General features: G+C 44.0%; 1 protein-coding gene and 1 non-coding gene across 2 annotated transcripts; one reads left to right on the top strand and one right to left on the bottom strand.

Moving 5' to 3' along the window:
- Nucleotides 1-1,952: 1,952 nt before the first annotated feature.
- On the bottom strand, nucleotides 1,953-87,935 carry LOC126355053 (4-hydroxy-2-oxoglutarate aldolase, mitochondrial-like). The gene is made up of 7 exons (XM_050005210.1): nucleotides 87,722-87,935; nucleotides 31,810-31,938; nucleotides 22,139-22,236; nucleotides 14,501-14,665; nucleotides 14,299-14,395; nucleotides 13,238-13,371; nucleotides 1,953-2,257 (listed from the first exon to the last, which is right to left on the bottom strand). The coding sequence occupies exons 1-7, from the start codon at nucleotides 87,879-87,881 to the stop codon at nucleotides 2,099-2,101; spliced, it is 942 nt and encodes a 313-aa protein (XP_049861167.1). The 5' UTR covers nucleotides 87,882-87,935; the 3' UTR covers nucleotides 1,953-2,098.
- Nucleotides 48,492-48,565, top strand: Trnaa-ugc (transfer RNA alanine (anticodon UGC)). Its single transcript has one exon. It is a non-coding gene; the product is annotated as a tRNA-Ala (tRNA).
- Nucleotides 87,936-122,619: the final 34,684 nt, after the last annotated feature.

Raw genomic sequence — 122,619 nt, forward strand, 5'->3', positions numbered from 1 at the left:
ACCACACAAAAGTGCTGCCTTCCATTGCATGGTAGTTCGTCTTACGCCCATTCCAATGTCGAAACAGAATTTTAAGATAGAATTAGACGCCATTACTTGCACTGCATCAAACGATGGCTATAGCCTTCAATTAACTGACAACATTTTACAAAAACACGAAAGAAGAAAAATTTCTGTGTGTATGCCCCTCTGCAGCAACAATCAGAGCTAAAACCAGATGGTGTACTGCCCCGCAGTTAGGAAAACTATCCGACAAATTAGCCAAAACCCCCAAATCCTGCAATTACAAAACTTCATTGCATGTAAGGGGCACTACAGCTCATATCCTATTCAACAGCAAGGTCAAAACAGATTTATTGAGTAAGTGTTTACAAAATCAGTTGCAATGACTGCAAACAACTGTATATTGGTCAGACAAGTAGGGCCGTAACAGGTAGGTTGATTGGACACGAACGCAGCTGGAGATTATATGTCAGACGCCACCTTTGCCAAATATGTATTAAATGAAGAACACAGATACCAAGTCCACACGGAAGTACTGCATATATACAACAAAGGAAGAAAACTAAGCTTGTTAGAAGCACTTTAGCTAAACAGACATTTAGCTCAAAATCCCCAGCTGGTTCTAAATTATCAATTACAGCTGAATACATCCCCATTTTTAAGCTTCACATGCAACAATCAAGCGGTCACATACCCCCAAACCGCCACACTGACTCATACTGCTACACAAAATTAATAGAATTACCAATTCCTTACCTTTATTGGACCACAAACTTCAACAATATAACTTATAATACTGTAATATTGTGTATCCTAACCATGTACTGTGTTAAATGTTGACCACTGCATAAACATGTAATTTACGATGTGAAACATGTTTGTCGCACAACATAAGTTACCAGTGCTCAGTTACACAGTTCTCAACCAATGTCACGACCTCGAAAACTATGGCACTACAACCATAGAACGTGTAATACTATAAGGTTGCGTATTTTAATTATTCTATATAGTACTCTCCGTTGCCTTAACGTTTAGTTTACAGCGTAAAAAAAAAAAAAAAAGATGTATGTTGCACTACATAAATGAAGAGCGCTCAGTTTAACAATTTCTTAGCCAATGTTAATATCTCAAAAAATTTAGCATTATAACCATTTAACCCGTAATTCTGCATTATTTAATTATTTATCGTGATTAATATTGTCAGTTATGTAAAGTGCAATTGGAAAGTTAGGAAACAAGTTTGATGCACAGTACTCTGTGCAAGTGGGCAGTATTTTTGTTTTTGTATGGTTGCCTAAGAATTAGGGTCTATTTCTGACTATAGTCAGTTGTTTCCTGAAGATTGCCCAATAAGCCGCAAACTAGTTCGAATTAAACAAAAGTCAGTATAACAAAAACAGTGTACTTCTTACTCAACCTTAGATAAAACGGGATGAGGTCGTCTTTTGAGGAGTAAAAAATTTTCTGTCGGCGATGTCAATGAGGGAATAAAATAGCTTCGTTTTGTTTTTATATGACCTCCAACAGAGTTTTCATTTTAATTTCAAAACTGAGATAGTTGCTGAAGGATCACGGACAGGTTCTTTCACTCATCTTCTCTTTTTGCCCGATTGTGATGGGATTTCACTTTGAGATCTCATAAAGGTAGAATTTTTTTGTGTAATTCGATGAGGTGGATACTTACGTCTTGTTTTGTCTCTCTCGGAACAGGTAGCTACGTTTACATTACTAGAAACGTGAGACGCGAGGGTTTCTGAGGCGAACAGAGAGACAGAATGGGGTCTGCCTCGGCGCCAAACAGCTTCACGCTACACCTCTTGCGGCAGGGACCACGTTTATCAGCATGCGACACTTGCCTCGCGAAACTGTTGCGTACCGCTGTTTCACGCCGAGTAAAGGCACCTCTAGGACGTTGCTTGTTTCACTCTGAAATGAATGCATATAGCTTTTTCTAATTTTTTATTTATTTATAGAAGCGTTGATCGGTTTTCTTGTTTCATCCTTCTGACGTTATTCAGTCAACTCATGGAATATCTTTGCATGGAATGGAGAGAAAAGAGGTGAGAAACGTCCTTAATGTCTACTGTTATTACAGTTATTTGACCGGTATGAAACCGGACTTCTTAAATGTTTCTCTGAGTTGTATCCTTTGATTATCTGTCAAAGGCTGCAACGGTCGACGGCACGGACCTCCATACAGCCCAAACATGTCCATTGCTTCTTTCATAGCTGGTACTCCGAACTCACGTGTCACCTGCCAAGAGAAATTTAGCATTTTAGTTAGTAAAGTGTCTCATATGAACATTTATAAAGGATAAAGAGGCTGCATTGTCAGTTTGATACAGCCAAAAGGAGAGCAAAATTATTGTTTTCAGCGAACTGTACACGTCAATTTATTTAATGTTTATTTATTCAGTTATTTATCTTCGCCAGATGAGGGCATTCACGCTCTCTCCCGTTCAACCAAATCGCTTACATTTTACTTGATAGATACATGATACTTGAAGAAACAGTGCCACGTGACTGACTGTGACGATATGCCGCATAAATGAAAAAACTCGCACAGCCACAAAACAGTGTTATCGATTTTTTTGTATGTCCTTGTGTTGGAAACCAGTTTTGGGTCAAGGTATTAGCTGATAGCGTTTCGTAAAATGATATTTTCACGAAGAAAGAATTCGTTGCTCACTTGAAAGTAGTGTGTGTAAGAGTCGAGATTTGTCTTTGGGAGTGATTGACAGCTGCCAGCCACTGTAGGTGTTGCTACATTCCGCAAGAATTTTCTGGCCCTGCAGCCTGCTTACAGATAAGGGCATCTTCTCCTAACACCTTGTGACATCTTCTGACGCTCCAGTTACACGGTATTTCATTCTTTTGCGGGTGCGTGAAATGTATAACTCTTTTTACTTTGTTTGAATTACGCAATTCTTTGAGCTTTATTTTCATCGTATACAAAGTGATATGAATCTGGAAAATCGGAAAGGTCAGTTACACAGCATTATTTCTTCAACGACGATTTGTAAGGAATAATGTACAACTCTGCTATGCCTCTTTCGGAAATATTTATTCAGTCGACAAAGTCACAATTATTCCACAGTATTATCGGTTTCGGCTGACTTAGCAACCATCACGTCGATTAGCGTTCTTGAAGATAATCAACACTCGTAGTGTGCATTCCAGTGAAAAACGAACTACCGAGACCGGCAGGAAATTGAAGATGGCGTTATTACTGCGATGACACTACCTAAGGTCGTTTCTACTATAATATACCTATATGAACACGCTACAATTTATTAATGTACTGCCACTGCAATAATGCCATCTGAAGGTGGTTGCTGTGACAACCGAATGTACACTCCTGGAAACTGAAATAAGAACACCGTGAATTCATTGTCCTAGGAAGGGGAAACTTTGTTGACACATTCCTGGGGTCAGATACATCACATGATCACACTGACAGAACCACAGGCACATAGACACAGGCAACAGAGCATGCACAATGTCGGCACTAGTACAGTGTATATCCACCTTTCGCAGCAATGCAGGCTGCTATTCTCCCATGGAGACGATCGTAGAGATGCTCGATGTAGTCCTGTGGAATGGCTTGCCATGCCATTTCCACCTGGCGCCTCAGTTGGACCAGCGTTCGTGCTGGACGTGTAGACCGCGTGAGATGACGCTTCATCCAGTCCCAAACATGCTCAATGGGGGACAGATCCGGAGATCTTGCTGGCCAGGGTAGTTGACTTACACCTTCTAGAGCACGTTGGGTGGCACGGGATACATGCGGACGTGCATTGTCCTGTTGGAACAGCAAGTTCCCTTGCCGGTCTACGAATGGTAGAACGATGGGTTCGATGACGGTTTGGATGTACCGTGCACTACTCAGTGTCCCCTCGACGATCACCAGAAGTGTACGGCCAGTGTAGGAGATCGCTCCCCACACCATGATGCCGGGTGTTGGAGCTGTGTGCCTCGGTCGTATGCAGTCCTGATTGTGGCGCTCACCTGCACGGCGCCAAACACGCATACGACCCATTGGCACCAAGGCAGAAGCGACTCTCATCGCTGAAGACGACACGTCTCCATTCGTCCCTCCATTCCCGCCTGTCGCGACACCACTGGAGGCGGGCTGCACGAGGTTGGGGCGTAAGCGGAAGACGGCCTAACGGTGTGCGGGACCGTAGCCCAGCTTCATGGAGACGGTTGCGAATGGTCCTCGCCGATACCCCAGGAGCAACAGTGTCCCTAATTTGCTGGGAAGTGGCGGTGCGGTCCCCTACGGCACTGCGTAGGATCCTACGGTCTTGGCGTGCATTCGTGCGTCGCTGCGGTCCGGTCCCAGGTCGACGGGCACGTGCACCTTCGCCGACCACTGGCGACAACATCGATGTACTGTGGAGACCTCACGCCCCACGTGTTGAGCAATTCGGCGGTACGTCCACCCGGCCTCCCGCATGCCCACTATACGCCCTCGCTCAAAGTCCGTCAATTGCACATACTGTTCACGTCGACGCTGTCGCGGCATGCTACCAGTGTTAAAGACTACGATGGAGCTCCGTATGCCACGCAAACTGGCTGACACTGACGGCGGCGGTGCACAAATGCTGCGCAGCTAGCGCCATTCGACGGCCAACACCGCTGTTCCTGGTGTGTCCGCAGTGCCGTGCGTGTGATCATTGCTTGTACAGCCCTCTCGCAGTGTCCGGAGCAAGTATGGTGGGTCTGACACACCGGTGTCAATGTGTTCTTTTTTCCATTTCCAGGAGTGTAGTTATATAGTGCAATAATCATTGACTTTGTTGGGTGAATTATCGTTTCTACAAAGAAATCGGGATTTGCAACGTAAATGTTAATGAAAACAAAACCGCACTTAAAAGAAATAAATAAAAAAGGGGAGAAAGATTAGAAAACATGGAGGGGAAAGTGAAAATATCTGTATGTTTAATTTATGGTAGCAAGTTGTGAAAGATGACAGTTTGTGACGTACAGCAACTAAATGGGAAGTAAAAGCTTAGCTGCCATAATTTCGATAGATAAGTCATGAGTTTATTTACGAAAGTGGGAAAAATGGAACACATTTGATGTGCTACAATGCTGGTAAGTCCTTTGTAGTATGCTTACGCTCAAACGGGTATGGCACAAACACTTGTGAAATGAGTCAGAATTAAAGTTTCAAAATGCCCGAGGGTATTGAGCAACCAGCAGACATATGGATGCTGCACTTGGGCGCATACAGGTTAAAAAGTATTTAAACCGACAAACTCTGGGAGGTTGTAGGGGACATCAAAACAATTATTTTTCCCTAATGACATTTTTTCCTAAGAGGATTATTTAAAACGGTGGAGGCCATATTACGCTCTTCAGTTGTTAGAGGCCATATTACGATCTTCAGTTGTTAGAGGGCGTATTACGCTCTTCAGTTGTAAGCAACTGCTGTCCACCAGTGTAGTAGTGCATTGTCTCTGTTTACTAATGGAGCGATACTCCTGGAATGCGTACACTGATACGGTTGGTGCGTACTACGTAGCGCATCACAACGGACGAGCTGCACAGCGGGTTTATCAACAACAATATCCTAATCGCCGTACCCCGCATCATACGACCTTTGATGCTGTGTGCCAACGTCTGCGTGAGACCGGGTGATTTAGCAGATTACCTGGACAGGAACGCCGTCGCACTTTAAGAACGCTGCAATTTGAGGAAGCTGTCTTGCAGCATGTGGAGCGGGATCCTTCAATCAGCACTCGTGCAGTTGCACGCAACATGGGGACGAATCAGACGAATGTAAGAACAGTCCTTCGAGTGCAATTGTTACGTCCATTTCACTTACAGCGTGTCCACAATCTGGAACCAGTTGGTTATCCACCCAGAGCACAATTTTCGCAGTGCCACCTGGAACAGTGTGAAATGCATCCTACATTTCCATGCTCTGTGTTGTTTACCGATGAAGCAACGTTCGGGCGTGATGGAGTCTTCAACATGCACAATTCGCATGTTTGGAGTGAGGATAAGCCACATCCCACAGTTACTAGCGCTCATCAAGTGCGGTTCTTCGTTAATGTGTGGGTCGGTGTCGTTGGGGACTGTGGAATTGGGCCGTATCTGCTACCTAGGCCATTAAATGGCGGGCACTATTACAATTTTCTCGCCAGAACATTGCCAGAATTGCTGGAAGACGTCCCGCTCTCTACAAGACAGCGTATGTGGTTCCAACATGTCGGGGCGCCGGCACATTTCAGTCGTCGTGTGCATCGATTTCTGGACCGACGGTTCCCAGAAACGTTGATTGGCAGAGGTGTTCCTGTACCATGGCCTGTTCGATCCCCAGATATGTCCCTTCTGGACTTTTTTGTGTGGGGAGAGATGCGCAACATTGTTTACGCAACTCCTGTTGCATCAGAAGAGGATCTGGCCTCCCGGATAGTAGCAGCAGCAGGAACAATTCAGGATACTCCTGGCTTTTTGTCCGTGTCAGACAGGACATGATCCGGCGGTGTAACCTTTGTTTACGTGTCAGTGGAGGCATTTTTTAAAATCTATTGTAATTGACATTGGGTTGTGTTAATGTGTTGTCTTTTGGTCATAAAAAAATGGAAAAGTGTTCTTTGGTTCAATAAATTAGCCGCCAGAGAAATCTTTCTCTAAAGGTTTAAATACTCCTCATAGGAAAAAATGACATTAGGTAAAAATATTTGTTTTGATGTCCCCTACAACCTCCCAGAGTTTGTCGGTTTAAATACTTTTCACCCTGTATAGGTGGAGTTGTTGTCGGTGAGGAGCTGCGGAGATAATATTGCCTTTGACCTGTTATGGTGACAACCGTTCTTCTCCGGATGTCGCTACGTCTGCCGAAGCGGCAGCCATAACAGCAATGTAATCGTGAAGATGGTCTGAGGAAAGGGCCAAAACCGGTTGTCAGAAAATAAAAAGTCTGAAAACGCGATCGAGCCTGTTTTTATTGATTTTTGAAGTCTTTCTTTTGCAACATTTTATGAAGAATCAAACCATAGTCTTCTGATATAGAGGCGAGGGGAAGGTTTAAGGCAGACATTTCCGCGACGGTGTCGAAAGAGGAATTCTTGACAATTACTATTGCACAGAAAAGTGTTCACTTCCCTTGTTCGCCTCTTCCACATCTTTATGGGCTCTATGATGAAGTAAGTGTAATACTCGGAGAAAGAAGTAGGTCAGACACGTTAATATTAGAAAACATTCATCCTTGCAGACCAGAAAGAGGAAATGATACTGTCTTGTTAGCTGACTGCAGGAGAGTCCGTGGTAAGGGCCCAAAATTTGTCTTGCTTATTGAAAGGAAAATGTCCATATACAATTACGAACAGAATACTGGCTAACCGGAAGGGACCAGCAATGATACCCTAAATTCAGATTAGTATATACACTCTAAGAAAAAACAAACAAACAAATAATCAAAGAAACGACGCACCACAAAGAGTTATCCGAATGGGACAATAATCGGTAGATATGATGTACATGTACAACAAGCAAAGGATTACAGTTTCAGAAAAATTGATTTATTTGAGCAGTGCGCTGCTCGTGTTCGTGCCGTTTATTACTTGACATCTTGTCTTTACGATACTGCCGTCCCGTTTCTTATTCGATTTACTGGCGTCACTGGCAGCCCGAGAGTGATAGCAGCAGCGCTTATCGATAAGAGCACTGCCGTACTATCTTTGGAGTGACCACTAGTATTTCCGGGTTGTCGTACATCGTGAGTTCAGTCGGGAATGAGCCGCAGTGAGGTCCGGACAGCCATGCCTTGCCTGACTGTTGCCGACATGATTGGGTTGAGTGGGGACGACCTTGGGTGGTTTTTCGGTCAGTCGTCTCATCGCACGACGTGTATATGGTCGCCGACCGCTTCTGAGTTCTCTGTGTGTGTCGACTTGTGATTCGTACTTGTTGTTCCACAGTGACCGTTTTAACATTGTCCGAGTTGTTTGTGGAAGTCTTTTTGCTCAACCATATGTAGCTTGCGTGGGTTTGCCTGAACAGTTGTCTTAATGCTGTCTGCATGCTGGTTGTCCGTCGGTTGGGACGGAGCAGCGAGGAAGTCTCCGTGGTGCGGAGCCAGGCCGGGACCGCTGGCGGTATGCACGTGTGGATCGTGAGGTGCTAGCTGTGAGAGCGACAAAGTTCGTTGCCCACTGAACCTCGATGCTGAAGTTGAGTGATCAGTTAACCTGTTATGAAACCTCAACTACTGTGACACCTCTTCTTTCATTTGCAGGTTGCTGCTCTTTGGGCCGTTCGGGTTAGCAGAAACGTGTGATGTGTTGGAGTCAGTGAAATCTTGCAGCCGTCTTCCTATATTGTGATTAATTATTAAATTGACTGTTACTTGCCAGTGAAGTGCACCAGCAGTATTTTCTGCCCTGTGGCTGTTAACACTCCAGTTACCTATCCTGGTCGTTAGCGTAGTTTTCCGGCAGTGTGCCTTTCCTTGTCGTGTTGATGCTGTCCGGCACGGCGTGTAATTCGACAGCCTTTTAAGGTATTTGGTTCATATTTTGCTTAGAGTGGTTATTGATCCCTTGGCTGTTTTTAGAAGCCAGTTTATGAAGATGTAGTGCTGTTCATATCCTCATTCTCGGCCAATATTTTCCATTGTTGTGCCATTGGTCGGACAGAAGGGAATTGGTTAAATTGTTGGTTGGTCCTTGGGCTGTCCCTAGTTTGGCTTGCCATCCAATTGTTTAACTTCAACTCTTGGCTGCCTGTCTCACCTCACCTCACGTTTGAGCTGCCTTCTCAGGCCGCCCCTTGGAACGCTTCTGAGCACGACTGTTCTTTTTGTTTTAGATTGTGATTTTCATTTTAGTTTGAAGTATTGTGTGAGGCCTTCAGCCGTGTATTAATTCAGTTCTTTTAAATTTTACATAAAGGCCTTCAGGCTTGTTAAATTAATATTTTTAAGATTGATTTCATTTTTTTAAATTTTCCCTAAAATTTGTTCTATCTGAATTTTTTTGTAATCAAGGCCCTACGCCGTTAGTTGTTTGATGTGTTATGTGTGGCCTTCAGCCGAGGATTTACGTGAACCTCTTTTAATAAGGCCTTCAGCCATATGTATTCTTTAAAGGATTTTTTTTATAAGAAGGAAGGGGTTTATTTTAAATTGTTTGTCTGACTTATTGCTCAGGCCTTGAACCGTTGTTTCAAATTTGTTTGTGGCCTTCAGCCGTGCAGTAATTTCTTTAATTAGGCTTTCGGCTGTTCTGTTGTAAGTTTAAAAAGAAATTTCTTTGTTAGAAAAATTGTTTATTTATGTGTTTTAATTATAGCTGTCCTTCAGCCACTAATTGTTTTCAATTGCATGTTTTTTTTAAGAAAAAATATTTTACTCTCTATTTTTAAATACTTTTGATTTCTAAGCCAGACCTTCAGACGTTCTTATTTTGGGTGTAGTTTTGGGCCTTTAGCTCAGAAAGCATCTCAAGTTGTTTAACTAGGCCTTCAGTCATATTGTTTAGTTGCGATCTTTTAAAGCAATGTGTAAAGGAGTGGTTCTTAGAAAATAAAGTTGTATGTTTGATTGTGCAACTCACAGTAAATGTTTACAGCCCAATCCACAATCATAACCTTATCCTGTGTGCTCTCTGAGTACCTACCAACCTGGTTTCATTATTCAGTGGGAGTACTTCACAAACTGTGAAGTAACGCGTTGGTCCACCTCTGTCCCTTATGTATGCAGCTATTCTGCTTGGTACTGATTGACAGAGTTGTTGGATATCCTCCTGAGGGATACCGTGCCAAATTATGTCCAACTGGCACATTAGGTCGTCAAATTCCCGAGCTGCTTGCAGGACCCTGCCCATGATTCTCCAAACGTTTTCAACAGGGGAAATATCCTGCGACATTGCTGACTAAGTTAGGGTTTGGCAAGCACAAAGATAAGCAATAGAAACTCTCACCGTCTACAGGCGGGCATTATCTTGCTGAAATGTTAGCCCAGGATGGCTTGCCATTTACGGGAGTAGAATATCGGCGACGTACCGCTGTGTTGTAAGGATGCCGTGACTCACAATTTAAGGGGTTCTGCTAAGAAAAGAACAGGCACCCCAGACCATCACTCTTGGCTGTTGTGCCATATTGTGTGCAAATATCCTACCGCTGTCCTGTGGTCTCCAAACACGTCTTTGCTAGTCATTGGGGCGCAATGCGAAACAGGACTCGTCATTGAACTCCGGTCAATGAGATTCCAGGCTGGATAACGGCTTTTCTAAGGGCCACAGGTTCACCAACGCGCTATTGACTTGCTGAATTTGTGAAGTTATTCTCTTGAATACATCATCCAATTTTTGTGAGATGATAATCGTTTATTTGTCTGTAAATGTACGTATATCGCATCTACCGATTTCCGTCTAATTCGGGTAATTCCTTCAGGGTGTGTATGTTTTTTTTTCTTGTATTAGAATGTATATCACAACGATAGAGTATGCGTGTATAGTGGTGCAGTAGTTATTTCTGAAACTACATTATGTACTGAGATTATTACAGAGTCTTATTGTGAAGTAATCTGGATGAAAGTAAGCATCAAAGATGGTAGCTTCTGTAGACCACCTGCCTCAGGAGCTATACCGTTACAATGCTTCAGAGAAAACTTGAAGAATATTGAGGGAACTTTTTTAGATAATGCTGTTGTAATTGATTTGTTGTGACAGCTATAGAATGGATTAGCAACGATGGCCGAGAGTTTCTAGGTGCTTCAGTCCGGAACCGCGCTGCTGCTCCGGTCGCAGATTCGAATCCTGTCTCAGGCATGGATGTGTGTGTTGTCCTTAGTTTACTTAGGTTTAAGTAGTTCTAAGTCAAGGGGACTGATGACCTCAGATGTTGACATACAAACCGAGAAAATCGGCGGAGGGCCTTAATTTGTAATACACGGTCCTGTCACATTAATGTGACCACCGAAGAGAATGTGCGACAGCCACTCATAGACGACGGGTGACACCGATAGCAGTGGACGGTACATAAAGCGTGTCGGGGCGACGCTCAGAAGGGCATGATCTTTGGGTAGAAGCATTTCGGAAACGACTAAGTTTGCAAACTGAAACTTCCTGGCAGATTAAAACTGTGTGCCGGACCTAGACTCGAACCCGGGACCTTTGCATTTCGCGGGCAAGTGCTCTACCATCTGAACTACTCAAGCACGACTCACGCCCCGTCCACACAGATTCACTTCTGCCAGTATCTAATCTCCTACCTTCCAAACTTTACAGAAGCTCTCCTGTAGCTAAGTCATGTCTCCGCAGTATCCTTTCTTTCTGGAGTGCTAGTTCTGCAATGTTCGCAGGAGAGCTTCTGTGAAGTAAGTAATTCAGTGAGCAGTGAACTCTATGTAATGAGGCCTGTCAAAATTTAGTGATAATCCATTTCACTTGAATCATCTATGGATAATTTTTTAAACATTTCATGATCTACCTTTTCACAAAGAGTGCTCTTACTGGCAAGGCAGCTAATGAAATATTAAAAAAAAATTTATTCTTAAACTGTTACTATCTGTGTTGTGATATAGCAAGTGTAACATCATTTATGCAGACATATATCACAAACAATAAAGAAATCAACATAGAAGCTTATGGTACTTTATGACTGTTCCAAATTCCGAGCTCCTTTGGCTACACGGCAACTAATGTTTATTGCTTTCTGTCATGCGGATAAAGTATTGCCAAATATTCCATTACGTTTTAGTTTTTTCTGTAACGGTTAATAGAGATTATTGTTCACACTAATACTTTTCACCGCGACCACACCAGCAAATAAGACTGCAGGACAAATGTTTCGAATCCTGCTTAACTCCCAGAACTTTAGGGAGTCCTTCTCTATGTCAGTGACATAGCGGCTCATTTATCGCTTTCTGGCTGTCGAATTAGTGAATCGAAGATCTACTCTAGCGCTCCATTTCCCCGGGATGTTGGCCTGGCGGGTTGATAACGAAATTTCTGTGAAAAGGAGGAATGGTAGCACACATTTCATTCATGTGCTGTTTTCATCCGTGAAGAAGGCGGGTGTTATACATACCAGGAAGATGCACTGACTGGGTTTCCAGTAGAACTTCGTGCTTAAAGAAAAAGCAGTACACCTGGCCATCAGAAACTTATAGCAAACGATCTCCATTAACACTCGTGTGATTTATCGTCAAAAGTGACTTAAAAGGAATGTTGTCAATTTACGTAATTTAAGAGGTGCTCTAATAAAAATGCAGCCCAGACGTAACGACTTATTTTTCAGTGGTTTTCCTCAGGAGCTCCAAGAAAGTTCTCCATAAAAATTAGACACTGTTTGTCACCCCCATCCTTGTTCAACTCCACGAGAGCTCCATTTATAATGACCCTGATTTCAGCGAGATGTTAGACTGTAAGGTCATTTCTTCCTTTAAGAGTATTTGTGTAGAGAATATTCAGGAGACAGGATATAAATTAGAAGACATCTGCTAAGACGCAGCGTCATGAGATGTTAACAAACGGAAAGGTTAGAGAGAAGTACACGGAAAGAACGTTATTAAGCTAGAGGCATAACATTAAAAAGATACAAAATTCATGAGGGTGATAATACTTGATTACAGTATTATTATAATTTAGGTATAACGAATTAAGCAAGCAATACTTTTCATACGTGTTAACAACTGTGAGTATGAATACCACAGTTGCTACTATCACAGACAATGGAACTGTTGTCGCTCCTCAATCAATACTATCAGCATGTTACTGTGCGAAGTATTTTGCCTCCTTCATGTATGGGTAATGCGAATGTTTTTTGGCGAAGACTGCTTCTCGCTTCTATAAGCTTCAGTTTCTCTTATTCTGTCAATTATTTTCTGGAGTCTTCTTTAGGTAATTACATGTATGTCCTTTTTTTGTCTTTGAAAAAGTGAAGATGTACATATAGAAGCTAGTGTGAAGGCGTCCTTGATGCAGTAACTTCAAGAGGATTCTTAGAACTTAGTTAGTAAGGTAAAAGGATGTGGAAGTTGTTTTTGTAATGATATTATTTTAAGGAGAAAGTATTACCATTGCCAAAGATCAGTAGTGTCATCAAGTAACTAAATGTACAATACCAAAATACTCCATTAGAAATAAGTTTGTATTTGTAAGTATATTATTGACATTTCGTGAGCAAAGACGAAGAAATACTGAGGCCTCGTGAAATGCTAATACTATATTTAAACTTATAAGTACTACATATTGCACCTCTTACTCCAAGTACTCACCATGGCATTGGGAGCTTGAATTCGTCCGTGAAGTTCTGTTGCTTCTTTGTACTTCCCTTCAGAAGCCAGTCTGTATATCTCACACACCTCGTTGCCCAACATGTTGGCCAGTCCGTTTATTCCTCCAACAGCCCCTGAGGATGCATATTTAAGAAACAATTTATCTTGCTATCAGGACAAATAAATTTAAAGCAAGGGATATTAAATGTAATGTCTATAAGATTTATAAGTTTTTTTTCGAGATAAAAGTAAATTATTCAGGTTTATTGTGCATAAAAATGCAATGTTCAGAACAACTATGCAGACCATAATAAAATATTTTTCTATATAATTCAATAATAGAAACGCTCAGATTTTTCTTCTTATTTATTTGTAAAATTCAGGTTCCTTTTAATAATTGTATCAGTAAACTGAAAATCTACTTAACTAAAAGCTTCGTGTCCAAATAAGGGACAGCATCAGTACTTTCTGTTTTCTAAAATAAGTTCACGTGCCTCCACTGCAGTACGTTACAGTGAAGCTATATTTTTGAGATTCTTACTCAATGCAAGAAATAAAGAAAGAAGTGAACGGTGATTTAGACATCTGCAAATTTTGGATTGTGTGAGGAAAAAACATCATGCAAAGAAATATAAATTATTAAATCAACCTCTAAATATTGCCACTTCTGATTTAGTTCTGAATCTAAGCTAGTGTAACAAATCAGATAAGTAAAAGGTTGGAAATCGTATTTGTATTTCACATGTTTCGTTCATATTCTATTCTGTAACAGCTGCATTCTCAATGTAAAGATTCATGCCATTCTATATATAAGTACTTGATTTTTCCACCACAGGATCTGAAACCGGCAGCTTAAGAGTATAAGGAAAAATGTAGTACCATGCGTGCACCAAGAGGCTTACGAAACGTAAACAGAATAAAAAAAGATTAAATTGAATCTGAAACTTTTGGACTCAGATAATCACTGATTGAGAATGTTTCTACAGCTTAAATTAAAGTACAATTACGCCCTACACCCTCGTACGTATTATACGAGACATGCAGGATGGTTATTTTCTCACCGACTAGTAACGAAGGTAGTAGGAAACTAGTGGATCCAGCAAGGACCTGGAAATCGATGTTCCTTGTTTCATGCACTACACGGGCTATCTTCGTTATCTGAAACAAGTAAGGTGTCATTTTCAGAATTATATGCTATTCTTTTATAAAGGTTACACAAATACATTACATTATTATCATACTCTCAACAGATTTATAACTTACATCACCACCGCTCTCTTTCATTCCGATTATATTTGGGTGTTGAGCCAACTCAGTTATTAGAAGTGCACCCATGTCTATTCCAGTGTTAGCTGGCATATTGTACAGTATTACAGGTACACGACTTCCTTCGGCTACATGCAAAAAATGTTTCTTCAGTGCTTGTGGCTGCAAATAGAAATGTAATTCTTAATTAGTTATATCTGCAGAAAATAGTGTATGTCGCAATATGTTCCATTCAGGCGTTTTATTCACCTGACGCATAACATTTAAAAAGAGAAACTGATGAAATGCTTCCTTGTTTACTTAATGAAAAGTAAATTGAAAAATTTTTAAACAGCAGAAAGCTATAACGCTTCAGTAAGCATTCATGGCTGATTTCAGCGTGCATATTAACTGCCATTTACGAGAATATTTGTCACGAAGTGTATTGATTCCTGAACAGGTTTTTCTCCCTTTGTGCCAGTTATACTGCTCATTGTCGCATTTCATCTTTTTCTCATATGATAGCCGAAATAATTCTAAATGCACGAGGCAGCATCCGTTCAGTGCCGACGGTTCGTTCTTTTAACACATTCAGTAAAAGGATGGTGAAGGCAAAATGAGTGTCACGTACATGGACATCCGGAGGGAAGGGGGGGGGGGAGGGGGGGGAGGAGAGGGCAAGAGGGTACACACTCTTGGATACAGAGCTTATTTTCATTAAAAAAATTTCCATACGCCATGGATAACCAACAGTTATCTGGGATATTAGGTGTTATGCAACCTATAAATGTTATTAGTTCTTGCGGCATGACACATCTCGAAACTAACCAACTGGTTTATCCAAAAATTGGCACTTTTACCGTAGGGTCCTGCCTTACACTTGATTTTTTAAATGTATTGTACGTATCTATTGGGTCTCTTTCTTAAGAATAGTCAGGCTGATTTTCTCTGGAGTTTCGGCTGATATTCACAACCACGTTTTGGTATTGCATAGCTGGAGTCAGCCCAACCAAATTACTGCTCGTCACGTCTTTCGTGCGACACCCAGTGACAACAGAAAGCGACGGTTTGTTTCCTTTTACAAACAAAATTATCTTTAAATCTAAATTTTACGTGTGCGTTGGACTGAGTGCTTCCAAATTATCTAGTGTGATATTCGTTTTATAGTCATTTATTGACAGGGACAGAAAAAAACGAAGAATGAGCAGCAACGCAGCGGCGACTCAGCTGCGCCGCGTGCTCGGTGGTAGCAGTCAGTGCAAGCCAGAGCAGTGCCGTCATTGCTGGAGTACTGGTTATTATTCGTGTTTTACTCTCCCTTTCAATAAATATCGATAAAACGAATATCGGACTAGACTGATCAGAGTCCGCTGCATCGAGCAGGCATGTAAAATTCCTCTTTAAAAATCAGTTTGTTTGTAACAGGAATGGAAGTCGCACGAGACACTTGGTGAGCGGCATTTGTTTGGGCCGACTTCAGCTATACAATGCAAAAACGAATTTGCAAGCATCTGCTGAAACACAGGAGAAAATGCGCCTAATGATTCTTTGGTGAGACACCTCATATACTATCCTTTTCTCCATGGCTTCGCCCCAGCATGCATTCGACATGTACACTGCACACACCACCACCTACCCCATCTCTCTGTTCACCTCTTCCTCTCTGTCTACCTCATCTTCCAACCTCTATCTGTCTCTGGCTCTTTCTTCTCCTCCCTTCTCTCTTTGTCCATCTTCTCCACACCCTCTCTATATCTTTCCCCTTCTGTGTGCATCCTCATCCTCTCTCTCTCTCTCTCTCTCTCTCTCTCTCTCTCTCTCTCTCTCACTCTCTCTTTCTCCCTCTCTCTCCCTCCTAGGCTCTCTCGCTCCCCACACTCCTTCATCACTATCTCTGTCAGAACCCTCCTACCCCTCTCTCTGTCCATCCCCTCCTCTATACATCTCAACATTCCCCTCTGAACGTGTAGCCCCTGCCAAACAAATCCATAATGCACACATCTGTTGTGTAAGGTAGCCTATATAGCAGGGGCTTAAAAACATGGCTCTTCCTGTAACTCTATTTCTAATGCAACTCTTGAATTTTGCTGTTTGTGTGCCAAATTTGGTTGCAGTTGATCTAGGGGCTTAGTAGGAGAACCTAGACATAAATACTACACACACACACACACACACACACACACACACACACACAAATGAGGCTATTACCCACAGCTCTGCTAATGTACACATATGAGTACTAATACATTTCACAAATCTTCTTTCCCCCTTCTATTTATCCATTTCCTCCATCCCATAGCTCTGTTGATCTCCTCCTCCCCTTTCTGTTTCCTCAACTGACTCACCTTGTCTCTCTTTTCACATCTTCTTCCCACTTTTATCTGTCCATATCCTCCTCCAATTCTTTCTATCTCTCCAACTCCTTCTGCTGTCTCTCTCTGTCCTCCACTTCTACGCCTCTTTCTGTCCATCCCCTCCTCACATCTATGTCCATCTCCCCTCACTCTCTCCATTCACACTTTTCTCCTCCATCTCTCTAACCATCTTCCCTTCTCTTTCTGTCCCTCTGCTCCTCCTCTCTCCCCCTGTCCATTTCCTCCTTCTTCCTCTATCTCTCTGTCCCAATCTTCCCATCCCTTCCTTCTTTCCTTCTCTCCTCACCCATCCCCTTCTCTATACATTTGCATCTTCCTTCAGCCATGCCCATCAGTATGTGTAGTCCCTGAAAAACACACACCACTACTCCTACAGTGTGTCTTCTGTGCAGGGCACCCTACACATCAAAGGCCTTAAAACCTTTTCTTGCTCCTGATGTGTAGGCTTCTCTTCAAAACAAATCGATAAGGTAGGCTGACGCAGCTCCAACGCAACATGGCATTTAACGCAGAGCAGCCCACATGTCAGGGGCTGGAAAACCGTTTCTTGCCCTTGACATGTAGGCTGCCCTGCAATGCAGGTCTGTTAGGCAGGCTGACACTATTACATCACAAAACTTACTTGATGCAGATCAGGGGCTGAAAAATTACATCTCTGTCGATATCTCTGCTGATCTTGGAGATAGGAGGTTATAAGCCCCACAGTGCTCATACCTGTGAAGTATGCTCATCATGTGCCAGATTTCATTGAAATGTATCAAGGGATTTGGGAGGAGACTCCTGACGAACATACAGTCTGCTTTACATATTACAGTCTCACATTTGTTTATGCAGGTCACTAATAATGGTTCAAATGGCTCTGAGCACTATGGGACTTGACATCTGAGATCATCAGCCCCTAGACTTAGAACTACTTAGACCTAACTAGCCTAAGGATAGCACACACACCCATGCCCGAGGCAGGATTCGAACCTGTGACTGTAGCAGCAGCATGACCCTGGACTAAACACTTATAATGTACACACCTCTTGGTCCTTCACTGATGAGCAGCATTTGCTTGGGCTGCCTCCAACTACACATTACAATAACAAAGTACTTAATGTTCCACCTAACCTTGCCACTTCATACATTTCCGAAATGAAACAAAAAATGAAAAATGCAATTCACCAAGGATATACCTATTGTAGAGGCTCACACATTGGGAAGGAATACATAGTCCATATATGTAAATAAACATCACCTTCGATGTTTTTCCGCATTGGGGCAGTATGACAGAAACTGTGGCACCTTTTCTGAAGTAGTGCTGGAGGGGACTGACACCTTGAATCCTGCAGGGCTGTCCGTAAATCTATGAGTGTACGAGGGGATGGAGATTCTTCTGAATAGCGTGTTGCAAGGCATCCTAAGTATGCTGAACATTGTTTTGGTCTGAGGAGCTTGATAGCCAGTGGAAGTGCTTAAATTCATAAGAGTGTTCCTGGAGCCACTCTGTAGGTGTGGGGTGTTGCATTGTCCTATTGGAATTGCCCAAGTCCTTCGGAATGCACAAGGGGCATGAATGAATGCAGATGATCAGACAGGTTGCTTACGTATGTGTCACCTACCAGAGTCGTATCTAGACATATCAGGGGTCCCATATCAATCCAGCTGCAAACACCCCACACCGTTACCTGGCCTCCACCAGGTTGAAGAGTTCCCTGCTGACATACAGAGTCCATGGATTCATGAGGTCGTCTCCATACCCATACACGTCCATCCGCTCGATACAATTCTAAACGAGACTCGTCCAACCACGCAACATGTTCCGCGTCATCAACTGTCCAATGTCAGTGTTACGGCCCCAGACGAGGCACAAGGCTTTGTGTCGCGCAGTCATCAATGGTGCACGAGTTGGTGTTCGGCTACGAAAGCCCATATCGATGACGTGTCGTTGAATAGTTGGCACGCAGACACTTGTTGATGGCCCAGCACTGAAATCTGTAGCAATGTGCGGAAGTGTCGCACTTCCGTCACGTTGAGTGATTCTCTTCATTCGTCGGTGGTCCTGTTCTTGCAGGCTCTTTTTCCGGCCGCAGCAATGTCGGAGATTTGATACTTTACCGGATTCCTGGTATTCACAGTACACTCGTGAAATGGTCGTACAGGAAAATCCCCACTTTATCCCTACTTCGGAGATGCTGTGTCCCATCGCTCGTGCATGGCTATGACACCAAGCTCAAAGTCACTTAAATTTTGATAACCTAACTACTGCGCCAGACACTTGTTGCCGATCGCAGCGTCGTATTCTGCCTGTTTACATATTTCTATATTTGAAAACGCATGGCGATACCAATTTCTTTGGCGCTTCTGTGCATATGAAGTGGCAAAGTTAGGTGGGACACATTGTGTTTCGTTTTTGTAATGTGTAGCTGAAGTTAGCGCAAGCAAATACCGCTCATCAGGTCTTTCACTTGATGGCCAGTATAGACAGAAAACTTTGGCTTGTTTCCTATTACAAACAAAATGATTCTTAAAGTGGTATTTCGTGTCCGTTCGACATAACGGTCCCAAGTAACTCTAGTGTGACTTTTTTTATCGGTACATATTGACAAGAACATTAAAGCACGAAGAAAAATTGGTACTCTAGCAGTGATTGAACATGACAGTAGCAGTCAGGGCAGGCCAGGGGGGTGCTGTCGTTGCTGGAATGCTGTTTATACTTTGTGTTCTACTGGTCCTGGTAATACATGTCGGTAAAAAGAATATTGCATTAAGCTAATTTGGGACCTCTATCGAATGGCCATGTAGAATTCCACTGTAAAAATTATCTTGTTTGTAATGGAAAAAATACAACGCTCGCCATCAACATTGAACGTCGCATGAAAGACATGTTGAGAAGTTTTTGCTTGGGCTGACACCAGGCAGAGTCTGCACAGAATACTGTGGCCCACAGACAGGAGGGCACGTGTGGGGAAAGCGGTAGTGGTGGTGGCTAAGGACAGGCATTGTAGGGCGAGAGCGGAGTGCTGGAGGGGAAATGCCATTCTAAACTGAAGCCTGCGCTTACATTTTCTGCAAATATTAAGCAGGACCCCTCCACGCCCACAACTGCATGACGACCATTCGAAAAGATCTGTCATCTCTGCTTTGGCTAGTATCTAAAGAGATTTCCGCCGAAACTATTTTCGACTGGGTTGTTAACTATTTTTAACTTTCAGATAAGCGTCATGAGTGGCGAATTTTGAAAAACCTACACATTTCTCTGGTTGACATGTTAAAATTTGTTTCTTTTGCCAAAACAGAGCGGAGTTTGCACAGTCTCACCTCACTAACATGTTGAGCAGACACAACTGCAAGAGCATTCTGAGACAGTGGTGAGGAACTGAGGAAAAGTAAAGTCAGTAGCTTATGAAAATGCACATCTCCGGTACAAAAAACGTGTAATGTCTTCACTTATGTTGTTCTAAAACCCATACCATTTCTAGTTTCATCTGCTGTCGATGGGCATTAAAAATTACAGTCTTTCATCGAAGAAGTCTGTAATTAGTGGAATTACATAGTAGATAATGAAGTTTTGCTTAATTAAAATATGGCAAAATACTCTCCTCCTTGTGTGCTGTCATGTGCCAAAATCTCATTGCAGCATATGAAACCATTTACCAAATATAAGGAACATTGTGGATATTTCACTCTGCCTTAATCGCTGGCACGGCGCGATCGCAAATGAGAGTTCAACATCAGATCAAATTTCTCGAGATTGGTGACAGACAGGGGGGACCTCTGCCCAAGTCTACAGAAAAATTCAATATGTTAGCTAAATTTCATACACATCAGGGTATTATGTAATACTCACGAAACGCAAAATCATAGCGATCTCTATATTTCATTGCAAACTTTTTCGAATTTCGCGCACTTCCACGTAAATATCACAATAACTATGACCATCAACGAAATGGAGGGTACGTCATCATGAACGTGACATACTGTATAAAGCTATAAGTATTTTTTTTACCGAATCGTTCCTGTAAAATCATTTGAGAAAGATTGCACGCCATGCGCCTCGAGTCTGTCATCGCTGATCAGCCAAAAGGTAGAAACGTTTGTCGACCTCTCCTTCTGAGCAAGCCAGTAAACCCGCCCAGCGCTTTGGACGAAAATTGCTCACTACGTATCGGCCGCCTTTCCTGCGCAGACTCCACAAACTGTAAAAACGAAATTGCAAATACCTACAGAAACGCCAGAGAAAACGCGTCTGACGGCCTTGAGGACAGACACCATGTACATTTAAGGCAAGATAAATCCATATCATTGTACAGCTAATTATGACGACAGCGTGAGCTTCCTATAATACCCTCACAATGAAGTTTGAAGGAAATATTTTGTCTATCATATCACCGATCTGCACGTATAGTCACTGAGTAACAAAAAGTCTCGTAATATCAAGTCTGTGTAACTGAGGATTCTAATTTTACAGCAGCGCAGCGGCACTGGACCCAAACAGTCATTCAGTCGAAGTCGTAATAGCGAAAAATGTTTCCTTCAAGGGAAATTGTCTGGTAAGTGTTGAAGAATCATAACATTACTATTCTGGGTAGTCAAAAGAGAGTAAACGTTACCTGGAGTGCACTTGGTATCCTGAACAGAATTCTCTAAGTTAAACGTCCCGTTTTGCTTGGCCAAAAAGTTTGCAATAAGTGCGTATTATCTGGTTTGGCTTATGGACATGTAATTCGAAAACCATTAAAAACAGTGAGGCCTGCTTGGTGAGCGATGCTGAAATTAATTGCAAAGTATCTAAAAAGGATAGAATATAGCCCTCGTTGACTTAAATATGAACTGATCGTAACTTACCACCTGAAAAGTCTACTGGATAAAATACTGCGGATGCCCATGGTCAAGTGGTGATGCAAGCCCCGAGCACAACTCACATAAATAAGAATTGGTTCAAAAAATGGTTCAAATGGCTCTGAGCACTATGGGACTTAACATCTGAGGTCATCAACCCCCTAGAACTTACAACTACTTAAACCTATCTGACCTAAGGACATCACATACATCCATGCCCGAGGAAGGATTCGAACCTGCTTCCATAGCGGTCGCGCGGTTCCAGACTGATGCGCCTAGAACCGCTCGGTCACACCGGCCGGCAATAAGAATTGAAAACGAGGCAGGTACATATATTATACGTCTACAGAACAACTTTTGCAATGACATGTATTTTGAAAGTGAAACACCTGCAGCAAGAAAGGAACGAGCTATTTTCTAAGAATCCACCATAACAATAACTTGTGGCTTTTTTTACCGTCATGCTGCTCTTGAAGTAACTGGGAGAAATGACCATCACGGCGTCTGCACCAGCATCGGCCATCTTGTTTGACATATCGACAGTCATCTGAGTAGCTGTAAAATGTAAGAAACCAACATCAGCTCACGATACTTTCAAATGGTGGATAACTGATGGATATGAGAAGAAAGTGCATTTTACGATGTTTCTCCTTCCAGTGCTTTAATCTGTAATGCTGATAAAATCATTCTTAGTTAATTAAGGAGCTACAAGCTAAAGTGACTGGCTTGCAAAGGGACAAGATACAAACATACTGTACATTTACACCGACGAAATGTTTCAGAAATGAATTGTATTTACTTGTAATATGTATGTGTATACACACTCGTAAAATATAGGTACAAGATGTCTCTCCTAAGAGTCGTCAGGTGCTCTTGTATTTCGGCGGCTGTTAGCTGTTTTGTTTTTGTAACATGTTCCTGGAGTAAGCCCAAACAAATACTACTTATTGTGTCTTTAATAGGATGCTCAGTGTCGACGGAATGCGCCTATTTGTTCCCTGTTACAAACAAAATTAGTTTTAAAGTGGAATTTTACGTGCACAGTCGGTACAGCGGTCCCAAGTTAGTATAGTGCGATATTCGTTTTATCGATATTCATTAACAGGGACAGTAAAACACTAAGAATAACTAGTACTTCAGAAGCGCCCTGCACTGTGCTGACCGCTGCAGCCATGCGAAGCATTACTCAGTCGCTGCTGCAGTTCTGGTATTTGAGCCGTGGTAAAAATTGCTGTTTTGAAGAGCGCGCCGCAGCGCGTAGTGTGAAGCAGTCGCCCTCCGTTTCTGGCGGTGGCGCCGCTGTGGCAGTCGCAGCTATTGTGTCTCCTTCTGGTCGGAAAGGGGAAAGGTAGCCTGTTCATGTGCATTTAAGGGACGCTATGAGCTCGCCAGTCAGTCAGTCGGGATCAGTCTGGGGTCAGTATCCCGTTCCCAGCTTGCTAATCTGTCTCTCGTGCGAATTTGCGGCGTAGTGAGAGAACTCAACGAGTTGTCGCCCGGTCGGGGGCTTAGTTCAATCATCTGAGTCTGCGCGTTAGGCCGCCAGTCTGCTCGAGTTGCTTAGGCAACGGTCAATGGCGGTTGGGTCGATCGATCGGTTGGTCGGTCGCGCACTGAGACACAAGATGACTTGTCCGCCTTGAGCGTCATCGCATGTGAGGTCACCACGTGAGTCCAGTAGGCCGCCCCCTATAGCGAGGGGTAGCGGCTTCGCGGCCGACACAAGAGGAGTCAACCCACGACAGCGGTCCGGCCGGTGCGAGCTGCGACGCCGTGAGACGGGAGATCGGCGAGCCTTCCTGCGTCCGTTGAAGCGGCCGGCAGCGGGAGAGCGTTTTGGGGGTGCTGCGCCAAGTCTTCGCCAGAAATCGCAGTTTATAAGAAGTTAAGTGATTGGTGATATGTTGTTTCATTTACTTGTTAGGTCATCAGCCGCTTTGTTTTAGGGTCGTTCCACCATTATTCTCCGTTTGCCCACCCACGGGAAGGTGGTTATTTATGAGTTGGGTGGTCCGTTTTTCCCTTGTGGAGTAGGGGCGGGTTAGAGCAACCTGTGGTTCGGGTTGTTCGGTAATCTCCCTATCAATCTGCCTCTGCGATGTTTGTCAGATTCGGTGTGTTAACGAATTTATTGCTTGAAGTGTAACGGCCTAATTCCTGAAATATGTTTTTATCTTGCCTATCATCTTGAGAGGCGGTATATGTGCACTGTAGAGCATGTTTGGCCAACCTTGTATAATTTTATGTAACAGTGCATTTCATGGGCTTTTATTTAAATGGTCATTTTAGTACATAAAGTTGCCACCCTTCCACCGTAAAACTTTTCTTAGAAGTTAAAATCAACTTACACCTTCGGTGGCAAGTTAATCTTTTAATTTTAGTGTTTTGTACCATTTCCATCCCTCCTACGGGGTGCATAGTTTGTGTCTTGTGTGAATTGTTAAAACTTTTACATTAAGGTAATCTGGTGTGTTTCAGATTTGCACCTGTGTAGTCTTTCAGAGGTTGTTGTGAGCGGTCGTGACTACGGCCGTGTCAAAAGGGAGCGGCAAGGTTCTCAGCCCGAAGCTCACACGCTCAAAAATTTGTTTCTTTCTGCCTCTGAATAAATTGTAACTTGATATTTAGAGGGTGCTTTCTGCTTATAATTTTAAATCTATTTCTAAAAAAGAAACGCTTTTAGGAATAAAATTTCCATTTGTTAAAAGCAATTTCATTTCGATTCCATCAGTTACTCCCTCGCAACTACTCCCACGCTCACATAGTGTGATTAAATGTGTTAATGTTCTTGATGAATAGCTGGTAAGCTGGTAAGTAAAGTAAATTCTTAAGAAAAGGTGTTGAAAGCAAATTCACGGTTCAGTATTCTTCGCGTTTTACTATCCCTGTTCATGAATATCGATAAAACGAATATCGCACTAGACTAACTTGGCACCGCTGTACCGACTGTGGACGTAAAATTCCACTTCTACAATGATTTTCTTTGTAGTGCAAACAAATCGATGCTTTTAGTTGACATTAGATGTCGCATGAAAGACTTTGTGAGCAGTTGTTGGATGTGAGGGTCTTGAGTTGTACAAAGCACCGTTTTTCCAAAGTTCCCAAACAAGTTTCAGCAGATCTGTGCCATCATCAGTGGGTTTCTGTTTTATTAAATATGTAATGTGAACATTTTACTAAATGATTACAAAGTCACAGAAATATTTCGTTCGATCAACTATTTGTTCGTGTTACTTCATACCTTTACATTCAGTTTGCAGGACCACTTGCGTACCATTTCGGACTGGTAGCTTGTCATGTGCAACCAAACGATGTTGATGAGAAATGTTGTGGGGAGTTAACCTATCACTTTATACTTCGTTTGTCGCGATATTTCGTTCATATACTCGGTTTTACTTACGTTTTTGTGTGGCAAGCTCTTTTTTCTCAGCATCCTGATGAGGCGTCGCGAATCACTCGTAAATATAACACATTTTCAAAATTTGGTCGTAAAAAGCACTTTACGCTTCACCAAAAGGATACTGCAATCGTGGTTGTTGTGTGTCCCAGCCCATTCAGTACTCATTTGTTCACCAGTGAGTTGGGCGCCGAATCTGAATTTTGTTCACATTTTATCTTATATATATATATATATATATATATATATATATATATATATATATATATAACTTCATACAGATATAAACAACATACATAAAAATATTCAATTTACCATAGAAAAAGAAACACAAAAGCAAATACATTTCTTGTATATAACAATAAAGAGAGAGAACAATAAACACACATTTGACATCTTCAGAAAGCCTACAGCCACAGACATAATCATACATGCTTCATCCAACCACCCACAAAATCAAAAATTAGCGGCCCTACGACACATGTTACACAGGCTAAATAACATCCCACTCAGCAAAGAAAATTATGAAAAAGAGTTACAAACAATACAACTTGTAGCCACTAACAATGGTTACAGCACCCATATAGTACAAAAACTCAATGAAAAAATTAAAACACAACTAAAGAAAAATCAAATCAAGCAGAGATTACAGAACCCCACAAACACTACAGCACACACAGAAACACAAAACAATAACACTCATGACATGAATAACAGAAAAAAATGGTATACTCTCACATACAAACACAAAACAACACACAAGATAGCAAATATATTAAAGAAACAGGGATTACAAATAGCTTACAGAACAAGAAACACACTCCAATCACATTTACAAACAACAGAAAAACCAGACAAATACCAAGGAGCAGGTATATACCAGCTAGAGTGCCAAGAATGTAAAGCAGTATATCTGGGGATGACAAGCAGGAACTTTAAAACTAGGTATAAAGAACATATAAGAAATTGGAAATATGAGAACAGTCATTCTACCTTTGCCGAACACCTGATAAAACATGGACATGAACCATCTAACATGGAATGTGACATGACAGTTATCAGAGTGAATAATCACAACAAAAACCTCCTGACATTGCAAGAAAACTTCCACATACAAAGAGCCATTGCAATGGAAGAGAAGGTACTCAATGACCAAATCTATATAAACAATAACTCGCTGATCATGCTAGCCACCAAAACAATAACAAACTGAAGTGCAACCAGGATAAATAATTAATGAATACCCTTCCCTTCTACTCTCTCTCTCTCTCCCTCCTACCCCCCCCCCCCCCTCCCCCCCATACACACACACACACTCACAGATAAACACACGAACCCACAGATTAAAGGGAAAAAAAAAGAGGATTACACACAGACACACAACAAATGAAAACCACAAAACACAACAGAAACAAAAGACAAACACATAACAACAGTTGGCAACACTACACACTGCAAACACACATATGTTGATCGCCAAATGGCAGTGAAAGTGAAATGTGATTCGGCTAACTGGAGCATGAAGACCAGCAAATACATCTCCAGAAACACATATATGTGTTAGCAGTGCTGGAAATCGTAAGTAAAACGCAAGATGCATCATTTTATGGAACTTGTGCTACAAAAGTTTCTTCTAACCTAAAAAAACCGACAAAATGTAATATATCAACAGATTATATCTAGCAGATAATACGCTTATTGTATATATAAAAAAGAAACATGTATTTCAGGCCACTGATGATGCTTCCCAAATAAATGAAGCGAAACGCGTATGGCAACAAACAAACTGCCTTCATTTAGTTGCATAGACGGCACATACCTCCACGAATATATATATATATATGTATATGCATGTGTTCGTTCTGTACGCTTTTTAGCTGTTTGTGTTGTCTTTTTGTGTGGTGTTCCTTTAGTGTGTAGAGTGATGAGCGTTTGCAGAGTATATATATATATATATATATATATATGACCTGTTTTCCTTCTGATATTGCATTCTGTATGGGGAAGTTTTCTTTAATGGTCAGTTTGCTGTATAGTCTGTGGCTGTGTTTTAGTATTCTCAAGCCTGTTTCTATTGTAGTTGGGTGGTGATTGTGGGCTATTAGGTGATCAGGCAATGTGCTATGGGCGCTGTTGCTTCTTAAAGCCCTGAGAGGTACATAATATTTGGGTTTGAAGATTCTGCATGTGTGTCCTATGTATATTGACTTGAAAGTGTTGCATGTGAGTTCATGTATTCCTGATCTGTTAAATTTATCTGTGGATATTTATTGTGTTCTGATCTTTTCCTGTTTTGTGTTTTGTGTACTGTATCCTATTTTGAGTCCTTGTTTCTTCAGTATGTTGCCTATTCTGTGAACAATTTTGTTATTGTAGGTGACAAGACAAAAAGCTAAAAATCTACCCACACACGCACTAAGAAGGGTACAGAACACACACAAAGATAAAATGCAAACAAAATTCCAATTTGGTGCCCAACCCACTGGTGAACAAATGAATAGTGACTGAGCTAGGACACACAACAAACACGATTACAGGGTGTTTTCGTGAATTGTAAAGTACTTTTTTACGACCAAAGTTATAAAAATATATGGTATATTTCCGTGTGCGTCACGACACCTCATCAGGATGCTGAGAAAAAGGGCTTGCCATACGGAAACGTAAGTAAAAACGAATATATGCACGAAATATCGCTACAAACTAAATTATGTTTAAAGCGTAAAGTGATAGGTTAACTCTCAACAAAATTTCTCATCAATATCGTTTGATTGCAGATGTGAAGCTACGAATACAAAACAATACGCAAGTGGTCCTGCAAAATTATGGAAACCGAATGTAAAGCAACAAATAGTTGATTGAACTAAACATTTCTGTAATTTTGTGATCATTTAGTAAAATGTTCACATTACAGATTTAATAAAACAGAAACCCACTCATGTACAGAGGTGCTGAAACATGTTTGGAAACTTTGAAAAAACGGTGTTTTGCATAACTGGCGGATCTTACATCCAACAATTTCAACTGGAAAAAATATAAGTCCTGCGAACCTAAAGGATGAATATTTGTGACCAGTATTTGTTTGGACCGTGTCCAACTACACATTGTAAAAACGAAACTGAAAATATCTGCTGAAACCAAAGTAAACGCGCCTGAAGACTCTTAGGAGAGACAACCTGTATACTGACGGAATGGGAAATGTTGCACCGAGAACACCTTCACCGAATCCTACTAAACAAATACTCCAGTATTTCCGTGTCTTTGATATACTGATTCACATTTCATCCTTATGCAGTCTTATTTTCAAGTGTGACTGCATGACGGCTACTGGATGTTGAAACGTGTCAGGTGGGACAATTCCATAGTATCATTTTTATTACTATTATTCCCTATTTGATCGTGCATAAATGGGCACTTGTTTTCTTTTCCTTGATTAAGTGACGCGAGATTTTAGATGCAAACTGGGACACACACATTGCTAAGGTCGTGACTTCCGTGTAATAACATTACTTTGATTAACTTTGTGTTGGGTTTGCCTGCTGTACTAGAATTGTAAATTAGCAGGGTCTCGGTGAGCTTTTCCAGCATCAGGTGGCTCACAGACCGGCAGGTGCTGCCCCCTGCGGACCTCCCTTCTCGGGTTCTATGAGCTTCGTAGATGGCAGCACCCCTCCCTCTGGGGACATCACCGGTACGCTAAGCTTTGTATTCAGGGCGCCGCTTTGGTGAGGCAGAGAGATTTTTTTATGGAAACTGGACAGGTGTGAGGCAAACGATCTGGACAAAGTAGCTGCGGCAGTAAGAAATAAGAGAATTACTAGAACTGCAGAGACCTTGAAACGTCCCACTAGAAAAATTATGCATGACTGTGCTTAAACTGACACACAATATTTTTTAGCGCAACGCAATCTGACTTTCAATAATCCTTACAAAAGAATGGCCCTGACTAACATTAACCTATACCTTTCACAAATCACTTATCTCACAAAAATCTTCATTACTCGAACTGCTGCAATAAAGCGAGCGCCACTACTGCCGCTAAATAAAAGATTCAAACTACTGAAGGCGTTAACTACTGATAGGCATAGTTAGCAAATGAAAGATTTTGATAGAGAACAAACAATGTATTTACCTCAATAGTGTTCAAAAGTCATAATGTATATAGCAGTTCATGACATCCAGTCTTATAAATTTCAAAACTCCGCCATCTCTCTCCCCACATCCACCACTGCTGGCGGCTCACCTCCAACTGCACAACGCTATGCGCTGTTAACAGCCAACTGCTGTAACATTATGTGATTGCCTTATCATTTTAAATCATACACTAATCGAGCAGTCGCTCGGCAACAGCTACAGTTAGCAAATAATGTTGCGACAAAGTAAAAGGTGAACGACCTGTGACGTAACTTGTTTATTGTCGAAGCGCCGTCAGAGGTGCAGAAGAAGAACACTTTTACACATTTTTTTTTATGTACGAGATGTTCTCGATGAATAGTTACTCATTCTTCTCTTGCGTCTTGTAACTTGTGTCGGACGCGCAGGTCTTGCCGCCGTATTATTATCGTTAAAAATATTATTTTACTGTAAAGTAAAAGTGTGCAATACTAGAAGTGCAATACTGCATTGTGCGACGTGTATGTGAAAACGTCAGAGGAATTATTTTTATTACGAGAAGTGCCAGTCAAAACGGCGTCCATGTTAAAATTCTTCATTGTAGTGTAAGTTCATCTATTAATTGCCATAAATTCAGATTTAAATGGAATTGGTGTATGGACTATTTGTTTAGTGTAGAATCTATGTCTCACTCCTTCATGAAATTATTTAATTTTCTTTATGTTTCTGCAAAATAGAGAGTTCACAGTCACTAATTCTTTCGTCGAAATCGGACGGAAGTTGTATGTGGAGAAATATTTTCTCCGCGCCACATTCTACTGGTAAATGCATGATAAACTACGGTCCCTTAGGAAATTCATGTTGAGCTATCCAAAAGCATTTATATTTTGAATAGGCATTTACTCTCCTCTGCAATGCAACTTCCGACTGATCAGACGATCCAACAAGAGGCAGCCGCACACGGTCGGCGTTCGCAAATATATTTCCACCGCTGATTAGAGCTATATGTTGCAGCATAAAAGAAACATATTGTTATAATTAGCGACTACGAACGAGGACGTTTATAACGTATGTTTATGTATACACATTACGTAAACATATCGTTATACTGCCCAGCACTAGAATAGCAAATTCCAACAATGCAAAGCAGCCACAGACTGCACACAGCACAGCCAGTGATTTTCATACAGAGCGCTACGTAGCGTTACCAATAAGAAAACCTAAACAGCCTACTTACAACCTGTGCGTTTCTTAATGTTCTGTGCTATTCAACCAAACTGCTCCCTGTAGCACTTTTTGGCCACAGCAGTACAGCATGCAAAGTCAACAGATTGTAGGCGGATGGCCCAATAGATAACATCACCTTTTTTAAAAAGGTGCCGGCATAATTGTCTAACGTCAGGACGCGAAGAGTGTTGAACTGTCTGCTGTCGTGCAGAGTGGGAAGCGCTAAGATTGGATGGTGCCTAAAAAGTAGTCATAGCGGGAGTTAGGGTGCCTTTTTTCAAGAAAAACAAGGGTAGGTTTGCTCGCACTAGTCTGCATCGCATGCATTTTCAAGAGTTGGACTTTGTTACCAAACTGTTAATATTTTGTTCAACATGCTAAATTTAAGAGTTTGGCTAGTGGACGAATAAAATGTTTGGATGAAAAAGGGCCGGCGAAGCTTATTACGCAACATGCCATTGCAAGCTCGTCCTACAATCTTGCGAACTGGCAGAGAGACAGTTTTTGGTGGCTTCTCTGGGTAGAGCTCTGAGGAGCACCACTCTTGATGGATTCCTCGTCGACACTGTTTAGCGGACTCTTAGGCTGACTCTTCTGCTGTCTTGTGTTCTGGGACCTGTTATCACACTCTTCGCGATCAAGGTATCAAATGGCGTATCCCAGCAGTATAATGAAAGATCCACAGTGATCATCACACGACAGAGGTCTTCAGAAATGTACGTATGTATGACTGTCCTGCCTGACTCCCTTATTTGTCATTCAAAGAACATGTCTGGGATGTGATAGGAAGGCGTATACTTTCGCATCACCCTGTAGCCAGCAGTCTTCGTGAACTAATATGGCATGAGTTTCTGGCATATAATCTTCGTAAATATTGAGTGGAGAATTACTTCAGTATCCAGTGTTCTTCATTACTTGCATACATGCCACTGTAACATGTGTGGCTGATGGTTCATGGAGCAGCAGACGTATTTCCCCTTTCTACTCAACTCGCAGACTGCAGAATAAAGAAGGACTGCCGGTACTATGTGTAAGCCTAAATTTCTGCAATTTTATAGTTGTGATAAGTACGTGAGATATGTGCTGGAGGAAGTGAAACGGATTCGAACGTGTGTACCTCGAAATTAAAATTGTGCATCTTTTTTTTGAATTTCCCACATTTCTTCCGTTAATCCAACATGGTATGTTGAAACTGAAACCACATAACTACGTTGCTCCGTGGGAAGATTATAAATATGTAATGTTTTACTGAATTATAACCACGTTTTAAAGATAATGCTGAAGATAGTTATGACAGACAAAGCGGGACACATATACTTGACGTAAACACATGAGGATTGCATTACGGCTTTTCAGAACGAAGAACTGTAGAATTCAAAGTAAAGTCAACTCACACTCGCATGAAGATCCAGCGATCACCAGCTTGCCGTTAGGGGTGAACTTGCGCACTTGCCGCACCATTTCAATTCTTTCCTCGGCACTCATCAGAGGGTATTCCCCATTTGAGCCCTGCACCACATAACCTGTAAAAATAAGAAGCACTGAAGTGGTTATTTGCATATGGCTATATTACAGGGTGTTTCAAAAATGACTGGTATATTTGAAACGGCAATAAAAACTAAACGAGCAGCGATAGAAATACACCGTTTGTTGCAATATGCTTGGGACAACAGTACATTTTCAGGCGGAAAAACTTTCGAAATTACAGTAGTTACAATTTTCAACAACAGATGGCGCTGCAACTGATGTGAAAGATATAAAAGACAACGCAGTCTGTGGGTGCGCCATTCTGTACGTCGTCTTTCTGCTGTAAGCTTGTGCTGCTCACAACGTGCAAGTGTGCTGTGGACAACATGGTTTATTCTTTAGAACAGAGTATTTTTCTGCTGTTGTAATTTCACCGCCTAGAACACAGTGTTGTTGCAACAAGACGAAGTTTTCAACGGAGGTTTAATGTAACCAAAGGACCGAAAAGCGATACAATAAAGGATCTGTTTGAAAAATTTCAACGGACTGGGAACGTGATGGATGAACGTGCTGGAAAGGTAGGGCGACCGCGTACGGCAACCACAGAGGGCAACGCGCCGCTAGTGCAGCAGGTGATCCAACAGCGGCCTCGGGCTTCCGTTCGCCGTGTTGCAGCTGCGGTTCAAATGACGCCAACGTCCATGTATCGTCTCATGCGCCAGAGTTTACACCTCTATCCATACAAAATTCAAATGCGGCAACCCCTCAGCGCCGCTACCATTGCTGCACGAGAGACATTCGCTTACGATATAGTGCACAGGATTGATGACGGCGATATGCATGTGGGCAGCATTTGGTTTACTGACGAAGCTTATTTTTACATGGACGGCTTCGTCAATAAACAGAGCTGGCGCATATGGGGAATCGAAAAGCCCCACGTTGCAGTCCCATCGTCCCTGCATCCTCAAAAAGTACTGGTCTGGGCCGCCATTTCTTCCAAAGGAATCATTGGCCCATTTTTCAGATCCGAAACGATTACTGCATCACGCTATCTGGACATTCTTCGTGAATTTGTGGCGGTACAAACTGCCTTAGACGACACTGCGAACATCTCGTGGTTTATGCAAGATGGTGCCCGGCCACATCGCACGGCCGACGTCTTTAATTTCCTGAATGAATATTTCGATGATCGTGTGATTGCTTTGGGCTATCCGAAACATACAGGGGGCGGCGTGGATTGGCCTCCATATTCGCCAGACATGAACCCCTGTGACTTCTTTCTGTGGGGACACTTGAAAGACCAGGTGTACCGCCAGAATCCAGAAACAATTGAACAGCTGAAGCAGTACATCTCATCTGCATGTGAAGCCATTCCGCCAGACACGTTGTCAAAGGTTTCGGGTAATTTCATTCAGAGACTACGCCATATTATTGCTATGCATGGTGGATATGTGGAAAATATCGTACTATAGAGTTTCCCAGACCGCAGCGCCATCTGTTGTTGAAAATTGTAACTACTGTAATTTCGAAAGTTTGTCTGCCTGAAAATGTACTGTTGTCTCAAGCATATTGCAACAAACGGTGTATTTCTATCGCTGCTCGTTTAGTTTGTATTGGCGTTTCAAATATACCGGTCATTTTTGAAACACCCTGTATTTGCGCACAATAGTTTAGCTGCAACCACGCAATAAACTTTGTGCTAACAATTACAGCACTTGCGCTATTTTTCCTTCATTATGTGAACATTATTGATGAACATTAATTGCAACAGCCCATTGTCTGTATAGCGTTCTCGTGCTAACCCCAGCGATTCGTCTATATATGAACGAGATTTTTGTTCAGCATGAACAAGTTCAGTTTAAAATGGCTTTATTGCTAAATAATTTTCAAATAGTGCGTACAGTATATATAGTCACATAAGAATAAAGATGGAATCAAGTGACATGTGAACAAGACGTAGAATGCTTTTGTAAAGTATCGCAAGTCAGCAATGATATTCGCCACACTGGAATACAGTGAATAGCCATACTTGCAATTTAACTATATTCAATTACAACTTCTCTAAGGCCATCTACGGAAAGTGATTGCAGCTCGATACTTGTACAGTTTTGTGCTCAGGGAATACTGTACACATTTTGGACAAGAAGATGGAAGCTCATTCCAAAATAAGTGGATAGAAGATATAACAAAATGACAGGAATAGGTGTTTTGAAGAAAGAATGAGTGAAAGGAAATAATACCTCTCAACATTGTGCACAAATTCTTTTTTATTATTCACTATGATCGCTGTCACCTTACAATCTATAGTGTCATTACTTTTTGTCTGTTACATCGGTAAGTATTATGCTATAATTTTCCCGGGATTAGCAGAAAACTTTTCTGAAGCTTTCTCTTGAAACGTATTTTGAATTTCCACTACAGACATTTGCAAGTATCCTTATCAAAAGAAAAACTCGAACAGTCTTTGATGTTCTCTAGGCCTTCTCCCCTCAAAGCTACAACTGACGATGTAGTTTTGGATGAGATAGTACTAATTCTCGTAGTGTCCACCTAATGGCGAGTAAAAGACGTCAGTTTCGGTTAATAGGTCAACGATTGCATATCCCTTACTTATCTTCAGTTGAAATCTTTATATTCTACGAAATATAACGTAGATCCAAATCCACATTGTTTTTCTATGATTCTTTTTTATCTTTAAAAATAGAACACTGATGCCATTTTGACTACCAATGGATAGGGCAAATTACTAGACTGTGGATGCTGCTGCAAATGTTTTTGAAGGGAAGAATAATTGTCGATGGTCAAAGTGAATGAAGTTATTTCACTAACTAATAATGGACATCTGGACGCTATATCACTCTGGGTGTAGATTACTCCATTTTCTTACGCGCAAACCATTGAACATAAATTTTTGTTTCCCATTCCCCTGTGTGTCCATGGTTTGCAAGGTGTCACTTACTCTGCAGAATAAATGATCTGTTATCTTCCAGTTGCTTAATGAATTTGAAATTGTTGGAATCGTTGTCTTTCCACATCGCTGCCACGCTTAGGCAGACGTGAGACACTAACCAAATGCACCGAGAACGTTGAAGTGACTTGCGAGACCACTGGGAGAATGCCGCCCACGACAACAGTAGATCATTATTCTATTGTTGACATTATTAGCGTGGACGCATTTACGGTTTTTAGGGTTCGCAGTTAAGGACACAATATACCAGATATGATGCATCATTCCGTACTCAGGCGCTGATTTCGTAGAGGACTGCTGGTCGTATTGAGTCCAATTGGGTATGCCAGACAATCCGCGTAAAGGTTTCACGAGGGACTGTCGATGTTCTAGCCTTGGAATGTACTTTATTTGCTCAAAAGTATCCCGACGGTTATTAATGGTTATTTATGTGGGGTAAGTCCACCCTTCGCCTTTATGACAGCTTGAAATCTGCCGGGAACACATTCAATTAAGTGTCTGAATGTCTTTAGAGCAGTGGTTCCCATCCTGGGGATAATTACCCCGAGCGGGATTAAATGAAATTTATTAATGGGTAGAGACAAAAGGATTCAATTGTGTTTTGGTCGCAAAACTAAATGTTTTGTACAATACTAGTATTAACGCGCAACATACTGTGGTGGAGTCTACATCTTGTAAAACAAATCTATGAACACCTTCCAAGTCCACTCACCACATAAATTCTCGGTACTTTGTACCGTGCATCCATGATAGTAAATGTGAGACATACATATCACATATTCTTAATTATCTCATGAAAATGCCTTTTCCTAGTTGTGAGTAGTTCTCGTAATAGACCAGGAACCGCTTCATTATTCACTTCACAACAATGAACGAACAAGTTGACAACAAACACAAAAAACAGTAACTATGTAAAAAATGCTAAATTGCTGTACGGCCTACACTATTATTACTAGTGGCAGTGGTCAGATACAATGCATTGGGAGCCTGAAATCTTATGGTATCTGTCACTTCAGAAGTAAGGAGTCCAGCAATCAAGTGATTTCCAAATAATACGTATAGTGCACACATTTTAAATGGAGAGGGGATGGCGTGCATAGTATGACTGAAGTATGCATCTATAGCGTGAGGAGTGGTACAGAGGAAGCATGTTTTGTAACAAGTGTCCACCCTCTGTGTGGAAAGTTAGCTTTCTTTTCTGAGAAGAAATTGTGGATAGGACTCGCAATAACGCTGAAAATTGGTTCATCATTTTATTTAAGATAAGGTTATTATAAATGAGCAGAACCCACTGTCTCATTAATTTATGGTTTTATAAAACATAATGTGTCTTTCGTCGCTTTAAAAATAAAAGTATTCAAAGAAAGGTTTTTCATTCAGATTTAGAGATTTAGTTAGGTGCTAATATTGATGATGGTTGAGAGTTTTTGGGGGGGGGGGGGGGCGGTAGATACTAGCTAACATATTGAAATATTGCACTCTGGCGTAGTGGTCTCAGAAAGAGTGAGAACCACTGCTTTAGAGGAATAATAGTCCATTCTCCAACAAGAGCCTAGACCAGAGGAAGTGGTCATGTTGCACTCTGGGGTCTGCAGAGAAGTCGTCGGTTTAACAAATGTGTTCTCGTCAGTACGTTGGGCAGGCCAATTATTTCAGGAATGTTGTTGTCCACAAAGCATTGCCTCACACAAGCTGCTTTATGACAGAGTGCATTGTCATGCTGATGCAACCACTCACTGTCTTCGAATTGTTCCTGTTTTGTACACAGTATACGATGCTGTGAAATGTGTTCATATCCTTCCGAATTCAATATTTTCTTAAGTGTTGTGAAGGGACCAAACCGTAATCACGAAAAACGCCCCCATAGAGTAACACCACATTTTGTATACTACACTGTAGACACCACACATGACGGCACGTAACGTTCTCCAGGCATTCATCAAACCCAAATCCTTTCATCAGATTGCGACGGAGTAAGGCGTAGTTGCCCACCCGGCTAGCCGCACTGTCTAACGTGCTGCTTCCCGAGTGGGAAGGCGTGCCTGTCCCCTGCACGAATCCGCCCGGTGGATTTGTGTCGAGGTCTGGTGTGCCGGCCAGCGTTTGGATGGTTTTTAAGGCGGTTCATCTGCCCTGGCGAATGCGGACTGGTTCCCCTAATTCCATCTCAGTTACACTATGTTGGCGATTGCTATGCAAACACTGTCTCCACATACGCATACATCATAATCACTCTACCATGCAAACATCTGGGGCTACACTCGTCTGGTATGACACGTTCCCAGGGGTGTCCACTGTTAGCCGAACCGCACAATAACCCTGTGTTCAGTGAGGGGCGGCGGTAGGGTGGGTCGACTGCTGTGGCCTATTGTGGGGTTGTGAACCACTGAGGGCTACGGCGGGACAAAGGCTCTACATCGTTTCTAGGTCCCCAGTTCAATACACAATAACATTGGTGTAGATCCTCACTGAAGAGCCCCGTTTCCAGTTGTCCTTAAACCACGCCGAGAGGCGCTTAGCATTGAATATAGCAACGTGTGGCTTAAGAGGAGCTTCTAGATCATTGTATCCACAACGACGCTTCACAGTGTTAGACGGTTCCTATGCGTCAGTACGAGATGTGTGCCTGGTCTTAGTTCAGCTGTGGTTGTTTCTTCGCCTTTCCTCTTCCAAATCACGTCACCGAACAGTCGACGTGGACAGCTTTAGAATGTTGGAAATGTTCTTTATGTATCTGTAAGTAGGGTGACATCCAATGACTAGTCCACGTCCGAAGTCACTAAACTCTCCTGACAGACCCATTACGCTGTTACTGCTTTTCGCTGAAGACGCAAAACTCCCCAACTCCTTTTACACGTGCGGATCCACCTCTCGTGACACCTAGCGCCAGTTCCGCACTACTTAAGGGTGTCCGGATACTTGTTGCCAGATAGTGTTTAGGTCTATGATTTAATCCTGTCTTGGTGCAAGGAATTATTTTAACTTGTCGCTTCTTTCACTCTGGCAACGATTATTCAATGCGAAAAACACCAGACTGCATCGTGGTATGGATTTCGCTATAATCTGAACAAGTCAGTTTTAAGGTGAGAAGAATATGAGGACTCATCGATGGCAATAGAACCATTTCAGTGGCAGCAATATTTATTGATTACAGTCTCCTCTACATCTGTAACGATACACTGAAAACCATTGTAAAGTGTATGGCAAAGGGTACTTCCTGTTGTGCCAGATACACTGATGTCCAAAATTAAAGCAACAAACAGAAATTTTGCAAGGTTGCTTTTATTTTGACACAAAACATTATAAACAGATGATAATAAAGTAGAAAAACGTAAAGAATACAGAACATAAACAACTGCAACATGCGTAATGGTAGACAAAAATGTTCTTCCTTTCTTCCAACTTAATGGATTTTCACACGCATTCTGACAATCAGTTAATGTGCTCACTATGGGGTGTGACCATCTCTGGCAGCATTATAGACCTGACAACGACGGAGCATACTGTGAATGTCGTCATCAGTCTCATGTTGAGGCAACACCTCCCATTCATTCTTGGAGAGATGTTGGTGGATGCTGATGTGATGCAAGCAGTCTCCCTAGTACATCCCAGATTTGCTGTTTGGGATTCAAATCGGGAGAGTGAGCGAGCCAAGCTATGCATGGAATATCTTCCGTTTCCAAGAAAACCTCAACTACCCATACTCTATGAGGTTGAGCATTAGCGTCCATCAGTACGAAGTCTCGGCCCACGACACCTCGCAGCAACCGCACTCAGATCGGTTTCGGTGCAAGTGGCCGCTGTTAGCGAACTGTGCGGCCCCTGAGAGCGATTTCTCTGTGCATGGTGCGATCTTGCAGTCGGTGTGGCAGCAGACTGTGTGGCCTGCAACAGCTGTTTTTCTGCATATGGTGCGATCTCACATTCAGTGCGGCAGTAAACTATCCATACGGCAGGCAGCGAGTGGAGTGCTTGTGTAATCAAGCATTTCATATTTATAAAGAGCTTCACCTTGCTCCTGCAAGTTAATAGGCAACCAATCATTTGATGGACTTCTTCCAAGAGTGGAATAAATTACCACCTTTTTCATTTGTTGGAGTGTATGCCAGGGTAGTCTATGTACACTCCTGGAAATGGAAAAAAGAACACATTGACACCGGTGTGTCAGACCCACCATACTTGCTCCGAACAATGCGAGAGGGCTGTACAAGCAATGATCACACGCACGGCACAGCGGACACACCAGGAACCGCGGTGTTGGCCGTCGAATGGCGCTAGCTGCGCAACATTTGTGCACCGCCGCCGTCAGTGTCAGCCAGTTTGCGTGGCATACGGAGCTCCATCGCAGTCTTTAACACTGGTAGCATGCCGCGACAGCGTGGACGTGAACCGTATGTGCAGTTGACGGACTTTGAGCGAGGGCGTATAGTGGGCATGCGGGAGGCCGGGTGGACGTACCGCCGAATTGCTCAACACCTGGGGCGTGAGGTCTCCACAGTACATCAATGTTGTCGCCAGTGATCGGCGGAAGGTGCACGTGCCCGTCGACCTGGGACCGGACCGCAGCGACGCACGGATGCACGCCAAGACCGTAGGATCCTACGCAGTGCCGTAGGGAACCGCACCGCCACTTTCCAGCAAATTAGGGACACTGTTGCTCCTGGGGTACCGGCGAGGACCATTCGCAACCGTCTCCATGAAGCTGGGCTACGGTCCCGCACACCGTTAGGCCGTCTTCCGCTCACGCCCCAACATCGTGCAGCCCGCCTCCAGTGGTGTTGCGACAGGCGTGAATGGAGGGACGAATGGAGACGTGTCGTCTTCAGCGATGAGAGTCGCTTCTGCCTTGGTGCCAATGATGGTCGTATGCGTGTTTGGCGCCGTGCAGGTGAGCGCCACAATCAGGACTGCATACGACCGAGGCACACAGGGCCAACATCCCGCATCATGGTGTGGGAAGCGATCTCCTACACTGGCCGTACACCTCTGGTGATCGTCGAGGGGACACTGAATAGTGCACGGTACATCCAAACCGTCATCGAACCCATCGTTCTACCATTCCTAGACCGGCAAGGGAACTTGCTGTTCCAACAGGACAATGCACGTCCGCATGTATCCCGTGCCACCCAACGTGCTCTAGAAGGTGTAAGTCAACTATCCTGGCCAGCAAGATCTCCGGATCTGTCCCCCATTGAGCATGTTTGGGACTGGATGAAGCGTTGTCTCACGTGGTCTGCACGTCCAGCACGAAAGCTGTTCCAACTGAGGCGCCAGGTGGAAATGGCATGGCAAGCCGTTCCACAGGACAACATCGAGCATCTCTACGATCGTCTCCATGGGAGAATAGCAGCCTGCATTGCTGCGAAAAGTGGATATACACTGTACTAGTGCCGACATTATGCATGCTCTGTTGCCTGTGTCTATGTGCCTGTGGTTCTGTCAGTGTGATCATGTGATGTATCTGACCCCAGGAATGTGTCAATAAAGGGACAATGAATTCACGGTGTTCTTATTTCAATTTCCAGGAGTGTATTTAATTTATTTTAGGGATGTATGTGAGCCACTCCTCACTACTTAGCAGAACAACAGGGAGTCATAAATCAATCAGTCAGCTCGATTGACAGCTGCCAAAACTGCGCTCATGCTGAGGGAAGAGGAGGAGAAGGCTGGAGAGCACTTGTGCCTGAGGGATGGGGATGAGGAGGAGTGGGGGTTCTCAGAAGGTCAGATTATCTACAGGGCACATAAATCAACCCATAAATCAATTAGCATAGCAATGGGTTAAGGTTATAAATCCATCAACTGCCAAAATTGCGCTAATATCTCTTTACTCCACTACTCAGGGCTCTGTTTTAAGAACCAGAAACACTAACATTACCTTGTTCTCTTATTGCTGCAAAGCTGAAGTTTCTTGAAAATGATATTTTAGATACTGATGTCAGCATGCAAAGAAAATTGCAGTTACAAGGATGTAAGACAATCTGCATTTACTACATACAGACTCAAGTTTATGCAAGAAAGTTGTTTAAAAAGTTACCTTCACATATTAAGACCACTGATGATACAAAATTATTTCAGAATTTACCTGGGGATAATCTGATTCCCCATTGTTTCTATTCAGTTAAAGAGTGTATCTACTGTGTATTTTTGTTTGAAAACAACCCTTATTTATTCAGAAGTAAACAATCTTTCTGTTGAGTTGCTGTATTGTATGTATGTGAAGTGTTAATCTAAATCGTATTCCATTGAAAACTATTCTTTATTTACAATGAAATATTCTTTCTTTGTGTTGTGGTACTGATCAGAAGTTTCAAACACAAATGAGTAATGCTGAGATTGTATTTTTAATCTTGCATTGTAGCGAACTGTATTGTATATTATCACGTGGTACATTTGTGCTGCTGGTGTGCTCAACTGTATGAAATAAAGAAATAAGCAAATAGACATCTGTCTTTTAATCCCCGCAGCTGCTATCGCTTAACTACTACTACTTCTTCTTATGGAGTCGTGAACGTTAGCCAATTAGCACGACACACAACCCGTCTCTGTGTAAGGGCATGATGTCACCATCTTTTTGTCAAAGTAACGTGCAGTGTTTCTCGTCGTCAGCGATAGACGTGACGTAATGTAACGTTTGATCTCATCACGTGAATCCCGGTCCTTGAATTACACCGAAAATGCTTTGTGGTACGTGATGTGATTCTGACGCAACATTCAGTGTGAGCCGACTTTAATGAGCCGGTCGTGCTAGGACATTGGCCGTAATCCGAGAACACCAGAGCGGACAATGGGATGGCCATTTCTGCTGGAGCGCGCTTGTTTTTTGGCTGCTTCACCTGTACGTCCACTGCTAGTCTACTGGGTGGGCACTATCTCGTGAGACACATTCTCTGTGAATAATGTTGAAAGACTGACATCACATACCGTACCGGAAACAGAACCGTGGATTTTGGCCTCAATATAACCGTGGGATTCTCGCTTCTCGCGGATAATACAGTTGCCGTCTGACCACCCATACACACTTCATTGCCAGACTCAAAGTTTCAATCTGCCAGTAATTCTTTCTGTGACTTGTATTCGGATAGTTCGACTTGGAACAGATTTGCCTGGGAGAGGTCAGAATTTCTGCTGCGATTTCAGATCTGGAGCGAGACTGTAATCACCTAGAGAAAAAAGATTCTCAATTATGATTTACGTATCCCTGAAATAAATACATCAGTTGTTCCAGATTAGGTTTCTTTCCGGATGTATTTGAGAACCTCAGGCAATATCGCGTCATGCCCCTCGACTATGGTGAGCGGTTATCTTATCACAACATTGCCATATTTTACAGATACACTCTCCTGTGGAAGTGAAGAGCCTTATCGCCAACCGATACATCGAGAATGACACAGCACTTACCGACAGAATCATATTGTCATGGTCATCATTATTCGGTTCACTCACTGCAGAGAGTTATGATCTCATTTCTTCATTCTTTTCTTGAGTAAATGAATCTTCGACTATACGTCTCTATCCACAGCGATATTAGGCTCTTCTACATACAATAGGCCGGTAATGTTTTTCGTTTGATCCAGCTATCAATGAGGTCTGTGAAAAAAGTACTGAGATCGACTATTTATCTACGAAAGTTTTTTTAAACAACAATAGTGTCCCCTTCAAAATAGATCCCTTCGACAGAGCCGTTCTTCCGTCTTGGTAGCAGCGCCGAAAGGATTCGACTGATTGGGTCTTTAACAAGTCGGTCACATTCTTTCACCAGAGTCCCAAAATGATGAACCTTTTAAGAATTTCTTCAATTTCGGAAAAAAAGTGACAAGGACACAGATGAGGTGAAATGGGGGGGGGGGGGGGCGGCTGTGGAACAACATGAAAATCTATTGACGTCAAAAATTTCCTGATGCAATTGGCCGTGTGACAAGAGCCGTTGTCATGGTACAGCATACACTTGTCGGCAATGTCTCGTCTACCTTCATTCAGCTTTTTCCTGACCCTTCAAGGACATCTTCGCAGAACACTTGGTTGACAATTTGTCCTGAAGGACAAATCCTACTGTCAAATACACAAATCATCATTATTTTGTTCTTTGATTTGCCTGCTCGAGCTTTTTCACTCGAGGATATGTGCCACTTCTCACTTTGCCACTTAGTCTCAGGATCGAACTAAAAAATCCAGGGTCCATCTCCTGTGCTGACATGACTGAACCATTCGCAGTCATTGGCAATCCTCTCAAGAAGATGGACACACACGTTGTTCGAGTGTCCTTGTGCTCAGTTTGAGGTTCGTTTTAGCACAGACCATTCGCATGTGCAAAACTTCGAGCAAAATTTGATGTACGGTGAAAGTGTTTAAGTTTAACAGGCCACTCATCATCCTTATTTGTTATACGTCAGTCTCATCTCACAAGAGCACGCACACGTTCGACGTTTTCGTCGGTTTTTGGAGTTTAAGGTCCCCCTGAGCCAGATTCATCTTCAACGTGTTTTCGGCCTTCCAAAAAATGGTTTTTGGCAGCAAAACATATGTGCTCTTGATAAGGAACGTTCCCCACAGTCCTGTTTCAACTTTTCAAGGGTCACACTCACGGGTTCCACAAGTTTAACGAAAAACTTAGGGGCATAACATACCTCTAAATTCCGCTGTTCCATTTTCGTAACAGAGAACAAAAACCGAGCTTCGGTGAAGATACTGTCAAAAATCATGTGATGGGTTTAAGGAGCTGAAACTCGGTCTTAGCATCTGGAAGGGATGACCACATCGGCCTACACAAGTAGAACAATACACCGTTAACAGATCGCTCGCAGTGTTGTCAGTCTTTTCTCTCACACATCGTATTTGTTACTCTTCATCGTGGTCTTCAGCCTCTGATTTTGCCTGGCAAAAATTTACCCAAGTAAATGGAAGTAGCTTTGACTGACACACGACGATAAACTCCTTGTAACGCTAAGTTCTTCCACTGGGTGACCCAGCACTTCGAAGTACTTTCAGAGATTGCTCACGGATATCTTATGATTATTTGCGTATGAAGGACCCACAACCTCCAGCGGTCCATTGCAGAGTAACAACGTAATTGTGACTTATTCTGTTTGTTACTTTAATGACCATTTTTTTCTTTGAAAATATCTTCACTACAGTGAAGAAGCCTGTAATACGCATAACGAAAACGTACGAAGCGGAAAACAGAGTAAAGCAAGAACTCTTAGGTGCAAAAGTGCTGTGATGCGGCTGCCATCTTTGCTGGAACAGCTCGTTGTATCGTCGTTGTGCCGTCTTCTATTGCATTCAGTGAACTCATACAGGCCGGCCTCGGTGGTCTCGCGGTTCTAGGCGCGCAGTCCGGGACCGTGCGACTGCTACGGTCGCAGGTTCGAATCCTGCCTCGGGCATGGATGTGTGTGATGTCCTTAGGTTAGTTAGGTTTAAGTAGTTTTAAGTTCTAGGGGACTAATGACCACAGCAGTTGAGTCCCATAGTGCTCAGAGCCATTTGCACCATTTGAACTCATATAGAAGCGAATATCGTCCAGATTCTATCCATATAACTGAAATTTTATCACTGTTAATGCACAACTAACACTGCCGGACAGCAAAACAATAGTCAGAATCGAGCAATACTGAATACAAGCTTGAGGGCAACGGCGTAAAGAGCGCATTGCTGTTGCCAACGACAGATAACCTGAGCGAATCGAAACAAGACACCCAGTGCATACCATAGACATTTGCACCGTTGCGCACTATTTCATCTACATTTATACTCCGTAAGCCACCCAACGCTGTGTCGCGGAGTGCACTTTACGTGCCACTCTCATTACCTCCCTTTTCTGTTCCAGTCGCGTATGGTTTGCGGGAAGAACGACTACCGGAAAGCCTCCGTGCGCGCTCGAATCTCCCTAATTTTACATTCGTGATCTCCTCGGGAGGTATAAGTAGGAGGAAGCAATATATTCGTTACCTCATCCAGAAACGCACCCTTTAGAAACCTGGTGAGCAAGCTACACCGCGATGCATAGCGCCTCTCTTGCAGAATGTGCCACTTGAGTTTGCTAAACATCTCCGTAACGCTATCACGGTTACCAAATAACCCTGTGACGAAACGCGCCGCTCTTCTTTGGATCTTCTCTATCTCCTCCGTCAACCCGATCTGGTACGGGTCCGACACTGATGAGCAATACTCAAGTATAGGTCGAACGAGTGTTTTGCAAGCCACCTCCTTCGTTGATGGACTACATTTTCTAACGACTCTCCCAATGAATCTCAACCTGGCACCCACCTTACCAACAATTAATTTTATATGATCATTCCACTTCAAATCGTTCCGCACGCATACTCCCAGATATTTTACAGAAGTAACTGCTACCAGTGTTTGTTCCGCTATCATATAATCATACAATAAAGGATCCTTCTTTCTATGTATTCGCAATACATTACATTTGTCCAGTACAATTGAGGGAAGAAACGAAAGGAAATTCAGTAACTCTGTAACGAGCCTCCTGAGACTGTACATCCCTTATACTAAAATACTCAGAATGTTTCCCTAAAGTGCCTCTGAAATTTTTTCTAGTTCACCCTGTATAATGGCAACATTGGTTCTTTTTGTCTAAGGTACACGAAACATCTTCTTCCAACAGCACACATCGAAAGTATAATTTCTGATCTTGTCACTACATTTCATGGTCAAGATCTCACAGATATAAAAGCACAGAGCGAACACCAATGATTCCACTTTCATCTTTTCTGTTTTGGATATTTGCCATTTCTGTGACATCTTAGTGAGTTTCAACATTGCGGCTCGGCCAAGGACGATTCATTGTTTTACGATATTGCGGTGCCTGTGTTATAATGAAATACGATGCAATGTTCCTTTGGACACACATGCATGGCACAGGTAATGTGGCGACTGCAGTCGCTATGAAATACATTAAATGTAGTCGCAACTGCGAGTACGGATAACCATCAGGTACAGAATGGAACGACTACAATGAAAATTTGTGCCGGACCGGGACTCGAACCCGAATTTCCCGCTTATCGTGCACGACTCACGGTCACGTACACACTTCCTTACGGCTCACGACATATGGAAGTTTGGGTCTGACTGAGTCGTGCACCGATAGCCAAATCGTAAGGCGACCGTTCACGATAAGTGTAAAATCCGGGTTCGAGTCCCGCCCCTGCACGAATTTTCATTGTAGTCTTTCCATTCTGTACCTGATGGTTGTCCATACTCGCAATTGCGATTACACTTAATATATTCATAGTTTTATTCCTTTATCACAATTCCTATGCGCTGATCAGATATCCCAGACATACGCAGTCATTCACTACCTCCAGAGCCATTAGGCAACTTGTAAGATGGATTTGATCTAAACCTTGTCGATTACAATGAGACGACAAAAGTCAGTGTCGAACATCCCTTTCCCCGGCGTACTGCAGCACCTCGGCGTAGCCTAGACACAACTACTCCTTGGAAGTCCCTGAGGAAATATTGAGCCATGCTGTCTCTGTTGCCCGTCCATAATTGCGAAAGTGTCCGCCTCAGTAGCTGAGTGGTTAGCGTGACGGATTGCCGTCCTACGGGCCCGGGCTCGATTTCCCAGCTGGGTCGGGGATTTTCTCCGCTCAGGGACAGGGTGCTGTGTTATCATCATTTCATCCCCATCCAGCGCGTAGGTCGCCCAATGTGGCGTCGAACGTAACACGATCTGCACCAAGGGCGTCGGACCTGCCCTCTAGGAGCCTCCCGGCCATTGACGCCAAACGCTCATTTCCAATTTCATTGCGAAAGTCTGGCAGGTGAAGGATTTTGTGCGCGGACTAACCTCTCGATTATGTCCTATAAATGTTCGATAGGATTAATATCGTATGGGTGGCCAAATCATCCAGTAGAATTGTCCAGAATGTTCCGATATGGAGTATTGTCATCCACACAAATTCTACATGAAGTCCATGGATGGCTGCAAATGGACTCCATGTTGCCGAAAGTAGCCACTTCCGGTCAATTATTGGTTCAATTGGACCAGAGGATCCAGTCCATTCAATGTAAACAGAGGCCACACCATTATGGAACCATCAGCTTTCACAGTACCTTATTCAGAGCTTGGGTCCCTAGCTTCGTGGAGCCTGCGCCACACTCAGCCGTGCCATCAGCTCTTGCCAATTGAAATCGGGATTCACTTAACAACGCTGCGGTTTTCCAGTCGTCTATGGTCCAACCGATATGATCACGAGCTCAGGAGAGAAGCGGCAGGCGATGTCGTGCTAATAGCAAAAGCATTCCCGTCGGTCGTCTGTTGCCATAGTCCATTATCGCCAACTTTCGCCGCCCCGTCCTAGCGGATACGTTCATCGTACATTCCACACTGAGTTCTGCGGTTATTTCACGCAGTGTTGCTCGTGTGTTAGCGCTTACAGCTCTACGCAAACGCCGCTGCTTTCGGTCGTTGAGGGAAGGCCGCCGGCCACAGCGTTGTCTGTTCTTGACCCTGTGGATCTCGGAATACTGAATTCCTTAACGACTTCCGAAATGGAATGACAAATGCGTCTAGCTCCAACTACCACTGTGCGTTCAAAGTCAGTTAATTCCCTTCGCTCTTTTGTGCCTTGTGTACCCGATGCTACGACCATGTATATTCGTGCATATCGCTTTCTGTTATATCGGAGCCAAGGTAGCCCCTGAAAGCCGGCAACCCATATTACACCACAGAGGACGAAGTTGTCTATGTCCAAGGCGTACCAAAAGCACCACGGTAAACACCGGCTGTTTATATACAAGATAATGGAAACAGACATTCCGAAGCACTACTTCCTGCAGGGGGAGATCGAGCCACGGCCTGCAGGAAGTATCACTACGCCAAAACCTGATCGGCTGGAGACAGCTATTTAGAGGCTAGAACCAGCCCCGAAGTTCAGTTCACGCTTGATGCCGACCTCGTGTCTGCGACCGTTGAAGAATACGTCTTCGTCTCTGAATTGGACTCTTACTAGTGTGAGTGTGTGTTACCACGAATCTTTGTTGAGAATTAGAAGTGAACTTTTGTTTTCCTCAATAAAGAGACATTTACTCGCATCGTTATTATTGTACCTTTCGTTTGTTGTTCAGTTATCAACCTTGTGAACTTACATCAATAAAAGTTGTGTTTGTGAAAAATTGTGAATTGTCAGTCACAACACTTTCCAATGACTTTTGTCGCCTCAGTGTCATAACCATTAGCCTGGTCTTTCATGTTTATCTCTAGACCGAAATGTAAACTAATTGTCTTAACTCTGAAGAACGGATCACTAAAGTTTTCCCCACTCCTGCAGTGACCGAATAATCAGCAACGGGTAGAGTGGTGATTTTCCTGTCGCTAATTGAAATTCCATCATTCCAGCCAACGAGTGCGCCTCTGATGATATACTCTACGTAGATGTTACGGAGATGAGGTCACAGTATACAATCTTGTCTGATTCCATTTGTCATTTCGCAAAGCTCCGAGTATTCACCATCCAACTGTATGATTTGATATATCTGGCATGAAGATCTTTTAGTAAATGATAATTAATTGAAACCCTCAGTTCCCGACAGGTGTTCTTGATACACCTCCAATTTGCGTCTCACGGGAGGCGTGCAAGGAATAAATCCCTGCAGTCACGCTGTTCGTCTGTGTCCTCGGTGGCTCAGGTGGATAGAGCGTCTACCATGCAAGCAGGAGATCCCGGGTTCGAGTCCCGGCCGAGGCACACATTTTCGGCTGTCCCCATCGAGGTATATCAACAACACCTGTCAGCAGCTGAGGATTTCAGTCAATAATTATCATTTATTGTAGAGAAGCTGCACAGTCATCAATGGTATCTGTTCTTTCGAGAACAGTTACTATCTTCATATATAGACCTTTTAGTAGTGATTGAGAACCCCATACTCATCGAGCATATTCCACAGCTTGTCCCACATGACACAATCAAAGGCCTAGGAAACAAATAAAGGATAATTAATTCAATAAATTTTTGGTCATGTTACTTCTCTTCGGAACAGCATACAAATTCCTCAGGGAACCTCTGATTAGTTAAAGTGTTATCAGGGGTAAGAAATTTACGACGAGTAGCAGGTGGGGTGTCCCAGTGCGGACACTTCTTAAATTTCATAAACCGTTTGAGATATCATAAAACGGTTTCTTGCCAATCATAATTCGCAAAGGGCTTGTAATATGCTATTTTCTTCATACAAGTAACTATTTTTTCAATTGTGATTGCAAAGCAGCAATGTCCTTTCAGAAATAGACGGCTACACTTTTATTAACGCCATTCGGTAGCTCGTCAGAATTCAGGTATGATGGTATACGTTATGTTTATGTTGACAGAGCAATTTGTTACCAAAAATGGGAGGTAAACATTGTAACTGCGAAGTCGAAATCTGGTGGTACTGCGCAATTTTCGCCCCGTTTTGTGATAGGACCTTGCCGTTGGTAGGGAGGCTTGCGTGCCTGAGCAATACAGAAAGCCGTACCATAGATGCAACCATAACGGAGGGATATCTGTTGAGAGGCCAGACAATGTGTGGTTCCTGAAGAGGGGCAGTAGCCTTTTCAGTAGTTGCAAGAGCAACAGTCTGGATGATTGCCTGATCTGGCCTTGTAACGTTAACCAAAACGGCCTTGCTGTACTTCTACTGGGAACGGCTGAAAGCAAGGGGAAACCACAGCTGTAATTTTCCCCGAGGGCATGCAGCTTTACTGGTGCTTCAGAAGAATGCTGAAGATTGGATGGGTAGATCACATAACTAATGAGGGAGTATTGAATAGAATTGGGGAGAAGAGAAATTTGTGCCACAACTTGACTAGAAGAAGGGATTGGTTGGTAGGACTTGTTTTGAGGCATCAAGGGATCACCAATTTAGTATTGGAGGGCAGCGTGGAGAGAAAAAATAATTGAGGGAGCCAAGAGATGAATACACTAAACAGATTCAGAAGGATGTAGGTTGCAGTAGGTACTGGGAAATGAAGAAGCGTGCGCAGGATAGAGTAGCATGGAGAGCTGCATCAAAGCAATCTCTGGACTGAAGACAATAACAACAACAGTGGACACTGAAGTTACAACAGCCTCACACCAGGAGACCAGGTGTCTTCGATTACAGCCAATTAGCGCTGCCGTTAGTAATTCTGCACACTTTACGCACGTCACATTCGATTTTATAAAAGGGCAATAACTTAATTACTATAGAAAATCATGGGAAGGAACTGTGACGTGGATTGTCGTCGGGTGCTGATAGCTGAGTATGTGCTTCATTTTATAACTCGCATGTTTTCAGGCCCTTCCTTGATCACCAAACAGCCTCACGCCAATCTAATGTTTAGCTGGAAGGTATAATAAATTCGTAATTAGTCATTCATTTTAATTTCTTTTATTTACTTCAGGTCATAATGAGAAAAAATGAAACAATGTGTTGTATGAATTTGTTACACCATTTTCTCAACGCAGTTGCATGTAAATTCTATGTATTCTGAAGCTCTGGTCCTGAAGGGACCGTTTAATCTACGATAAAATTTGTCAGTGCGGCAATAACATGAGAAAGGAGTCAGTATAAGAGGGGGCTCTGAAAATTTAAGAGCGACAGATGTGGCAACTATGATTATGAGTAGAAAATCAGTTGCATATTTATAAAAAGAAGTACTGTATTTCTTAGTAGCAAGGAGTGAATGGTGAAATCTGGAGGAGAGAGCTGGAAATATTGATGTGCAGTACAATGGTTCAAATGGCTCTGAGCACTATGGGACTTAACTTCTCAGGTCATCAGTCCCCTAGAAATTAGAACTACTTGAACCTAACTAACCTAAGGAGATCACACACATCCATGCCCGAGGCAGGATTCGAACCTGCGACCGTAGCGGTCGCGCGGATGTGCAGTCATTCTTGGCTGGGACTCTGATGTGTATTGGCAGACAGGCACGTACGCTGAACTGATTACTGAAAAATGGATTATTTTGCAGAAGGCAAAACAGCTTTCATGGTGACTGAAAACAGAAACGTCTATGAAGATCACAGAGACATTATGTCGAGAAGGAGAACGCAGTACTAACAAGAGGAGACGGAAGGAAATCAGAAATTTCTAGAGAATGATTGCTTCACCAGTTTGTAATAACAAATTGAAATGTTAATAAGGAAAGTAGCTCAGTAATTCTGAAACTCCATACACATGAGGATATCGCAAGAGATGAAAATTAAAAAAAGGAACCGTACGCCAAGAATTACAAGGGCGAAAGATGTTGGAGGAAGAAGTGAATAATTAATCGGGCATCTGAAACAAGAGAAATCTCGTTCAAAGAACGCAGATATATCGTTTTTTTCTGGCTGTATCCAAGTAATTTTCCGCTTTATTTTGGACGGAAGAGAGACTGAATTTTATCCATTGTATGGACAGTGTCATAAGTGGATACGGACAGTTATAGTTTTCTGTACTGAACTGTTATCCATTCTCAGAAGTTAGCGTTGTCAGTGTAAGGACCAAAGAGAAAGATATTTGTATTGTGGATGCTAGTAAAAGTGATGACTTGCCACTGAATACGCACTTAGGCATTCATCCGTTGTTAAGGTATAAAACTGTGTCTACGAACATCACCCTGGCATAATCGAATCATGCGTCGATTCGAAAACAGTTTCAAAATTTTACAGCTTGGATTCTGCCACAAGACGATACGCCGGAGCATCTGTGGGAACTTTATTATGCATTTTGTTAATTTTCCGATTGACAAAGTAACGACTGCCATCTTGTCTTGATCCAGAGATCGTCAAAACAGCTACTGTGCTCCAACAACAAAAAATATCCAGTATTCATATACCAGCGATTTCTGTCCAGAGACTAGCTTTGTCTGGTAATGTGTGACGACGGTATCATAGCGTGCTATCATGTAGGTAGAGGTATTGACATACACATAGTAATTTTGCATCATTAAGAAAAGAAATGAGCAGAACTTACTGCTTATTATTTTATTGGCAACAGTAAACTTTCTTGCAATCTTACTGCATAATAGGAACTATCAAAATATTAACGACTTCACACACTGATGGTAAAATATTGAGATGATAAGAAGGATTTGTGCGACGAGGTCGTTTAATGAGAAGATTGATGTTACTTCAGCGATGTAAAATATTGTGATTAGAGATGGGCAAACTGAAACACGTAACTGTTTCGAAACAAATAAAACAGTACAATGTAATGTTTCTGTCTACTGTATAAGTACGTCCACATAAATACAAATGAGGTGCGAGAGCGCTAATCATATCGCAGAAAGTATGAAATTATCACTTAGGCGTCTTAGTAGTTTCATATTTCCTGCAGCAAATGCGCTGCTTTCGTGTCGTGTGACTTTCATACTTTTGAATTGGCTGAGGACAGCCATAGCTGAAGACAGAAGAACCACTGGAAGGGAACTGGAGGTGGGAGTAAACTGCAGAAACAACGGGTATGCTACTGGGATTCCCACATTCCGCTATTATGGGTGATATACCCATCCTGCTAATTTCCATGCACACAAAGGGAATCATTGAGGATAACAGGCACAGTGACTACAGAGTCACAAATAACCCCAATTAATTCGAATAAATAACAAAATATAACAGAAAAAAATGTTGCCTTTCAAGGTGGTCTCCGAACCGTTACTATAAATTACCATGCTTCCTAGCCCTTCCCGTTCACCATTACAGTATCAGTGATATGTCAAAGAGATTGCTTGCAATTATACCTACATCAGATTTATGTATATGGCTAATAACTGTCACTCTACGCCTTTTTTTATTCAGAATGTTGTAGGCTTACTTGCGTTTCCTAATATGATTACTGTACATGAACAGAGAAGCGTATGAAACTTCCTGGCAGATTAAAACTGTGTGCCCGACCGAGACTCGAACTCGGGACCTTTGCCTTTCGCGGGCAAGTGCTCTACCAACTGAGCTACCGAAGCACGACTCACGCCCGGTACTCACGGCTTTACTTCTGCCAGTACCTCGTCTCCTACCTTCCAAACTTTACAGAAGCTCTCCTGCGAGACATGCAGAACTAGCACTCCTGAAAGAAAGGATATTGCGGAGACATGGCTTAGCCACAGCCTGGGGGATGTTTCCAGAATGAGATTTTCACTCTGCAGCGGAGTGTGCGCTGATATGAAACTTCCTGGCAGATTAAAACTGTGTGCCCGACCGAGACTCGAACTCGGGACCTTTGCCTTTCGCGGGCAAGTGCTCTACCAACTGAGCTACCGAAGCACGACTCACGCCCGGTACTCACGGCTTTACTTCTGCCAGTACCTCGTCTCCTACCTTCCAAACTTTACAGAAGCTCTCCTGCGAGACATGCAGAACTAGCACTCCTGAAAGAAAGGATATTGCGGAGACATGGCTTAGCCACAGCCTGGGGGATGTTTCCAGAATGAGATTTTCACTCTGCAGCGGAGTGTGCGCTGATATGAAACTTCCTGGCAGATTAAAACTGTGTGCCCGACCGAGACTCGAACTCGGGACCTTTGCCTTTCGCGGGCAAGTGCTCTACCAACTGAGCTACCGAAGCACGACTCACGCCCGGTACTCACGGCTTTACTTCTGCCAGTACCTCGTCTCCTACCTTCCAAACTTTACAGAAGCTCTCCTGCGAGACATGCAGAACTAGCACTCCTGAAAGAAAGGATATTGCGGAGACATGGCTTAGCCACAGCCTGGGGGATGTTTCCAGAATGAGATTTTCACTCTGCAGCGGAGTGTGCGCTGATATGAAACTTCCTGGCAGATTAAAACTGTGTGCCCGACCGAGACTCGAACTCGGGACCTTTGCCTTTCGCGGGCAAGTGCTCTACCAACTGAGCTACCGAAGCACGACTCACGCCCGGTACTCACGGCTTTACTTCTGCCAGTACCTCGTCTCCTACCTTCCAAACTTTACAGAAGCTCTCCTGCGAGACATGCAGAACTAGCACTCCTGAAAGAAAGGATATTGCGGAGACATGGCTTAGCCACAGCCTGGGGGATGTTTCCAGAATGAGAGAAGCGTATGTTATCAAAAAGTGTAATTTATTTATTTATTTATTTATGCATTTATTTTACCTGGCAAGATTAGGGCCTTCAGGCCCTCTCTTACACCTAACCAGCCATACTCAGATTGAACGAGTTACAGTTTCTACATAACATTAAGGACATATAACGTATTATGCAGTATTGATGTTAAAGAAAAAAAATAGAGATTATAAAAGTAGTACAATGATAATTATAACAATAAAAAAATAATTATAACAATCAAGAATAATAATGATAATAATAATAATAATAGTGACTATGTATTTGAAAGTAAAGATACTTTTCTTTTGTGAATGTCAGTTCCATTGTTAGTTGGGAATTTTCTCGTTATATTCTTGCAGCTTGTGAGTTATTCTCATCGAGCAGAGACATAAGACGATAGAATGGGGTGAAAGAGATATATAAGAGGTAAATAGGTTAGAGGAAGAGAAATAGAATGGTAAAATTCGAAGCTGTGATGGAGAGGAGAAAGAAACAGATGGGAGGGGCACAACAATGGTGGCTATACCGTCCCTGATATGTAAATTTTGAGTTCCCTCTTGAATGTTGAGTAGTTCTGGATAAGACGCAGATCACAGGGGAGTGCGTTCCATAGTCGTATGGCTGAGATGGAGAATGACACGGAGAGAGATTTTGTGTTATGTAAAGGTACAGCCAAGATGCTAGACGTATCCGATCTGGTATTGCGATTGTGGATTGATGATAGGTTTTTAATGTGAGAAGATAAGTATTGGGGGCACCAGTGGCTAAGAAATTGATGAAGAAAGCACATCGTGTGGAGATCGCGTGCCTTATGTGGGAGTATCCAACCTAGCTGGGAGTATGTAGGACTGATATGATCATACAACCGAATATTGCACACGTATCTAACGCAAGCATTCATCACTAGCTCGAGACATCTAGAATTTTCACTATTTGTGACGTGTTGAACTACATCGCAGTAGTAAAGATTAGGCAAGACTAGTGTTTGGACTAATTTTTGTTTAACATGGGTTGGAAATATTTTTCTAAATTTTTGAATTGCATGTAAGGATGAGAGCGATTTCTGGCAAGCTGTGACTGTTTGTTCTTCCCAGTTTAGGTGTTCATCCAAGATTATTCCAAGGTCTTTTACTGTTTTTTTGGTATGGTAGTTGGGTACCATTGAGGAGTATTGTAGGGACTGTTTCGCGAAAGTACCGGCTGATTAACTTTGGATGAGATGTAAGTATGACCTGGGATTTCTTGGGGTTTAGTTTCAGACCTAGGTTCTGTGCCCATCGAGAAACAGAGCAAAGATCTCGCTACTGCGCCAACAATGTTTTTGGGGCTTGCACTTATGTACAGTTGGATGTCGTCGGCATATAGATGGTAGGTGCAGGAGTGAATCACTGAAGAAATATCATTAATGTGCAGTGAGAAGAGTAGTGGACCAAGGACAGAGCCTTGGGGAACTCCAGAGCGCACACTTTTCCATGATGACTTTTCTGACCCACAAATGACTTATTGACTTCTGTTTTTGAGGTAGCTGTCGAACCAGTGTATTGCGCTGTTTGAGAAATTCAGCTGTTTCATTTTAATTAGTAATATATCGAAGTCAACTGTGTCAAAAGCCTTGATAAAGTCAAGCAGTGTTAGGATAGTAGCTTCACGTCTGTCCATAGCATGTTTAATGTCATCAGTTACTTTGATTAATGCAGTTGCTGTACCATGGTGCTTTCGAAAGCCTGACTGATATTCGTCATGGATGTTATGAGTTTTGAGGTAATCCGTCAGCTGTTCATGGACGATGTATTCTAGGGCTTTAGATATTGCAGGTAGTATGCTGAGCGGCCTGTAGTCACCTGGCGACTTAGGGTTGTCAGTCTTGGGTATAGGCTTAGTTAAACTTTGCTTCCACTCAGTAGGATATGTACTACTGACAAGAGACAGGTTGAAGATGTCAATGATAACTGGAATAATAGTGTCTACGACGTTCTTAATCATGCCAATGCTCACTCCATCATTTCCTACTGCCTCGGAAGAGATTCTCATAATTGCCTTGTGTACTGTGCCGGTAGTGACATGTTTTAGAAAAAACTTGTCTCTCGAGAGATTGATATCTTGGGGCTGGTAATTTGTCGCTGCGTGGCAGTTTACAGCTGTTTAGAAGAAATCGTTTAATTCTTCTGCAGATGTTTGATAAACAGCGTCAGATCTTCGCTTCCCTATACCGAAACTGCGCAGCTTTTTCCACAGTGCAGCAGGTTTTGATATGCAGCATACGACAGAGCGGGCATGTCTGATTTTGGCATTCCTCACGCTTTGCTTGGTTCTGTTTCGGAGTTTCCTATAAGCTTCGTATGCCTCGGGAGTTGGATTACGCTTGAAGGCCATATGTGCAGCATCACGTTTATTCATTAACTGGCGTAATGCAGTGGTGAGCCACGGAGCGGGAGCTCACTTTACCTTGACAGTGCGTTGAGGAGCATGTTTATCATACAGTGCAATAATTTTGCGACATAATTGCCGAATTTTTCCGTCTAAAGTCGGTTCATTGCTTGTATCATGCCAAGGGATGTCTGAGCAATCCTTTTGAAGAGCGTCATGGTTAACATTTTTTAAGTTTCTGTAGGTTACCTGGTGAGATTTTTCTTTGATTGTATGCATTGAGTAATTTAAGAATATCACGTCATGAGCAGAGAGTCCCGGAGCGGATGTCTGATTGGCGCGGATTATTTTATCTGGTCGCTTTGTTGCTATTATATCTATGAGTGTGTGGCTGTGTGGCGTGTGATGAGTTGGGTCCAGCGGAGTTAAACTCATATCATTGGAGTGGAACAGTCGCCTTAGTATTTCGGCAGAGGGAGATTTTAACTGAAAGTCGATGTTTGTGTCGCCCATAATGATTATGTGTTCATACTGTGTCACGAGTGAGGACAGGGCAGACTGAAAGGAGGACATGGCACCGACGTTTGGAGGTTTATAGATTACTCCAATTAGCAGCTTCTGATTTGATGTATTTATTTCGAAGAACAAGAACTCTGCTTCTCCTTCGCCCTTTGTATCCTACGTGCATAGTACAGTAGGTGTCAGTTCAGAGCAAACATAGGCACCCACACCACCCCCGCGTCGTGTTTCACAATCTGCTCTTAGGAGAGAGTAACCAGCGATTCGGATAGCGTCGGAAGAAATGTTTGGTTTCAACCAAGTTTCAGAGGCGAGGATAATGTGGAACAGCGATTGGCACAACAGGTCACTGAATGATTTTCACATACACTCCTGGAAATTGAAATAAGAACACCGTGAATTCATTTTCCCAGGAAGGGGAAACTTTATTGACACATTCCTGGGGTCAGATACATCACATGATCACACTGACAGAACCACAGGCACATAGACACAGGCAAAAGAGCATGCACAATATCGGCACTAGTACAGTGTATATCCACCTTTCGCAGCAATGCAGGCTGCTATTCTCCCATGGAGACGATCGTAGAGATGCTGGATGTAGTCCTGTGGAACGGCTTGCCATGCCATTTCCACCTGGCGCCTCAGTTGGATCAGCGTTCGTGCTGGACGTGCAGACCGCGTGAGACGACGCTTCATCCAGTCCCAAACATGCTCAATGGGGGACAGATCCGGAGATCTTGCTGGCCAGGGTAGTTGACTTACACCTTCTAGAGCACGTTGGGTGGCACGGGATACATGCGGATGTGCATTGTCCTGTTGGAACAGCAAGTTCACTTACCGGTCTAGGAATGGTAGAACGATGGGTTCGATGACGGTTTGGATGTACCGTGCACTATTCAGTGTCCCCTCGACGATCACCAGAGGTGTACGGCCAGTGTAGGAGATCGCTCCCAACACCATGATGCCGGGTGTTGGCCCTGTGTGCCTCGGTCGTATGCAGTCCTGATTGTGGCGCTCACCTGCACGCCGCCAAACACGCATACGACCATCATTGGCACCAAGGCAGAAGCGACTCTCATCGTTGAAGACGACACGTCTCCATTCGTCCCTCCATTCACGCCTGTCGCGACACCACTGGAGGCGGGCTGCACGATGTTGGGGCGTGAGCGGAAGACGGCCTAACGGTGTGCGGGACTGTAGCCCAGCTTCATGGAGACGGTTGCGAATGGTCCTCGCCGATACCCCAGGAGCAACAGTGTCCCTAATTTGCTGGGAAGTGGCGGTGCGGTCCCCTACGGCACTGCGTAGGATCCTACGGTCTTGGCGTGCATCCGTGCGTCGCTGCGGCCCGGTCCCAGGTCGACGGGCACGTGCTTCTTCCGCCGACCACTGGCGACAACATCGGTGTACTGTGGAGACCTCACGCCCCACGTGTTGAGCAATTCGGCGGTACATCCACCCGGCCTCCCGCATGCCCACTATACGCCCTCGCTCAAAGTCCGTCAACTGCACATACGGTTCACGTCCACGTTGTCGCGGCATGCTACCAGAGTTAAAGACTGCGATGGAGCTCCGTATGCCACGGCAAACTGGCTGACACTGACGGCGGCGGTGCACAAATGCTGCGCAGCTAGCGCCATTCGACGGCCAACACCGCGGTTCCTGGTATGTCCGCTGTGCCGTGCGTGTAATCATTGCTTGTACAGCCCTCTCGCAGTGTCCGGAGCAAGTATGGTGGATCTGACACACCGGTGTCAATGTGTTCTTTTTTCCATTTCCAGGAGTGTATTTATTATTTTGAATGTGAATATTGTTTGGTTAGTGTTTATAAAGCAGATGTAACGTCATTTCGGAATATGACAGTCAGCTAGAAAAGAAGCTTTATTTTCGGATATCATAAGCTTCATGCTATTGCTTGTCAAAAGGATTTCGACACTCTTGAAAGTGTGTCATGAAGTGGTATGTTAAATGTGTTTCAGTACCTGTGCCGAGCCCAAATCTCGTCCGACACAGAGGTGAATGAAACATCAGTGTTTCGATACAATTAGTCCGTTCCAAGAACAGGTGGACTGAAACAGCCTTATTTTGAAACAACGATACAGTTTCTGTGTGTGGCTCGAGATCAAATCTGATGCAGTTATCCCAGACAGGGGCGGAATGAAACACCACTGTTTCGAAACAGTGAACCATAGCCGTTCCGAAACACTGAAACAGTTCCACGTATCGATACACTGTATCGAAACATAGAAACAGTGGCCACGCCTAACTGTGATGCAAAGAAGGACTTGTGCGACGAGGTCGTTTAATGAGAAGATGGATGTTACTTCAGCGATATTGCAGAAAGAAATAGCAGGTTTGCTGGAAGTGGTGGTCACGCGAATGTACAGTCGCAAGAAGACCGGACTCCGGGCGGTCACGTGGCACTACCGAGAGGGAAGACCATTGTGTTCGGCGTATGGTTTTGGAGCATCGTAATTCATCTACAGCAGCAATTTGAGCAGCAGTTGGCACCACAATGAAACAGCGAACTGTTACAAACCGTTTGCTTGAAAGACAACTCCGACTCAGACACCCTGTAGCGTACATCCCACCGACCCCAAACCGCAGCCATTTGCTACTTGAGTGGTGTCAAGCGAAAGCTTGTGTAATATTTCTGGCTTATTCAGTCATCATATTAGGCTCTAGGAAACTATTCCCAGGGCAGTGGAGATGCAAGAAGCACAGAGATGACACAATGTGGGATGAGGTACCGGTGACAGATGTTAGATTCGGTACCATTCCCGTGAGAAAGACCGCCTGCATAATGCTGCTGCTATGTGATTGGCTGCTGTGTTCGGCGGTAGGGCGCCAAAACGTTAAACTTTAGTTGCGATTATTAATTAAACCTGTCATCAAAATTACTTAATTTTTTTTAAATACACGTCTCTCAACAGCCAGCTATCAATCAGTCATTTCAAAATTATTAAAATCAAAGTATTACTAAAACAAAAGACTGACGATATTACAGCAGATGCACTTCGGTGGCGTTCGGGTCACGCCTTGCAGCTTGGCGCGCTAAGTGTCTCGGGTAGTCCGGCTCTCCAGTGCTGACCGTTCCAGTAGACAGACATGTTGTCTGTTATAGCAGTATTTGTTTCATGCAATTTTATTTACTACAGTTCTGACGGTTCCAGTAGACAGACGTGTTGTCTGTGGCACGATGTATGTATATAATGACTGTGGAAAGATATGTTCAATACGTTGTGATCAAGAATATTTTCTCGTGTCTATATCAATAAAAACACGAGTGGCATCCCAAATGAGTTATAGTTTATTCGTAGCAGCAGTTCCCGGTGAAGTTAATTTCAGCCTCAAGGAAAAGAATCGACGACCTGCGTGCTGTTTTCTGCGCTGGGGACATCATCATCATGAAGACAGGAGGTTAGTGAAGTGTACAAGAACTTATGTATTCCACACAGGGCAGCGGAAACAACTAGACGCCTCACGTGTACTGCATGCACAGTACAAATGTGTTTAGTGACACGTCATCCGCAGTAATGCAGAGGAGGTAAAGAAGGATGAAAGTATTAACACTATCTCACTTTTATTCCTTTTTTCTTGCCGTACTCGTTGCGGGACAGGCTGGAGATCTATTGCGGTTTCTGATGAAAGCTGGCTCTACCTCGGTGCCAGTGATGGTCGTGTGTTGGCTAGAAGGAGGCCGGTTGAGGGCCTCCAACCGACCTGTCTGTGTGCTAGACACATTCGACCTACACCTGGAGTTACGATTCGGGGAGTGATTTCGCATGGTAGCAGGAGCACTCTAGCAGTTATCCCACGCACCACGAATGCAACATTGTACGTCAGTCTGGTGTTTCGACCTGTCATTCACGTACAGCATCCCAGGGGCCGTTTCTTAACAGTACACCGCTCGTCCGCATACCGCTGTTATAACTCAACATGCTCCGCAGAGTATCGACAAGTTGCTTGGCCTATTCGACCACCAGATCTGTCTCCAACTGAGTATATATGTGACATCATCGGGCGACAACTTACCCAAAAATAGTATTAACCGTCTCTGTACTGATCGACTAAGTGCAACAGGAATGGAACTCCATCCCACAAACTGACATACCCCATCTGTACAACACAGTGCATGGACGTTTGCAATCAACACTCTGGCGGCTAAACCGGTTATCAGTGTACCAGCATTTCGCATTTGCAATGGCTTATCTTGCGCTTACATTAACCTGTGATCTTGCAATGTTAATCACTTCAATGTATTGCATAGACAAGTGTATTCTAGAAATTTCATTACTCTATATAAATTATTTTTTCCGCCAGTGTATAAAATAAACTCTTACGAGAATGAATGACCTCGACATTGTTGAAATGATTATTTTTCTGAATACGCTTACATATAATAGAGGAAAATATTGATACTTTCGCCTAGTAAGAAAACGGTTAAAGATTGAACTTAACACGGCATATCTGAAAAAATTATTTTTTTGTTTAACATTACAGTTAATCCTGAATCCCAGATTTTATAAGGAAGTGTTTTCAATTCTTACCCAGAATGTCATTTTATTCTATGATAACTTACAACAGTTCATGTTAAGCAATATACTTTGATACATGACAGATATTTTAACAGTGTTTATTATAGACTACAATGTCCGCCCCGATAGCTGAGAGGTCGGCCTGGCGGATGGCCATCCTACGGGCACGGATTCGATTCCCGGCTGGGTCGAGGATTTTCTCCGCTCGGGGACTGGATGTTGTGCTGTCTTCATCATCATTTCATCCCCATCTGGCGCGCAGGTCGCCCAATGTGGCGTCGAATGTAATAAGACGTGCACCAAGGCGGCCGGACCTGCCCCGCAAGATGCCTCCCGGCCAATGACGCCAAACGTTCATTTCCATTTTTTCCATGGACTACAATCGATGTGTCTTACAAAATACCGACGTACTTTCTTCTACTTTCACATATAGGGTGAATCAACTAAAACTTGCATCATGTTGAGGAAATGGGAATTGCTTCGATGTGCGGATTTCACAGAATGGATTGGTAATCAGGGGCTCAGAAAGTGTATTTTTATGCAACATTACAACTTTTACATGGAACAAGGCCTGCTGACACTAAAAAAACTAAAAGTGTGGTATTCTGATGAGAGTCGTTTACGAAATATCATGTTTTGGAAAGTTTCAATTCCGACACTTGTACAATACTTGTGGTAGCACAAACTAATGAACAACATAAATGTGTGGATTCTCACCAGTAACGAGACAATTGATCATAACAGATTCTGTTCAAAATGACTACTGGCTGCCGCAATACAAGCTTCTAGTCTGCTATGGAACGACTGCTGCACACGTGCTACAATTTCAGAGGAGATGTTCATGTCATTGCATTAACATCGGATGTAGTTGGTATGTCCTTGTAGACAGCACTTTCAGCTTTCCCCACAGAAGAAAGTCTACCGGCAATAAATCTGGATGACGGACCAGCCAAGGTACAGGTCCTCTGAGTCCAATACAACGATATCGAAACAAGTCATAAAGACATGCTGTTACACTTCGGCCACTATCGGCTGGGCAGCCATCATGTTGGTACCACAGGTTCCTCCTAGACTGTAGAGGAACGTCTTCTAGCATCCGCATGGTGTCTGTTAGGAGGGTGTGTGAGTTCAGTGTCCCGTCCATGAGAAACAGGCCTATGAGCTGAGGTTTACTATCCCACACCACACGTTTACACTCCATGGAAGCTGACGTTCCACTTTGACGAAGGCAAAGGGGATAGTCAACAAAAAAATGATTCAAATGGCTCTGAGCACTATTCGACTTAACTTCTGAGGTCATCAGTCGCCTAGAACTTAGAACTAATTAAACCTAACTAACCTAAGGACATCACACACATCCATGCCTGAGGCAGGATTCGAAACTGCGACCGTAGCGGTCGCCCGGCTCCAGACTGTAGCGCCTAGAACCGCACGGCCACTCCGGCCGGCGATAGTCAACAGACCAGTAGTGCATGTTTTGGCGTTGTACCTGGCCATGACTGATAAATTTAGCTTCATAACTAAGCAAGATACATGGTACATTTGGAGCATCCTGTTTTAATGCCCATGTACAGAAGTTAACACGATTCTCACAATCGTTTCCATGTAGCTCTTGATAGACACATGCTAGGGCTGGAACCTACATCTACATACATACTCCGCAATCCATTATACGGTGCGTGGCGGAGGGTACTTCTTACCACAACTAGCATCTCTCCCTGTTCCACTCACAAACAGAACGAGGGAAAAATGACTGCCTATATGCCTCTGTATGAGTCCTAATCTCTCTTATCTTAGCTTTGTGGTCTTTCCGCGAAATATAAGTTGGCGGCAGTAAAATTGTACTGCAGTCAGCCTCAAATGCTGGTTCTCTAAATTTCCTCAGTAGCGATTCACGAAAAGAACGCCTCCTTTCCTCCAGAGACTCCCACCCGAGTTCCTGAAGCATTTCCGTAACACCTGCGTGATGATCGAACCTACCAGTATCAAATCTAGCAGCCCGCCTCTGAATTGCTTCTATGTCCTCCCTCAATCCGACCTGATACGGATTCCAAACGCTCGAGCAGTACTCAAGAATAGGTCGTATTAGTGTTTTATAAGCGGTCTCCTTTACAGATGAATCACAGCTTCGCAAAATTAACCGAAGACGACTATCCGCCTTCCCCACAACTGCCATTACATGCTTGTCCCACTTCATATCGCTATGCAATGTTACGCCCAAATATTTAATCGACGTGACTGTGTCAAGCGCTACACTACTAATGGAGTAATGGAGTATTCAAACATTACAGGAATCTTTTTCCTATTCATCTGCATTAATTTACATTTATCTATATTTAGAGTTAGCTGCCATTCTTTACACCAATCACAAATCCTGACCAAGTCATCTTGTATCCTCCTACAGTCACTCAACGACGTTACCTTCCCGTACACCACAGCATCATCAGCAAACAGCCGCACATTGCTATCCACCCTATCCAAAAGATCATTTACGTAGATAGAAAACAACAGCGGACCTACCACACTTCCTGGGGCACTTCAGATGATGCCCTCACCTCCGGTGAACACTCACCATCGAGGACAACGTACTGGGTTCTATTACTTAAGAAGTTTTCAAGGCACTCACGTATTTGGGAACTAATTCCATATGCTCGTACCTTAGTTAGGAGTCTGCAGTGGGGTACCGAGATAAATGCTTTCCGGAAGTCAAGGAGTATGGCATCCGTCTGATACCCTTCATCCATGGTTCGCAAGATATCACGTGAAAAAAGGGCGAGTTGCGTTTCGAAGGAGCGACGCTTTCTAAAGCCGTACTGATGCATGGACAGCAACTTCTCTGTCTCAAGGAAATTCGTTATATTCAAACTGAGAATATGTTCGCGAATCCTGCAAAAAACCCATGTTAAGAATATTGGTCTGTAATTTTGAGGACCCGTCCTTCTATCCTTCTTATATACATGCGTTACCTCTGCTTTTTTCCAGCCGCTCGTGACTTTACGTTGGGCAAGAGATGCGCGATAAATGCAAGCTACACTCCTGGAAATGGAAAAAAGAACACATTGACACCGGTGTGTCAGACCCACCATACTTGCTCCGGACACTGCGAGAGGGCTGTACAAGCAATGATTACACGCACGGCACAGCGGACATACCAGGAACCGCGGTGTTGGCCGTCGAATGGCGCTAGCTGCGCAGCATTTGTGCACAACCGCCGTCAGTGTCAGGCAGTTTGCCGTGGCATACGGAGCTCCATCGCAGTCTTTAACACTGGTAGCATGCCGCGACAGTGTGGACGTGAACCGTATGTGCAGCTGACGGACTTTGAGCGAGGGCGTATAGTGGGCATGTGGGAGGTCGGGTGGACGTACCGCCGAATTGCTCAACACGTGGGGCGTGAGGTCTCCACAGTACATCGATGTTGTCGCCAGTGGTCGGCGGAAGGTGCACGTGCCCGTCGACCTGGGACCGGACCGCAGCGACGCACGGATGCACGCCAAGATCGTAGGATCCTACGCAGTGCCGTAGGGGACCGCACCGCCACTTCCCAGCAAATTAGGGACACTGTTGCTTCTGGGGTATCGGCGAGGACCATTCGCAACCGTCTGCATGAAGCTGGGCTACGGTCCCGCACACCGTTAGGCCGTCTTCCGCTCACGCCCCAACATCGTGCAGCCCGCCTCCAGTGGTGTCGCGACAGGCGTGAATGGAGGGACGAATGGAGACGTGTCGTCTTCAGCGATGAGAGTCGCTTCTGCCTTGGTGTCGATGATGGTCGTATGCGTGTTTGGCGGCGTGCAGGTGAGCGCCACAATCAGGACTGCATACGACCGAGGCACACAGGGCCAACACCTGGCACCATGGTGTGGGGAGCGATCTCCTACACTGGCCGTACACCTCTGTGATCGTCGAGGGGACACTGAATAGTGCACGGTACATCCAAACCGTCATCGAACCCATCGTGCTACCATTCCTAGACCGTCAAGGGAACTTGCTGTTCCAACAGGACAATGCACGTCCGCATGTATCCCGTGCCACGCAACGTGTTCTAGAAGGTGTAAGTCAACTACCCTGGCCAGCAAGATCTCCGGATCTGCCCCCATTGAGCATGTTTGGGACTGGATGAAGCGTCGTCTCACGCGGTCTGCACGTCCAGCACGAACGCTGGTCCAACTGAGGCGCCAGGTGGAAATGGCATGGCAAGCCGTTCCACAGGACTACATCCAGCATCTCTACGATCGTCTCCATGGGAGAATAGCAGCCTGCATTGCTGCGAAAGGTGGATATACACTGTACTAGTGCCGACATTGCGCATGCTCTGTTGCCTGTGTCTATGTGCCTGTGGTTCTGTCAGTGTGATCATTTGATGTATCTGACCCCAGGAATGTGTCAATAAAGTTTCCCCTTCCTGGGAAAATGAATTCACGGTGTTCTTATTTCAATTTCCAGAAGTGTAAGTAAGGAGCCAATGCAGTAGAGTCTCTGTAAAACCGAATTGGAATCCCATCAGGACCTGGAGATATATTTATTTTCAACCCATTCAACTGCTTTACAACCCCAGGGATGTGTATCTCTATGTCCTCCATACGGGAATGTGTACGAGCCGCAAACGGCGGTATGTTTGTACGATCCTCCTGCGTGAAAGATTTCTCAAATGCTAGATTTAAAATTTCAGCTTTTGTTTTGCTGTCTTCCGTTGCCAGGCCAGACTGATCAGTGAGTGACTGGATGGAAGCCATCGACCAGCTTACGGATTTTACGTAAGACCAGAATTTCCTTGAATTTTTAGCAAGATCTTTTGCTAAGGTATGACGGTGGTAGTGGTTGTATGCTTCGTGCATCGCTCTTTTTACAGCAGCGCGAATCTTCACTAACTTTTGCCTGTCCTCATTCTCCCAATTTTTCTTGTACCGCGAGTACAACTGTCTTTGCTTCTGAGCATTCTCCGAATTGCGCTGTTAAACCACGGTGGGTCTTTTCCTTCCGTAACCCACTTTTTCGGGCAATGCGTGATTTACAATGTGTTTCAAATTTGCCCATAATTCTTCTACGTCCATCGTACCGGAAGTAAATGAAGTCGATTCATTTACTATGTGAGTTGCTAACAACTACTTATCTGCCATTTCTAGTTAGAATACTCTCCTAGCCTTCATGACCGACTTTTTAGCTTTCGTAACCATAGTCGTAATGACATCATCATGATCACTAATCCCTGTCTCAACACTGACACCGTCGATGAGGTCTGGTCTGTTCGTGGCTACCAGATCTAAAATATTTCCATTACGCATTTGCTGTCGATTTAGGTGCTCAAGACAGTTTTCGGATAATGTGTTCAAAAGTAATTCACAACGGCTTGTCTGTACCACCTTTAATGAATCCATAGACATCCCAGTCTATACTAGGTAGGTTGAAGTCGCCTCCGACTAATATAGCATGATCCGGGTACTTCTGCGATACAGAGTGTAGACTCCTTTTGAATGATTCTAGAACTGTCACGGTGAAACCTGGTGGCCGGTAATAACACCCAACAATTAACTTTATTGCTCCTAGCCCTGTTAAACGTGTGCAGATAAATTCACAATCACTCTCTACTTCGACCTCAGTAGACACAATATTATTGTAAACTGCAAAGAAGACACTGTAAGGTGTCAGGAAAATCCAAAACCTTCCATGAAAACCCTGACATGATAAGCAAATCCAGTAGTATGTCACATAGCTCCGAATAAATCGTGATATTAAATTAACCAAAGTAATACGAGTAACGAGTGAGCAAATGGAATACCACAGACTAACACAAGAATGCCTAAATGAATGTCATACCTTCCCACCGTGAGACAGACGCAGTTCCGAGGGGAGAAACGAGAACAGAAGCCGAGAGCAGAACCGTGTTAAGTTAGAAGGCACTACGGTAAGGGACGACGTTTCCAGCTAACCGTTAGGACCACGCCCCAGCCCATGTTAAAAGCTAGAGCCCTCCAGAAGAATAGTATAGATCTTACGATAACACAAAAAGGGCCACACCAGCTGCAAGTTTTAGCGTGAGACTTTTTCGCGTCTCTGTTACGCTGTAAACTTTAAAACATTGCCCCACCACGAAAAGTATAACGTTTCTCATTGGATAGACAGAATTTTTGTAGGCGGAGCTTAAGGTTAACATTGAGACCCTGATTGGTCAGATGAAAACACAGCCAGATAGTTTTTTTTTAAACCAACTTCGGTAAATGGTACTAAGGAGAAGTTAGTTAGTTCCGAGACGGCGAGCTGGATGGCTGCTGCGCCGGCCGCCGCCCCCTGATGAACACCTACAAGGTAATGAACGCACGCGATGCTACATAACAGCGCATAAAGCTTCACTCAGAACTGCAGAAGTCTCGTCTGTTACACCACCTTTTTGCGTAATACTAGTGTCGATCGTCAATTAAAGCTCATGGTGTTCACATTTGCAACTTGAAGTAAAAATCTGAAACGCGATGATTTTTCTGTTATATAGTTATTGAGAAGCCACATCAGCCACTGTAATTTACGACAAGTTAGATAAGTAATTAAAGATAATTGAGGGTCACTGTAGATCATTTTGACAGTTTTCTCTCTTGTGAAACTTAATTTAAACCTATATTATAGATGTGATATGGCATAGGTCATCCTTCGATCCATTGTAGAACTTGGAAACCCATTCAGGGAATATTCGTTCACATTTTTGTTGAACGCAGTTGGTTTTTACCATCCTGTATTAAAACACTTCCTTTTATCAATTGTGCAATTTATAAACAATGTTTTGTGAGTAGAATAAAATTTCCAATGGTAAACCTAACTACTTTTTCGACGTTATTTTACCAGCTAACTAAAAATAGGAAAGCCTTGAACCCCTTCCACTAAATTTAGTTAGTATTAAGATTCTTTTACAGGGAGTGCAGTGGAGCTGACGCTGAAATCATTTAGTATTTGGTTATATCATCGCTAGTCTCACTGAACTCCTCTGAATTCTACATGTCATGTACGGTCTGGCGTCTCCTTATTAGCAACAGGTCCCAGGTTCAAACTAGTCAATTCCCTAAAAAACACGCTCAGAGCGTCGTTGCCCGAAAGTGGTAGGGAGACACGATATAGAACAAACAGACACCACCCAGAATGTTAGAACACCACCTCCTACGGTGTCTAATCTGTCTTTACGCTAGGACAGCGCAGGGAAAGTTGGTTATAATGGACTATGACAACAGACGACCTACGCGAATGCTTTTTTTTATTAGCACACGACATCGCCTGCAGCTTCCCTCCTGGGCTCGTGATCATGTTGTTGGACCCTGGACTGACTGGTTTCCCTCACTAAATATTTCAGAACTTCCTATCTCTGGGTTCAGCCAGGTCTCAGTCCCGAGAATAATTTGCGCGCCACTCGCATCCGGAAGGGCAGTAAATTCGGGAACTTTATTCCGAACACTCTGATAATTTACTGCTAATATCTTGATAGCTGAAGTGTCTTTACACTGAGCGCGTCCTGATTTCCCTGCGGTGAGTGTTCATCAGGACACCTCGCACTACTGCCTAGCCTAAAAAAAAACCATGTGCACGCCACAAGTACTCTGCTACCCGAGTACCTATGTCGATGGAGGAGGCCGGCCGGGTGGCCGAGCGGTTCTAGGCTCTTCAGTCTGGAGCCGCGCGACAGCTACGGTCGCAGGTTCGAATCCTGCCTCGGGCATGGATGTTTGTGATGTCCTTGGGTTCGTTAGGTTTAAGTAGTTCTAAGTTCTAGGGGTCTGATGACCTTAGAATTTAAGTCCCATAGTGCTCAGAGCCATTTTTTTTCGATGGAAAATCTGTAGGACACTTGCCTAACTCATCCCATTTCCTTGTACGGTTGCAAAGGAGCTAACGTGTGGGTCAACTGTAACATCACCAAGAACATTAATTTTCCCCTCTTCTGTCGTCACTTGTTTGCTTCTGTTAACGTTGTTGAGGTGTGTCGTATCCTGACATAGGTGGGAGATGGAGAAAAGGGGTTACTGGTCAGTCTGTGCTCCAGAGAGAAGGCAGAAGGTCAATTCACAGTGAAGGCATTTGATTGGTGTCTTCCATCTGAGCCAACACTGGTACAGGCATTTAGTATAAATATAGGTGGTGAGACTTGGTAGGGAACTCGTTGTGGAGACTCTTGGACAAACAGAGTTTTGAAATAGTTGTTTATTCCCGACGGGACTAACTAACACACTGGATGCTACCTTTAGGGTTAGAAAAAGCATGAATAACACTGTCACAACAGAAGCCTGTGCAGAAGCCCCAGGAGTGGATACTAACCACAGTATCAAACACTATCAGCATCCTAAGGCAACAACTTAGTTGCAAAACAAAACATACTGAATGAGACATTGTTCACTGAGGCGCTCCAAGTGAGAGTGCAGACTTACGCGGAGTTGGAACGTGGCTGGAGTTGACGGTCGCGGATTTGACGCCCACAACTCCTCCAAAATGCGGAATCTAGGGGTTTTAAAGAGTCGCGAGGGTCACTGTTTTTCCCACTTAAAGCCACCCAGCCAATCCCGCAGGTCTCTTGCAGGCGCCTGTCAATCACGGTTTAGTTAGGTCCTCTCTACTGCTCCTAAGGCGGGGATGTTAATGCAGTTGCACTAACCAGTCCGTATTTGGTATCAACATTGTTCAGCTGAAAGATAAACGTAACTGCTCTGCCAAATAAGGTTTGCAACATTATTGTTATACGTCATTTAGCCCCGCCCCTTGGGCTCCCCGGAGTAAGGACTGGTAGGTCACAGTTTTTTGGAGTTTTCGCTCTCTTTCTAACCCTTGTGAGCCTACTAACGTTGCTGTTCTAAGGGCTGGTATTAAGCTGGCTTTATACACTGTTGGTTAAAAAGTTCTACGGTGGCAACCAACCACAGCGTCTAGACGACATATGAAATTACATGTTAATTCCCTGAAGAGTAACTAGCGTCGTGGGACCGCGTCTGGGGGCGTCTGCATTTCGCAAGACTCTCCCCTTACCGTTTACTTCTTGTAACAATATCTCTCCTAATTTCGTCTGCCCTCAGCATCGCCTCTGCTTCCGCGTGTTGGAGCGCCTGTCCTCTTTTCTGACAACTTCAAGATAACAGTACGGTAGCAAGGAATAATCAATATATTACAGGTGTTACACTACTACTTTCACGTAACTGGTTGAAGAGGTTGAAAAATAATTAGCGTGACAGTCTATTGGAATATCTTGCTGCATACACCGTACAAGAACGAACTGCATTCTTGCTACACTCTCCATACACCATGAGAATGTAGGCTATTTCTGTATTGGTTAATCCCATCGTCCACCCGTGACCTACTGCTTGAACGTCACGCGCTGACTGACTTAGCAAGTCGTAGTGCGCTCAAGGAACACACAGACACACTGTACGCAAACGTAACAACATCGTACCTAGCAAGTACACAAGTTGAATGGCACAGACAAGTATCGGTTGGAAACCTTTCGAAATTCGATATCTCGTGAGAGACTCGCACTAGAATGCTGCAATAAACATCACTGACTTGCTGATTTACCCTACTTTTGGTCTGTTAGTGCCAATAGGCATTTCTCCATTTAAAACGTGTAGGCTTGCATACATTTTCTAAGTATTATTCCAATCTGTTTATCGACTAATAATACGAGTCCCTGACTACAAATCTACATCTACATCCATACTCCGCAAGCCACCTGACGGTGTGTGGCGGAGGGTATCTTAAGTACCTCTATCGGTTCTCCATTATATTCCAGTCTCGTATTGTTCGTGGAAAGAAGGATTGTCGGTATGCCTCTGTGTGGGCTCTAATCTCTCTGATTTTATCCTCATCGTCTCTTCGCGAGATATACGTAGGAGGGAGCAATATACTGCTTGACTCCTCGGTTAAGGTATGTTCTCGAAACTTCAACAAAAGCCCGCACCGAGCTACTTAGCGCCTCTCCTTCAGAGTCTTCCACTGGAGTTTATCTATCATCTCCGTAACATTTTCGCGATTACTAAATGATCCTGTAACGAAAGGCGCTGCTCTCCGTTAGATCTTCTCTATCTCTTGTATCAACCCTATCTGGTACGGATCCCACACTGCTGAGCAGTATACAAGCAGTGGTCGAACAAGCGTACTGTAACCTACTTCCTTTGTTTTCGGATTGCATTTCCTTAGGATTCTTTCAGTGAATCTCTGGCATCTGCTTTATCGACGATCAACTTTATATGACCATTCCATTTTAAATCGCTCCTAATGCGTACTCCCAGATAATTTATGGAATTAACTGCTTCCAGTTGCTGACCAGCTATTTTGTAGCTAAATGATAAGCAATCTATCTTTCTATGTATTCGCAGCACATTACACTTGTCTACATTGGGATTCAATTGCCATGCCCTGCACCATGCGTCAATTCACTGCAGATCCTCCTGCATTTCAGTACAATTTTCTACTGGTACAACCTCTCGATATATCACAGCATCATCCGCAAAAAGCCTCAGTGAAATTCCGATGCCATCCACAAGGTCATTTATGTATATTGTGAATAGCAACGGTCCTACGACACTCCCCTGCGGCACACCTGAAATCACTCTTACTTCGGAAGACTTCTCTCCATTGAGAACGACATGCAGCGTTCTGTTATCTAGGAAATCGTCAATCCAATCACACAATTGGTCTGATAGTCCGTATGCTCTTACTTTGTTCATTAAACGTCTGTCAGGAACTGTATCGAACGCCTTTCGGAAGTCAAGAAACACGGCATCTACCTGTGAACCCGTGTCTATGGCCCTCTGAGTCTCGTGGACGAATAGCGCGAGCTGGGGTTCACACGATCGCCTTTTTCGAAACCCAAGCTGATTCCTACAGAGTAGATTTCTAGGTTCCAGAAAAGTCATTATACTCGAACATAATACGTGTTCCAAAATTCTACAACTGATCGACGTTAGAGATATACGTCTATAGTTCTGCACATCTGTACGACGTCCCTTCTTGAAAACGGGGATGACCTGTGCCCTTTTCCAATCCTTTGGAACGCTACGCTCTTCTAGAGACTTACGGTACACCGCTGCAAGAAGGGGGCAAGTTCCTTCGCGTACTCTGTGTAAAATCGAACTGGTATCCCATCAGGTCTAGCGGCCTTTCCTCTTTTGAGCGATTTTAATTGTTTCTCTATCCCTCTGTCCTCTATTTCGATATCTACCATTTTGTCATCTGTGCGACAATCTAGAGAAGGAACTACAGTGCAGTCTTCCTCCGTGAAACAGGTTTGGAAAAAGACATTTAGTATTTCGGCCTTTAGTCTGTCATCCTCTGTTTTAGTACCAGTTTGATCACAGAGTGTCTGGACATTTTGTTTTCATCCACCTACCGCTTTGACATAAGACCAAAATTTCTTAGGATTTTCTGCCAAGTCAGTACATGGAACTTTACTTTCGAATTCATTGAACGCCTCTCGTGAGGATGATATGGCGGGTCAGTGGGCGAGTTAACATTTTACGTAGGGAGTTTAGTTACGGTCGTTTTGATTTGTCTCCGTTTGGTCCTGCTGGAAATGGGTTGTCGACACCTCCCATTCATATCTGCGCTGATCTGTCTCACAGTTGGCCGGCGATCGGCCAGTATGATTCCTCAGAGGCGACTAGACGTCCTTTCGTCAAATACTCGTGGTCGTCCTGTGCTAGGGTTTACGCGTGTGGCAGCACTGTCTCTGCGGCATTATAGGTACATCCGGAGATACTGTTGACCTCTGAAACCCGAGTTCTTGTGTGATCTCCAGTATGCTATGAGCCATGCGTCTTGCATCGATTATCATCCCACGTTCAAAGTCGGTTAACTCACGACGTGCTGTCACGTCCATCACACACCTGCATGTAACAGACCGTCCGGATGCGATATGTATACTCACGCCATACGCAACACATAGCAGCAGCGCTCGGACGTAATACGCGGGATATCTTAATGTGGGACAACCCTTCCCGTGACCTCATACGAAGTCTCGCATTAAGTATCAGTATTTATTAATGTTTGATTTACGCTCTGCCACTCTTTGTGGACTCTGCGATATAAATGTAAGCAATATTTGCGTTATTCACTCGGCTGTTCTCAGCGTCACCGAAATCTCTCCTTACTTCTGGCATGACAGAAATTGGAAGACTTCAGGCAGTGAATATTTTTGTGCCTAACCACTGCCACAAATAATAAAAAGGTAACAACTATTGCTGTCAACATTTTGTGTGTTTTCCATTTGAATAACATTTAAGACTTTCACAGCGGTCAGGACTCTACACCTAGGAACAGTCATTTTATTGAAGACCGACTAAATTGTAAACTTTTATATCTGTATAAATATTACATCTACTGTCAGCAACTAACGCTGTAGCTACAGCAAATAAAGTAATGTACTAATTTTATTACTTGATATCGGATGTAGACTGAACTAATATCTGAGTTCGCTGGTCCGCAGCTCGTGGTCGTGCGGTAGCGTTCTCGCTTCCCGCGCCCGGGTTTCCGGGTTCGATTCCCTGCGGGGTCAGGGATTTTCTCTGCCTCGTGATGACGGGGCGTTGTGTGATGTCCTTAGGTTAGTTAGGTTTAAGTAGTTCTAAGTTCTAGGGAACTGATGACCATAGATGTTAAGTGCCGTAGTGCTCAGAGCCATTTGAACCATTTTGAGTTCGCTGTCCACGAACCGCGTCTTTTCCTCACTCCTGTATCTCGTACTAAATAACCACAAAGCGTGCAAAGGAAGTTACAACAGTCATCTGACATCTTACTTACAACGTGTTCTTTACTTTGAAGTCGGGCTTCTGCAGGAAATTCACGGTAGGAATCGGGTGACATCTGAAGAAGATAGACGTCACAGTCGCGATAGTGGAAGCTACAGGTGCTCGCTCCCGCTTCTGCAAGGAGTCCACAGACCGTTAGTCAATGCGTATCTGGTAAACAACTCACTCACGCGCCCACGTCGTTGTCTTTCGACTCTATTATTCTCTTGGCTCATTAAATGCTGTTTACTTTCTTCTGTTGGTTCTCTCTCAACATATCGAGCAATTTTCCTTAAAGGCTGCTTGGATCATCATTAAAATATCACTGTGTGAAATCCTATGGGACTTAACTGCTAAGGTCATCAGTCCCTAAGCTTACACACTACTTAAACTAAATTATCCTAAGGACAAACACTTACACCCATGCCCGAGGGAGGACTCGAACCTCCGCCGGGACCAGCCGCACAGTCCATGACTGCAGCGCCTTAGACCGCTCGACTAATCCTATGAGGTTTAATATATCAGTATACAGATTATTAAAGTGTTGCCGTTTCTTCTACTGAGGTAGAACAAAGATAACGAAACATCGCTTGAACATAAATGCTGATGGTAGATAAAATTATAGGGTGCGCTTTTTTATTTTACTACGAACGGCACCTGTGCTACATCCTCAATACGTAGCACCAGAACCGTTCAAAATGGTTCAAATGGCTCTGAGCACTGTGGTACTTAACTTCTGAGGTCATCAGTCCCCTAGAACTGAGAACTACTTAAACCTAACTAACCTAAGGACATCCCACACATCCATGCCCGAGGCAGGATTCGAACCTGCGACCGTAGCAGTCGCGCGGTTCCAGACTGTAGCGCCTAAAAACACTCGGCCAGCCCAGGCCGGTCACCCGAACCGCGTTCCCTGTAGTTGTGAGTGCATTATGTCGGGGTTAAATGAATTCGATCGTGGGTGCTTCCGTAACCAAGGTACCTGAAGTGGTTAGTGATTCAAGGGGCACTAACCGAAGATTTATACCACATATAGGGAAAACGGGAAAACATCATCGGCTAAGTCACAATGCGGACAAAAGTGAGTGTCGAGCGTGACGGACGTTCACTGAACAGAATTGTGACGAAAAATAAAATGACGACAGATGCAAGAGTCAGGGCAGAACTGAATTTCACAGTCGTGAGTCCTATCAGCACCAAAACAACAGGAAGGGAGCTGCCCGAAACAGGAAAAGGGGGGACCGAAGCCATAAAACATGGACTAGGAGCAATGGAAGAATATCATTTGGTGAAAAGAGTTTCATTTCCCACTGTTTCTAACTTCTGTCAGAGTTTGTGGTCCCAAGAGTGAAATATGGTGGGGTTCACTGACGATCTGGATAGCCATATTGTGGTATTCCGTTGCCCTTTCGGTTACCCTGCAGGCTTGCTTTATTCCCAAAGACCATGTGACCATTTTCGCTGATCAAATGCACAGCTTAGTTTCTCTTCAGTGATTCTGTGTTGCAAGCCGACAGGACTTCTTCTCGTACAGGTTGTATGGTCCAGTACTAGCTTTATGAGCACGAGCATGAATTGTCGTGTGTCCTCTGGCGAACATAAACACCAGATCCCAATATTATTCAGCCCTTCTGGTCTACTTTAGAGAGAAAGGCGCATGATCGCTATCCATCTCCAACATCATTACAGGAACTTGTCATTATTTGCAGGAAGAATGGTATAATATTTCCTTCTAAACCATACTGGACCTGTATTTGTCTGTTCGAGGCGAATGGAAACTGTGTTGAATGCCACTGGTTTTCCTGCACATGATTAGGCATTGTAACGTGTTATGTTTTTGGTATTCCCAATTTTTTTCCACCCCCATGTAGCAGTATACAGGTTAGAAAGTGCAACTTCCTGACAGATTAAAACTGTGTGCCGGACCGAGACTCGAACTCGGGGCTTTTGCCTTTTGCAGGCAAGTGCTCTACCAACTGAGCTACCCGAGCATAACTCACGACCCGTCCTCGCAGCTTCAGTTCTGCCAGTACCTTGTATCCTACCTTCCAAACTTCACAGAAGCTCTTCTGCGAACCTTGCAGAACTAGCACTCCTGGGAGAAAGGATGTTGCGGAGACATGGCTTAGCCATAGCCTAGAGGATATTTCCAGAATGAGATTTTCACTCTGCAGCGGAGTGTGCGCTGATATGAAACATCCTGACAGAATAAAACTGCGTGCCGGGCCGAGAATCGAACTTGGAGCGTTTGCCTTTTCGTGGGCAAGTGCTCTACCATCCCTCAGGGTGTGACTGAGCCATGTCTCCGTAGTATCTTTTCTGCCAGGAGTGTTAGTTCTGCAGGGTTCGCAGAAGAGCTTCTGTGAAGTTTGGAAGGTAGGAGACGAGGTACTGGCAGAATTGAAGCTGTGAGGACGGGTCGTGAGTCGTGCTCGGGTAGCTCAGTTGGTAGAGCACTTGCCCGCGAAAGGCAAAGGTCCCGAGTTCGAGTCTCGGTCTGGCACACAGTTTTAATCTGTCAGGAAGTTTCATATCAGCGCACACTCCGCTGCAGAGTGAAAATCTCATTCAGGTTAGAAAGTGTTCCCTTTCTTCTACATCTTACAGGATGACAAAAGTCGTGTTTATAGGGCTGCGCCCATACGTTTCTTGTATGATGAACACTATGGCAACTAAACGCATCTCGATTTGCCGCTGTAAACCACCCGATGTTATTCCCATACAAAAAGTAAAGTGCTATTTGGAACAGCGGGTGAAACGCAGAGTCAACATCCCCACAATGCGATAGCTCTGCAGGGTTTAAATATCAGTGAGTGCCTTGAGCTGGATATGTCATACTTTAAAAAAATTGTGAGGCTGCTATCAATGCTGCAGGCGGTGCTCCATAACTTGTGACAGCACCTACTGTGGCGCTGCTGTTGAATTCCACTTCACGTTTTATCATTTTCCTCATTGTTTCGTCGCACTGTTACTATCGCTGTGGATGTTCGTTATCTGAAGGTCGGGAGACCGTCTCTTCAAATATTATTCGCATCGTAGAGAGATAGCGAGACTGCGCGATGTAACTTGAAGCTGAAACACGCGACGAGTGGCACGTTGTTTTGAGCAGCTTTGACTGTTTGTTAGTGATATTCCGGTAGGAATTCTGTATTAAGGTCTTCGTCAAAAGGTGCTGAGGAAACACGTTGCACTGTTGGTGGAGTTGATGAAATCCATTGTAGGCCCTGATGAGCTTCATTATCGTATGTTTATAAGATACGGTACACACATCGTTGCATGAAGATTTTTTCCGTTATTAGCTGCTCGTCTGTTACCTTTGACATGCAACTGGAGTAGTTGTTGCGCATATTCAGTCCCCTCACATAGACATATGGAGAGGCTGCGTTCGTTCGTTCGACGCATTGTGAAAATACCGCGCTATGTATTATATGCTGAACGTGACGGTATCATTACGATACTTAGAAACGAATTAAGTGATTATCGCAATAAGAAGAACTTGACAATGTTCTCAAGAAAGTGATCGACAGACTTCTGTAGTTTGGCTGTGGAAGTGATTCCGTTCGTACACACTTAAAAAAAAAGTTTTGCATCACCCCGGTTCCCAGAACTCCTGAAGATAAACGTTGACTGTGGAAATTGTATCACAGACACAGTCCCTTTGACTGTTCAGAGATGTCACTAAACCCGCCAAAAAGATGCAAACAACCATGCATCAGCAGCGCCTATTAGACGGAGGGGGTCGGACAGCCAATCAGTTCCAGTCATTCCACCAGGAAGGAGGTACACGGCTCGTGTTGTCTGTCGTTCAACCATGCCTAGACGGTCAATATCGCGGCTCGATCGCGGCCGCATTTTTACTTTGTGCCAGGAAGGGCTCTCAACTAGGGAAGTATCTACGCGTCTCTGACTGAACCAAAGCGATATTGTTCTGACGTGGAGGAGATACAGAGAGACAGGAACTGTCGATGACATGCCTCGGTGAGGCCGCCCAAGGGCTACTACTCCAGTGGATGAGGAGGAATCCTGACAGCAACGCCAGCCACCATGTTGAATAATGCTTTTCGTGCAGCCACAGGACGTCGTGTTAAGACTTATACTGTGCGCAATAGGCTGCATGATGCACAACTTCACTTCCGACGTCCATGGCGAGGCCCATATTTGAAACCACGCCACCATGCAGTGCAGTTCAGATGGGGCCAACAACATTCCGAATGGACTGCTCAGGGTTGGCATCACGTTCTCTTCACCGATGAGTGTCGCATATGCTTTCAACCAGACAATCATCGGAGACGTGTTTGGAGCCAACCCAGTCAGGCTGAACGCCTTACACACACTGTCCAGCGAGTGCAGCAAGATGGAGGTTCCCTGCTGTTTTGGGATGGCATTATGTGGGGCCGACGTACCCCGCTGGTGGTCATGAAAGGCGCAGTAACGGCTGTACGATACGTGAATGCCATCCACCAACCGATAGTGCAACCATATCGGCAGCATATTGGCGAGGCATTCGCCTTCATGGACGACAATTCGTGCCGCCATTGTGCACATCTTGTGAATGGCATCCTTCAGGGTAACTACTGTACATCGCTCGACTAGAGTGGACAGCATGTTCTCCAGACATGAACCCTGTCGAACATGCCTGGGATAGACTGAAAAGGGCTGTTTATGGACGACGTGACCCACCAACCACTCTGAGGGATCTACGCCGAATCGCTGTCGAGGAGTGGGACAATCTGGACCAACAGTGCCTTGATGTCCTTGTGGATAGTATGCCATGTCGAATACAGGAATGCATGAATACAAGATGACGTGCTACTGGGTCTTATAGGTACCGCTGTATACAGCAATCTGGACCACCACCTCTCAAGGTCTCTCTGTATGGTGGTACAACATGAAATGGGCGGTTTTCGTGAGCAATAAAAAGGGCGGAAATGATGTTTATGTTGATTTCTTTTCCAATTTTCTGTACAGGTTCCGGAACTCTGGGAACCGAGGTGATGCAAAACTTTTTTGATGTGTGTATGTATGAGAATAGCGCGTGAACAGTGCCGTCCTTGTTCGGAACAATTTTCAGAACAGAGATCATATAACCAGAAGTGTGTTACTTTAACTGGTATAGTAGCATCCATTCCCTCCGCGTTGAACTTTTGTACTGTGTTGGAACATTTCAGCATTTCTATTAACTACAGTACTACTGAAAAAAGATCAGCCCATGCTGACGCTTCAGGTGGGCTGTTTAGACTATGAGCGTTAAACAGACTCATCGGAGAGTCTACCCGAAGAGTATCGAGAGGAAGTGAAACAGGGCTGGTTCGAACGGCTATGAGCACTATGGGACTTAACATATGAGGTCATCAGTCCTCTAGAGCTTAGAACTACTTAAACCTAACGAACCTAAGGACATCACACACGTCCATGCCCGAGACAGGGTTCGAACCTACGACCGTAGCGGTCGCGCGGGTCCAGAGTGAATGGCCTAGAACCGCTCGGTCACAGCGGCCGGTGAAAAACAGGGAAAAGACTACAAAATAATAGCAGCAGCACAGACTTTTCATTGTAGTCTTTCTAATTACATATTCTCCGTGTTACTTATATGGAACTGGTTGACATTTCTGACAGGACATGAAAATTATAAAATGAAATAGAGGAACAGTTGCTATTGTCGAGTTTCTCAATAAATACTAAAATAATCCGAAAGGTATTCTTACAAAAGTGATACCATGGTACGATCGATTAATTTTTAATACAAACAATATTTAGTAATTTTTGAAAATTTTGTCGTATGTGTTTATGGTAATGACGGCCATGGGTGCAGGTAAGTCTTATACGACTGTCTTAAACTATTTATCAATTCTGTCCATCATATAATCGTTTCCTTTCTGAGTGTATGTCACATCTTCAGTAACTCTTATCATCGTACAGCGAAGTCTATATCGTGCATGTCCGCTATCATGGACACCTGTTGTAGGCATCAAGAGGCGCCTGCACGTGGACCCGGCTGCTGACTTCAGGCATGAGATAAGACCTGACAGCCGAGTCGCTCCAAGACACTTCATATAGTGTACTGTGCTAAAGTCTCCACCGGGCTTACAATTTAAAATCCACAACAGAGTCCGGACGACACTATTTTGAGGAAAGTAGCTTTTCTTTTCTAAATATGGTTAAAATATCTAAAAAATGTTCAGGGTAATTTTGATGGCGTTCCCATTCACAACAAAATGGTTCAAATGGCTCTGAGCACTATGGGACTTAACTTCCAAGGTCATCAGTCCCCTAGAACTTAGAACTGCTTAAACCTAACTAACCTAAGGACATCACACACACATCCATGCCCGAGGCAGGACTCGAACCTGCGACCGTAGCGGTCTCGCGGTTCCAGACTGTAGTGGCTAGAACCGCTCGGCCATCCCAGCCGCCCATTCACAACACAGAAAGCATAAACAGAACTTATCAAGATCATCTTCTTCATCCAATTCGGGATTCAAACACGAACAATCATTTAGGGACAAAGCTCAAACAACAAATTAGTAGTGGCATGTATTTGACTCGCAATCTGCCCACCGTCCCTCTATGCCCAACCCCACTGTCCAGCGTCAACCACCACGAAAAAAAAAAAACAAGGCTCTAAGCATCATGTTCTTGTGGTCATGAGAAGGACAATGTCTGTGAAGCAGTCAAATTGTCTCCAGTTTGTGGATGCAAATTCTATAATAATTACACCTCAGAACACATCCAGTAACATGGAATAATTGTAGACACGGAGGCTTTGACACTAGACAGAGCAAAATTCGAATAAACGGAAGACTGAAATTGAAAATGCGACTAATTCCAATATTGAAACCAGTGCGCTCCAAACACTATTCAAGAGGGCGTCTACAAACAATACTGCTTACAAAGCGCAAATGTGTTTCATTTTAGAATATTTCTCAAGCGCATGCTCCACATACTAAATAATACTAACAAGGGATATCTCAATGTATAAACAGAACGGCATGGTCGCAAGTTTGTTCGAAGAGAGACCGTCACGGAAACGCTAAAAAATCTGGACTGATGGACGCTTGAAACAAATGCTTAAAAAAACCTGAAGCACCTGTATTAAAAGAAGAATTCAGGATACACTACAGCACTCTACATATCACTCCCACAGATACCGCGATGACAAGATTACACTAATTACAACTCACACAGTCAGGCATTAACACCGTTATTCTATCTGCACACTGGAGTACCCTAATACTCTGGTGTCCAAAATTAAAGCAACAAAGCACTATTTCCCCGGCCTGTGTCTAATTCATGATATAATCATGGAAAACTGTCAACAGATATTCGTACGATCGTGTTCTGCGTGGAAGATAGCATTCCGGTCCGAAATGAGGTAGTGTTTTCCTGGTAGTTCCATATCCACAACCGCTGTGTACACAGTCACAGACGGTGCAGTATAGCACAGAGAAGACGCCTATCAGATTCTCTGCTGTGGAAGGCCATAGAAAAAAAAAGAATCAGGACAGTCGCAAACTGATTCGGCCCGATGGCTTAATGTGAGTCGTACTATTGTAGTTTATAGAGACTGAAACTGTATCCCGAAGACCAGGACAGGGCCGACCACGTGAGAGTTCAGAAGAGGGACCGCCATTTGGCTGTAAGGGTAGTGCACGGCAACTGGCGTGTGAGCCACATCCAATGGACGTGTTGTATCGAGGCAAACGGTGTGCAGAAGGCTTCGGCAGAGTGGCCTTTGTTGTCGGAGACCTGCTGTGTCTACCTCTGATTCGTCTTCACAGAAGGGAACGTCTAGAGTGGAGTCAGCAACATGCCACCTGGATGAGGGAACGTGAAACACGATTTCTGGTTCAAGTGGTTGAAATGGCTCTAAGCACTATGGGACTTAACATCTGAGGTCATCAGTCCCCTTGACTTAGAACTTCTTAAACCTAAGTAACCTAAGGACATCACAAACATCCATACCCGGGGTAGGATTCTAACCTGCGACTGTACCAGCAGCGCGGTTCAGGACGGAAGCGCCTAGAACCGCTCAGCCACAGCGGCCGGCTCACGAGCAGGGAGCGATTTCCAGGGTGCCTAGGCTGCTTTGCTAAACATACAGGCACTCAGTGACTTTATAGGGAAACTTGATGGCTGCACTGCTGTAAACAAGGACATGTGATGGAAGCTTGAAAAAGTGGCACCGCGTTGCAATGACAATGCCGCAGCAGCCTTAAACGTTACAGCCGTAACTGAAGTCTTTCCTAGAGCAACTGCAAGAAGTTCTCTCAGCCACTCACGAGCAACAACAAATTAATAGAACTTGTTGTTAATACCGGCCTACCAGTTTCTAGAGGCTGACACAAAACAGTGGGAACTTTTGAAACACTCAATAAGCATAGAAAAAAAATCCTACAAAAATTTTTGTTGAAAGAAATTCGACCACTAAAACTTGGCTTTCAAGAGACAGGAGTCCAAATTTATCAGTGTTCGAAAATTACATTCTGTAAATGGCGTCGTTCTATACTTATGGATTCTTCCAGTCTGCTCTTGAGATTTCTCCCTGATTGCTGCAACATCTCAGGTGGGATACCACGACTTTCATCTTGAATTCTTTGTTTCAGTTCATCCGGAGTTCTCTGCCGAGTCATTTAGACGCGACTCTTAAGGTAGTCCACAAGAGAAAAAAAATCACAAACGGACAAATCTGGTGATCTTGAGGACCAGGGAATGTCACCGAATCTTGATACGGCACGGTAAGCAAAGAGGCCAATAATCGCCTTCCAGTGTCGGACCATCCAACTGAAACCAGGTTTCGTGAAGCTGTGGAATGCTGTTCAGTGGAGATGCAACAAAATATCCCGATCCGAATTGACAGTCACTCTGATCCACTCTTTGTTTTCGAAAAGTGTCAGAAGTGCACACCATACTGTAACCTCGCTGACGTGTAAATGGTGCTTATGAACTTTGTTGGGGTTGCTGTCTGCGCAGTAATGGTAGTTCTGCTTACTCACGTCACCTTTGAGATGAATATAGGCCTCATCTGACATTCACGTGTTGCGGATGTGCTGGCATCCATTCATTTATGCTGCCCATAATTCGCTGACAGGAGTCTAATCGCAAATGGTAATCGTTCTTCTTCAGTTGTAGCAGATCTACAGTTTGTACGTATGAAATTTTGAGACAAAATGGAGAATTCGTTTCACGCTCGTTTGGGAACTCCGTCTGTAGCCACTAGCTTACAAACTGAATGCTGTGGGCTCCGTAAGATTGAGACGCGTGTAGCTTAGACATTCTGTACAGTACGAGCACTGGTCGGTCGTGCTGTCAGTTTCTTTTTTAAGAGAATATCCAGCCTCTTCAAAAATTTTAATCTACGTTTTTATGGTGTGTTTCAAGGGAACCCGATCATGACGCTCGATGTTGCAGAAACCTCGGAACCCCCTCTGTGCACTTTCGAAACTATCGTTGTATCTGTGAAACACTTTTATGGCAACAGCACGCTGTTGACCGTTTCCCTAATCCATGATTACTAAATTGCGTGATTGTTTTCAGCAGTGCAACCAACTGTATATTGCTGTCACTATGGACTTCAAAAATTTCCGTATCTCTATGTAGCTGTGCAACGAATGAGGAAACCTACACTCAAATTGGTTCCCGTCTCTTTAGGCAATACAAGGAAGGTTATAATCTTATAGAAAGCGCGGCATACTTCTGCACTGTAGATGGACAATAACGGCGTTATAGTCCTCCGGTGGTCGGTAAGAGGCACCAGCGCGCCGGTGTATGTTTTCGACAAACATTCTGCCTATACAGATTCTTCAGTCTCCGACGGTTGTTACCAGTGTTTGTCCTTCGGCAGCCAAGAAAAGAATAACAGCATGTTGGTGCTTTTGCATGCAGTTGGTTTACCGCTGGCACACTCTGAAGACATGCATGCCCCACTAAAGCCTTCGCTACTTGTCGATGTTTATCTACCCTTATCGGAGTCGCGCCACGTTGCGTATACGCTGCAGCACCGTCCTCAAACGGAAAATTTTTGATCGCCCCTTATATAATATAAATATTAATGAGGTACACCAATCCTGTGTATTTCAGTCTTCCACATGTCTGTGTTCCTGCAAGTACCGACGGAATATTTAACAAAAGATTGTTTGATTTGTGAGAAATATGGTAATTCCAAAATAGGATTTGGTTGACGCTTAAGGATGATGTCACAAGCCAGCATACAAAACGAAGCTTCCTCAGCTTAACTTCGGCAGTTATGGACAGTTTTCATTGATTTAGACCAGTTACTAGCAGAGTGACGACAGCAACCGTTTCAGATTGTACGGTGGCAACACTGACGACATTGAAGTAAAGCACAGTTTTTGTTTGTTTGTCAACCATTTTAAGTCAGTTGAGACATATGTACCTGTGGACCTGCGAATTGGATAAAACAGTTCAAGATGAGCGTAAATTCACTGACAGAAAAAATTCGTAACACAAAACAGGAGTTTTGCGACATAAATGAAAGTTGATTGGGGTGTCTCTACATCTGAAAGACGACGTCAATTCAAATTTCGCGGCAGTCGCATAAGAATGCCGCTGGTGGCGCCACTATGAGGATGCAAATCAAGCTTGCTTTAAATACACACTGTAATAGTCGTGAGCGCTAGTTACGTTTGCTAGTGAAGGTGGCGAGTTGATGTTAGTCAAGAATGCCTTTAAAGAGGCAAAGACGCCACTATCGACAACTCACTGAGTTTGAACGAGGTCTTGTAAAGGGCTAAAAGAAGCTATATGTTCCTCCTACCGTACTGTACAAAGACTTGGCAAGTACGTTGCCACTGAAAATTAGTGCTGGCAGCAGTTGTCACGAGAATTTACCGTCGCAAGAAGACCGGACTCTGGACAGCCATGTGGGACTACAGACAGAGAAGACCATCGTGTTCGGCGTATGGTTCTGGTGCATCCTAATACATCTGCAGCAGCGGTTTGAGCAACAGTTGGCGCCATAGTGATACAACGAACTCTTAAAAATCGGTTACTTCGAGGACAGCTCCGAGGCAAACGCACTGTAGTGTGCAGTCCACTGACCTCGAACCATCGCCAATTTCGACCTCAGCGTTGACAAGCGAAAACTCACTAGAGGGCAGTATGGAGCTATGTTGTGTTTTCTGATGAAAGCTGGTTCTGCTTCGGTGCCAGTGATGGCCGTGTGTTGGTTAAAAGGAGGTCAGCTGGGGGCTTGCAACCAACCTGCCTGGTTGCTAACTGGGTCTACACCTGAAGTTCTGGTCTGGAGTGCGACTTTGTGTGACAGAAGGAGCACTCTCGTGGTTATCCTAGGCACCCTGTCTGCAGTTCTGTACGTCATGTGCTGTCAATCATGAATGTCATTCCAGGGAGTGTTTTCCAGAAAGATAACGCTCGCCCACCGTGGTCTACAGAGTGGAGAGATGTTGCCTTGGCCTGCTGTATCACCAGATCTATCTCCAATGGAGCACGTACAGAACATAATCGGGAGAGAACTCCAGCATTAACCGTCCCTGTATTGACTGATAAACTGCATCAGGCATGGAACTCCATCCTACAAACTGACTTCTGGCACTTGTACAACATAATGCATGCACGTTTGCAGTTAATATTCTGGCGGCTACACCTGTTATCAATGTACCAGCATTTCACATTTGCAATGCGTTATCTCGCGCTTACATTAACCTGTTATCTTATACTGGTACATGTGTTCAAATGATTCAAGTGGCTATAAGCACTATGGGACTTAACATCCGAGGTCATCAATCCCCTAGACTCAGAACTCCTTAAACCTAACTAACCTAAGAACATTACACACATCCATGCCCGACGTAGGATTCGAACCTGTGACCATAGCAGCAGCGCGGTTCCAGACGTAAGCGCCTAGAACCGCTCGACCACAGTGGCCGGCACTTACATGTGTTACCTGGACAAATGTATTCCCGAAATTTCATTACCTGCATTAATCATTTTTTGGTGTTGCGATTTATTTCCATCAGTATCCATCCACAGTTGTTGTGGAATCTATTGGCTGCTCGCCTTTAAGTCCAAGACAACGAAATACAGGTAGTGTTACGACGTAAAGTCAAACACTGACACGCCATTCGGGAACGAGAGAACAGAGAGGGTGTGAAGAAGACGTCAGTCAATTGCACGCTGACTGACCCCTCTCCAGGATGAGCCGGCCGGAGTGGCCGAGCTGTTCTGGGCGCTACAGTCTGGAACCGCGAGACCGCTACGGTCGCAGGTTCGAATCCTGCCTCGGGCATGGATGTGTTTGATTTTCTTAGGTTAGTTAGGTTTAAGTAGATCTAAGTTCTAGGGGACTTATGACCTCAGAAGTTGAGTCCCATAGTGCTCAGAGCCATTTTTGACTGATGACCTCAGATGTTAAGTCCTATAGTGCTCAGAGTCAGTTGAACCATTTTTGAAGTCTCTCCAGGACGACAGCACAACAGCAGCGCCCTCTAAGCAAAGAGGACATATGCGTCATGCCCGTCTGGTCGCGGCCCGGTCGAGGAGAAGCTTCTAGCGACTTGAATAGAAGCGTCAAAGCTCGTTACATGCTTGTAAATTCTATGTAGCTCAATCTTGGAATTGTTTTCCGCCCTGGTAGCTGAGTGGTCAGCGAGATGGAATGTCATATCTAACGGCCCTGGTTCGATTCTCGGCTAAGTCGGATATTTTCTCCGCTCAGGGACTGGGTGTTGTGTTGTCCTTATCATCATCATTTCATCCCTATCGACACGCAAGTCGCCGAAGTGGTGTCAACTCGAAAGACTTGCACCAGGCGAACGGTCTACCCGACGGGAGACCCTAGCCACACGACATTTCCATTTGGAATTGTTATACTGAAGAAACTTGTTTACTGCGGATGTCACCCTCTGCTTGCGATACATCTATGTAATTCTCAAAGTTAAGTACTGTGGTGTCACCGGCAGACACCACACTTGCTAGGTGGTAGCCTTTAAATCGGCCGCGGTCCGTTAGTATACGTCGGACCCGCGTGTCGCCACTATCAGTGACTGCAGACAGAGCGCCGCCACACGGCAGATCTAGTCTAGATAGACTCCCTAGCACTCGCCCCAGTTGTACAGCCGACTTTGCTAGCGATGGTTCACTGACTGCATACGCTCTCATTTTGCAGAGACGACAGTTTAGCATTGCCTTCAGCTACGTCATTTGCTACAGCCTATCAAGGCGCCATATTTAGTTTCTATATGTCTTCTGAACAGATAATATTGTGAATCATGTACCAAGAGCGACGTTCATCATTAATGGATTAAAGTATCAAACTAGCTACGTCCGCTTTCTGAATTCTAATTCCTTGTCATGTTCCAGACCTCACGTCAGTATAGTTCTTCCCTTCTCACGCCAGCCTGCGTGAGCTAAAGCGCGTGCATTTCGGCCTCCACTAGTAACACGGTGTTGGCTCTTCTGCCAACACAAGTACTGTCAGTTTTTTTTTTTTTGTAATAAAACTCATTAATACGATTTGCTTGAATTGTTGTCTAGTAATCCGAGGAAGCAGATTTCCTAGATACGCCATATTTGACGACTAGGCAGGATGCAGTCTACAGAAAGCGAAACGGCGGCAGCTGGCAAGAACACGCGGAGTGTCGACAGCTGCCCACAGCCACGCTACTCGAGGCCTCGCGACAGCTGGTGTGCTGCGGGCGCCCGCCTACCTGCTAGCGGCCAGGCGTTCCACGCTCGCATGTTGTCCGCCAGCTTGTCCATGGCGATGCTCTCGTCGCGGTTGAAGGGCGTGGGGATGGGCGGCATGATCCCCGACAGGTCGAGCCGCCTGCTGGCGGCGGCGGCCGCGCCTCTGCTCGCCTGCAACATGGCTGCTCGCGTCACTTCGCGTTGGCACTGTGCCCGGCGTCGACCTTGCAGCCGCGGTTTTACTCGCGCTGCGGCCAAAGATAAAGCTACTCCACACTCGTTGCGTCACAGATATTAAGCCGGTGACCGCGCGAGTAAACAAACGACTGACGAAGAGGCAGCGGCTGCGACATAACACGCGCGAAGTTAGCGACACATAAAACTTTCATCAAGTAATCAGGTTCTACAGGGTGATCTCGAACTACAACAGAATCCATATCTGTGTTCCTTAAGTGACCTTGGGGTCAGTGGCGGAGAGTTCACTGTGTACCATTAGGACATTTCACATTTTATGTTCCATTCTCGAATAGTATAGTGGATGAACGGTTGTTGGTAACTCATATGAGATCAAATCTCTCAAATATTTCTTGCCTTCATAGTCTTTTCGCGAGACATACGTAAGAGGAAGAAGTATATTGCTAGACTCTCCTAGACTATGCGCATCTACAGGCTGAAAAGTATTTAAACTGACAAACTCTGGGAGGTTGTAGGGGACATCAATGTTATTTTTTCCTATGAGGATAATTTAAACCGGTGGCGGCCGTACTACGCTCTTCAGTTGTTAGAGGCCATATTACGATCTTTAGTTGTTAGAGGGCGTATTACGCTCTTCAGTTGTAGGCAACTGCTATCCACCAGTGTAGTAGTGCATTGTCTCTGTTTACTAATGGGGCGATACACCTAGAGTGAGTTCACTGATATGGTTGGTGCGTACTACGTAGCGCACCACAACGGACGAGCTGCACAGCGGGTTAATCAACAACAATATCCTAATCGCCGTATTCCGCATCATACGACTTTTGCTGCTGTGTACCAACGTGTGCGTGAGACCGGGTCATTTAGCAGATTACCTAGACAGGGACGCCGTCGCTCTGTAAGAACGCTGCAATTTGAGGAAGCTGTCTTGCAGCATGTGGAGCGCGATCCTTCAATCAGCACTCGTGCAATTGCACGTAACATGGGGACGAATCAGACGACTGTAAGAACAGTCCTTCGAGAGCAATTGTAACGTCCATTTCACTTACAGCGTGTCCACAAGCTGGAACCAGTTGATTATCCACCCAGAGCTCAGTTTTCGCAGTGGTGCCTGGAACAATGTGAAATGAATCCTACATTTCCATCCTCTGTGTTGTTTACCGAAGAATCAACGTTCGGGCGTGATGGAGTCTTCAACATGCAAATCCGCATGTTTGGAGTGAGGATAACCCACATGCCACAGTTATTAGCGCTCATCAAGTGCGGTTCTTCGTTAATGTGTGGGTCGGTGTTGTGGGGGACTGTTTAACTGGGCCGTGTCAACTACCTAGGCCATTAAATGGCAGGCACTATTACAATTTTCTCTCCAGAGCATTGCCGGGATTGCTGGAAGACGTCCTGCTGCCTATAAGACAACACATGTGGTTCCAACATGACGGGACGCCGGCACATTTCAGTCGTCGTGTGCGGTTCCCAGAATTGGCAGAGGTGGTCCTTCACTATGGCCTGCTCGATCCCCAGACATGTCCCCCCTGGACTTCTTTGTGTAGGGAGAGATGAGCAACCTTGTTTACGCAACTCCTGTTGAAAATCTACTGTAATTGAAATTTGGTTGTGTTAATGTGTTTTCTCTTGGTCATAAAAGATGGGAAAGTATTAGTTGGTTTAATTAATTTGCCGCCAGAGAAATCTTCTCATAGAAAAAAATTAACATTAGGAAAAAATATTTGTTTTGATGTCCCCTACAGCCTCCCAAAGTTTGTCGGTTTAAATACTTTTCACCCTGTGCATCTGCATCTGCGTAGATACTCCGCAAGCCACCGTACGGTGCGTAGCGCTAGGGTACCCTGTGCCACAAGTAGTCATGTCCTTTCCTGTTCCACTCGCAAATAGAGAGATAGAAAAACCACTGTCTGTATGCCTCCTTATCAGCCCTAATGTCTCGTATCTTATCTTCGTGGTCTTTAGGCGTAATGTATGTTGGCGGCAGTAGAATTGTTCGGGAGTCAGCTTCAGATGCCGGTTCTCTAAATTTTCTCAGTAATGTTACTCGAAAAAAAACGTCACCTTCCATCCAGGGATTCCCATTTGAGTTCCCGAGTCATCTCCGTAACACTTACGTGTTGTTCGAACCTACCGGTAACAAATCTAGCAGCCCGCCGCTGAACTGCTTCGATGTCTTCCTTCAGTCCGACGTGGTAAAGATCCGAAACACTCTAGCAGTTCTCAAGAATAGGTGGCATCAGCGTCCTATGTGAGGTATCACTTACAGGCGAACCACTCTTTCCTAAAATTTTCCCAGTAAACCAAAGTCGACCGTTCACCTACACTACCACAGTTCTCACATGCTCATTCCATTTCATATCGCTTTGCTACGTTACACCCAGAGATTTAAACGACTTTACTGTTTCTAGGACACTACTAATATTGTATCCGAAGATTACAGGTTTGATCTTTCTACTCGTCTGCCTTAACTTAAATTTTTACGCATTTAGAGATAGCTGCCATTCATCACACCAACTAGATGGCTCAAATGGCTCTGAGGACTATGGGACTCAACATCTGAGGTTATCAGTCCCTCAGGACTTAGAACTACTTAAACCTAACTAACCTAAGGACATCACACACATCCATGCCCGAGGCAGGGTTTGAACCTGCGACCGTAGCAGCAGCGCCGTTCTAGACTGAAGCGCCTGGAACCGTTCGGCCACAGCGGCCGGCACACCAACTAGAAATTTTGTCTAAGTCGTCTCGTATCTTCCTACAGGCACTCAACTTCGATATCTTATCGTACACCACGTCATCATCAGGAGACAACGGCAGATTGCTGCCCACCCTCTCAGCTAAATCAATTAACTACATAGAGAACAACAGCGGTCCTATCACGCTTCCCTTGGGCAATCCTGATTACAGCCTTGTCTCTGGTGAATACTCACCGTCGATGACAACACACTTGGTTCTATTTCTTAAGAAGTGTTCGAGCCACCCATTTATCTGTGATTTTATTCCAAACTCTCGTACTTTCGTTAACAGCCTGCAATGAGGCATCGTGTCAAATGCTTTCCGGAAATCTAGAAATATGGAATATGTCTGTTATCTTTCATCCAAAGTTCGCAGTATATCATGTGAGAAAACGGCAAACTGAGTTTCGCACAAGTGATGCTCTCCAAAACCATGCTGATTCGTGGACATACGCTTCTCAGTCTCCAGGAATATATTCGAACTGAAAGTATGTTCAAAGAATCTGCAGCAAACGGAAGTTAGGAATATTGGTCTGTACTTTTGATGGTCCTTTCTTCCACCCTTTTTATGTACTGGAGTCATGTGCACTTTCTTCCAGTCACTTGGGGCTTAGCGCACGGCGAGAGAATCACGATAAATGCAGCCTAGGGAAGGGTCCACAGCCATAGACTAGTCTTTATAAAATCGAAATGGGATTCCATCCGAATCTAGTGATTTGTTTGCTTTCAAATCTTTCAGTCATCCCTCTACGCGGTGGATGCTTATCACTTTGTTGTCCATACGGGAGTCTGTCCATTCGTCAAATGACATGTTTCCAAGATTTTCTGTTGCTACGATTTACTTCGGCTTTCGTTTTGCTGTCTTCGGAACTGCACCAGACTGGTCAACAAGGGACTGAATGGAGCCTTAGACCCTCCTAGCGATTTCATGCACTCAGTGTTACTACAGGAAACCACGTCATTATGCGTAACGATCGTTGGTAACCCGTGCGACCTAAATCTCTCAAATATTGCCTTCACGGTCTTTTCACGAAATATACATAGGACAAAGCAATATATTGTTAGAGTTTTGTAGGAATGTACACAGTCAGAGTTATTACAATAAACCACACCGTGACGCATAACACATGTCTTGTAGCGTCTGCCACTAGAGTTGAGTCAACATGTCTATGACGCTTTCGATTTTCCTAAAACAACCTGTGAGGATACGTGACGGTGGTGAGGGTCATAGACTGACGAGCAATATTCAAGTAGCGCTCTACCAATGTTGTGTGAACTACCTCTTTCCAGGGTAGTCTACCCTTCCTGACGATTCATCAAATGAATCTCAGTCTGGTATCTACCTTTCGTACGATTTCTTTTATGTGGTCGTTATACACTCATACTCATAAATTAAGGATAATTGCAGAATGTGGTGCCACACAACGTGGCACTACTTAAAATTGGCGTTAATAGAATAGGCACATAGAGAACACACACGTCACAGATCTGTAAGTCGACGGTATTGGTGATAAGTTGAGAAAACCGTCCCGAAACACATGTGCTACAAAACGCCACTGTTTCCTGCTCGTGTACCCCGACATCAATAAGGGATATGATCACCATGCACACGTACGGAGGCCGCACAATGGGTTGGCATACTCTGGATCAGGTGATGGAGCAGCTCCCATTCATGCACTAGTGCCTGTCGGAGCTCCTGCAGTGTCCTAGAGGTTTGAAGACGTACAGCGCGATACGTCGACCGAGAGAGTCCCAGACGTGATCGATGGGGTTTAGGTCGGGAGAACAGATCATTCCACTCACTTGATATCTTCTGTTTCAAGGTACTCCTCCACGATAGCAGCTCGGTGGGGCCGTGCGTCATCATCCATCAGAAGGAAGGTGGGACCCACTGCGCCCCTGAAAAGGCGGACATACTGGTGCAAAACGATGTCCCGATACACCTGACCTGTTACAGTTCCTCTGTCAAAGATATGCAGGGGTGAACGTGCACCAATGATAATCCGGCCCCACATCATCTAACCACGACCTCCATACAGGTCCCTTTCGAGAATATTAAGGGGGTTGGTATCTGGTTCCTGGTTCACGCCAGATGAAAACCCGGCGAGAATCACTGTACAGACTATAGCTGGACTCGCCCGTGAACATAACCTGGGACCAATGTTCCAATGTCCATGTACTGTATTCTTGACACCAGCCTTTACAGGCTATCCTGAGACCAGGGGTCAGTGAAATGCACGTTGCAGATCTCCGGGCGAATAAACCATGTCTGTTCAGTCATCTGTAGACTATGTGACTGGAGACAACTGTTCTAGTGGCTGCGGTAAGGTCCCGAGCAAGTCTACGTGCTGTACTCCGTGGCCGTCTGCGGGCACTGACGGTGAGATATCGGTCTTCTTGTGGTGTTGTACACTGTGGACGTCCCTTACTGTAGCGCCTGGACACGTTTCCTGTCTGCTGGAGTCGTTGCCATAATCTTAAGATCACACTTTGTGGCACACCTACGACCTGCTGTGTTTGACCAGCCTCCAGTCGCCCTAGCACTCTACCCCTCATAACGTCATCAATATGTGTTCTTTGAGCCATTTTCCACACACAGTCACCGTTAGCACGTCTGAAAACGTCTGCACCGAACCCTCACATGCACCAACGCACCTCTGCGTATGTGGACTGCTGCCAGCACTACCGTTCGACGACCGCAGGTCAAATACACCGCATGGTCATACCCCGAGGTGATTTAAGCCCGCAAACCGCCCACCAGAGCGTTGTTTCACCATGTATCAGCATTATCCCTAATTTATGAGCATGACTGTACTTTAAATCGCGCCGTGTGCATACTTCCCTATACTTCTAGAAATTATTCGGCTATTACTTAATAATACAATATCGGGTCTTTCCGACTATTTATGCTCAATACATAACACATGTTAGTGTTGAGGGTCAACTGCCGGTCCCTGCACCAACGATCGATCCTGGTCTTCCTTTATTTTGTTGCAGTTTTCTAGCATTCCCTATATGCGTGGGTGTGCTGAAATGTAATGCCACCAAATTTTTAATGTGAAAACTCTGAAAGATTTTTGAGTAAAAGAATATTTATTAGCATTCTACATCTTTATTCTCCATGTCTACATACTTGCAGCCTTCTGCCGCTAGCGGGCTCTGAGCTGTAGCGTCTAACATGGCTTAGGACGTAACAACGCATCTCTGTCGGTGAGAGAGCAATTGCGTGCTGTAATCACGTTTCGAATTCGAAGAGTTCGTCCACACGTAGAGTACCCTCTCCTCCAGCATGACAATGGCAGATCACACAGGAGCAACAATCCGGCATATCGGGTTCAGTGTCACTGATCGTCCTCCATACAGAGCCGAGTTGGCACCATCCGATTTTTATTTGCTCCAGAACTTATAGAACACCTTCGAGGACTTCACCTTGGCAGTGTAGAACCGTTGCATTCAGAGATGAGGTTGTGGCTTCGTCAACGAAGTCTAATATTCTACTGTGACGGTATAAACCAAATGGGCCGTCATTGAGAGAAATATGTTCATTACCACGGTGGCTATGTTGAGAAATAAATATGTGGACATGAAGAATAAAGATGTAGAGTGTCAATAACGTTTGTTTTATTTAAAAAGCTTTGAGAATTTGCACATAAAATATTCGGAGGCATTATTTTTCAGTATGCCCACATACAAGCGAATTCTGTATACAACAGCATCATCCACGAATAGCTTCAAATAGCTTCCGAAGTTATGTCCTATGTCATTTATTCATACCGTGAATAACAATTTCCTGCTAAACTTCTTTGGAGTACGTCCGAGGTTACTTGAACGTCTCAAGGTTACTCTCCTTTATGAACGACAGACATAATGTGTCCTATTTGTCGATTGCTACGGAGGTGCTTTTCGGTCTCAGAGAGGTCATAATATGTGATCATACAACGTATTCCAAAATTCTGCGACATAACGACGTCATCAATATAGGACTGTGTCTGTGAGCACTCTTCCAGTGACTAGGAACGCTTCGCTTCTCTTAACGTCCTGAGGTAGACAATTGCTTGCTATTCCATCAGTCGTAGTCGCCTTTCCTCTATCAGTGATTTTAGATGATTTTTCATTCGAGCGTATAGTTATTTCGATATCTGTCATTTCGGAGTTCATGCTAACATCCTCCGTTTCGAAGCCATTATTGTTACAGATTTTGCATTGTAATAATGTAATTGTGATTTATTCCATTTGTTACTTTAGTTACCTTTGTTTCTGAGAAAATACATTCACAAAAGTGAGAAAGTCTGGAGTACGCAGTCACCAAAACCAGCAACACAAGACACAGAATAATGCTACAACCCTCAGTCGAAAGAGGGTCATATTGTGTTTAATCTGTTCTGTCAGTGTACAGTACAATAAGTAACAAATGCAGAGCTGTTCTCTTACAGATGTTCAAAATGTCAAACCATCGTGATCATGTTAGCGTTACCACAACGGACCATCGATTGTCTCACATGTTCGAGAATACCAGGAGTTTAGGGTACTGCTTCCGGGGATGCGACTATCCTTAACAACCAGATCTATGTGCTATCGACCAAAGTCTCGTCAAAAAGGCTCTCCGAATACCGCAAAAGAGGAAATCCGTTTATGTCATATCTGATGAGCAAGCTGACCTAAGAACACGACCACCGAGTCATTGCCCAGACTGTACATCGACATGGTGTCGTACATAGAGTACACAATGTGCCAACACTTCATCCTGTTGAAACTACTTAAGCTGACTAATTATCAGCTGAAAATCTTCTAGGAACTATGGAGGGACGAGCTGAATGAGCGTTTGTACAGTGCTCCGTTCTGTTAATTTGGAACTACGCAAGGCCCACTCACATAATCGTTGATGATCTCTACCCTCATCCAGTAGATTCACAGAAAACTAGTGTTGATAGAAACGACACACCAATGCGTGTGAGTTTCATCATCTCATACATGCTATTCTACTGTTGGAACATGCCCTATCCAGCAAGAATGGTATGGTCTCTGTAAACGACATGAAACTACAGTGTGTTTTTTCTCAAATTGCTGTAGGAACAACATTTGAAAACTTCACTTCAAATGGGAGGCAATGAATGCACCTTATGTGGTTGATAGAATCTATGAGTGCAGCCGTTGGGGATAAGAGTCTCAAAACAGTTGTTTATTTTGTATTCAGAGCTCTTGCAACACGCTGGCTACTGTTGAAACAATTAGTATCAATCCCATAAAATGCGTTGTCTTCCAAGTCAAGTGTTGTGGCATACCTCGCACAGCCAGTGAAATCAATTATACTGGAAAAAAAGGTATAAAAATTTAAAAACTCTTGTTTTGCGTATGTTGTTCAAATTATAACCTCTTTTCAAGACACTATTCATTTTCTTCATCTGACCTTTCAAGTTATTATTTCTCTCTGACCGAATTACAGTGTCATCGACAAAAGTCAATGTTTTCGCTTCTCTTCCTTAACCTTTAATTCTCTTTTCAAATTTCTTCTTGGTATCGTTTACTGCTTGCTCCGTGAATAGATTAAATAACATCGTGGATAGGCCACAACCGCGCCTCTTACCCTTCTCAACTACTGCTTCCTAATTTTGTCCTTCGATTCGTGTAACTGCAGTCTTGTTTCTGCACAAGCTGTAGGTAATATTCGTTTACTGTGCTTGAACTCTGCTCCCTTTAGAATTTTGAAGACTGCTTGTGGGTACTCTGTGGGCTAGAATCTGGATTTTCGACCTCTAGGACCCTACGCTGACTTGGGGAGGGCTGAAAAATCTTGAAATTTTTGGCTTTTTTCCATTATTTCGTCTATAACTTCTAAGCCACGCGTTTTTATTGGGATGCACCTATTTGGAAAGCTGAGGAGCATTAAATTTTCTGTACAATTCACTCGTCAAAAGATTTTTTTTACGCAATAGTTACCAAAACAGAAAGTGATTCAGACATACAAAAAATTTCTCAGATTCTCAAAAACAGCAGTAACATGGAGGTATTTGCTTATAATTTACATTTGTCAACGTTTCTATATAAATTGTGTTAGATGTCCATAAATTTCGGCACATAGGAAGAATCCATCTAGATGACCCACAATCACTGACACCACAACCACGAGTGAGCCCGCCATAGCTGTTCATGGCTCACGTGACATCGTGCTCTATGGATGCAAAAAACTTGCATAACATCTCTTTCAAACCACTACCAGCCGTAATCGTCCCTCTGACACCCATGAATGACATTAAGAGGCAGGAACCTCCTAGCCTTAGAACGACGTTGCTCTATTACGGAATGGATGCAACCACATCACGAGCCTCCATAACAATGGCTGTTCAAAAGTGAGAACACATGTTCCTTGGTTAATTCGCTTACAGTCTTCAATTACAATGACTATGGATGTATATACTGTAGAGTAATAATTTACCGGTGAATCGATTAACAAGAGGCACACAGTCTCGGAGCATTCGTATTTCTCTCCTTATGTCCTCAGTTCTATGAATCCATTCCGGCTGGGTACTGATGACGAATGCATGTTCTTCTCACACATACAGGCAGTATCAGAGGCAGATGATACGATGACCTGTGCAGATATGATATTTATGTCAAACAATTTTACAGTTTTCAGTCCTTCATTTCGCGGCCGGAGAAACTGCTTAACTTCAACAGTATCAGTTTTGCCAATTATATCTGATGCCAAGATGACTTTGATGCAAACTACCAACGTCTCACTTGTTACAGCATCTCAGGGAGGGGGGCGGGGCGGCTATTATTCCTCCCATGGTGTGAAATGTGACTTTTTCATTCACCTTGTTCGCGTTGAAGTCGGAGTTATCGAGGATGATCTTGCTTACTGGACTGACTGACTCGTCGACTGTGTCTTTCTTTGTCTGCAGCACATACGATCCTTCAAGCCTAGAAGCTTCGGCATAGGAAGCTGAAAATTTTAACGTCGCTAGAAAGTGTAAAAGAAGTTTGAATCCAGGATTTTTGTTAATTTACTTTGCAAACCCGATTAAAATGGGAGACAAGAATTATTTTGGTCGCAGGCTAGCACAATGGCATGTCCCAGAGCAACACATTTCTTCCTCCAAGATTATAGTGAATTTGACAGAATGATTGTACGCAGGAGGAAAAGCTGTGCCTCGGGGACAACATGATGCAAACCATCAAAGAAATTATTGATGGGAAGGTAAGCAGTAGTGCTGAACACTATAGAGCGGAATCCTCTAAAATAATTTTTTCTGCTGTTTTCACAATTTGAAACCTTTCTTCTTGAGGGTATCCTTTTTCTCGTTCACGTTCCATTTGTAAGACAAAATTTTTGTGATCAATGTTCTTGAAACATACAATACTCACTCTATTGGATGAGCAAGATATAATTATGTCATATTTATACTTCTCCTCCAGACGTTTTTTCACTATTTTATCATGAGAACGAGAGTTTTCAGGTACCTCATCAAGCAACTGTCCAAGGGAGAACCGGCACTCGTCGCTGCTCTTCTCGAGTAAAGCAAATATAACTTCCAGGTGTTGATCTATGCTGGGGGTAGGTTGTTGAGGCCTTTTGTGGACACATGGTGGTATTTTGTAGAAACTGTGAATGCACTTCTGGTGATATTCCGCGTTAAGCGCAATTAAATATGAAAACATGTTATCCAACACGCTCATACGGTCTTCCATTTTTCGTCCGCAATCATCATCTCACAGTCTTGCATGTGATAAAATTGTGCTTGCTACTTCTGAGATTGCGCCTTTCCTTAGGTAAATTGGTCTATTTATCTCTGTACTCTTCAGTAACCTCTTCCTCGCAAAACTGTCTACATCTATATGGATACTCTACAAATCACATTTAAGTGCCTGGCAGAGGCTTCATAGACTCACCTTCACAATTCTCTATTATTCCAATCACGTATAGCGCGCGGCAAGAACGAACACCTATATCTTTTCGTACGAGCTGTGATTTCCCTTATTTTATCGTAGTGATCGTTCCTCCGTATGTAGGTCGGTGTCAACAAAATCTTTTCGCATTCGGAGGAAAAAGTTGGTGATTGGAGTTTCGTGAAAAGATTCCGTCGCAACGAAAAACGCCTTTCTTTTAACGATGTCCATCCCAAATCCTGTATCATTTCTGTGACTCTCTCTCCCATATTTCGCCATAATAAAAAACGTGCCGGCCTGGGTGACCGAGCGGCTATAGGCGCTACAGTATGGATCTGCGCGACCGCTACGGTCGCAGGTTCGAATCCTGCCTCGGGCATGGCTATGTGTGATGTCCTTAGGTTAGTTAGGTTTAAGTAGTTCTACGTTCTAGGGGTCTGATGACCTCAGAAGTTGTCCCATAGTGCTCAGAGCCATTTGAACCATTTGAACAAAACGTGCTGCCCTTCTTGAACTTTTTCGATGCACTCAGTCAGTCCTATCAGGTAAGGATCCCACGCCGCGCAGCAGTATTCTAAATGAGGACGGACAAGCGTAGTATAAGCAGTGTCCTTAGTAGATCTGTTACATTTTCTAAGTGTCCTGCTAATAAAACGCAGTCTTTGGTTAGCCTTCCCCACAACATTTTCTATGTGTTCCTTCCAATCTAAGATCAGATGATAATCATGGCTTACCTGAGCGGTTTGTGTTTGGGGCAATTGTATCGATGTCACGTTCCCGACGTAGTGAGGTCAAAATCAATTTATCATTGCTGTAACTGTTTTGAGAAGGCGTGTGAATTATAATTCTTCCAGTAACCGTTGACGTTCAAGCTCTTTACGTTCGACACTAGAGGCAAAAGGGTAGTAACTCCTCTCTTTTACCTTCTCTCTTTTTAACTATTTTCGCATATGAAACACCGTTCTAACACCACTGAAGAGGCCATATTACCTCAGCACCACCACGAAAAAAAAGTCTGTTACAGCAAGTCCAAGGAAAACGCCTTGTAATATCACTAAAATAAAAAATCACCAACGAACATTCACATCGAACAGCTACAACGTAACTGACCTGAGAATAAAAGAACCTCTACTTTATAAATTACATTGCGCCTAACACAATTTTGCACAGAAATTAATAAAAGATTCGCAAACTGCGATTATTACATGTAAACATTGACAAATGAATATTATAAGCAAAAACGCGCCTTTTGCTGCTATTTTTCAGAATGTGAAAAGTGTTTCGTATTTGTGAACCACTTTCTATCTCGGTAACTGTTGGGACAAAAATATTTTTGACGAGTGAGATATGCAGCAAACTTAATGCTCTTCAACTTTGTAAATATTTGCGTTCTGTTAAAAACGCTTGGTTCAGGAGTTGCATGCGAAATAATGAATTAATACCGAAAATTTAAACGTTTTTCGGTCCTCCCCAAGTTAGCAAAGGGTCCTCGAGGTCTAAAACTCAGATTCTAATCCATTGGGTACCCACAAATAACACACCAAAATATCATTAATTTCGGAGTACTTTCCAGGTACCCTCCAACCCCTTCATATGTTACTTGTCCCGGATTATAAGATGCTTCTAAGACAAGGAGTAGGATCGCGATGGTCTCGCGTGCTTCTACATTTCTCTGAAGCTCGAACTGATCTTTTCTATCAGTTTTTCCATTCTTCTGTAAACAATGCGTGTTTGCAACGAAGACTAATCAAACTGATAGTTCGGTAATATTCATACCCATCAGCTCTTGTCTACGTAGGAGTACGGTTATGAAAAGGGAAGGTGAACAAAGATTATTCCCAGGCAACATTAAAGCAGTCATACTGGTTACATCTAGTAATTAACTTGATTCCTGTGTCATTTATCCAAAATTATTCTGCGTTTTGCGTTTGTAGTGTGGATGAACCACCACTAGTTTCAGTGAAATGAAATGCACGTCGTACCTGACACATTTTCATATGATGTAGATAATAATTCGGTTCTTATTATTCTGACTTCACTAATCCTTCTCCAAATTCTTACACTTGGTCTAACAACTTCACAGCTGCATTTAGTTGCATCCACAACCTCCATACCGTTTGGTATACGGTAGTGTACCCATAGCACCCACAGCTTAGACACGCACAGATTTCACTGGAATGATGTATTTGTTTTTCGAGTACAGCTGTTTAATTTTATTTGTAAAAACAGGTATTGGGATAATTGTTATGCAAACTTGTAGGCTGTACGCCTTTCTTCTGTGTAAGCAGCACAAGTTTTTAGGCTTGATCTTTCCCATCAACGCAGATAAATACTCCTACAATATCGCACTAAAATTTTTAAGTGTTCTCTTTTGAATTTTACTCAGTACTGTGCACTGTATATTGCGCTTTAAAAGTAAAATAAGTAGGAGAACATGTGGCAGAACGGGGTACTTCATGTTAAACAGTTATTTTGAGGTACAGGATAATATTAATAAGCAGTTAAATTGGTTTAGATCTCTTTATTATAATGCTATCTTTCAAAACATTATTACATATCAATATACAATTACTTGGCATTTTATTGACAAGTTTGAGAAAAGGTAAATTTCCCAGCTTTTTCCCAATTGGTGGGGAAAAATGCGGAATAATACTTGACATAGGGCCTACAAAAATTAGTTATAATTGGCACATAAACCATAAACATTTATGCTTCATGTAATGTGCATACTTGAATAACCTCGTCCTCATTGTCAACCCCCACACAACTTGCGAGCCCGCTTGAAGCACACTTCACGTCTGATCCAATCCTGTTCGGAGCAGTCAAGACAGTAATGACACTCATTGACTTCTTCTAATTTACCACTATCATTGGACGAATTCGGTTGCTTTAGATTTGAGTATGTTTTCCAGATGTAACGTTGTTTTTGTCTACTTCAGACTTTTCTTAGACTTCCTGGACTTACTGAAGGCACTTTTTCCGACTTGGTTTTCCTCTTTGTTATTTTCTTTCATCTACGTTAATTAACTCTGTCTTATAAGCAGATGAGGTCTTTTTTTGACACATATTTATTTTCCTGTGCTACATTTGGAATTGGTAATATGATTTCTGGACCAGAAGTTTGAAACCTATATTCTGAAGATTTCGCTACTCTACCAGGAAGCATGTCCGATGAGTGTGGTGTAAGAGTTATCACCTGTGATGGAGTTTCAAGTCGTGCTGTGCTAGATGCGTGTAGTGGCCCTGGTAAAGTTTTTTTTCAGAGTTTGCCTCTCGGTATTAGTGATTGGTGATAGTTGTCAACAGGCCAAATTCCAGTATTCGGTCGTCATTAACAATATGTAACTTGTTGATGAACGCTACCACCCGGCTGGAGACCCGAGAAACATCCATCAACAGTTTACGCCGGGAAGGCCTACAGTCACAAACATGTAACTTAGCTGACAACTGCAAATATGCACCGAAAAAGAAGGTCGCAATTTGAAACAGTGTGATCGCTTTTCCAGGATTTCAAAGATACACTGATGGAAAAAAATCGCAGCACCAAGAAGGAGTTGTGCGACTTAAAGGAAAATCGGTAGGCGTGATTCTACATCTGAAAGATGATGTCTGTTCAGGTTTAGCGCAAGTCGCATAAGAGTGGCGCTAGAGGTGTCACTGTGAGGGTGCAAATCAAGTTTGTTTTAAACACACGCCGTAACGGTCGTGAGCGTTAGTTACTTTGAGACTGGGAGTGGTGAGCTGATGTAAGTCCAGAATGCCTTGAACGCGACAAAGATGCCAGCATCGACACTTCACTGACTTTGAACGAGGTCATGTAGTAGGGCTACGAGAAGTTGGATGTTCCTTATGTCATACTGCAGAAAGACTTGGCAGGAATGTAGCCACTGTAAATTGTTGCTGGCAGAGGTACTCACAAGAATGTATGATCACATGAAGACCGGGCTTCGGACGTCCACGTGACACTACCGAGATGGAAGAGCCCCGCACCCTGACTGCAAATCTATACGATGATTATTTCCGTTATGCTTCCATCCATGAACAGAATTCCAAGGGGTATTTTCCAGGAGGACAATGCACGCCCACATACCGCCGTTGTAGCCCAATATGCTCTACATAGTGTCGACATGGTGTTTTGGCCTGCTCGATCATCAGATCTATCTCCTATCGAGCGCATATGGGACACCATCGGACCATAGCTTCAGCGTCATCCACAACCAGCATTAGGAGACCACACCCTGCCTATTTAACCCATGTTAATTTAGGCAAGCATTTGACCCATTCCTGAAAAAAAAAAACTATTTTGTGCAGGGCCTTAATATTTTTGCTGTATGTTACATGACGCTAATAGAGTCAACTGTACCAAAATCTAGTTTATGGTTGTTGTTGTTGGGGTTGTTATTGGGGGAGGAGACCAGACAGCGAGGTCATCGGTCTCATCGGATTAGGGAAGGAAGAGGATGGAAGTCGGCCGTGCCCTTTCAAAGGAACCATCCCTGCATTTGCGTGGAGCGATTTAGGGAAATCACGGAAAACCTAAATCAGGATGGCCGGACGCAGGATTGAACCGTCGTCCTCCCGAATACGAGTCCAGTGTGCTAGCCACTGCGCCACCTCGCTCGGTCTAGTTTATTATTTTATACTTTTTAAGAAATACTTTTTTAAATTTATTAAAAAAATATTAAGTTTTTTTTCTGCAGAAAATATTTGTTTGTGAACTTCCTCATGGGGGAATATTAATCAATGTAGTACCAGAGGTGGCTTTTTATGTTATGCAGAGTCTCTGAAAATTTTATTAATTTATCTTGATAGTTTCTGATATAATGGGGGATATGTACTGAAAATTTGAGATTGTGGGAAATTGACTTTAAAGAAAAAACTTTTGAAATTTGTTACTTACAGTTAATTAAAACTGTCCTGCTGCATATGATGGCTCTTATTTGGCCTCTAGCAGGTCTTCCAGCTTCTTTTTCACCTTCCTGAATGTTTGTCTTGCTTTCTTGGCCATATTAGATGCAGACCTGTCTGCATCGGCTATCCTCTTTTTATCGCAATGTTGCAGCCCAGTAACATATTTTCACCAGGATTAATTCCCAGCTTTTTCAGTACCCAACACTTTCCAATATTTCCACAACTAAATGTAATAACAGCATCATGATCTCCTACTTTCATTGTATGCATGCCTACAAATACAGTTTTAGGAAGGCGGTTCCAAATTATGCTGTTGAAACATTCTTTTGGGTTCTGTGTCTGCCCATGCAGACATTTTCTCAGAAGATCAGGGTGTGGCAAGTCTCTGAAAAAAGTTAATTGCTGTAATAACAGCAGCAGGAAGAGAATGCTGGCGAGAATAAGACAATTGCTTGAGCCCTATTGTATTTGTAGCTTGAATTGCAAGCAGCTCTCCACCGTAGTCAGTCCTGTGTATGCCTCTTCAGATGCATCTACAGAAAGCTTTCTAAACTTGTTTCCTCTAAATTGTCGTTCCTCGAAAATGCCTTTACGTTTCGTCATCTTCAACGTAAATAAGCACTGCAAACGTAAGTATAACAACTATTCGCAATCACACTTGAACAGAACTAGCCGAGTGTTTGAAAGCGTGTAGTTTCCAAACAGCAGAAACAAAAGAATACCGACCATTGCTTTCCAAGCATAGCCAAAACACTGGGGAGTAAAAAAATCCCTAACGTGCAATGTAGGGGGTATAAAGATCAAAAATATGTACAGAAAAGTGGGTGACAGAAACGTGGGTGACAGAAAAGTGGGCGTGGAACATAGTCACACGTGGTAGGAAAATGCAATTTAAATACTCTAAAAAAATTTTTTCAGCAAAATACTTTTCAGAGTACTTAAATAAAGCCTTAATCTATCGAAATATGATGAAAACCGAAAATTGATTTTTTTCGACCTGAACTACGGTGTGGTCCCTTTAACCGTCCCTGTACTGAGTGACAAAGTGCAACAGCCATGGAACTCCATCCCACAACCTGACATTTGGCACCTGTAAAACTTAATGCATTCACGTTTGCACGATTGCATTCAACATTCTGGCTCTTGCACAGGTTATCAATGTACCAGCATTACATTTGCAATGGCATATAGTGCTTGCATTAAACTGCTAACTTGCAATGTTTATTTTTCCGTCGGTGTAGATATAAAAACTTCAGATCGTTAACTGGAACTTCATTTTGATGACCGGTTTGGAAATCTAAGCTGCCATCGTCGGATCTTATACAGACCGTTGATCTCAGCCATTTACGAATTGTATCGTCGTAATACTTACTAAGAGGTTTCATATAGGCTACGTCCAATGACTGGTGCCTGTGAGTGTCTACGTGGCGGCAAACTCAAAAATATATACCCCTGTTATACGATTAGTTCTAAGCTTTGTGTGAGTCGTGCTTGATTCGTTCTATAAAGAGGTCTTTAGTCGTGCAGCTTGTTTCATGAACACGTGTCTTTGCACCAGCTGGTAGACCATTCTGCCTCATCCGTTTCCATGGGAAAACTAATGTTTGTCGGACGTACACAACAGTTGCAGAGAAGCAGCTCACCACTGTCATAGTATCACCTCCTTCTGCAGAGGTGAGAGTTTCCACTTGCCTGCATCCTGCCTGAGCAAGTATTGCTAAGTAGCATTTAGGGTTCACTGGTATTCCCGTCTCAATTAAATATTCAGTCAGTATTCGTCGACAACACTACTAATCAACTCAATTTGTCAGTTGCAGCTGCAGGCCCATATCTCGCACTGCTGAAGTAGCTTCTGGTTTCGATAAACTCAGTGTTTGATGCTACCTCCAAAAGCATCTTATCCATTCTACTACTGTTTTCTGTCGTTGCCAAGAGGATGAGGCAAGCTCTTAGCATTAGCCAGTTCACAGACTAATTCTCAGACTTCAGTAGTTGTTAATCCAAATAGTTGAGCTTCCATTTTACTTAAATATCCAACTACTTCGGCCTCTTGTTGTACAGTAAACACAATTAAAAAGGCCTATTGCTTCTTTAACACAACATACGTTGTTTTCAAGTTTTTTTCTTCATATGACGCTCTAAGGTTGTTTGAGGGATGCTGAAATAAGCTGCTGCTCTCTTGCAGCTTATTCTTCCAGTTATTACGGCTTCTGCAGCCACTTGCATGGAGATAATAGATCAGTCTTGTCTGTTAGTTTTTGTTTGTGGACTCGAATCATTCTGTACAGAGAACAAAATATCTTTTGTGTACAAATTCAGAAATAATTAACATTGGGCAGAACGGGGTACGAAAGGAGCAATGTCCCATTATTACCGATCCCATTCTGTCACAAGGCGATACTTTCAGATTACGTAACATTCAGTGACTACCACAAAACATAATTAATATCTAAAGTGCTCGTACGTTAAAAATGAAGCTGAGGATACAATGAAGACAAAGGTAACGATTTAGTTTAACTGTAACGAACGTATTCACTCGGGTGAAATTTTCACTCTGCAGCGGTATGTGCGCTAATATGAAACTTTCTGGCAGATTAAAACTGCGTGCTGTAGCGAGACTCGAACTCGGGACATTTGCTTTTTCGTGGGCAATTGCTCTACCATCCCCCAAGGTTGTGGCCAGGCTATGTCTCCGCAATATCTTTTGTTCCAGGAGCGTTAGTTCAGAAGGGTTCGCAGGAGAGCTTCTGTGAAGTTCGGAAGGTACGAGACGAGGTACTGGTGGAAGTAAAGCTGTGAGGATCGGTCGTGAATCGTGCTTCGGTAGCCCAGCTGGTAGAGCACTCGCTCACGAATGGCAAATGTCCCGAGTTCGAGTCTCGGTCCGGCATACAGTTTCGATCTGCCATATTCCACTTACTTGTGAGAAAACGCATCGACACAGAACAAGCCAGAACATAGCATGCGGCGGCGTCTCTGCATTGTTAGATACCCCGTTTTGATCTTTCGACATAGTTATAACAATGTCCGAGAGACGACAGCACATACAAGGCAAAAAACACCGCTACCTCGTTCTGTCTTTTTACCCCATGATGGCATACGTTTCCCTACAAAATATTCAAATTTTTCGTAGTAAACGCAGTAATTCCTTTCGTCTTTACTGAAATCCCAGGAATGATACTTCTCAGCCGGCCGCGGTGGTCATGCGGTTCTAGGCGCTGCAGTGCGGAACCGCGGGACTGCTACGGTCGCAGGTTCGAATCCTGCCTCGGGCATGGATGTGTGTGATGTCCTTAGGTTAGTTAGGTTTAAGAAGTTCTAGGGGACTGATGACCTAAGATGTTAAGTCCCATAGTGCTCAGAGCCATTTGAACCATTTTGTTACCTCTCACGTGTTAGTAGCAGTTGCAAAGTTCTTATTTAACATTCGATAAAATGTAATTGAGAAATACAGCTCGCAGTTTCCATAGACCATCTATAACTTACAGACCATGCTGTACACGTTGTCAAGCACTAACTGCTTTGTTATAGTTACTGTGGTCCACGTGACGTGAACGTAGTACCAGTCGGTCAGAGTGAGCAGTACCCAACTACAGCAACAGCAGCTGTTTGCTTTTGTACACAACGTCTACTTTAGTGTTTTCTCACGAGTCTCTGTCAAGAAAAGAATTTTATCTGTGTGCCTATATGGGTTGGGTAGTGAGGTATTGATGGCACGCAGTGCACAGCTATTTAGTTGACGGCACCTCGGCACATTTAAACATCAAGCCAGCAATCCGCCGGGTGAGCTTACTGTTTCATCATTAGGGGTGTCCGATAGAGGTGGTCGCACGAATACACGCCACTTTCACGTCACAATTCACTAAATTCACATGACCTCATTGCCTGTGACTCTGATGGGCCGGCAGGTCTTTTTAAGCAGCTGCACTCAGAGCTCTCCAAATACGGCGGAGGAATGGTTAGAGGTTCAGGACACTCTCTTGACTTTGAGGTGCAAATTGCCCCCTAGAGGCGGAAGAATCAGCAAGAAGATGCAGAAGCCAATTGAAACCACTGCATCACAGACACATTGTGTGTTTGGGAAGCTTTTGAAAATTTGTGGTAAGTTCGTATGATACCAAGCTGCTGAGGTCATCGGTCCCTTAGGCTCGCACACAATTTTAATCTAAATTAAACTACCTTGCGCTGACAACACACACACTAATGCCCGAGGGAGGACTCGAACCTCCGACGGGGGGAGCCGCGCGAACCGTGCCAAAGCGCCCTAGACCGTTCGGCTACGCTACCCCGCGCAGCTTATGTGTTTTTACAGGACATGTAGCCCATAATTGAAAAAAGTGTCATGACGATCTCTCCATTGGAAAAAGATTCCGTACCAGTCCCCCGTTCGAATGTCCGCAAGGGGACTGTCGAGGGGAAGGTGACCACGAGAAAAAGACTGAATAGCGAACGACCGGTAGAGTGATACCATGCTGGCCGGAACAGACAGTAATTGCGAACCTGGTTAACTTCGACACAGGCTCCCCTTTCTACTGCCGAACGCCAACTATAGTGGGGCACCCGTGTTGACAGCAGTATTGAGAGAAGCGGTCGCCTTCTCAGTGGATCGCAGTTCTAGGTTGGAGTACGTCGCTGTCCTCTTCAGCGTGAGTGTTGCCACCATTGTCCTATCTCTGTGCACGCTTCCTGCACTTGGTAGCAGCCATGGACTACACAGCTCGTGTTAGTGCAGCTTCGATCAGTAGTACAGCCGCAAGTATGAAGACTGTGCTTTCATAGTGATGCAACGTCCGCAGCTCGTGGTCTAGCGGCTAGCGTTGCTGCCTCTAGATCACGGGGTCCCGGGTTCGATTCCCGGCCGGGTTGGGGATTTTATCCGCCCGCGTACTGGGTTTTGTGTTGTCCTCGTCGTTTCATCATCATTATCATACGTGATAATGGCTAGATTGGACTGTGAAAAATTGGGCTGTGTAGAAATTGGGACTTTGTACAAGCGCTGATGACCGCGCAGTTGAGCGCCCCACAAACCAAACATAATCTTCATAGTAATGCAACAGTTAGCATTCCAATCGGTAGGCGTGATAAAGCTAATGCCTTCCTGTAGGCAATTTGTGCTGCCCCTGCCTTGGTTTCAGTCATCTCATTCCTCTTGGCCACTATCAGTGGTACAGCCGCAAGTATGAAGATTGTGATTTCATAGTAATGCAACGTCCGCAGCTCGTGGTCTAGCGGCTAGCGTTGCTACCTCTAGATCAGGGGGTCCTGGGCTCGATTCTCTCTCTCTTGACTGGCTGGACGAGTAGTGCAGACTATCGTTTATTTTTCAGTTACTTGTTTTATTTGTCTTGACCTGGAGCGAGTCATTTTCTTGCCATATTTGATTTTATGGTAGATAGAGAAACACTATTTGTAGTGTGGTGAAGTGCTACCTCGCATTTCACTGTGGTTTTGGAACAATATATTTAAATTTTTACCAGATGTGTCCATCTTGTGGTTTTGCAGTAGCATAACAGAGGATGGGGCGGATCAAGGATTTGTAGGTCAGACTGCCCGACTGCCGAGCTCATAGCGCCCCTTAAATGCACGTGAACAGGCAACTTTTCCTCTTTCCCACCAGAGGGAGACACCGAAGCTGCGATTGCCACAGCGACGCCACTGCCAGAAACGGAAGGCGACTGCTTTACATTACGAGCTGCGGCGCGCTCTTCAAAACAGCAAATTTTACCACAGCTCATATACTTTTATACTGGCGAACCCCTCTCGTGACATCTAGTGGTCAGATGCGCTAAACAAAGATGTGTCCGGATGCTATTGCTCAGATTGTGTATGATATGCCGCAGCTGCAAGGAATACGGTAGACACCATCATTACCAAAAGCAATATTATTCTTTACAAACCCTAAAAGGCCCTAATTTTACACGTTGATCGAAAATTACACTCAAGATGCAACAGCGATCTCGCATTTCGTTTGTGCCTTGAAAACAACAGTGCGTTCACTTGTTAAAATATCGTCGGTCGTTGAGGTATTTCCCGGTTACGTCCCAGTGCGTTATTTGAACATTCGATACGCTGGAAGAAGTTCAGATTTCACATAGGAAAAAGTGTTTGCTTTGGCTGCGTAGATTCAGTGCGCTGCGGGCAGATGGGGCACTGGGTCACATCACTTGAAAGACAGACGGCACGAGGACGCGAGAAGTTCCTGCATAACGTAGTGCTACAGCAGGCTTTCTCCCGTTTGTAAAGGACCAGCACGCAACGTTCCGGGGGGAGGGGGGGGGGGGGGGGGCGGAGAAGTGCTGCTGTTGTTACGTACGTGAGTGCAGACGCGTCGCTTGTTGCTCACAAAGCGTGCCAAATGGCTTGCTGTTGAGGCCGGTCTGATGTTGCCCGCAGGGCGCACTGCTTTGTCTGACTCCTTTTCTTGTCGCTGTGGCCATTGTGGGCGGGATATTCGGGCGGCGTCTTGTTTCTGTTGTGAATGGGTAGCCATCACTCTTTGCAGAAGTCGGACAGCGCTTCCGCCGTAATACCTTAGGAAGCGAGTCATAGCGCTACTTAATGAGCAGTCTTGCTTCTGGACGCATGTTCTGTCTGTACTCTTGCAAATATTCTTATAGTGACACATGAACTACCTAGCAGTTATTGTGTACAGCTGTGATGTTATATGTTTCTGCATGTTCTTTCTAGTCACTTCTTTCCTTTTATGCCTAGCACGAAACATCCGTTCCGCAGCGAGGCCACTATGTTACCGAAAGTATCCGGACACGTGGCTGAAAATGACTTAAAAGTTCGTGGCGCCCAACATCGGTAATGCTGGAATTCAGTATGGTATTGGCACACTCTTAGCCTTCCACTCTCGCAGGCACACGTTCAGTCAGGTGCTGGAAGGTTCCAAAATATCCCAAAGGTGTTCTATACGATTCAGGTCAGGACTATGTGAAGGCCAGTCCATTACAGGGATGTTATTGTCGTGCAACCACTCCGCCACAGGCCGTGCATTATGACCAAGTGCTCGATCGTGCTGAAAAAAAGATGCGATCACCATCCAAGAATTGCTCTTCAACAATGGGAAGCAAGAAGGTGCTTAAAACATCGATGTAGTCTTGAGCTGTGATAGTTCAAATGGTTCAAATGGTTCAAATGGCTCTGAGCACTATTGGACTTATTAAGTCCCATAAGATTTCACACACACACACACACACACACTATGGGACTTAACTTCTGAGGTCATCGGTCCCCTAGAACTTACAACTACTTAAACCTAACTAACCTAAGGACATCACATACATCCATGCCCGAGGCAGGATACGAACCTGCGAACGTAGCGGTCGCGCGGTTCCAGGCTGTAGCACCTAGAACCGCTCGACCACCCCGGCCGGCGCTGTGATAGTGCCACACAAAACAGCAAGGGGTGCAAAACCTGTCCATGAAAAACACGACCACAACATAACACCACCGCCTCCAAATTTTGCTGTTGGTACTACACACGCTGGAAGATGACATTCACTAGGCATTCGCCATACCCACACCCTGCCATCGGGTGGCCACATTCCGTACCGTGATTCGTCACTCCACAAAACGTTTTTCCACTGTTCAGTCGTCCAATGTTTACGCTCCTTACACCAAGCGAGACGACGTTTGGCATTTACCAGCGAGATCTGTCTCTTATGAGCTGCCGCTCGACAATGAAATCCAAGTTTTCTCACCTTCCGCCTAACTGTCATAGTACTTGCAGTGGATCTTGATGCCGTTTGGAATTCGTGTGTGATGGTCTGAATAGATGTCTGACTATTAAACATTACGACCCTCTTCAACTGTCGACGGTCTCTGTCAATTAACAGACGATGCCGACAGTACACTTTTGTGCTGTACGTGTCCCTTCACGTTTCCACTTCACTATCACATTGGAAACAGTGAACTTAGGGATGTTTAGGAGTATGGAAATCTCGCGTACAGGCATATGACACAAGTGACACCCAATCACCTGACCACGTTCGAAGTCCATGAGTTCCGCGGAGTGTCCCGCTCTGCTCTCTCACTGTGTCTAATGACTACTTAGGTCGCTGATATGGAGTATCTGGCAGTAGGTGGCAGCACAATGCACCTAACATGAAAAACTATGGTTTTAGGAATGTCCGGACACTTTTGATCACATAGTTTTTGTCATCTTCATTTACACCTGCGTGAAAGCGTCTGCTGCAGATGAAACTTCGGAACTGATACCAAGATTTCAAACAACAGCACTTATAACAGTGCTTAGTCATAAATTTTAAGATATCTCCTCGAAAAAATCCATTTTGTAATTCATTTTAGTTAGCTTTCAGGTACATGTCAGCAGTCGTAGGACAGACTGAAATACCAAAGCTACAGTACCGAAACACTCCACAACAGGATCCAAAACAAAATGGCACAGACCACTCCACTTTCATCAGTAAATAGCACCATCGACACCGTCGACTATGACATTTTACTTGACAAATTTAGCAGCATAAATTTTTCACCTAGTGCAGCGCAGTGGTTTCGCTCATACCTGACGTCTCGCCAGCAGTGTGTCATGTCGTGCGCCATAATGTCACATTGGAAGCAGGTAGTGTTAGCCGTCAGCAAGGGTTCGGTATTAAGTCCTACACTCTTTCATTGTACACTGACTTAAAAAATGTCATGGGATAGGCACGTGATATCGCATAGGGCCTCCTCGGGCCCTGTGGAATGCAGTGAGACGCCATGGAAATGAGTCTATAGGTCCCTGGTACATCCTGGGAGAAATGGCGCCAGCTTGTTTGTAGAACGGCAGCCAATTCTGGTCTATTCGTAGGTGCAGGATGAATGGCAAGGAACCTGCGTTCTATGACATCCCAGATATATTCGATGGGGTTCAAAATCTGGGCTCCAGGACGCTCATCGAAGTCTGTGGGCCTTCCCTTCATATTCATGGAACCATTCTCGAGTGACGTGGGAGCGATGTGGTGGCGTGTTATCATCTTGAAACACCGGAGAAACGTCAGGGTGTTGGAAGGTCAAAAATGGGTGGAGATGGTCGCCGAACGGGTCAGCATACTGCAGACCATTCAAAGTCCCTTCCAGAACAACTATGGGGCCAATTACATACCAGGAAAATGGACCCCAATTTATAAAAGATGCACCACTGCCTTGGACCACATATTTTTGCCAGGTGGCATCCATAGATTCATGTAGCTTGCGCCATACATAGTGCCTTCCATCGGCATGGTGCAGCTGATATGGTGATTCGTCCGACCATATCACGTTACGCCATTGTTGCAGTGCTCAACCCTGGTAATTGGCAACAAATGCAGGCTGTTGTGCCCGATGACGTTGGGTTAACAGTGGCACTCGTGTGCGGTGCCGGTTCCCATACCCCATGGAACTCATGTTCCTACAGATTGTGTACTGGGACACGAACCTAGCAAGTCCTGTGTTAAACTGAGCCGTGATCTGTAGCAGTGTTGCCCTTACGTCACTAGTGACGATTCATCTCAGATGTCGCCAGTCACGGTCATCGAGGGTGGCTGGACGGCAGGTGTTGCGTCTGTTGTGGACTGTGACACCCTCATTCAGCCATTCACGATACACCCTGGATACGGTCGAATGAATGAAGCCGAATCTTGCACCCCTGCCAAAATCGAAATTGCCATGCGTCGGGCACCTACCACGATAACGCGTTCGTGCGGCGTCAACTCACGATGACGTTGCTTGTTACACTAATCACTTGCATAGCCATGTATCGGAAGGTCTCCTATACAACTGCACCTGGCATAGAGGGAGTGTGGCGCGTATACAGTACACCTGCGTCATCTGTGCCCCACTATCCCATGACATTTGTTAAGTCAGTGTACGTAAATGATGCATCATTAGGGTTTCCTGTTGCAAATACCACATGAACACTGATAACCTCCAGTTGTATCTAAATGTAAAAGCTGTAAATGCGAAGACAGCTGTTGGACAGCTATCGGGAACCTCAAAACCGACCTGTATGCGCTATCAAAATGGGCACAGGATACAGGCTTAAATCTTTATACTAACTCTTAAATATTTTTTTTAAAAAATTAAACACTGACCTATAGAGTTTTCCCTGATAATGACAACAAAAACTTAACTTATTCATTTATTATCCACAATATACAAGCCCAACTCAATCTGACTGCTAGACATTGACAACATGACTTCCATTAATTGACACAAAAGAATAGCCCTAAATTGCAAGAAATCCTAACACCAAACTAAATCCTAAAAATATGAAATTAAAGAAATATGAAACTACCTCCAACTCTGTTAATTGCCTAAACTCATTTCAATCACGAATCCCGATAGCGGAATCCCCATTGATTTTTTATAAGTCACTTACCTCACTGAAAATCTTCATAACATAAACTACAGCAAGTAGCAACAATGGCCGGCTAAATAAAAGGATTCTAACTACTACAGACTCTAACTACCAGGAGGCATATGGTTAGCAAAAGAAAGATTTTGTTGTAGAGCAAATAATATATTTAGAAAAAAAATTCTAAAAGTTATATAGTTGTCAATAATTCCACTACCCAAACATAAGCTACTAGACATCCATTATCATACCTTTACTCGTATATTTTCTTATAAGAAATTTCATCTCACTTTACATTGCGTGTCCTACCAACACAGAGACTTCATTAAGGAAAACATGTCCATACACTTCTCTATCCACTTGCTAACAGCTAGTCCGTCCAATCACACAATCTCTTGCCGAGGGCGCGGAGCGCTGTCAGCGATATTAACACAGTCTATAGCCGTGCCAACATACAAACAGGCTACTTACAATATCAACTCATCCGAAATCCAAGCTGCACTAGTTGGTCATTCTAGGCTCATTAACATGAAATATCGGGAATCTCTACCATCTTTAATCCTAAGTGAGACAAACTTCTCTCCTTTAGCAAAGAGTCTAGGTGTAATAATAGATGAAAATTTAAAGTGGGCTGAGCATTAGCTCTAATGTGCAAGAAGGCATCAGCATCTCTCCATGCTGTAGAAAAATACACTCCTGGAAATGGAAAAAAGAACACATTGACACCGGTGTGTGAGACCCACCATACTTGCTCCGGACACTGCGAGAGGGCTGTACAAGCTATGATCACACGCACGACACAGCGGACACACCAGGAACCGCGGTGTTGGCCGTCGAATGGCGCTAGCTCCGCAGCATTTGTGCACCGCCGCCGTCAGTGTCAGCCAGTTTGCCCTGGCATACGGAGCTCCATCGCAGTCTTTAACACTGGTAGCATGCCGCGACAGCGTAGACGTGAACCGTATGTGCAGTTGACGGACTTTGAGCGAGGGCGTATAGTGGGCATGCGGGAGGCCGGGTGGACGTACCGCCGAATTGCTCAACACGTGGGGCGTGAGGTCTCCACAGTACATCGATGTTGTCGCCAGTGGTCGGCGGAAGGTGCACGTGCCCGTCGACCTGGGACCGGACCGCAGCGACGCACGGATGCACGCCAAGACCGTAGGATCCTACGCAGTGCCGTAGGGGACCGCACCGCCACTTCCCAGCAAATTAGGGACACTGTTGCTCCTGGGGTATCGGCGAGGACCATTCGCAACCGTCTCCATGAAGCTGGGCTACGGTCCCGCACACCGTTAGGCCGTCTTCCGCTCACGCCCCAACATCGTGCAGCCCGCCTCCAGTGGTGTCACGACAGGCGTGAATGGAGGGACGAATGGAGACGTGTCGTCTTCAGCGACGAGAGTCGCTTCTGCCTTGGTGCCAATGATGGTCGTATGCGTGTTTGGCGCCGTGCAGGTGAGCGCCACAATCAGGACTGCATACGACCGAGGCACACAGGGCCAACACCCGGCATCATGGTGTGGGGAGCGATCTCCTACACTGGCCGTTCACCTCTGGTGATCGTCGAGGGGACACTGAATAGTGCACGGTACAACCAAACCGTCATCGAACCCATCGTTCTACCATTCCTAGACCGGCAAGGGAACTTGCTGTTCCAACAGGACAATGCACGTCCGCATGTATCCCGTGCCACACAACGTGCTCTAGAAGGTGTAAGTCAACTACCCTGGCCAGCAAGATCTCCGGATCTGTCCCCCATTGAGCTTGTTTGGGACTGGATGAAGCGTCGTCTCACGCGGTCTGCACGTCCAGCACGAACGCTGATCCAACTGAGGCGCCAGGTGGAAATGGCATGGCAAGCCGTTCCACAGGACTACATCCAGCATCTCTACGATCGTCTCCATGGGAGAATAGCAGCCTGCATTGCTGCGAAAGGTGGATATACACTGTAGTAGTGCCGACATTGTGCATGCTCTGTTGCCTGTGTCTATGTGCCTGTGGTTCTGTCAGTGTGATGTATCTGACCCCAGGAATGTGTCAATAAAGTTTCCCCTTCCTGGGACAATGAATTCACGGTGTTCTTATTTCAATTTCCAGGAGTGTATAAAAAAGCTGTTACCCCTTGACCTGAGGAAGGAACTTATACGAATATTTATGCTTCCAATTATTGATTATAGCGATATTATCCTGCAAGATCTTTCTCAGAAAAGCTCACGGCGCCCGGAATGCCTGTGTTCGTTACATCTGTGATGTTCGACTCTTTGATCACCTTTCACCATCATATGCACTTCTATCTTGCCTGCGTACAGACAAGGGTAGAGATATTCATACCCTCTACATTCTTTACTGTCTTATCAATGAATTGTGTCCCTCGTATCCGTCATCGACCTTAGCGCGCTTGTGTGAACAACACGGCAGAACCACCCGTTCCAATCAGAGGAAAATTCTTTCTGTCCCATTCCATCGTTCAGCCACCTTCTTGAAAACTTTCTCAGAAGCAGGAAACCGACGCTGGAACAACGTCCTGGATTACATTAGAGAACTAAATAACGTGTCCATCATCAGAAGACGGTAATGACATGTGTACTAAGGCAACAATAAGAAACCGCGCGATCTAGGGCGCCTTGCCACGTTCCTTGCGGCTGCCCCTGTCGGAGGTTCGAGTCCTCCCTCGGAGATGTATGTGTGTGTGTGTGTGTGTGTGTGTGTGTGTGTTGTTCTTAACGTAAGTTAATTTAAGTTAGATGAAGTAGGATGTAATCCTAGCGACCAATGACCTCTGCAGTTTGGTCCCATAGGAACTTACCACCACCACCAACAATAAGGATTACCATTGTCCCTGTATGCACTGCTTACATCCTTCTCCCCAACCTGATCTCCTCTTTTCCGAGTATTCTTAGGCAATACAGTTTCCTTAAACTTCCTTGTTCCAGAGCTCGCTATATCAGAAAACAATAAGTTGTAGACCTATGAATTCTTCTTTTATATGCCGCTATCATTATTGTTATTAATGTCTCACAATTATTATTATTATTAAGTGTACTCTCTGCCATCGGGTTCCCCTAAATGGCAGGCAGCACTGTGTAACAGCCACACTATGAGGGAAACAAACCAACAGCCAAACAGGGGAAGACATCAGGTAAACTTGCCGAAGATTCCAGTCGATTAATAGAAACCGTTGCTTGCAGAGGTCGCCGCGACATATCCGGCCACGGATTCCTACGCCAGGTTTCTATTGGCTCCAGCTCACTATATAGGCCCGGCCAGTCGAAGGCAGACCAGTCTTCGTCCGCTGCTAATGGCAACCGCTATAGCAGAGTCTCCGAGAAGACATCACCGAAGCCGCTGTACTGCACCGCCGATCGAAGTACCAGCCGACCGAGAGGAACCACATCTCCGGCTAGATCGACGGACGTCTACATCTTTTGTACAGCCTGCTATTGCATTGTAGAAGAAGTTACGTTCAATAAAACACAACATTAGGTTATTATTATTCAGTGCTATTGTCACTATCAGCGGCTGCAGCTGCAATAGTACAAGTAATGCCAGTACTAATTTTGTTAGTTCATAGTCACTATAATTTACTCACAGCGCCACTACAGACACCCAGTTCATGTTAGTAATAGTTGTCATACAAAAATTATTTTCTTAAGTAACAATGTGTAATATTTACTGTATGTGTGAAACTGTGGTCCCATGTCACAGAGAGTCTGATGGCCTTAATCAGATGAGGTTAAATAAATAAATAACATTTTGTTTCTCCTGTAGCAGCCTTTTATGTTACTGTGGCGTGGGGACTGGAATGTGTACCAGGAATGCGGACGTGTACATGCATACAAAAACACAATTAATTACGTAATTTTATTTTTTCGGATTGACAGTTACAATTTTGTGGTCACCTCATTTAATAATAGACTTTGGCGGCAATTTATGCTGTGTAGCTGTCTCGGCCGAAGATTATACCTCCTCAAAGGCGGATTTGAAGGAAGAAAGGATTTGAGTTTAACATTTCTTCGTTGGTAAGGTGATCGGAGGCGAAGTGCAAGGACTTTTGTAGAAACATGAAGGAAGTGCACTGCCGTGATCTGGACAAGGAAACTCTCCAGAATTCGCCTGCAGAGATTCAGCTAAGTCGCGGACCGCGTGGTGGGGTGCAATGGTAAGGTACTGGAATCGCATTCGGAGGAATGCAGGCTCAACTCCTTGACCTGCTGTGGATATTTAGGTTTTCTGTTGTTTCCCTAAATCGCGATGTAAAAGCTCGGGTGGTTCGATTGAGAAGTACCCTGCCGGTTTCCTGCGCCGATTCGAGCTCTTAATCCGAATGACCTCGACGTCGACGATACCTTATTTTTCAAAGGCAGTTCTTCCTTTTTTTCCAACAGAAACGGAAAGTGATATTAACCCTGTTCTGTAATAATAGCTGCCCTATCGCGACTGTGGCTTACTTTTATACTTGCTTCAACAACAATTCCTTGAACTACCAGAAATGATCCGTTTAATTAAAATCAGTGGAAGCAATGCAAATAAAAAGCGATCCAGACTATTTTGTTCACATATTTTTTTTAAAAAAGATGACTGATTTTCTGAGAGGAACTGCAACCTACCTGCAATGATATTTAGCTCTTAATGTGTGTGATTGTGGTCGATGTGAAGGGGTTGCATTTCGAACACTATTCACACAACATTTTCTTTATTTACCTGTGGAATTTTGCATTGACCGAGGCACTATTAAACTTGCCCTAGAAAAATTGTAAAAATAATTTTGAAAATCCCTGTTGTACATGCATCAGTATTGTGCAATGATTTTTCATGTACGTCATTTCCCAAGATTTCGAAGGAGAATACTGAATGAGACACCGTCACCAAAGTTCAGTATGGCCTTCATCGTAAGAATATATTTAAGGGAATAACATTGCTTATTTTTTAATACTAATATATCGGTCTCATGGCACTGCTTTCGCCAAGACAAGAATTTTTGTCTGCATAACAATACTCGTCCATCCGCTCGATACAATTTGAAACGAAACTCGTGCGACCAGGCAACATGTTTTCAGTCTTCAACAGTCCAATGTCGGTGTTGACGGGGCCAGGTGAGGCGTAAAGCTTTCTTTCGTGCAGTCATCAAGGACACACGAGTGGGCCTTCAGTTCAGAAGGACCATATGGATGATGTTTCGTTGAATGGTTCGCACGCTGACACTTGTTGATGCTCCATCACTGAAATCTACAGCAATTTGCGGAAGGGTTGCACTTATGTTACGTTGAGCGACTCTCTTCAGTTTTCGTTGGCCCCGTTCTTGCAGGGTCTTTTTGCGGCCGCAGCGATGACGGAATTTGATGTTTTACCGGATTCCTGATACTCACGGTACACTCGTGAAAGGGTCGTATGGGAAAATCTTCACTTCACCGCTACCTCGGAGATGTTGTCCCATATTGCTCAGAGCGATATTAACCATTTTTTCATGGATTCAGATCCTCTATTATAGTTCAGAGACAATTCAAGGCTAAATATCGCAAGCCACCACCTCAAAGGCAAACTGTTATTCATTAGTGCAATCGTTTAGCCGAATCTAGTTGTTTATCACATAGGACGCCGTGTCAAGGTCGGCTTGTAGTCTCCGACGCACCAATTGAACAAGTTCGACAGTCTTATCTCCCACACTGTAACTACAGACATATTCAACTATAAGCTGGTATGTCTCCTTGCTGCACCCGGAGTGCGAATGTAAGACTGCTGATCTTGTTAAACTGGTGCGTCAGACACTGCTGGCCGAACCTGACCTGGCGTCCTAAGTGACACACAACCATTTGGTGAAACGACTGTACCAATTAATAACAGTTTGCCTTTGAGAAGGTGGAGGAGGAGGTTAGTGTTTAACGTCCCGTCGACAACTAGGTCATTGGAGACGGAGCACAAGCTCGGATTAGAGAAGGATTGGAAAGGAAACCGGCCGCGCCCTTTCAAAGGAACCATCCCGGCATTTGCCTGAAACGATTTGGGGAAATCACGGAAAACCTAAATGTTTGTGATGTCCTTAGGTTAGTTAGGTTTAAGTAGTTCTAAGTTCTAGGGGACTGATGACCTTAGATGTTAAGTCCCATAGTGCTCAGAGCCATTTGAACCATTGGATTCATGAAACCATAAACAGCACTGCGCACACTCTGCACCGTTGTAGGGCTCCCATGATGACTGTTGTAATAACTGATTCGCGTGTGCCACCTAGCGGGAACGTCGGAAACTAACAGACGGGAATAAAACTTGAACATATACTGCTCTGAGTGCTGCATCAAACACTCCTATAAGTTTTTTGCCTTTTTCACAGTTACAGGTTACTTTTGTATAGCTGATCTGTAAACAGCTTGTAAGAATGATTAGATTATCAATTTCCTGTGACAGGTAGAACGTCTACCACAGTGCATTAGCGTTGTTTCTATTTAGTGTTGTTGCCAGGCCTGCAAAGGTGTATAAGGTGCATGGAAGGAGGAAATGGTTCGTACTCGTATGAGACATCGTTATCAGCACCTGATAGTGTTTGAAAGGGACCTTATTGTGGACGTCTATAGGCCTGCTGGACGAATCGTGCAGTATCCATATTTATGAAACATTGGAATGTGGTAATGCCCCGATGTTGGACTGCATGTGAACGTGGGTGCTGGTATACTCGCCATCAAGGTTTCGGTCGACCAGATTCTGACCATCGCGTGAGACAGTAGCCGTATTGTATTCCAAGCACATCGTAAACTTTTCAGATCTGTGCATGCCATGCACAGTAATGGACTGTCTACAACATTCTGTATCACCCAGCACTGTTGGTTGGAGACAAGCAGCAGTCATAGTAGAGAATTACCTTCCCATCACTAGGCTGCCGATACCATCATAACACTAATGGATGCGTTTAAAGCGGTGCTCTGACTGGGAAGCGTGGACTACCAACGAATGACACTGTATCGTGTTCAGCGATGAATCGAGGTTCTGCACTACCCTCGATGACAATTGTCGGGTGTAGAATGAGACCTGTCGAGAGTTCCCATTCTTCCAGTGTTTTGGAAAGCTACAGCGATGTTATTCCTGATGTCATAGTGTGGAAGCCATTGGGTATTTCATCAGATCACGGCTGGTAGTAACTGAATGTACTCTGATGGCACGACGGTACGTCACGGACATCCTGCTTCCTCATGTGTTACCTCACATGCGACAGTAAAGCTGAGCTACACATGGAACGTATCTCCATGAACTGTCTGGGTGATGCTGAGGTACTCAAGTGGGCAGCAAGTTGCTCGGGCCTGTCCCCAATAGAACATGAGTGGATAAAGCCTGAATGTCAACTTGGTCCCCGTGTCGGTATCCAGGATATCAAGGACGAGTTGCAACAGTTGGGGGACAGCTTGCATCAGGAGAGGACGCAACGGCATTATTACACCGTTACCAGCCGAACCACTGCATGCATCTAGGCCAGAGGGAGCACAACGTCATACTGATAAGTGGGCTCATAGTGCCAAGTAAGTATTCTGTAAATTTGGCTCCATGTTATAATCATGAAATGACATCACATTACGTCTCAACCTATGAAGTGTAATTTAGTTTCCTCCTCACCTTCTGAGTGGTTCAATTTTTTGTCAGGCAATGTAATTTGCAGGCAGTTTTGACAACGAGGCACTCCAGTAGTGTGTGTATGCAGCAGCATCATTGCTATGTTGCCACAACGCAGCAGAAAGTGTATGAAGCGAGACTGTGGCGCCCCAACTGCTGCGAGGATCTACCTCGAATATATTTTTTAACTACAAGCAGTGAACGTAAATGTACATTGTTCCATTTAGTTATCTCAGACTCCAGTTCACATTATGAGAATCACTTCTGATCACCCTATAGTCATTATAAGTAGCATTTCGAGTAAACATAACCCTATTGTCACTTGTGTTAGTGAAATTTTCGCTAAAACACGAATTTTGTGACCTGTTAAACTGTTAGATTAAAAAAAAGTCATCAAAAATAACAACAGTTAATCAGGTACTCAAGGATTATTCGGAAAGTAAGGTCTGATCGTTCGCGAAATGGAAACCACTGTTAAAATCAAAAATATTTTATTTGCAACAGATAGCTAAACCTTCCAGATACTTCTCTAACTTCTCTACGTAGTCGCAGCTCCGACATAGATATTTGTTGTTGCGTCCACACGTCATAGAAGGCTGCTGCCTGTGCTTTTCGCCAATTCTCTACGCTGATGTGCAGCTGGTTATCTGCGCCAAAATGTTGTCTTCATAACAAGCGGTTTGTGAGAGCAGAGATGAAACTAAGAGGGAGACAGTTACGGGGTGTAATTTGGGTAATCAAACACTTCCCACAGAAAATGGTGCAGGGGCACCTTCACTGTCCCTACAGAGTGCGGCTGAGAATTGTCAATGAGGAGGAAACACATGACAGTTACGTTATGTGGGCTGCAGAGTGGTATATCTCATTAGGAGACCCTCATACTTCGTGGGTGACGCTATTGTCCTAAGCGTCTTTACGTGCTCACTGTGTGCTCAGGACTGAAATCACAGGCGTGACGCGATCGACGAGCATGCTAGAGATACTGACCATCACATCTGTGCAAAGCTTCATCGACTTTTCACAGTGGTTTTCAGATCGAACCTTACTTTCCGAACAGCTCGCATAATATAGCAATTCTCCTTCATCAAAATTATTTATTAATTTTAAAAGTAATTATTAAGTATTTGAATAATGTGACCCTGCTGTAAGAGGTCCTCAAAAATTCTTAAGACACTAGGATATGGTTATATTTCCTGAGGATAAAACCAATTAAGTGAAATAGAAGTCACCAAAAACATGTTTTGTTGAT

This window comes from Schistocerca gregaria, chromosome 3, assembly GCF_023897955.1.
Source record: "Schistocerca gregaria isolate iqSchGreg1 chromosome 3, iqSchGreg1.2, whole genome shotgun sequence".
Taxonomy (NCBI): Eukaryota; Metazoa; Arthropoda; class Insecta; order Orthoptera; family Acrididae; genus Schistocerca; species Schistocerca gregaria.

Bases quoted from the DNA above. Each gene is read 5' to 3' on its own strand.
- LOC126355053 (XM_050005210.1), bottom strand. From the start codon at position 87,881: ATGTTGCAGGCGAGCAGAGGCGCGGCCGCCGCCGCCAGCAGGCGGCTC. The intron at 22,237-31,809 runs GTGAGTTGACTT...TACATTTTACAG, and splicing joins CGCTGGATCTTCATGCGAGT to CTACTCAGATGACTGTCGAT. The intron at 13,372-14,298 runs GTGAGAAAATAA...ATGCATCCTCAG, and splicing joins ACTACCTTCGTTACTAGTCG to GGGCTGTTGGAGGAATAAAC.